The sequence below is a fragment of the Cupressus sempervirens genome, chromosome 3 (genome assembly GCF_028749045.1).
Source record: "Cupressus sempervirens isolate cs-2001-9-10 chromosome 3, ASM2874904v1, whole genome shotgun sequence".
Lineage (NCBI taxonomy): Eukaryota > Viridiplantae > Streptophyta > Pinopsida > Cupressales > Cupressaceae > Cupressus > Cupressus sempervirens.
In genome coordinates, this window is record NC_143120.1 from 309,261,823 (window position 1) to 309,406,001 (window position 144,179).

Here is a 144,179-nt window from a genome sequence, read left to right on the forward strand (position 1 = left end):
AACACACCTCACCATTTTCACTATACATGTTGAGTATACAATGGAAGTCGAGCTAGAATTTCTTAATGTGCTGAGTCACAAATAGTGCCGAGTAGAACACATTACAATAGGTTTTGAGCAACTCTAGATCCAACAGGAGCTGAGCAATGCAGTAAACTAACAGGTGCCAAGTGACATAGGAATTCTATAGGAGCCAAGTAACGCAGGAAACATAGTGGATGCCAAGAAATCCAAAATAGATGGTGTCGAGCATCAATATTACTACATGTGCCAAGCAATGTAGGATCTGTATGAAATTTTGTGCAATCAAAAACAAAGATATAAAATGGTTATGCATGACTCATGAAAAGAAAAAGGAATAAGATCAAATATGTTCAATCGTCTATGCAATCTTCATGTAGCCCATCAAAAAATTGGAGACTGCATGCAGCCAATAGGTGAATTTCAAGGATTTTGACAGGAACATTTGAATCAAGGATGCATAACAATCCACTAATCTTTATAAGGAAATCTTGACGCCATTGAATAGTGTGTGGAATCAAGAAGAAAGTGTAGAACTAAATACTAAGGTTGGACATTGGTGTCAAAGATTTAAGTGAAAAGACAGCACTGAAACACCTAGTTGATCAGAACTAAACAAGGAACACAATCAATAAATCAAATCTAGCAGAGATCATATATAGAAGAGCAGATCAAAGAGCTTGAGATCAGCATTAGAGTTTTCATTAGATCAGGTGTATTATTCTAATACTCTTTCACAAGTGTATTAGGAATTTGGAAATCCTATTGAGTTAGGTGGGTTTAACATCCTTATGTAAATCCTTTAATAGGGTGGCATTCTAAGTTGAATTTTCTTAAGTCCTCTAACAAGGCACACTCCTAATAGGGTGTAGAAATCCTTTAACAAGGTCACATTCAATAGTGTGTTGTAGCCTTTAACAGGGCGGGCCTTTAATAGGGAAAACCATCAGAAATGGTTGAAATCAATTGCTGCAGTAATTTCGTGGGTATCATCCCCACCCCAGTTTTACCTTCTTATTTTTGGAGGGTTTCTGGGTCATCAAAATCTCAAGTGTTATGTGGTGATACATGTTTGTTTCTTGTGATTGTTTAATGATTATATGCATGCATGTTAATTTCAATTATATGTTAATGAGGAAAGAAAATATGATAAAAGGCTAGTACTTCTGATTCACACCCCCCCCCCCCCCCTCCTCAAAAACACTCTTCCCATCAATACATTCCAACAAAGAATGAGACATGGGAATTGGTCTCCAGACCAGTAGACAAGAATGTGATAGGAACTAAATAGGTATTTAGGAATAAGATGAATGAACTGTTGATCAAATAAGTAAGATTGACAAATGAGTGTCAACACACTTAACCATTTTTCACCATATGTGCCAAGTCACAGATAGTGTCAAGTAATATAGGAAGTTAATAGGTGTTGAGTAACACAGGAATTCTATAGGTTTTTGAGTGACACAGTAATTCTATAGGAGATGAGTAACCAAGAAACATAATGGATTCCAAACAATCTAGAATAGATGGTGTCGAGCATCAATATTACTTCATGTGTCGAGCAATGCAGGATTAGCATGAAATTTTGTGTAATCGCAAACCATGATGTGAAATAGTTATGCATGACTCATGACAAGATAAAAGGATAAGATCAAATCCTCCCAACCACCTATGCAATCCTCATGCAGCCAATCAAAAAATTAGAGACTGCATGTAGCCAATGGGTGAATTTCAAGGGTTTGAGCAGGAACACTTGAATCAAAAATGCATAATGAACCACTAATCCTTATAAGGGAGTCTTGATGCCATTGAAAAATGAAGAGTTGAAAGAAGAAGGAAAAGTAGAGCCTATTATTAAGGTCATTGCAGAACATTTGGTGTCAAAGATTTAGTGGAAAGGACAGCATTTAAACATCTAGTTGATCAGAACAGAGCAGGAAACAAAATCAAAAAATCAAATCTACAAGAGCAGATCAAGTACCTGAGATCAGCATCAGAGATTGCATTAGATTAGGTGTATTATTCTAATACTCTCTCACAATTTTATTAGGAATTTGGAAATCCTATTGAGTTAGGTGGGTTTAACAGCCTTATGTAAATCCTTTAACAGGGTGACACTTCATGTAAAGTGTTTGTAAATCCTTTCAACATGTCACATCTAATAATGTGTAAAGCCTTTAATAGGGTAGGCCTTTAAAAGGGAAAACCATCAAAAGTGGTTGAAATCAATTACTACAATAATTTTGTGGGTGTCATCCCCACCTCAGTTTTACCTTCTTATTGTTAGAGGGTTTCTAGGTCACCAAAATCTCAAGTGTTATGTGGTGATGCATGTTTGCTTCTCATGAGTGTTTAATGTTTATATGTATGCATGTTAATTTTAGTTATATGTTATTAAGGATTTAAAACAAGTGAAAAGGTCAGTACTTCTTATTCGACCCTGCCCTCTCAGAAGCACTCTTCCCATTAAGACATTCCAACAATTGGTATTAGAGCCAAATTCTCTTAAGAAGAAGCTTAACAGCTTGGAGGAAAATATCTGAAGATGGAAGTCTTCAAACATAGGAAGATCATTGAGAACCAGGTGATAGATGTGCATCTTGCTCTAAACAAGGTAGAGGAAGCTAGAGAGGAATTAAGAAAATCCTTTAAAAGAAGGAAGAAAATAGCTATAGCCAAAAATGATATTCACTACAATGAAATTGACACCACACAAGTATTTGCCAAAGGAGATTCCAAAGAATTTGATGCAGCAATAGTAGAACTAATGGAGAAAAATAGAGTTCAAGTAGAAGAGATAAGAACTCTTAAGATGCAGCATGAATCACAAGCCATGATGCTATGTGAAATCACTGAGCAAAAGAAAAGAGCAGTTGAAGATAGAGTCATGATGGAAGATGGCAAAAGAAATCTTGCAAACAGACTTGAAGAAAAATGTACTAAATTAACAAGGATGTCAAACATGTAGATGGATACACTTGGCCAACTGATGAATCTTCATCATGAACTCAATATGAAAGATATTGAGATCTCTACTTTGATGATGTAGAATGAACAACTACAAAATGAACTGAAGAGAGAAAAAGAAACAATAGAGAATCTTAACAAGTCAAGTGAAGCTATCAAGTACTTTGAATAGTTGCGAAAATCCCCAAGATCAGCCCATGATACATCAGGACTTGGATACACTAGCACTAAAGTTGGTGAATCATCAAAGAGTTTTGAGCAAAGAAGTGACAAAGGTAAGGATCCTAAACCCACTTGTCATTACTGTAATAAAAAGGGGCATATTGCTAATGTTTGCAAGAGTAGAAGGATCAATCAGCCAAACACACCCAAAAGCAAGGGTTACTGTCACAAGTGCAACATGCAAGGTCACATGACACAAGACTTCAAGTCTAAAGTCAAAAGGATGCAAAGATTTCATGGACACTGCCATAATTGCAAGAAGTATGGACATATAGCCTTTTAATGTAGATCAAAGCCTATGTGGACACCAAATCAACATGTAAGAAGGGACAACTATGTAGACCATTACAATTGGGACTACAATACAAGACAAAGTTGTCATTATTGTCAAGAGTATGGTCACATACCCCAAAATTGCATCAGAACACATTTTAAGGGGAACTATAAAAGATGGTTGAACCAAACTACTTGCTTTAGTTGCTTGACAACTGGACATGTCAGTAGGAATTTTCCAAAAAAGGCCAAGGCACCCAAGACTGAAGTAAATAAGGGCAAAGAAAAGGTTGATGAGGAACACATCAAAACAGACATGAAGAAGACATGGCAAAAAAAAGATGGACCAAGTACATCCAATGGAAGGGTCACTTCACTCAAGAGGTCAAGTGATCATATCTCATCCAACTAATCACAAGATGAGCCTATGGGGCTGATACATACAAGGAAGTATCATACATTAGCCCTAAATAGTGAAGAAGCACTGCAAAGTATAAATCTGCATGAGATAAGATGCCAAGACAAAATTTGAATAATGATGTCGAAATGTCTTTGGTTACCAAGTAAAACTACTTTGGAAGCCAAGTTAATAAGTCAAGTGGAAGCCAAGCAAAGCATGTAAGTGGTTGCCGAGTTACTGACAAAATCAATAGATGTCGAGTGATAATAGCTACCAAGTGAAATAGAATAGATGCCAAGTTGAAAATCTTTGGAAGCCGAGTGACAAGTGAAGGTACAAGAATGCATTAAATGCAAGGTTTTTGAGCTACTTAAAGGTGAAAATTGATTCATTTTGAGCCATTCAAATGAATAGTGATTACCAGGAGAACGACTGAGCAATTTACAAGCATTCAATCAGCAATTTAAAATGATTCATCGTCAACCCAAGAGATCTCAAGCATTTAACTAGGTATTTCCTTCAGGTGCTGAGTTGTACAATTTGTGAAGTTTACATTAAACGTCAAACCCTAGTTTGGCCAAAATGGTGTTTGGTTCAAAGTTGACCCAAGGAAAGGAAAGCCATGACATTCAGCTTGTTAGTAATGAGGTTAAATAACTTGAGTTTAGGCCCATACCAGAGGTAGCATACAAAAATGATCTCGCAGGTTCATTGTCTATGATTCCAAAAAAAGTCATTATGGTCCAAGACATGTGTAAGTGTTACAACTATAAGATTGGAGCCATAGGAGACCTAGAAATCTACAATGCCTACAACAAACTCTGTGATGATGGAATATTGAAGGATGAATTTTCAATTGTAGAGAAGAAGGGTTTAACCAAAGCCCTAGTTTTTCTAATCGTATACAAAATTGAGTGGATACGTATAGTACTTAATAGAATCCATGATGGATCATTCTAGTTAGAGAAAGGACCAATTAAAATTACTAAGAAGATGGTTCATAGGGTCATAGGTTTTCCAACCCTAGATCGGCCCAAGACACTCAGAAGTGAAAAGAGGGAAACCATGGAGAAAAACACAGGAGCAAAGTGGAACAATAGAGGCTTGACCATAGACACCATTTCTGATCCCCTTCTAGATTTTGTTGTAAGGATCATATCACATAAGTTTTATCAATCTAGCAGGTTGAATAGTGTACCCTGCATAGCAATGGATGTGGCATATAAGCTTGTAAAGAACGACCACACCTATGACCTTGTAGAGCTCATGTTGTAGTAGATAAATGAAAATCTTGGAGCAATAAGAAAGTCCAAGGGAGCATAATGCAAATTTGGGCCAGTGTTGGTATGCATGTTCTTTTATGTGATGAAGGAATTCCCTTCATTTGGCAAAGTCAACTGGGATCAAAATAAAACAATTGTTGATCAAATTGATGATTACATTACATAGATGGGAGACAGTTTTGATGATCAAATGACTGTATATTTTGATGATTTTAAAAGCTTAGTGAAAAGGAGAATGAGGATACCAGTTTCACTGGTAGAAAAACATGAGAATGACATATGCTTTCTAGTTGATATTGATTACACCTATATACAAGCAGTCATTCCAAGAGTAAGATGGCTTAGACCATTGGGATATGAGCTTGATGTAGATCAAGCTTCAGCAGCAATAAATTGCACTACTTGCAGAGGATATTAATAAAACTGCAAAGGCATTTGGAACCTATGATGTTGTTAGATCAAGGGTGGTAATAGACCTTAAGACAGCCACAACAATGAAGAAGAAGGAAAAGCTATTGAAGAAGATAAAGAAGCAATTTGGTGTTGAAGAAACAAGTGCAGCAAGAGAAGTAGAGGAGATTAGTGATGATGAAGAGGAAGATAATGATGAGAAAGATGAAGATGAGCCAGAACAAGGGCCAGTTGAATTGACACAAGACCAAGGTGAAGACAAAGATGAGAGTGTCGAGGAAGAAGAAACCAAGGAAGCACCCATCAAAGGCAAGGTCATCAAAAGGAAGGCAAAGATGTCTCCTACTCCTCAGCCTAAACCAAAGAAAGCTACCATGCCAACACCCAAAAATCCAACAACCAAGGCTACAACAAGGGCCTCCACACAAAAATACAAAGAGGAAACTATCACAAAGAAGAAAGCAACCAAGAAGAGCCAAGGAAAAGAAAAAGATATGTGGCTCAACCTAATACTAATGAGAAAGATCAATCTGAAAAGGTAAGTTATTCTCCTAAGTCTTCAATTGATATATTATGTGAAAAGATTAGGAATGGAGACTTAAGGGACATGAAAAATGTTGATTTCAATAAGTTCACTAAAGAGGAACAAAATAGGATAGAAGAATCAGTCTATGCAATGATGGCATAGTTCAAGTATACACCTCTTGAACTAGAAGGACAATTGCCAAAGGGATTGTCTAAAATTGTAGAAGACATGGCATTTTTGTTTGAAAATGGAGAAGGAGATGAGAGAATCAACCCTAGCAAGCATACTTCCTGATTTGACAAGGGAATAGATAACTAAAGCAATCAAAAGGCATAACACTAGGTTTACACCTAAGAATAGGGCATTCTCCATTATCCAAAACAAAATTGAAGAAGTTGTACAAAGAACAACAAGATCATGGAAGAATTTATATAAGAAAACTAAAGATGTCCTTGAAGAGGAATACAAAGAAGAAGCTACTGCTAAGCCAGAAGAGAGAAGAGAAAACAGAAGTAGAGAAAAAGGTTGAAGAGGAGGAAGGAAAAGATGAAGACAGGGGTACTGATGGGTAGCAAGACCAAAGTGTGCAAGACACACAACTACCACCTCCTAGCCCTCCTCACTCTTCCATCACACCTACAAAAATCATAAAGATTAAGGATGTTACTGACACCACAAGTCAAAACATTAACCCATTAACTGCAGAGGATCTCACTAAGATCCTTGACCAAACAACTCTTCAAGCACAATTGTGTACAAGTCCCATATTGGTCAGTGTAGATGAGCTCCAATAGTTAGTAGATAAAATCAAGGAAGGTGAGGTGCCACCAGAAGAACCACCTCAAAACATTCAAATTACTGGACTTTCATTTCTACCACCTCCATCACCACCAAGAATAGCAATGCAAGCTCATTAGGAATTGAGTGCAATAGTAGGGGAAGGGAAGAGGATAGGGAAGAAACACAGGATAAGGAGTCTACAATACAAACTTTGGTTAAATTGCCAAAAATAGGAAATCCTACCAAACCTGTTCAGAAGTTGAGTACTAACATGTTGACCTTACAAGTCAGGACACCAGGCCCAAGTTCTACTAGGGTAGCCAGGACCATTCATTATGGTATTCCTAAGCTTGATGAAGAAATTTAAATACCATATTATGATTCAAGCACTTTAACTGAGGAAAAGATGAATGAGATACAAAGTGCATTGGATAAAAGAAGGAAGCAAGAGGCAATGAGGAAGGAATAAAAATACAAGTAGGCAATGAATGAGATCAAGGATATATTCATGGATGCCTTCAACCTACAACCTCCAGATGCAAGCAGGCCAATCCTTGAGAAACTATCTGATATAGTTGACCAAGTTAATAATGAAGATCATGATACAACTACAAAGATAATGGAATGATTAGAAAAGAATTTTCTAGGCAAGGTCAACCAAAAGATAGCCAATAACATAATTTTAGGGCAGGTTGACTTGGCCAAGAAATTGGATAAGGTAAAGATTGTACTAGGGTACATCTTTTCCCTTTATAGTAAATTGTGTGATTTTTCCAAGTTCACACAAGAAATAAATCCAAAATTTTTGAACCTTGAGAGCAAACTAAAGCTCTCCAGTATGCATCTACCCTCAAATCTTGCACACAGTGAGAAGCATTTTACTCAAACGTTTCACACTTAGAGGGAATTCGTTGCATTATCAGCAAAAGAGGCCACTATTAAAGAAAAATTAATGCAAAATCAAGCCTCAATTACTCCACATGTGGAAGTCTTACACAAGGAGCAAATGTATGTTGAAATAATCCTCAAGAAGGATCCAAATATTTGTACACATGAAGGACTTGTTGATCTAGCAATAGAGCTTGCAATCCAACACAAGTCATTGGATATTACATTGAATAACTAGGATGCAGCTCTCAAAATACTCCTTGAGGTAAACAAGACATTTTTGGCCAAGCATGGCATTACTATTTAAAACCCTTTGACATTAGTGTCAAAAAGGGGGAGATAATGTAGGAGACAATATTCTAAGGGGGAGATATATTAAAGGAGGAGAAATGCATATAGCAAGAAGATAAGAAGATATCAAGTTCAAAAGTTAGGAATAGGTCAAAAATAGGTCAAAGAACAAAGTAGATCAGGCACATTGGCACAATTTGCATGACATGACAAGGCATAAACAACTCAGGGGGAGTCATAAGGTAGATTGATTGTTTACAAAAAAAAAAATTGAAATTTTGCATGTAAGTTAAGCAAGTGAAGAATGTACACATAAGGATTAGATCATGAATGATTAGTTAAGTATTTTTGACACTCATGTCAAAGGGTGAGATTGTTGATCAAATAAGTAAGATTGACAAATGAGTTTCAACACACTTAACCATTTTTCACCATATGTGTCGAGTCACAGATAGTGTCAAGTAACATAGGAAGTTAATAGCAGTCAAGTAACATAGGAATTCTATAGGTGTTGAGTGACATAGTAATTCTATAGGATCCGAGTAATCAAGAAACACAGTGGATGCCAAGAAATCTAGAATAGATGGTGTCGAGCATCAGTATTACTTCATGTGCCGAGCAATGCAGGATCAGCATGAAAGTTTGTGCAATCACAAACCATGATGTGAAACAGTTGTGCATGACTCATGACAGGATAAAAGGATAAGATCAAATCCTCCCAACCACCTATGCAATCCTCATGTAGCCAATCAAAAAATTAGAGATTGCATGCAGCCAATGGGCGAATTTCAAGGGTTTGAGTAGGAACACTTGAATCAAGGATGCATAACAAACCACTAATCCTTATAAGGGAGTCTTGACACCATTGAACAACAAAGAGTTAAAAGAAGGAAAAGTAGATCCTATTATTAAGGTCATTGTAGAACATTTGGTGTCAAAGAGTTAGTGGAAAGGATAGCATTTAAACATCCAGTTGATCAGAATAAAGCAGGAAACAAAATCAGCAGATCGGATCTAGAAGAGATCAGTGCTAGAAGAATAGACCAAGTACCTGAGATCAGCATCAGAGATTGCATTAGATCAGGTGTATTATTCTAATACTCTCTCACAATTGTATTAGGAATTTGGAAATCCTATTGAGTTAGGTGGGTTTAACAACCTTATGCAAATCCTTTAACAGGGTGACACTTCATGTAAAGTGTTTGTAAATCTTTTCAATAGGTCACATCTGACAGTGTGTAAAGCCTTTAATAGGGCAGGCCTTTAATAGGGAAAACCATCAAAAGTGGTTGAAATAAATTGTTGTAGTAATTTTGTGGGCGTCATCCCCACCCTAGTTTTACCTTCTTATTCATGGAGGGTTTCTGGGTCACCAAAATCTCAAGTGTTATGTGGTGATGCATGTTTGCTTCTCATGATTGTTTAATGTTTATATGCATGCATGTTAATTTTAGTTATATGTTATTAAGGATTTAAAACAAGTGAAATGGTCAGTACTTCTTATTCACCCCACCCCCCCCCCCCCCCCCCCACCCTCTCAAAAGAACTCTTCCCATTAAGACATTCCAACATGAACAAGGCAAAGTTGTAAGGAACAAAGCAAGATTGGTATGTAAAAGTTACTCACAGTAAGAAGGAATAGACTATGATGAGACCTATGCTCTTGTGGCTAGAATTGAAGTAGTAAGATTATTCTTAGCATATGCAGTATACAAGAAATTCAAGGTATGTTAGATGGATGTCAAGTCAGCATTTTTGAAAGGAGAACTTGAAGAAGAGGTATACATTGAACAGGTTGAAGGTTTTCCTTTGATAGATGACAAGGAAATAGTATGTAGATTGAAGAAAGCATTGTATGGCTTGAAGCAAGCACCCAGAATCTCATATTAAAAGTTGGACAAACATTTGACAAAGCTCGTATATAGCAAAGGTGTGGCTGATAGCAATCTCTATTGGAAAGAAATTAATGATGGATTAATGATTTTGGTAATATTTGTCGATGATATCATATTTTGAGGAAATGATGAGGAAAGTGACAAGTTTGTAGAAGAAATGAAGGAATTTGAAATGAGTATGATAGGAGAAATGAAATATTTTCTAGGATTGCAGATTGTACAGGATAAAGAAGGAATCTTTATTTCTTAGACTAAGTACTTGAAGGATTTATTGAAAAGGTTTGGTTTGGAAACATGTAAACCTATTGAAACACCTATGGTAATTGGACACAAGTTATCTACAAAGGATGAGACATCTATTGTTGAGTAGAAGAAGTACAGATATATGATCAGAGGTTTGCAATATCTAACTCACACAAGGTTAGATATAGAAAATGTAGTTGGAATTATTGCAAGATTCCAAGCTAATCCTAGAGAAGCACATTATGTAGCAATCAAAATGATATTAGATACCAAAAAGGAACACCAAAGTTTCAATTGTGGTATGATAAGTCTAATGATTTCACTCTATGTGCTTATACTAATGTCGATTGGGCAGGCAGTATGGATGATAGAAAAAGCAGTAGTGGTGGAGCCTTTTTTCTTGGAGGAAGATTAGTTTCTTGGCTAATCAAGAAGCAAGATTGTACCTCACAAAGTATAGAAGAAGCAAAATATGTTGCAGCAATAATCAATTGTAATCAAGTTGTTTGGATGAAGCAAACATTGAAGGATATAAGGATAGAAATCAATTAACCTGTTGTCATACATTGTGATAATACAAGCACAATAAATATGTCTAAGAACCCAGTGTTGCATTCTAAGACCAAACACATTTCTATCAAGTATCACATGTTGAGAGAGAAAGTTGCAGAAAATTAAATTAGATTGTAGTATGCCAGCACCAAAGAGCACATTGCAGATATATTCACTAAGCCTCTTCCCAAAGAGACTTTTGAGTATTTGCAAGGTATGTTAGTGGTTATGCCACTTCCTACATCAAAGTAGAAGATGCAAGGATGCATCAGTCCAGTGTAACAAAGTACCATTGTTTGTCTGGACTAAATGTTGATGCTTCCTATATGGGGGAGTATCTATGATGGACAAATTCATCTAGGACTTTGTTGGATGTCATTTTTGAATAGTGTCTTTGGACACTTGACCTAGTAAGAATTAGTTGTTGCAGAGTTTGATGGTTGTTGAAAACCTTTGATATTGATGTTAATGGGGGAGAAGTACTAAATGAAAAATATCGTGAGGAAAAAAATCATGGGGAAGAAGCAATAAAAAGTATAGCATGTTCAAGAGAATAACACCATAAAAAAATAGAAAGCACATTGAGGCATATCAATGGGGGAGAATGATTGATGAAGAGGATTTGAAAAGAAAGGTCAACAGTCTTTTGCAGTTGGTATTCTTGGAACTAGATGTTTTTCATCTACGTTGCCATCAATGCCAAAGGGGAAGATTTTTGGAAGCATGAATGTTGATGATATTCCTATGGGAGAGTATTTTAGATACATGGGTAGATCATTATCATGATGATATGTTACATTCATGACTTTGTTTGTCATTGATGTCAATATAGCAATTTTTTGTGGTATCCGACAGAAGAATAGCAGAAAGATCAAGTCAGTACAGATAGCTAGTTGAGTATTCTCACTATCCGAGCTTATGGAAGATACTTCTGAGTATCTAGTATATACAGTTAACATTGGGTGAAGAAATCTTAAGTCTAGAAGAAGTTATGTAAGTTTTTTTGATGTTTTTTCTAAGATAGAGTTTACAAAGGCATGTTCTGGTAAACTTGTTATATCTCTTAGTAGAATTGTTATTCTAAGAATCAAGGTTGAGGATATAAGACATGTTGATGATGACATAGTTAAGCTGATTCGTATAATATTTCAAATACATAAAGTTATTCAAGTTGCAAGGCAGATGATTAATGTTATCACTAAATATAACATGTTATTAATGTGGTTCTATAATAATTAATTGAGAAGGTGTAATAGCCGACTTAGGGAATTGTTTTATGGATTCAGTATAAAGGAAGGACATTTTCCTTTATCTTAGAAGCATGATATGAGATGATTATAAGAAACACAAAGAACAAAATGCAAAGGTGAGCAAAGTAGAGTGGAAGTGAAGGAAACTTCATTGCCAAGGTTTTATCATGTGATTTGAAGTTGGATACTTTGATCTGAGGTTCATGACCTAGTCTACAAGGTCTGATGATGATTGGTTTGGTTGACAGAATAGCAGAAAGAGGAACTTAACATTAGATTACTTATTTTTGTAGTGAGCTCTTCTTTTAATTGAAATTGCATATTTGGGGAGTGGGCTCTTCTTCCATACATTGTACTACAACTCCTAATGGGGATGGCACAACTCCTAACATGGTTGGAAACTCCTAACAGGGATTCAAAGTATCCTAATAGGGATTTTATGTACTAAATGTTGTAATAGATTCTTAATAGGGTCCATACTCTAACAAGGAATATTATATTAGTACGTCATCTTGTAGGCATCATTCCCATCAAGGTTTTCCCTCTGATCAAGGGTTTTCCTAGTTAACATATATGGTGTAATTGTCTATGCACATCTTGTTATGGTTGTTGTTTACTTTGGTTGAATGGATAAGATTGTTTAAGGCTGTTATTAGATAACTGATTCACCCCCCTCCCTCTTAGTTATCTTGGTGGACTATTGTTTCTAACAAAGATTACTATCGATGAAAATCATATGATTAAGATCTCTAGCTAATAATCAAAATAGAAAAGAACTATAAAGGATTTCCCCTAGCATAATTCATCATCTAATTCTAATGGTCAATTTTAAGTTTTGTAGCTAGTTAATTGTTCAAGCACTATAAAACTACCATGGCTACAAATTTTATTGGTTATGATAGCCTAAACATTATCAATTGTGGTCATAAAAACTTGAGCAATGCCTCATTGAGACTCTATGGTCTAGATGATTTGCATCAGAGATTACAATAAAACCCAATACATCTAGTAACTTGGAGACTAAAGGACAGTGGCCTAGTTGAGGTAGCAAGATTTCCAATGGCAGTGCAAGCAACAGAGCTCATTTTAGAGTGCATATCACACTACGATCCCAATACCAAGTAGATAAAGATGCCTAGAGATGAGGTCCTCCTATCTCTCGAGAAAAATACATTACAAAATAGTTTTCAACTATTGGCAAGAGACGTATCTAGTAAAATGGATTTTTGGAACTCTATCTTGATGTATAATGAGAAGAGAACATTACGTTGTGGAGATATGATGATGAATTAGTTCCAGGCCCCTTAGAGCAAGAAAAGAAAAGTACACAAGACTTTGTATGGTATAAATTTAAGGAGAGGTATCATTGACATTATGGTTCTCTTACATAGACTGAAGGGCAATGAGGATTTACTTAACTTCCTAGAGCACTACTTCTATCTATTGCAAGAAGTATGTGCAAAGGGCGAGTATGTAGACTAGGTCCATATTATGTGCGAAAACCTCTCTAGTTGGCTTCAAAGTGAAAATGCCCAAAAGAATTTTTACATGTCCTCTTATATGATTTATGCTCTGGTGACCATTCAATTATGGTCAGGGTTGCCACATGTAGAGGAATATGATGAAGACATCCAAGTTTATGACTTTTTCATGTGCCTACAACTAGATAGCAATTATACAAATTTTATGAAGGTTAATGATGTGTTCACTATGAGAATTTTTAGGATGTTGCAAGGGTTCCCTAAGAGTTATTTTTGTCCATAAGAAATCATTGTGAGACTCTAATTTGGAATTTTTTTCATCTAATTCCTTATTTTCTTATATATTTGGATTGCAGGATTTGACAGTTTCCCTCAGAAGCTCCCCAGATATTTGATTGAATAGATATTTCTTGTTGAAATGTGTTGCCAAATCTTAGAGATAAAAAAACTATGTTCAAATGTGAAGAAGGTAGGAATACCCTTTCTAGTTGCAGTAGGAGCCTACTCGTGTTCCTCCAAATCAAATGCAAAGAACATGCTAAAAAATTAGCAGAAGTACAAATTGATATCCTCTAAAGTAATCAGGTTGAAGTTCAAAACTATGGACTATATTAAAGACATTCTATAATTGAGGTTAGCATTCAAGCATGTTCTTTCCCTCGAGGACTACTTGGCTAATTGTGTGGATGAGAACAAGAGTTGAGAGAGATATTTATCGAGGATGACTATAGATCAAGAGAAGTTGTATGGTGTGAATATAAACAAGGAAGGAATTGAAGAAAATGGACTAAATATGCAGTCTTTCACCTATTTGAATCATATCAAGAAAACACTAATAGACTGGCTCCTCCTCGTAACCCCATATTTGATAATTTAGAAATGTTAACTACCAAAGTCATCAAAAGAATAGATAGATGGGTCAAATAGTCTTGAGCTCAGAGAAAGAGGATCGGTGGTTCATTGTTGGGTTCTCAACTAATGTAGTCTATTGTTGTCACTTCCTTAAGCATAGTGATAGCAACTATGACCACTTTCATGAGACCATCACAAATAGTTGGAGAGAGTGGAGGAGCCCATCCTCCAAAAGAAGATATCCTAATTTCTCCCACTTGCATAGGTGGTCCTTTTCTAGTGATCGACTCAATAGAAAAGTTTTAAAAAGATAAAGATAAAGACATGGGAAAAAAGGCAAAGTCTAAAGGAGATAAAGATAAATACTCCTCCATCCCAATGATCAACTTAGATGGATCCGATGGAACTAAACAGGGAAATAGAAAAGATCAAGGAGTTCCACCTCAATATATACATTAGATGTTGGATACGCAAGGTAACATTCCCATCATCACTTCTACTACTAAGGAAGTTGAATTCCCATTTTCTATCAAGAAAACAAGTACTCCTCTTGTGGTAAGGAATTTGTTTGATGACATGGCTATGTACTCCTCATTGAATGTGCTTGCTTCTAAGTCCTAGTTGGATAACACCTTGGAGTGGAAGAGAAAAAGAGTTGAAGATGAAGTACCCCCTAAAGACCTAGTCGCCCAGACAGTGAAGCAAACTCCACTTATGAAAAAGGAAAAGAGGACCCCTACATTGGAAGCTCTAGGAAAGGATGCAAATATTAAGAACTACATCATGGAGGTTTCCCAAGTTGAAGGTTGGAGATCTGGACAACTTGTCCCATACTAATTTTAATGTCTAGCAACATGACATAGGACCAACTAGGAATGACACCAAACACTTAATGTGGAATTTTCTAAATGAATAAATTGATTAAGAGATTGATGAGTTAAAGGATTATAAGGCTCAACTCAAAGATGCAAACAGGGAGCTATCCAAATTTATTAAGCAGTTGTTCACTCCATTATCTAGCTAGCCTAGGACTCATCAAATTCAAGGTCATTTGATCCTTCTACTAAGGAGAATAAACTAATGTTGGCCAAGTTTTAGGAGGAAAGACATTTTTTGAAAATCAGCAAAGAATGGCTAGAAGATATGAAAGTTCGGGGTCTTCCATTAATAGATAAATTAGGTGCCCTGTGCATCAAAGTTGAGAAATTAAAAGAGACCGTAGGAACTAATCTTGAGTCCCTAAAGTCAGATATTGTGAAATAAAAGGACTCCACATCCCTGTTGTATGAGGTCATAAGAATGGATAGATAGAGCGCTCTCATCTTGAACATTCTAAAGGATGGAAATGAGCCTCTAGCATATTGGATGAGGTCTCTTGAATTTAAGAAAGAGAGAATGACCAAAGCCGAGAAAGAGTTGAAGAAGGTCTATAAATCCATAAAGAAGGTGGAAGAAAAACTCTTTGTATATTTTAAGGAGCTACATACAAATTCACATGTAAGAAAGTATGGTGAGGTGGTAGATGTGATTCATATGAAGAATGCCTACCAAGATTTTGTGGATAAGTTCATACATTCTGACAAGTTCCATTCATCTTATCTATGAATGCTAACTTCCATGTATGGGATGCTAGCAAAGGCAATATAAAAGGTGCAAATCCAAATCAACACCATAGAGGGCTTGGTGGCAAACCATGATTATTGGTTAGTCAGGTCAAATAACGTGTGAATTTCAAATCTAAAGGATCTAACAGAATCATTGAGGCAATGAAGCATCACAAGATGAATCAAGAAGTTTATAATCCAAAGGACAATGGAATCTAAAATGCTCTAGATCCCCCAAATTAATCATTACTTTGTATCAAATGACATTTGTCATTCTTTCCTATTATTAGCTCCTTCTACCTTCTTGGAAGGTAATATTTTGTAATGGCTGAAAGACTAAGGGCCTATAAATGTGATTTTTTTATAATAAATAAAACATCATAAAATTTTAGCTCAAATTTTCCCCTTGCAACTATGATTACTAAGCGAGAATCAAGAATTTGAATTAATATTTTTGGTCATAGAGAATTTATTTTTTCTTGAAACTAAGAATTGTTATCTTTGATGGTCATCAGAGTTAATAATTCTAATAATCTGTGTGTTACTGTATTTTTTTGCATTTCTTCTCCCTTTTTCTGTGTTTCATGTGTGTGTTGTGTTTGGGAATTTGGATGTGAAAGAACTGGGAAGTTATTGAGTTTAATGGTTTTGACTGGTCTGAAAGCCACTTGGATTTAATCATGTCACTATTTCCTTTGTGTTTGTATTTAGGAGTAAATTGCATATCATTTAGTATCTAGTAGATGCGTATAGGAGTAGAAGTAGAAATATTTAATGTACTGAAAGAAGGTCTAGTTACTTTTACATTCGTGGGAGTGATTGGGCTGAAATCTTAAGTCTTTCCTAGGTTTTTTGTGGTTGCAAGGAATCTGGAAATAGTCTCTCCTTCCCTCTGGTTAAGAGAATACCCTATAATTAGGAGTAGGGACCAAAAAAAAAATTTGACATCTACTAGAAGGGATTTTTGCCTCTAAAATTTGAAGGGAAGCTAAAAGAGGAGAAAAACCAAAAATGATTTCCAATATGTTGGTGACTCTTTATTTTCCCACCCCTTGGGTGTAAGAGAGTCATTTCAATTGAGAAAAAGACAAGGAAAAATATAACACTATCCCTACTTTATCTCTCATGCTAGCCACCCTTAATTCTATTGTGACTAATATTGAGACCCTTACTCAGCAACATGATGCAATTCTTCATTGGTATAATGAGATGCACCACTAGTTTAATGATGGCTTAGATTATGATGGGGTTAGGGCTTTTAATATTAGTAAAAAGGAATTAGCCAACCTATTTGCTGACCCTAAAATTGGTAAAGTAGATGACCCTAGAAGAAAAAAAAAATTTAATCAAATGGTGCATGAATGAGGTCATTAGAAGTCATTTTTGGGATCATTGGTGGATGTTTTTTAACAAACCACCACATAGAAATTCAGAGATGCCCATATATTTCCTGAGGAAATTATATGATGATTTTATCAAAGGGCTTAAATTTAATTATTGGAGCATGAGGCCCAACATGGGCATAGGAGGTGGAGCTCTACAGGATAGACCCAGAGCAAAGTGGAATAAAGCCACCACATTTGCCCCACCATGATATCCCCCCTTTCTCTAGTGCAACATCATGATGTCATTAATCAAGGCTAGTGTGGCATATATTAGAGCCATTCATTATTTGAGAAGTCTACTAGTCACCTAGACTGGGTCACTATTTCCTCCTCGTACTAATGATGTTGGCGCTAGTACATCTAGAAGTTCCTCACATGTTTGTGTATTGCATACTTAAATTATGTGCAAGAATCTTTTTCTGGGTCTCATTACTGGTTTTGAGTTTCAATTTGAGGTTGGGGATGATGACATAGAAGATATGGCTACAGAGATAGACACAGCTCCTATGAGAGACTAGGAGGGGTGGGCAAAGACATGGACTCCTTTTGTTAAAGTAAGTCTATACATTTTATTTTTCACAACACTTTAAATTCAAAATCAATGTTTCTATTTATTTTTAAATTCAACTTCATACTTATGTTCATTATGTGATTCATTTATGTCTAATTGATGATGGAGGAGGAGATCAAAGATTTGGATGTTGTCACACTCTTAGCCATTTTATTTGGCCTTGAGACCTCTACAATGTATATTATTTGATAACTCAATAATTTCCTATTTTATATTATATTTCACATGACTTCTCATCTTCTTTTTCCCTTGTACGTTTCACCTATGAGTGGGGGACATTGTGAGGGAGTTGTGGCACTAACCATTGACAAGGGTAAGGTAATTATATATTTTTAAGTCATTAAATGCATATATAGATATATATGTACTTTTTAGTTGTTTGTACTAATGAAAAGTTATTGCATTGTTTATTTTATAGGGGTTGGCCTCTAATGATGCACTGACCTAGATTCGCCATTGTAGACCCTCGAGCATTTCCATTCACAAAAGAGAGCCTTATAATATGTATATTTTATGTGTTACTTATTTTAATATTCTTATATTATAAAGAAATGATTGCCATCATTGTAACAACTATATTTTTAACTGTCGTAGGAAACACCTAATGTGATGGAGCGTGATCCTTAGGGCTTTGTATCTTTTCTCACTCACTCGACATTTTCTAATGAGAGATCACCCAAGGTAAATTCTAATTTGAATTACTGATTGTGTTATTAATTTATTATGTTATCATTAATAACATTAAGGGTTAAGTAGTAGATCAACCTAACAACCATATGAATCAAGGGGCATTACTTCATACATGAGTACCAAATTAAAAATCTTGTTTTGTTTATTGACCTCCTCATGTAATTGACCGCTCAATGTTGGTTTTGTTCTCTTTAGCAAGATTAAAAATGAAAAATCGCTAGCAATCACAAATCTCATGCTATTAGATTGACATCAAAACAAACGTTGGCCAAATTAATATATTTTACATGTAATAAATGTGTAACCCTCATCTAGATATCTATATTTTCATTGAAGCCCTAAGAAAATCCACTTCAACACATGCCCATTAGTAGGCCCAAAAGAATAATAGCCCCGAGGATATATTAAATAAAGCAATTAGAAGACTTAATAGTCAATCAACAAAGCCCATTAATGGAAAAACCCAATCCATAAAAGACTCAAGTTCGGTCATGTTTGGTAAAATCAAATACCATGAAGTCCCTAGTGCAAAGATAAAGCATAATGTTGTTCTTAATAAACCATAGTCATGTTTCACAATGCAGCAACCTTATAGTTTAAAAAATAGTGTTGCTCTTAATAAAACATAGTCATGTGTCATAGTATGAGCTTGTTATTCAAATTGAATCCAATTCTTTAACATACCTTCAATGGAGATTTGGAAAACAAAACTTATTTAAGAGAAATTTTCAAAATAGATTACATGCATTATCAAATTTAAGTAGCAACCATAGTCATGTTTCACAATGCAGCAACCTTACAGTTTAAAAAATAGTGTTGTTCTTAATAAACCATAGTCATGTGTCGGACTATGAGCTTGTTATTCAAATTGAATATGATTCTTTAACATGCCTTCAATGGGAATTTGGAAAAAAAAACTTGTTTAAGAGAAATTTTCAAAACATATTACATGCATTATCAAATTTAAGCAATTGCACAATGTTGAGGAATAATTCTTTATGTTGTTAATTGCTATCTTCTCGAAGAAAATAGAAACAAACTTGGTGAGGACATCCACAAGATGATCTTGCCACTATCGGCACAACAAATAGATAGATAATGAAAGTAATGTAATCAACCCCATGTCTAAGGATCCACAATATGATACAAATAGATAGATAATGAAAGTAATGTAATCAACCCCATGTCTAAGGATCCACAATACAATACCCATGTCTAAGGAATCAAATTGAATATGATTCTTTAACATGTTTTCAATGCGGATTTGGAAAACAAAACTTGTTTAAGAGAAATTTTTAAAAAATATTACATGCATTATCAAATTTAAGCAATTGCACAATGTCGAGGAATAATTCTTTATGTTGTTAATCGCTATCTTCTCCAAGAAAATAGAAACAATCTTGGTGAGGACATCCACAGGATGATGTTGCCACTATCGGCACAACAAATAGATAGATAATGAAAGTAATGTAATCAACCTTATGTCTAAGGATCCACAATACAATACCCATGAATAAACTATTGACCATGGTTGACAATAGGAAATGGTATAATTAAGTTGCTAGGCTTTATGTGGGAGCTTTGCTCCTAGAAATGCATTTTGTGCCGGAAAAGTTCTAAGACTTTGAAAAATATGTAATATTCTCTTTACAATTTTTTAAAAGCTATAAGAAGTGGATAAGCTATTAAAATAAGAAATTTTTTGTCTTGAGTCCTAATTAGGGTGAACAATACAAATATATTTTTAAAAATACATACACTTCATTTAAATACCTTATTACTATTATTGATAAGTATGATATTAAGCATTAAATAATAATCAATGTAATATAAATAATCTATAAATATTAAATAATAATAAATAATATAACTTATTATTTAACTATATTAAATATAATATTATCATAGTACATGTATTATAAAATAATATATATTCTTTATATTAAATAAGACAAACATATAATAAAAATAATCTAAAATATAAAATAAAATGTTATTTTAAATCTAAAGGACACAACCATTCAATACATAAGGTATATAATGGAAGAACATGAGGAAGAGTTCGGCACAGAATTGGAAAGAAATAAATAAAAAGACAATTGAAAAGAGACATTAGGGAGGAAAATAAATTTGGAAGAGAAAATTAAAAAAAGATTTATTTTGTTCTTTAGAGAGATGAATTTAGTTGTTTCTAAAATGGCTTTTAAAAAACTTTCCTTATTTTTATTTTGCATTTGTTTAGAAACTTGTCTTACTTTCTGAAAATGGGTCATTGAAGGGTTTTAGAAAGAAGGAAATATACAAATTTCTCCTGGTTAGTAGAGTTATTTGAAATCCCCTCATCACTTCATTTGTTGGTAAGAGTTGATGTTCTATTCTTAAAATAAATGGTTGCAAGGATGCAATTTAGTTTATTTTTCTTTGGATGCTTCATCATTTCCTTGTGTTGTTGTACCTTCTTGTTTTGCTTGTATTTTCTAGCATCTATTTTACACCTATTTTGTAATTTTTAATGAAATTGGAAGAAAAATGGTCATCTATTTTTCTATATGTTTGAATTCAAGGTACTCCAAATTTATGCAAATTCAAAATAAAAGTCTTTCATTGTTACCTACAAAGCCCTCTTTTACATCTATGACTTCTAAGCATTCTTTCTCATATGATATTTCTCTTTAAAATATCACATCTAATTTTGATTGTTTGTATGGATATTATCACTCTATTCTATCATATCTTTTTTGGATTTCTATCAAAGTAAAGAAATTTACTTCTCTATCAACAGTAGACTAATTTTGTCTAAGCAATTTTCATGAATATAGACTTTGAAGCATGAAAATTTTATATGATTTAAACCAAGAGTCATTCTAACTCTCAGATTTATGAATATTTTTATATTGTGTACATGTTATTTTTTCTTTTCTTTTCAAGATTGAAGTTTTGCTTTTTTGTTTTATTTTAATGAATTGGGAAAACAATTTATCATATTTTAAAATTATGGATTGAAATGGAGAAATATTTCACCCATAAGACCTTTGTTTGCTGTGATTGTATAGTTTTAAATATAAAATATTTATATAAATTTACAGCTACATCATCAAAGTTCTCTAATAAATTCAAGTAATTAAATCAAAATTTAATACTTTAAAATTCTAATAATTGTTATGCAAACTACATAAAATCGAATGAAAAAATTGCTTTATAGTATAGATTTTTGAATAATAACTTATTTGCATGCAAAATATTAAAGGAATAGAATGTAAAGTTTATATAAATGATTTCCATGTAAAAATCAAAATTAGAATTTTTTTTAAAAATTAAACCTAGATTTTTGTTATAAGTTTTAGTAATTGTTATTTTAGATGAAAAAAATTATTTTATTTTTTTTAAATCTTCACAATTTAATTATAATATTAATCAATTAAAATGAGATTTGTAAATAAAATAAATAGTAATAGTTTTTTATTTTAACAAATAAAATTAAATAGTAACTCTTCCAATAAATCTAAAAATAATTCTCACCTAAAGTAAATCTTTTTAATTCAAAATCTATTTTATCATATATTTTTGGCATTTCTATCAAAGTAAAGAAATTTAATAGTTTAAACCATTAGTCATTCTAACTCTTAGGATTTATGAATATTTTTTATATTATGTATATGTTACTTTTTTATTTTATTTTATTTTAATAAATCAAGAAAATAATTTGTTCTATATTAAAATAATGAATTAAAATGAAAAAAAATATTTCACTCATAAGTCCTTTTTTTGTGGTGATAAAATAGTTTTAAATATAAAATATTTATATAAGTTCAAGTAATTAAATCAAGATTTAATACTTTAAAATTCTAATAATTATTATACAAAAATAAATAAAATAGAATGGAAAGTTGCTTTATAGTGTAGATTTTTGAATAATAACTTATTTGCATGTAAAATATTAAAGGAATAGAATGTAAAGTTTATATAAATTATTTGCATGTAAAAGTTTTTGATATAAAAGCAGCCAAAACCAAGGGGCTAGCGCATTACAACAGTGGTGGCACAACCAGCAAAAAGCCAGTAGACAACCACACGCACTTCCCCTAATGATTAACATCAAAAGCATAAGCACCAAAGTAACGGTAATTAAAAGTACTAGAGATCCGACCATTAAAACTAGTAGAGTTTAATAGATTAACAAAATACATATAGGTGGTCATCGCATCGTACCACCTATAATGCAAAACCAAGTTCAACATAAAAAATAAAACTATCACCAAAGGATGGATAGTAAAAATTAGCTAAGTACTAAAAAACACCAGACACTAGAAGGCCACTTTTTTTCTTTCCTTTCCTAGCCAGGAGCACCTTGGCCCAATCTTCAACAAGGAAGTTATAAAGAAGCTTTGAGTCCTCCTTCCCCAAGCTCTCCTCCTCTGAAGCATTAGCAAGCAATTGGAGAGTGGTGGCAATGGCAATTACGTAGGGAGGGAAAAAGGCTAGATGAAATTGAAAGAGATGAAACATGAGCCCTTGGTGGAGGATAGTGAAGTTGGTACCTTTTTTCATGTTCTCTCTAACATCCATCACAGTCTCTCCAAAGGCATACAATAGGGAGAAAGGAATGCAAACTAACTCCCTATTATGGAAATGGTTAAGAAGAGGGAAATGATAAAAGTAATACATACTATGTCTGACTTCCAGCATCAGATATTTCATAATCATTAGACACACATCATCCTAGGGCTCTAGAAGCTTGTCCCTCTTAAAATCACCACAGTACCAGTCTGAGGCCTCATTGCATCTGAAGAAATTATCCATACTAGCTTCATTTTCCACCTTCATAATCTTCTACCATTACCTGTCTGTAATTTCTAGACCTGTCGTCATGGAAATGGACTCCTCATTCACCTGAAATGTAATGCCATTGATGGTCACCTACCTATCCTTCCAACTAGCAACGAATTGTTTTGAACAATTCTCATCGTAGCCTTCCATTGCCTACGTGTAGGGGATAAACCCCTTCAATAGAATCCATGTAGCCTGCCTTTTGGAGAAATCCTCCATCTTTGTGGGCTCCAATCTATTAAGGTCCCCACCCATGAAAATGGCTTCCTCAATGATATCTCCTTCCTCAATCTCAATAATTCTCATTTGCACCCAGAAAATCACCAAGGTAGGGTTAAAAATGAAGTAACTAACAGTTGAGATGCTTTCTTTCTTATGCTTCATAAGACTATGAATTCCATAATGTACTAACTAGTTTAAAATATCATTATAGGGAGTGCAAAAAATCCACGCATAACACCTTAATGATCTAGCCTTAATAATAATGTGAATTTTTTTCGTAATCTTGCCATGATGTTGAACGATGATGATGCTAATTTTAAAGCCAATGTTTTTTATTGCATCCCCATCCTTGTGTCCTTTCATGAAACAATCCACATAATTAATTCTTGCAAAATGTCTTGTCAAAATCAAGATGGTCTTAACTATCATAAGTTTAGTAATGCCACCAAATTTTCCCATTCTCTAAAATTAGAAGGTTGGCAAACTTGATTTAGAGGATTCTTTTCCCTACTAATGAGGGAATTTATATAGTTAGGTAACATTTCAGCACTCTTCCAGCTTTTTAATTTCTCAAAATCAAACCTCAGTCCTACCAAGGCGTTAGCCACCACATTGCCTTCCCTGTAAGTGTGTTGTAAGTTGTAATGATCAAGGGTCATGAGGTAATGCCATATATCACCCAAGATATGACGTAGGGCCCGACCTGGTTGATTACATCCTTGAACAAAGTCAATGATGATTTTAGAGTCCCCTTCTATGGTTAGTCTTTTGACCTTTAGTTCCATAGCAAATTATAGCCCCCAAAGTAAGGCAGTGGCCTCTGCCATGTTATTGGTTCCCTAGCTCAAATGTCTCAAGTAGGAAACCAACACATCACCCTTTTCATTTCTCAGCACACCTCCAACTTGATAACCTCAAGCATCACTATAGTAGCTTGTTGGATACCTTTCAATTCGCCTGACACAGCCAATCTACTAACTAATCTTCCTAACACTTCAACATCCATAATTAAAAGGTAAGGGGATAGAGGGTCACCCTGTCTCAAGCCTCTGCCAGCATCAAAGTTTCCCCATGGGGTCTCATTAAGCAGTACCTCAAATTGTGTGGTTTCCACCATAGTTTTTATGATATTCACATTGTCCTTACTGAAACCCACTTGTTCGAGTACATCATAAAGGAAGGTCCAGTTGACTCTGTCATAGGGCTTAGAAATATCAAGTTTAAGGACCAAACCTAGTCTTCCACTTTGCTCCATGGAGTGGATGATTTCATAAGTAGTTATCACAGCGTCCAAAATTTGATGACCCAGGACAAACCCCTTCTAAGGGCTCCCATTAACCATATCTAGAATGGGTTTAATCCTATTGACCAACACCTTGGAGAAGACCTTATGAATGGTATTGCAGAGGCTGATCGGCCTAAAATCCCCTATGGTTCTAGGTGTTTGGACCTTAGGCACAAGGATAGTAAAGGTTTTATTGATCCTCGTTAGCATCCTCCCAGTTCTAATCATGTCCCTAATGGCCTAAATAAGTTCATTTTATATCACTTCCTAGAAGTGCTAGAAGAAGGCTGGCAGGAAGCTGCCCAGGCCCAGAGCCTTGTAGGTTTTCATAGAGAACACAAGATTCTTTACTTCCTCTTCCAAGACTTTCTCCTCGAACTTTTCATTTTCCTCATCCCCGAAGACTATTGAGATGTTATTGAGCATACTTCTCCTGATTAAATGGTTGCTCCTCTTGTCGTCTTTTTATAAGCATCTGTGAATAACTCCACCACATGTCTTCCCATTTCCTCATGCTCCTTTAGGGTCATTCCTCCTTCCTCTTCTAGTAATGGTATTTCATTTTTTTTTATTAGAAGCAAATCTATGGAAAAAAGAGGTATTCCTATAGCTTTCAATTAGCCAGGAAATGTGTGACTTTTGCTTCCAAAAATCTCCTCCTTGCTAATAGTATCCTTCCACTTCTTACTAAAATTCTCCTCCTCTAGGGTGGTAATCTTATTGTCGTCCCTAGCTACCATGGTTGTTTGTAGCCTTTTGAACTCATCCTTTAAATCCTTTTTTATTTTAAACACATCCCCAAAGGATCTCTTAGCCCAATCCTTGGCATTCTTCCTTACATTATCCAGTTGTTGAGTCAGTCAAAACATAGCAATCCCATCCACTTTAATATTCCATCATTCTTCCACTTTATTCTTGAAGTCAAGATGGGATTGCCACATGATTTCAAATCTAAAGGGTTTAGGCCCACCCACAAGTTCATTCACCCAATTGAACAAAATCAAGGAGTGGTTAAAAATAGTTATTGGAAGATTAACTAGGGAGGAGGGGATGATGTGAGGCCACTCCTCAAAAACTAGGAGTCGTTCTAACCTAACTTGAATCAAGTCCTGGCTCTTCCTGTTGTTGGACCAAGTAAAAGGGTTACCCTCTAGGTCCGCATCCAGAAGATCATAGGTGTTAATGAAATCCAAGAGATCTTGCATGCTCTTTGAGAAGGCATTGTTCCCCCTGAGCTTGTATGAAGGGTAGAGGGGGATGCTAAATTCCCCCATACACATAAACCTTTTGTCCTTCATATTTCCCACCCTTTTCTAGACTTCACTTTTTCCTACCCTAGTATTCGAGGCATAGATGTTTACCAAATTCCACACCATTTTGTCATTGCTAAACTCAGTAATCATGAATTTTTTTCTTTATGGACCTCCCTGCCCATTACGACACTAGGGTATCACATAGTTGTTAGGCCCCCTGAAGCCCCTTCATCTTCCAAATGAAAGAAAGCAGCCCTAGGCCATAACTTATCAGCCAACTTAGTAAAGTTTCGGTTAGTCATCTTAGTTTCCTTAATGAGGATACAGTTAATCTTTCAGTGCGATACATTGTCTAAGAGCATATTGCTTCTGGTTGTTGTTCAAGCCCCTTATATTCCAGGAGATGAATTTCATTTCTTACCTTTCTTGATTGTCTCCAGTGTAAGTTCTCTTCCACTATCCACCTCCTTGTTCCTTTCTTCATTTGATTCATTATGTTGTTAGGACAACCCATTGTATTAGCTACCCACACATCTGGCTTCTTGCCACCCCTAATTTTCCTCTTTCAAAATTCCCACTCATGTGTAACACCCGTTTAAGGGGAGGATGGGGTCAAGAGAGCCATCCTTCCCTCAGCCTCCTTAATATTTCTCATGACTTTGGTCGTCGCTTCCGTAAGAGACACCAATTTGAATCTTTTCGGAGTGAAAATCTCCCAACGATCCACTGTATCAAGTTCACCACTCTTAGCCCCCCACCTCCACCCCCCGCCCCCCACCACCACCTCTATTAGTGGTAGGGAGTTCCTAGCAGGAGTTGCCAATACTGTGGTGTGTTTCCTAGCTAGGGAACTCGGGGTCTCCAAAGGCTTCCTGGTCGAGCTCACATGACCCCCAATAGAAGTGTTGCCAGCAATTTCCTCTTCCTTGTGGTCACCACTAGGGGTTCCAATTTCGCCTTCCTCTAGAGCTTGGTTAACAGTAACCTCTCCCACCACTAGGGAATTCAATAGATCACCAATCTCCTTCCTAAATGGGTATTCCTCCATATCCATCCCTTTCTTTGTTTCCACACTTGCCACCTTAGTCAACTTGTCAACTTTCTTACACTTACCCTTCTCTTTATTTTCCTCTGAAGACTTACAACTAAAGCTATCCTTCTCACTTTCAACTTCTACTCCCGTAGAAGTAGTTGATGGTTCCCCTAACATAGTAGAGTCTTTAACAATGTCAGGCAATCCCACCTTTTGTTTGTCCTTCGAAGAAGGGGAATTACAAGTCGACAACACATGACCAAAACACCCACATCTTTGGCAATACAGGCTGGAATTCTCATATTATATCGACTAGACCCTTTTTCCCCTAAGTAACATAACTGTGGTCAGGAGAGTCCTATTAATGGTAACATTCACACAAAATCTAGCAAAGACAAGTCTAGATTTAAGCAGAGTTACCTAGTTCGCAGGTAACAAAATGTCCAAAAGTGTCCCCAATGCATTTCACGATCTTTTCATCCCAGAACTCTAGTCGTAGTCTTGGCAAACGAACCCAAACCAGGGCCAGGCTTTGGAGCTCAAGGATGGCATCAAAGCCAGGGTGCCATTTTGCCAGGGCAAGATAGTGTTTTCCATAGTACCAGGTCCCAGAAAGGATAGCCACTAGGTCCTCAGTGGTCGTGAAGTGGAAGCAGAAGAGGCCACTAGGCATGGCCGACACACTAGCACTACCCTTCATAGACCATTTATGTGCCACCCACTTCCTGTTCATCTCAATTAATGGCTTGAAGGAGATGAAACAAGCCACAACACAATGTTTACTATTTGGAAATGAAATTTTTGGTCCTATAAAACCATGGGTGACTTTGGGAACCTCAAGTAAGGTATTCCCCTCCTTACCCCCCACAAGAACATTTTTCCACCCTCCCTTGGTGGGGAGAAAATTAGTGGACCCAACATCAATACAAGAAAAGTCAACTTCCAAAATTGAAAAGGGGGGTTCATAAGTGCTAGTCTGACCCAACACAGATCCTAACAAAGAGGGAGAATCTTCTCTATGAAGATCTAGCACCATGTGTAGGTCCAGGCACACCAGGGCCTCCAGCATGCTTAGGCCCTCTAGGGCCATGGTCGTTCAAAATTCAAACCATAGAATGAACAGGAGTGGTTGCAAAGCGATTGCAGGGCTCACTAAATTAAATGTGTTTTTCATATGTTGTTTAGCTTCCTCATTTGCATGTAAAAATTAAAATTAGAATTAAAGTTTTTTAAACCTAGATTTTTGTCACAAATTTTATCATTGTTATTTTAAATGAATAAAATGAATTCAATTTTTGTTTTTAATCTTCATTTAACACAATTTAATCATAATATTAATAATTTAAAATAAAGTTTGCATATAAAATAAATAGTATTAGCTTTTAATTTAATCAAATAAAACTAAATAGTAAAAGTAAATCTTTTTAATTCAAGTGAAAGTAAAAATAAGGAATGAAGCAAAATTAATAAGATTTTCTAAATTTCAATATGTTTTATTTCATAATTATGTAGAGAAGTTAAATCAATGTTCAAATAACTAGTGTAACTTAAGAAAAGTAAATCAAACTTTATATACTTAAATCAAAATTATATATAACTAAATAAGAACTAAATAAATAAGTTAATTAAATACTAGACCATATTAAAGCCTAATCCTTGTATATTGTATAATAGGTTTTTTTTAAGGAGTAAAATCAATTTTTCCACAATAGGGAATTAGTCTCAAAATTGTGAATTTTTCTATTAAAAATTGATCAGCAAAAAGTCAACATGTGAATAACTTAAAACCATCTACGATGATGAGCCTGCAAGTTTCACCATTGCGATTTTGGTCCTCTTTCATCACTATTCTACACTTAAAAATATTGAACACGAATCTTCTCGATTGGCCATAATGGATATTTGAAAACATCTGGTAGTATAAACTAGATGATGTTAATGCAGGTAGGTTGCAATGGCTCCAAGGCGCCAATGGAGCTATCTAGTTACGAGATCCATTCGGTTGGCCATAATGGATATTTGAAAACATCTGCTACTACAAACTAGATGATGTTAATGCAGGTAGGTTGCAATGGCTCCAAGGCATCGATGGAGCTATCCAGTTATGAGATCCATTTGGCAAGATGGTCATACAACATCGGCACTTTATATGCAACAACTTATTTGCAACTTAGTAAAAAACATATTGCTAACAAACAATAGTATGTTAGCTTATTACAGTTAGCTAATTGTAATACAATTAGCAACTAACATATATGCTAACAAACTATTGTTTATTAGCAACAATACAATTAACTAACATATATGCTAGCATACTATTGTTTGTTAGCAACAATTAGCTAACATATATGTTAATATATTATTGTTTGTTAGCAATATGTGTTTGTCAAAAGTCAAATAAGGTTTATTAAACTATTTTACAAAACAATTGATTAATTTTAGCTTTAAAATAAATATATAAGTTAGATTTCTATGCAACATATATTTTTAAATTATTTTTTGTTTTTTTAACTCTTATATATATATATATATATATATATATATATATATATATATATATATATATATATATATATATATATATATATATATATATATATATATATATATATATATATATATATATATATATATATATATATATATATATATATAATTCTTTTAAGAGTATATGTAATGTATAAATTTTTTAATATATTATTATTTGATTTTTAAAATTATATATTTTAATGTTATTTGTCATTTTTTTTTTGCATCAATATTTCATATCACTTTTTTTAATTCATATGAAGATGAATGATCTAATGATGGATCAATGGATTGAGAATATAATGTGATCAAAAAACAGTCACACAACCTAATATAAAAACAAAGATCATATAGAAATCTTTGCTTTTAATTTTAATATCTTTTAACAATAAATTCTTTATCTATTTTCTTGTTAATCTTTTTTATATTAATGTAATTATTATATTATGATTCTAAGATATATATTATATTTTAAATTAACAATTTAACCTATATATTATTGTTTAAAATAAATGTCATATTATTTAAACCAAAGCATAAATATATAATTTATTCTTTAAAAAATAATTAAACAATTATTAGTATATTTATTAAAAAATCTATAATTATATATATTAAAAAATCTATAATTATATTTAAATTTGGGAAGATTAAAATTTGTAATACTTTTGGTTTAATTTACACTTTCTTTCTGATCCACATTTTGACTTATTATTACGATGATAGAGACTATTTGTTGTCATGTTGAGACCGTGTGGCCCACATTGTCTATAATATAATTATGGTTTGAAGATTTTGAAGAGAAATAAAAAGATGGGAGGATACGATATGAAAGACTATTATATTTTTAACATATAAGACACGGTCCTTCTTGTCAAATGGACTAGCAAAGTTTGAATTGGAAATAAATGGTGTAGCACTATAATGAATCACAAATAAACAAACACTTTTGATGATTGTAACAAAAATGGTAGATATATTATTTTTAAGAGTAGTAGCATTCTTTGAAATATTATAAAGTAAAACTATAAGCATATTTAGAATTTTTTTTATTAAAGATTTAATTTTAAAGAATAAATTATATATTTCTTCATAAAAATATACTAGTTTTATATATATTTGGAATAAGAAAAATTAAATAATACGATGTCAAATTGTGTGTGTGTGTGTGTGTGTGTGTGTGTGTGTGTGTGTGTGTGTGTGTGTGTAATCATTTAAAAATAAAATTATACATATATACATATTAAAATCATAATATAATATAGAAAAATCTAACCAATGTATGTTACAAAGAAAAGGGGAATGGCAAGGTTCATTTCTAACAACAATTTCTCTTTATGCTTCAACTTTCCTAAACTCTCAAAATATTAAGAGTTTTTGAAATATACTATTACATAATAATAGAGTAACATTGTACGTAATTATTTCAAATACAAGTCTACTGGAGTTCAGTGTGGCGGGTCCAAGCTTTTCAAAAAAATTAGGTCAACTTAGTTATTGTGGAATATGAGTTTTTCAGCTATGTTATAGACCTTAAACCCCTGCAAGAGATGACCTTTGTCTTCAATCCACCATGTGTTTTTTTATTCAATAGATAGATATTATATTGTGTTGGCATATGATGATGATGATGATGGTTATTTTGTCATTGATGTCAAACACTTGAACACACAGAGTCAAAAGGTAAAGTGGAAAAGATAATAGGTAAATAGTTATATACTATCAATGAATAGTATTACATTATCTAAAAGAAGAAGAGTTATTGGATAACTAGAGTGTATCGGTACAAAGGTTTAGTCGAAGTTTATTGATACATAGCATATATGAGTTATCGGAAGCCAACAATTACCTATGCCAAAAAAATCATTAAGCAACCGAAATGAGAAAGAAAAGTAAGTTTCAAGATTAAGATTTTGAAAAACCTAGTAAGGGCAAAAAGGAAAGATTAAAGGTTGAGAATCAAAATCAAGGATAAAAGGATTAAGGAGATGAGTGAACAAGGAGGTTACGAGAATTAAGCAAGCGAATAAGCGAACTAAGGAGACAGAAAATGTGATATCATAATAGTGAATAGAATAGAGATATGAGATTAGATTTCAAGACTAGAGTGGATCTTATAAGCTTCAAAAGGAAAGCAATTACATGTCATTTTCTATCTTGTATTAATGTCTGCCAATTTCTACAGATAATTGTTAAATCCCTTAATCGGATAGTCTCTTACTGGACTTAAGACTTCTTGAGTGAATTAAGAGCTCTAAAGTGAACTTCATTATAAATCTTTTAATAGGGTGATCACTAAAAAGTGTGATAAATCTCTTAACAGAGTAGTTCCTTAACAAACTGTTAGATACACCTAACAATATAGCAATCACTCTTAGCCAAGTGAATTACCAAGAAAGTGACATTTGTAAGCTCTTAACTAAACACCTCTTTCTGGAGCAGTAAAGAGTTGTGTGTACCATCCTATTGATGTTTCTCTGGATCTGTTGCAAATGTAATGGCATTGCCTGTAATGAGGTATATGTTTCCCATATGCAACATCCTCTCATTTATATTGAGCATGGGTGAATGAATAGACATGTCTATTCAATAAATAGATAATTAATAATACAAACTTAATTATGTTATATATATATACAAAACAAATATTACACCATTGGTAATATAAGGATATCTCAAAAGTTTTCCACAATTTAATATCGCATACGATATCAAAAGTATTGATCTCCAAAATATCAACATGTGATATTCATCAATTACTCAAACTTAGGGTGAGATATCACATTTGATATCAAGAGTCTTGATCTCCCAGAATATTGACATCCAATATTCATTAAGTACTCAGAAAAACAAGGTTTGATATCAAGAGTATTGGCCTCCCAAAATATCAATGATATTCACCAATTACTCAAAAACATTTAGATATCACATTTGATGTCAAGAGTATTGACCTCCCAGAATATCAATGATATTCACCACTTACTCAAAACATTTAGACATCACATTTGATATCAAGAGTATTGGCCTCCCAGAATATTAATAATCTTCACCAAGTACTCTAAGAGTAATGGCCTCCCAGAATGTTGAGATACAAGACATTCACCATTTACTCAATTTATTAGATCTCATGATACAAGTTGATTGTAAGATCGTCGCCTTACAACAACTTCTCCCAAATACAAGTGATGATCATTTGGAAGTCGTCACTTCCTCATGATGTACACAGGGGATAGGCCCATATAAAAGTCACATGGTCACAATCCTCTTGATTGTGACAACTCATAGATCATTATAAAAACCATCTCAGCATGGTTTACTCCCTCTTAATCAATAAAATCGGGTTCATTGAAGGTTAACCAAATAGCATCCTCAGTCTTTTCCCTCTGAATCTTAAACTCCCTCTTTTTCCTGCAAGAACATTCTCAGAGGAAAAGATCAAGGCAAATAGCTCATGTAGTAATAAAATAAGAAAAGAGATCTACTATAGACTACATGAAAAATTTACTCAAAAGTGAATTTATCTTATGTAGTCAAAAAATAATCTCCTTCACATGACTTCTTTATTCATTACTAATTTTAATTTATTCAATATTCGATGTAGTTATTAATATATCATCATGATTTATTTTCATAAGCATATTATATATCCATTGATATATTATAATCATGTATGCCTACTTATAAATCTATCTCAACTAATATCATGATAAATAATAATATAGCTATCTTGCCACATATCAATTAATTAATAAAATCTATCAATGTAATAAATTTCATATTATTCTTTATAATATTAATAGACATTCAATATTAAAAAATTTAATATCAATTCTATTTACTTATGAAGTAATATAAATTACTTAAAATAGAAATTTAACATGTGAACCCATATATTTTGTATGTACATCAAATTCTTTGTGGGGATTTGGCGACTTACCTCGAGCGTTGTTTGAGTTGGTCTTGCAGTATCATTTGGCTCCTTTTAATCAAACAGAAACAATTTCATCCCCGACTTAACCTTTTCCAACAAATCTCTAACATGCAATCCAAAATGAATAGCGAGCAACAAGAATTGGAAATATAAAACAACAAATGACAATATGGAGGTCAACAAGGAATAAAGAAAAGGAAACTGTGAAAGAGAGGAGCACCGCCCAAATGAAGGAAATCCAATCAGCATTAGCAGATATAAAACTCAAAGAACCTCAACTAAAGGAAAAAATAGAAGAGGTTAAAACACAGTCTCAAGTTGTAGGCAGCTCAGCAGGTAAACAAAAGGACATCATGGAATGACAAAACAAGTTTCAGATAAGAGAAGAACAAGACAAACAGAGCAAAGCTTCAAATATAATCATCAAAGGCTTGAAAGACTTTGGAGAAAGAGAAAGAATTGATATACTAACAAGAGATTTTCTCAATGATATGCTGAAATGGACAGGTTCTATGCAACAAGCAAATAGGATAGGTAAAAAGGTGGAGGGGAGAAGAGATAGACACGTAAGAGTTGTTTTAAAAAACATAGAAGATAAAAATCTCATTCTTCGGAATAGGGGGCTACTTAGAGGAACTCATATCTATCTAGATGAAGATTTAACTTTTTCTCAACAAGAAGAACAAAGGAAGGAATGGGACAAAGTGAAGGCAACCAGGAGTGAGGGAAGGTGGGCTTTGCTGAAAAATGGGAAGGCCCAAATTAGTGAGCATCTATCAAATAAGAAATAGGAATTCGGGGCCCCACAGGACCGCGTAAGTGTAGTAAGCTAGAATTGTCAAGGTTATCCATGGAGAAGAGGTCCTAGGCTAGGTCCCATAGCAAAAGAGAAAGATATTATCATACTAGTTGAAACACACGAGCACGAAGGATGCAAGGTCCTAGATTTTAGGGGTTACAAGAAATTTTCAGTTTGGAACCAAGAGAAGGATATAGGGAAAGGTCATAGAGGGATTACAGTGCTTATCAAGGAGATGTGGAACAGATTTGTAGAACTCTTGAAAGTAGACCCAAACAAACAATACATATGGCTGCAAATTGTTATAGATGAATCTATTTTTAGTTTGGTCACTTGTTACTTTGCTCCAAAGAACTCTAAAATTTACAAGAGACAAAACTTGGACAACGAAGACCCATTTGCTTTATTAAAAAAGGAAATATCTCTATTCAGCAAATCGAGAGTGATTATGCTTGTTGGTGACTTCAATGCTAGGACGGCCAATAATCAATTGTTGCAATTGAATATAGAAGAAGGGAAGGATAACCCTTTATGGTTAGTAAAAAATGATGACCACTTTTGGAAGAGAACCTTGCAAGACAACAAAGGGGGAGTCTAACATTTTGGGGCAGAACTTTTGGGGATGTGTAGTCTTTTTGGCATGACTATTTGCAATGGCATGGGCAGCTGGCCAGCATCCAAGGATATCACGTGCAAAACATACAACAAACAAAGTGTGGTGGATTGTGTGATTTGCTCTCAAAACTGGATTCCTAGAGTGATAGACTTCAATATTGGGGAAGCTCCTATAGAAATGAAATCTGATCGCATGCCTCTCTATTTTAATTTAGACTTGGTCCCATGTAACATACACAATGAAAGTGAAGTATGCAAGGAAAAGGCAACCACAAGCAGTGGGAGAATACTCATAAATCAAGCAGATAGGTTTAATAGGGAAATATTCAAGGTTGCTCTCCAACAACAACTTCTTGAAGCAAACACAAATAACATGGATAAATGGATCAACATGGATTTTGAACATGTGCACAGCAAAATGATCATCCCTATTCTCCACAAGGCACTAAAAGGATAAAAGATCTCGCAGTAAACAGAGGGTTGCAAATACTTTTCCTACTAATTTGTGGTATGACAAGGAGTGCAAGCCAACTAAGAGATCGTTGAAAGGCAAGCATACAAGCAAAGAGGACAAAAAGAAATGTACAGAGTTGGTCCAATCAAAGAAAAGAGATTATGTCAATGCAAGACAAGAGGAGTTATTATCTCTAAACAAACAAAATCCCAAAGACTTTTGGAAAGAATTGCAGCAAAGGAAAGAACAAACTGAAAACAATATCACTGATGCCCATTGATTAGAATATGCAAAGTTACTTTATGACCGCATTGAGGAGAAAGAACCACCTCCTATGGTGATCTCATCTTCTGAGCTCTTTATAATAGAGGACATCGAACTTGGAATAAAGAAATTAGCAAATGGCAAAGCAAATGATATAGAGGGGCTGCAAGCTGAATTCTTGAAATGGGGAGGCGATCTTCTAGCTCCTCATATAAAGGGGATCTTTAATAGGGTCATCCAAGACAGCTTTCCGAAAGACTAGACCACTAGTGTAGTTATACCTGTATTTAAGAGCGGTGATATTAACAATCCATCCAATTACTGCACTATAATGGTCAACCCGCTATTTGGCAAACTCTGTGGTAGCATGGTAGAAAATAGGATCAGCAAATGGGCGGAAATGGAAGGAAAAAGAGCAAAATGACAAGCAGGTTTTAGACCAAGACACTCTACTATTGATCATTGTGTTACCCTTAGACACTTGATAGAGAAAGTATGGGACAACCAAGGAGGGGAAGCTTCTTGTTGCTTCGTAGAATTCAAGAAAGCCTTCGATACGGTACCTAGAGACAAGATATGGAAAAGAATGGAAGAATTAGGCATTCCAGATGAGTACAAAGAGACAATGCATAGAGTTTATGAAAAAGTTAGAGCAAAAATCAAAACCAAAGAGGGAATGTCTGAATGTTTTGGGAGTGATATTGGCGTGAAACAAGGGTGCCTATAATCCCCCACTTTGTTTGGTCTACATATTGATAAATTAGAAGCTTGGCTAGAAGAAATTGATGGTGAAGGGATCCAATTAGCTAACTATGTGGTGAAGCTTCTTCTCTATGCAGATGATCTAATATTGATATCGAAAACTTCCCAAGGACTAAAAGATCTCTTAAAAGCTCTAGAGCACTTCTATCAAAAAGTGGGGATGCAGGTGAAAAAATCCAAGACAAAAATCATGATTTTCTCTTTGAAAAGGAAGGAGGACCATTCAGATTTTCTCTTTTGAGGGCAGCCCTTTAGAAAAGGTGACAGAATACAAATACTTGGGGATTGACATCAGCCACAGACTCAACTGGGAGACATGCAAAGCTAAAAGGGTTCAAAGAGGATGGAAAGTGTTATATCTGTTACAAAATAGGTGTAGGAATGTCAAGTTATGGGACTGGAAAACCAAGAAAACTCTATTTGGTTTGCTGGTCACTCCAATTGTTCTCTATGGTTGTGAGGTTTGGGGGGGCAGCATGACAAAGTGTGGGTGGAGACAACTAGAGAGGATCCAGAAACATCTAATCATTTCTAATATCAAAGTCAAGGCCTCTGTTTCTTATGAAATTCTGTTAGCAAACACTGGTATGTATCCATTGGAGGCAACTGCCATAATTCGGTTAATAAGTTATTTAAAGAAACTTGACAACATGGATAGCCAACGCTGGCCCAAAATTGCAATGCAGGAGGACTTGGCTCGCAGAAAGAAGACCTTGCAATGCAGGAGGACTTGGCTCATAGAAAGAAGACATGGATGAAACAAAGCATAAAGTGGTTGAGCAAGTGGAATATCAAGTTGCAAGATTGTCCGATTAACAACACAGAAATAAAGAAGCTCATTAGGGGAAAATTTCAAATGGCCATGTGATCTCTCAACATGGGTCGGAAGAAGACACATTATATTAAGATTTTCAATCCTTATAAGGAGCATGGAGATCAAGCATATCTGGGGCCGACTATTAATAATAAGGCTAGGATGTTAATTGCTCAGTTGAGGACTAGATCACATCATCTCAAATGCAAGACCGGTAGATGGAAGAAGCCTAAAGAAGAATGGGAAGAGAGGATCTGCAGAGTCTATGAAAGGAGGATAGTTGAGATGGAACGTCACTTTCTTACTGACTACAAGGCATATGAAGACATCCAAGCCCAATATAAGGTCATCATAAGAGATAACATAAGCTTACACAGTATGTTCGAGGAGGATAAGATACGACAGACTGTTGGTTTGATTGTAAAGATCCATAGCAAGAGGTTAGATCGGGAAAGGAATCTGGCCCCTTGATTCTGATTTGTGTTCCCTTGGACCGATGGTCTCGTGGACGTCATTAAAATTCTTCATTCATTCATTCATAGGGACCCCTTAATGCAAAAAAATAAGTAATAAATTTCCGAAGTTACAGAATGCATACATCTAAAGGCCAAAGAAATATATACATAGGCACGTGGCAAAAAGGGATCACCTTTAAAAAAAGCTTACAATCTCACTAGCACGTGGAAACGACTGTTAAGCCCGAAATTATGGGCAATTCTAATTATTAAAATGTAAGGTGATTCTAATTTCTCCCTAAATAACTTCTAAACTACAATGCATAAATAATTCTAATAACTAAAAGCATTTTATGTTGCAACCTGAGCAATATCTGTGTTCCTCCAGTTCTACGTATCCTACAAAAATGACCACCAAGGACGATTTGCGATTTCATAAAATTACATAAATATTTTTACATAAAAAAAATCTTGTTAAGTTCGTTTTCTCCTCCTCAAGAAGGGCATTGCCCGAAGCCCTGGAACAGCTGCAGGTCTGTGAGTCTCCTGCTTCTTTTCTGTAACTCCATCAATTTCATTTGGGCTTGCTTCAACGTTAGTGCTAAAATTCCCGTCCGTGTTGACGTCATATTTTTTGGTATGAATAATTGAGGCGTTTTGAGCTTCAGAAGTCTGACAGTCAAGATTTGCATCTTTACTTGGCAAATTAGTTTTCGAACCTACCAGAGGACAATCACGAGTATCAAATTGAATACCAACTCCAGTCAGATTCAAATTGCCATCTGCATCACCATCGTTAGTATATATATCTTCTTCCCGACTATCCTCTTCAACACAAAATCCACCACCTGTGGCAAGGCAATCTCCAGCAGAATTGGGATTGTCACCTGCATTGTCGTTAATGGTATGCAGATCTTGATTATCCTTTCCAACACAAAATCCACCGCCAATGGCAAGATAATCTCCAGTACAATTGGCCTTATCATCAGCCTTGCCATTGCTAGCATCTAGATCTTCATCACAGAAGACACCTCCATCGGCAGGATGATCCGAGTATTGCTTCCCATTTTTAAAACCAACATCAGGAATTTCAAATCCTGTTTCCTGCAAATGATTTTCAACACTAACCTGTCCGCCCGTCCTCGTAAATGAAGATAGTGAATCCTGAGATGGCTTCTGCGACACTTTTGGTTCTGATGCTTCACATGACATCTCAATGTCACTGTCACTGTCACTGTCACTGCTATTGTTGCTATGACCCGTGCAATCACTCTCTTGCTCATCCAATGCGTATTTGACAGCTTTCCGAGGCCTTGTGGACTGTGAATTGTATTCAAGTCAGAATAAACAATTGAACTGCCCACAACAATGAAAAATACTAAACAGGAATAACCTGTTCTGAATAGACTAGGAATAACTTTTTCTGAATAGACTTATAAATGAGAAACAACAAAAGATAAAATTATTATACTGTTGACTAACAACAAAAATAGGTCAATGGGACTAGAAGAAAATCCATTAGTACTAGCACAGGCAAAAAATAGGAAAAAATGAGCGACTGAAATTTTGATTAGAAAGTAAATAACGAGCCCAACTATAACAGCCTATGCAAATAAAGGATAAGATAGCTCACCTTACGAAGTCCAATTTCATCAGCACAAAACTTTCTCTTTAATTGTCCACTTTCAGATTTTTTTTCATTTTCATTATCACTGTCATCTGTTGAATTTCTTGCCTTCGTTCCCCTACCATGTCGCTTGCCTGCACCTCTTTTTCCTCCCCTTCCCCTGCCTTTACCTCTTCCTCTCCCTGAAGACAAGAGTTTCACAGTGCTATCTGCCGCCTTTTTGCTTATTTCATTACCATTTCCAACATTACCAGAATTTTGTGCATCACTGCTTATTGTGTTGTTTGTGACATCAACCATATCTTCTTCAGCTAAATTGTTATCAGTTTTTACATCGTTTACCTTCTTTTTTCTAGGCCTTTTCTTTGGAGTACTCTCCAGATGTGGAGGAAGATCCATCAAATCTGCTGAGCGACGCCCTGTGATTCCAGTAACAGCCTTCTGGATTCTTCGACTGCGAATTTTGGCAAACCTTTCGTTGAAGCTATAGAATGCCTCCAAACGAAGTTGATTCTACAACAAAGAAAAACTAATGTTCATCACTGACTAAAATAGGTCAATGTAACTAATATGTACAAGAAGCAAAAATTAAATGGATGAAAAGAAGCTCCAAACTTGGAAAAAAAACTAAAATCACATAAATGATAACAGAAAATAGCTACCTAAAATGTATAACCAGCAAAAATTTCTTTCGAAATGTTAGAATGATATATGTTGCACAGACTTGATAGTAGAATTTTTTGCCAATAACAATAGTGACTAACAATATAGGATAGTAAATAAATTATACCAATAAGCATTAATAAATATTTCGTAACAAGCAACCTTAAATTTTATGTAAAGTAAAATCTGTCCAAGCAAAACAATGATGGAAATTTTTGAAATAATGAAATTAATGCCCTAAATTCATGTACAAGTATTTAATCCTCCAAGACAAGAGAGTTAGTTTTGAAACTTTAAACTGTGCACAAGACCATTCCTTCCTATTATAATATGTTTACTTTATTCTCATTCGTAAAGTTTTGAAACTTCAAACTGTGCACAAGACCATTCCTTCCTATTATAATATGTTTACTTTATTCTCATTTGTAACACTAACCTCACGTCGATCATACTCCTTTAGTACAGGTAGAAGCAACTCATCTGCTTTCTCTTTGTGCCAACCAAATCGCTCCCAGCATAACCTATGAGACTGAAAACCATTAATACACATTACAGAATCTTGAAGCTTAAAACCACAGAAAGACTCGAGAAGGTAAAATCTAAATTACAACATTGAATATAATCCTCAGTAAATTATGAGTTAAAACATATACATGGTGAAACCTTTTGCTTTGTTTCCACAGGATAGTAGGATTAGCTTTAACCAGAGTTAATATCAATATGGGGCTAGTGGCTGATTAAGTTTAAATTCTCCTGATCTACCTTATTTCATGTTTGCTCATCAGATTCATTAACTTCCTGATCTTATTTCATAAATGCTCATCAGATTAATTAAACTGTATTTGTACTATCCAATTATTAATAGCCTTGTCTTGAAAGTTGCTATTCCACTTTTCAAAGACAAGCAAATGGTTCTCCTAGATACAAGCACCATTATAAAAAATGAAAGCCCTAACAAGATTTGTATTAAAGAACCTATAGTCAAACCAACAGTTGAAATATGATCTTGTACATGATTACAGCTATACATAGTACATACAGTGTCTATTATAGTTGTCAAGTATATGCCTTGACTCAAACCATTTGTTTACTTCTCGTACCACTCAAATTTCTTTACCCTTGCTTGCTTGACCCAAATTAATTGCAATAACTGAAGACTACTCCAATTCTTGCAGTTCTTCAAAAACAGACCAGAAATTTCAATGAAGGAATATGAAGAGAAGTGGAGCAGAAACTAATAATAAATAAAATTGTGCAAGCCCAATAAATTCCACGATCTGAGCTATTCTTTTGTAGTGATATTGATATTAATATTCAACCGTGTAGTTTTTCAGTCAAATTCATTGACCCATGTTTCAGCAGTAGTGGTTCACAAGAACCCATCTCTCAAGAGAATGAATAGAGCACTTCGCACTCATTGCATCTAGGTGATGCTCGCAGAGGTGAAGCATCGGGACTTCCCGGGAGGTCACCCAATCACTCGCATTTGAGATGGGTTCTTGTAAACCACTAATATGAAACATGGGTCAATGAGTTTGACTCAAAAACTACAAAGTTGAATCCTGAAAGCAATATCACAATCTGACTTGCCGGGGAAAATATCTCCCCCTTCTCCACCCAAATAAAACTCCTTTGCATTTTTAACTGGCTGCTATCAAAGTATACAAATTATCATCTTTAATCCAAATGGTTTTAAACAATTAACAACTTACTTGCGGAGTGACATCAAATCCGGTCTTCCCCATGAAAAGGGTTCAGTTGATTTGTCAACTTGTGGAGCTCTGTAAGCAGAAATGACAGAATCATTTGGGAAGGAATCTGGAATATGCCAGTTTTTACTCACTGCTTGCTGGAATTGACAAGCAGAGTTGCAATATGTTAAACAAACATGAAATTAAGTAGCCAATCCATTTCAGTTTCAAAATTTAACGTAACAATCATTATATCCCAGTAAACAATTCAACAGAGCAATGTCAGAAAAAACACATTACATGTTTTGCCATGAAGACCTTTTTAAGAGCAAGGTCTTTATCTTCAGAGAGCTCATCTTCTTTCACCGATTGAGCACCATCATCTTGTTTAAAACCCTCTTCTTTTTCTTCAACTACAAGCTCATCTTTCTTATTAAGTTTTGATGTCTTCTTTCTTGAGCCTTTCCCTGAGTGAGCATGAACCTTATCCAGAAGGGACGGATCTGGTGAATCAACCCACTCTTTGAACTTCTTCAGACCATCCTCCTCATGAAACGTTCTGACAACTTCAATAGCATTAACAATTCCAATGCCACTGCCATCAAAAACACAAACTAAATCAATAAAAACATTCAATGTCTATACCAAAAAAGAAAATATTAGAGAGCTTTCTTTCACTTATGGGATAAATCATAAATGAAAGGCAAACTGTAATGTTTTCATTTGGGCAATTTGTGAAAATCAAAAAACCAACTTACACCCAATTTGTGTAAACAGTACTCCAATTTAGAGCAAAGATCAACTTTTAAAAATGTTTGACTTGTAAAACCTCATCCGACCTTCTAGATAATCTCATTCACGATATTAAGAATAAAAAACATCAATGGGGATTGAGACCATCATAATAATTAGTTACAGGCAGCATCCAAGGATGTTAAAAAGGAAAGGAAAGGAGTTTTTATAGTCCATGATACCAGCCATCTGTTTTTGGGTCTACATATGGTTACAGTAATACTAATATCAGACTACCCCATACTGCTTACAGAAGGCACTTTACTGTGCTACAAATAAGGCACCCGTGGTAGGATTTGAACTTGTGAACTCTCTTTCCAGAACCCAAATTCTCCACCACTAGGCCAACTCAAGTTGTACATTTGAACATAACTATAAAATTTTATTTCTTTAAAATTTAAATGACAACTAGACAATAAAAAGGATCATTATTTTAATATTTTTTAATGTCACTGAAAGAAGTTTTTGGCAATTGGCCTTATACATTACACTAATTAAAGTAACGAATACTCAATCAAGCATGGTAAATAGAAAAGACTATTAGCATTGTTGGTATCCACACAAAACTCAACTCTCATTTTCTTTTTCTCGGCATTATTGTTATTTGATTCTCAGATTTGTGTCATCCAAGTTTGATTGGTAATCTTCCCAGTCAGTTTACAAGGTCATCCTATCAGAGACTTTTTTTGTGACAACTTTTGCAGGGCAAAGATGATTGCCTCAATACTGATACGGAATAAGCACAAAGCAATAATGAAATATTAGGGGAAATGGAAGAACAAGAAATGATAGGGTGGAAAGAATAAATCGGCTGGATTTAGTTGGAACTTCACCCAAGTGTTAACACAAGAAGTTGGCACACTTTTCCAGTGGCCTAATCACTTGGTAATTCCTCCCAAATCATGAGATATGGTCTTCGTGGAGAAGGTGCATTCTTTTGACAGCAAAGCCATGAGTTATTCTGCTGGTGCACATTTTGGATGGTTAAGCCAATAATTTGCTCTGCAGAAATCTCAGCTAAAATATAGAGAACACTTCGATGAAGTGCACCAAGTTTGCAAGAAATATTTATGTTAAGTGCATTTCCCATTTTGTGTGGCTTAAGTTTTAACCATTACTCTTTTCTGCCACACAAATACAACAGATGGAAAATGGGTTAGTGATCCGCACCAAAGAGACAAAATGCAAATCAGAAGACTTGAGCGTATCTTTGTGAGGGTTAAACCATCCGTTTTCTACCAAGGTATAAAAAGTGGCAACATCAAGGGAATTCTCCGCCCAACCCTCCACCTTTGACTAGGTGAAAAAGGAAGTCCATTCAGTTGGGCATAAATTTAAGATGGTTTCGCCATTGGTAAATCCCACCAAGCAGTCACTAAATATTGTAAACTTTCAAGTGAGCTATAACCTGCTCAGTTTTACATAAAAAGAGCATTAGTAATTTAAACTTTGAATCCATGTTTTGAACATTAGAAACAGAAAAAAGCGGGCTGACATATCTGTTGGTTAAAACCCAATTGATTTCCACCAAAACATCAGCAGTAAGTTGCTGGATGCACACCAGGGCTGATATAGCCATGTTTCCATCATCAAAACAGTGGCTGATCCATAAGTAAACTCTACCAACAGGCAAAGAATGGAAGACATAAAATGATACACATTTTACGACATTCGATTGTTAGTAATTCCTGCCAAATCTCAAAAAGTTATTTAACAACTCATAAGGGCACACCTGGTCTACTTTAGGCATGGTGAAAACTCCTATGGCACAATACTAGAGAGGTTTCTCCATGATTTTTTCCTTCCAGTTATCTAAGCCAGCCAATAGACCAAAACAGTTCACCCAGATCACAAAATTAACTGTTGCAAGCAAGTTAGTGTTTCGGCATTTTCATTACAGCAATTTTTTAGCCACATCTTCATAACAGCAGGTTAGTGTTTAGCCATGTTCCCATCATTTATCTTGATTCCAAGCATATATTTATGGTGGAAGAGTCAGGGAAACAGTTTCTTTTCTCCTTGCAGCATCATTATCCATTGACACAATAATCAAGGACATTGTTGAGTTTCAAATGTACAGCATTAAAGGGTTTCAAAAGGCCATTAAGATTTATTTAAATTCTTGTGAATGCTTTTTGTGCTAGGGTTTTAATTGTCTAGAACTGTACTCTACAATTCATCCAGCTGGCAGGTGCTTTGGAAATTTTGGAGTTAAGTGAAAAACCTAGGGTTTCAGATTCAACTTGTTTTAAATATCATCATGCTGGAGTTTCAGTGTGCTTCATAGGTTTCACCAGCTTCAATGCTGAAATTGCTTTGTCTTCAACTCCCTAAAGATCATTCATGCAACATGCTAGTTTTAGCAGTGACCATATCCAGCAGTGGCTAGTCTCAATATTCTATTCCAAGCAGTGTATGACAATTTATATTTAGGCTGCTGCAGTTAGTTGTATTTTATTAATTGTTTCCTAATATGTTTTCTTTGAAGTTTCCTTCTTTCAGATTTCCATGCAACTTGTGGTTAAATTTACTTTAAAACGATTATTCTTGGCATATTCAATTATTATTCTCAAATCCCTAACATTCATTCATCAAAACCTATAAATAAGTGCCTTGGGTACAAAACAATAATATTGATGGTTGATGCTTATGCTGCAAAAATAACATTACATATTTTATTTCTATCTTTGTTACTATGAGTGAAATTTCATGAAGTGAGTCTAAAAGTATATCCTATTTATTCAGGCTTTGTATTGATAATATTCATCTATCTACGTTGTAGGTTTGCATGCAACATAGCCTTTCAATTATCGAAACCATCTACTGTTCAAATTGATATTTTTTCGAAACATGTTTGCAATAGAACATTAGTCTCTTTTTTAGGAAGAAGAAAATTGTGTTATACTTTGCTGTTTTTTCCATTCAATATCTGAAAATCTCATTGAAAGGCAAGATTGTTCATAGTCTAGTGCATGTAACTGGAGCTAAAAACAGCCACTTAATGTAATGTCCCCGATTTAAAAGTCCCCAACTTTTTGGGACCCTGCAAACAAGCTAGGAATCATTTATAAACATAATTCGTTATTAGACCTCTAAAGTTGGAAAGAAGCATACATTGGAAATGTCGATCAAAGCAATACATTGCTTGAATCAATTTTAAGAAGTCTCAACCATAGAAGTGATAAGGTAGTGACTTGATAAGGTGCCTTAGTGACCCCCTACACTAGGCCCACAAGCCAATATGTCATCCATCTTGGCCATGAAAGGAAACTCAGGTGCGGAAACAGCTTCCTACACTAATCTCATAAGGAAAGTATGATGCAAATCCTATTAAAATCTTCTACACTTACAGATTCAATATCATGTAAACAACAATATTGCAGCCAACCATGCATACAGAAAATAGACAGAGAAAGGAACACATAACACAAGGATTTGCCGGTGGGGAAAAACCTTTCGGTAAAACAACCCCACCCCTTTAGAACCTGCACAATGTATTATCTTCAACACGAAGTTACAATACACTTGCAATGCAAGTTCAACATCAACAACAGAAGACTCCAGTAGCTACTCGCAGTACCAACAATACACCTTTTTCGCATCGCATCTCTTCGCAACCCTAAAAACGCTTATAACATGCGCTTCACTTTAGGGCTACTCCCAAAAGGTAAACCATATTAGGGTTTTACCATTCTCCGAGAAAATAGGAACCCCAAAAAAATTTCGGGCCGATGCCCCGAACCCCACTATTGGGGTAGAGTGTACAGTACTCAAATATCTTAGTTGCCACATGTCTTCACCTATCATTGAATCTTCCTAACATAGCTCTTACGTGTCATAGGAATCCGTCATAACCGTTTTAGTCATGATCTCCTTACACACAATTCAAGATGTCGACACATCAACATTATTTGCAAGAAATACATTTTACAAAACAAATAATAAGAATAGGAATTATACAAGGTTGAGACACCTTATTCCTAACAGGCCACATGTGGCCCGTGCCATCTATATGAGGCAAACAACCTATTGTAGTGTCCTGTCACTATTTTCCTCAAACTTGCCATGTTTGTCTTACTTCCGATGATTGAACATCTTATGCATTTGTTTACCATAATAGAGGTCATGAGGAACATTCACAATAGGATGACCAGATAGTCCATTCTTCCCAAGCCCAAAGGAAATCCATTTGTCCCCCTTTGACCTCATGGGACTCCCTAGTCATATACCATGAGGAGGCACTCTTAGAAGGTGACCACATCAAGGCTTTCTCACCTGTGATCGCTCATTTACCCTACCATGACTGGAATCCAAAAGCACACGTAGTATTTTACACAATAAAACCTATATTAAAATATTCCTGAATCAGCAACGGAATACATCAGAGATATGCAGACTATCTGTGATTATGTAGTATGTACATGTCTGTATATATATCTATATTTAAACAATCATACAGTAATATCCTTAACCTCAATTGCATATATAATTCAATAAAGAACAATCATCAACGAGTTCCTTATGCAATGTATGTTTCACAGGATATTCATACCCAAGATTGCAGATTTAAATACTATTATTACAATCTGCTCTCTTCTTAATTCAGTGTTCTATTTCATGGTGAATTACGTCCCCCTTTTATATCTTTATACTTGAAGTTAAGGGAGATGTACCCCTTCAACATTGCTGTCCTTACACCCTTCTTTACTAATCACTGTCAATAATTTTAGTTTATTTTATTTCAATGCCTTTATTTTACTAATTGGTTGTATAGTAACGATTATAATCACCTCCTTCAACCACTCATTATTAATTTCTCAAGCTAAGCAATAGTAAGCTGATGTCATTCTTATCGCAGTACATTGCTAAGGCCTCCATTTCATTACTTTATATTTACCAAATGGAAAATTCTTATAACAACGATTGTAAGCATGGCATAGTGGCATGCCTTTGTATTCTGATATCATTTGTTATTTGCCATTATAATGCCGATTTCAATCAACCAAATTGCAATTATGGTTTCAAATTATTGATACGGACTGTGAAGGTATATTTTGTTGTGTTAGATATTGTGAAGTATCACTATAGTGAGACAAATTCTAAACAGAGTTTGGTTGGGATAATGGCAGTGTATTATTGCTTTCCTTTAATATATGACAGATTATATAGTAATATCACATTCCAATTTGGTGATTGACTGATAAAGAATGCATTCTTTTGATTTGATAATATAAGGCATTGGTAAGTGATGATTAGGTGATTGTTGGTTTGATAGATTGATGATTGCTATATTGTTTGCTTCCTGAATCCCAAGGTGTCTTCTTGTTTGCACGATCTCGCTGACTGATTGACATCATGAGGGATTAATGATTCTTGGATTCATGACTAATGAATGATAGGTGATCCTTTATACTTTCTTGGTGGATGGGTCATCGCCTTTCATAGGATTTAAGACACTACTTTTCACTGTTGGTTTTGAGAAAAATAAATAAATCCCAAAATTCATCTCCCATATATGCCTTTCAAATGAAGTTCTCTTTTATATTTCCTTTGAGTGTTGGCAGTCACACCCTTTCATTATGAAAAGAGACATCTGTTTGACAACAACTGCTGCCCTTTTTACTTCTTATTTCATCTTGACATATCCATCACTTCTCAAATCTGTCTTTACTGCTTTTCAAATCTATGCATATCTGCATATCCTATTCTTCTAGATCTACATATCTTATTTTCTTCTTTCCTTCTCAATTCTTATTTTTGATGCCTCCTTATACTTCTGCTCTGAATCTGCTTGAGAGTCATCTGCTTCCTTTTCTCAATTCCTTTTTATCATTCTTCCCCTTTAAATATGGATGCAGCTATCCTCCATCCAAACTGTACAGTTGACCAATTTTCAAAAAATCGAAAACATCATGGATTTTTCCGAAAATTCAGCATTTGATCTTCATGATCTGCATAGTTTGTTGTTGAAAACAACAAAAAATTGGAAAAAAAATACTACGTTTTCGTGAATCTGGAAAAAATAAAAGTTAGACTTTGTTTTGTCTTTAGTGCATTTTGGATGGAGATTAGCCTGTCCCTTATATATTTTTTTGGGAAGGGTCATGCCTCTTCACAATGTCTTCCTTTTTCATTGGTCACACCCTTTCACAGACACCACCTTTGAAAAATTCACAACCCTTCATCTTTTAATAGAATCACTTTCTTATTTTCGTCCCTTTCCTTTCTTCTTCCCTTAATCATTCCTTAATTCTTATGCTCCCTCTCCTTCTTCCCTTCATTTCCCCCTCAAATGTAGTTCTCTTCTCTCCCTTTTACACCTCATGTTCAAGGAAGACACAACTTTTCTATTCGTTCCTTTTGACCGTTTGTTTAACTTAATTGAATTTTGATTGTTTTTAATTGTATTCCTTCATATTTATAATTTTTTCATTATCGTTCATTATTTAGTCCTATTTCAAGAAGGGGACATGACACTTGGGCATTTTGATATATGCAAATTCCCTTAGTGAGATTTTCTGCAGTTTGCGTCAACATATAATATTTATAGTTATAGGCTACACTTAGTTTTAGAAGATCTTCGGGAGCTTCCTCTCATAATTTGAACAACAGTTGTACCATACACTCTATTTTGTTTTACGATTGGCTCACAAGAGACAAATTAAACAATAACAAAATCAATATTCTGACTCAGAACACAGAGAAAATTATACTTCATACCTGATTCCCTCTGTATAATCACTTCCAAGAAGCAAAGCCATGCAGATTAGCTTTTCCCTATTCAAACCAAGTTCCTCCTCAATGTCCTATAAACAAACAAACAATAGTCACTTCTATGCTCTTCAAGCTTTACCCTGTTCAAAATTATATAGAAGAAAACACTAAGCCATATTGCAAACCTGAAAAGAAGGGACTGAACAAAACAGAAAAATATCTCTAACCTTCATAAAGTAAGTCTCAACATACTTCCGCTCATCAAAGATATTCTTGTATACACTACCAGCACCAAATAGGAATACATCACAATCATCAGTTACAACACCATCAACTAAATGTGTACATTCAAGATACGCACATTGGGCTTCTGCTTCCATTGGTGCAATGATGTATGGCAAACCAAACATTTGAAGTAGTTCCTGTATGTAAAACCATCCCAACAGAAGTTTGGCATGTCAAAAATGACTAGTAGTAAGACTTGTGAAAAACAAGTGCAGTATCATCTCATTGTCAGTGATAAGTTACCTACAAGAACATGATTTAAAGTTGTGGGTTACGCCTTCTTAGTCATACCAACATACATTACTTTGTAACAAAATCTATGTCAATCATCTTTGGTACAAGAATTGTCACTAAAGGCAAAGTTGAATTTCAAGAAAAGGAAAAATGTTCTATAGATGTTCACAAAAGTAGAATCATGGGACTTGAGAGTCTATTTAGTTACAATATTCAAGTACTAGAAGAGCCCTAGATTAATTACAGAAATAACAAAACAAAAATGTTAAAAATAATAAAATACAAGATAGATCAAATATGCATCCTTCTTCTAGAGGAATTCTGTCCCTCATTTCCATGTTTCTACTAGATGGAGATGGCTAGGAACATCCCCTATCTATCTCCAATTGGATTTGGACATTGTCTCCATACCTAGTACATTGTATTCCCTAGGTGATGATTGTATTGAGGACTCCAATTTTGCAATCTGTGAGGAGTACCATCTTCTCATTGAACAAGTGTGAGAAGATGAACTCGCATAGTTATATCCATATGGAAATATTGTTAACCTAAGAAAGTTGCTCTTGTTGATGAAGAGATGAAGAACAGGTTCACTGGAGCCTAGAAATCCATATGCTAGTGAGGAAACATGAAAACCAAGGTAAGTGTGAATCAAGTTCTGTGATCTTAATGGCTTGTCAAGATCAGCTAGAGACCATAGCAATACACTTGCCCAAATGGTCCATATTCAATGGTGGCAACTTATAGCCACCCCACTCAAGCCTGGGATATACTTGCCACCAACCTGTCAAACATAGCCAGTTCCTCTACTGTTGAGAGGAACTGATCACCTATAGCTTCATCAAATTTACTAAAAAATCATGCTTACCATATTTAGAGCAAACAAGCTAGTAACTGTAAATAGCGTCTTGTGTCTCCTAGATTGCATTATGACCAAGTACACAAAGACTCTCATTCAACATAATGGGATGTTGAACCTAAGCTATCTTTATTGAATGATATGAGAAGGAACAGGTGGAATTGGTTGGTGTCCTCTTAACTAGTCAAATAGCTCAGCATCTGAATGTAAAGCACTCAAACTGAAACTACCGTTTTTCTAAACATAAAATACTTATTTCTGAAGTTAACAACAATATCCACTTGTTTACTTAATGTTTTAAGACAGATTTAGCAATAATATAATCAATGAATGAATAAAAAAACAAATACGTAGGCAAATATGACCTTCTCATTCTTATCATAAGAATGTACATGCAAGATTATGAAGTAACAAGATGGAAGCAATCAGTAACTCCAAATCTATTGCATATTTCCATGTTCTCTGTTATTATGGCTGCTCAGAAATATATAAGAATACAACAAAACAAAAAATCTGATAAACACAGCTTGCACCTTATTGGTAGTGGCAGTGTCAGAGTAAGATGGAATCAATGAAACATTTATATTCTACATTTGAGTTTTCTGCTCTGCCAGATTATAGAATCCCATAATAATATGTGTTATCTGCAATAACTTCCCAATCTGCCCTAAGGTTGTGCTCAAGTATAACAATACTTTCCTGATCGAAATGAATGCTCAAGAACAATCTAAATTCCCGCACTACACATGAAGGTGTTCCAAATGGCAATCAAGCTTCCCAAGGAACCTGTGTCTGCAACAATCTTCAATTCCCAATGAAGATCTTCAATATATCAAAGCTTTATGAGGCCCTAGGTTGCACACGTGCACATAGCCACACCCCTGGGACACGTATCCAAGTACCAGGTACTCAGTTGAGAGTATCATTGATAAGGACCTTGATTAAGATTTCTGATTTTTGTTTCATTTTTTTTTGGCGTATCAGCTTCTTGTTTATCAAGCTTAATTCAATACATCATCAGTTTGAAACTTTGATACAATACTAATTAACAGTAAACTATATCGCTGTTCAAGTCAGAAGTTTATCATTTGCAATATGCCATTGTTATAATTTATATGATTTATGATCTTCTTGTTCATGTTTAAGAGTCTGCCTTCTCTGTTAAGAATCTAAACATTTATCATATATTATTACTACTGTTTACAAGCATATTGCAAATCTGAAACTGAAAACAATACATTACATCTGCAAACTTTATCACTGTTCTTATTTTGAAAAACCATTTTCATGACTCATATTTTCAGATTTTCTATTAATATTAAATTATATTTTTTTTAAAGTTTGACATACCCAAGTACCCCCATTCCCGTGCAAAAGGCCCCTTAGTGAGTTGACTCTTACAACCTTACTAGCAATGTCAACCAAAACCAGAACAATAATCATCGCCAATATTAGTCAGTTGCCATCCTCGGAAATGCACAAGCCCAATTAGGACAAATCACATGAATACTCAGTTTAATAATTCCCAATGACACATCTCTTGTTCTCCTTAAGCAAAATAATCAAGAAGAATATCAACAGATGGTCAAAAATAGAACTAGTGCCTTCTTCGCTTTCTTTTGTTGTAAATTTGCATTGATTTTTTAAGTAAAAAAATCTGAAAATGCTTTCCACAAAGACTACGAATTCTACAGCAATGGATCATGTTGGCACCATATAGCATCCATTCCAGCATCCCAAGGCTAGGGGAGCACATCGGTATCCAGGTTTTTTCTTTGGCCAGTGCTATCTTCTCTCAACCCTTGGTCCAATTTTCTGCTCGACAACCCCTTCTGCATGAACTTTTAGGCATTATTTGTCAAAACGGCATACTTTCTGGACATCATCTGTTATTTGTATGCATAAATGCAATTCATTTTTGTGCCTTTTTTTTGGTCACTCTCTCACCCATCTCAATGATTGCTTTGGTTGTTTTCTCCTTCCAACCACATCTCTTCATACAAAAGTCATTTTATGGTGTTGGGCTGTGATTTCTTCTGCACATGCCCTTCTTTATGGGTATTTTTCTTGCCAACAGGAGAATAGTTTTTGCGTCACACAACTCCTTTTGGTCACAATATGTTAAAACTAGGTGGTTTTTGTGCCTTTCTATTGCTATTTTGACCCTCTTGCGGTTGCTTCTGCCACATACAACAAGGGTTTTGTAATGTCCTCACTTTAGCAGCTGAGCAAGTGTGTGTGCATCAACCTAGTTCTACATGGTCCCAAGAGCTAACAAAGGGTTTAAAGGGATCTTAGACTGTTTTGGCCTAGTCATCTCCAGTTTGGGCAAAAACGGAGTTAAATTACCCAGTCTTAGGCATACTTACTATTTTTAGTAAGTCAGCAGGACACAGGGGAGGCTAGATTTGGTGATTGGATTTGATACTCCTCAGCAAGAGCTTTCCGACGAGCTATCACTCGTGTTGTTCGGAGTCCAATAGCTAATATATTTTTATGCCTGAAGTATTATTAAAGTAACATTTAATTTAGTTGTAAAATATTAAAGTGTTACTTTAATATTAAATTTTATGGGAATGTGTGCAAATCAAAAGGGGCACCTAAGGGAGACATAAGTGATTATTTTAATATGTTTTATATTGCACATCTTTTATCCCACATTGCTCATGAGAGTGGAATCGACCCTTGGCGAAAGAATAAAAGGGAGCGTTAGTGGCTTCATTCGGCAGGTTGAATATGAGAAGAAATCAATGCGTGAGTTGCAGATCTGTTCTTGGCATTAGAGGATGTCTATCCTCTCTTGTGACGTTCTAGACATCATTCCCTTGGGGTTTGGCCTTTGGAATTCATTGCTATCAACTTCATTATCAAGCAGATTGGGTGCATTTCCAACTACAGCTGAGTTACTGTAGCAGTCGCATCACTATAGCAACCACGTTATTGTAGCAGCCGAGTTATTGTAGTAGTTGCATACTGTTTGCAGTAGATTTTGGAGGTATCCATTACAGTGGTATCAGAGCCTTAAGTCATGCCATCCTATGGAGGCCTTACAAGGAATTTGGAACAGCTGGATAGAGGGAAAAGTGTTTGACAAAATGTCAAGACACTAAAGTCAGAAATAAAATAGGTTTAGAATGTATGCTTGAGCATGCAATAGGGGCCATTAACTTCTGCCATACCAAAGCAACACAACAAAGATTCGGACTCACAAAGTAAGTAGTCTAATTCATCCATGTAGGTGGACATAAAATCTAGTCATACTGACACAAAGGAGATATTCTTTGAACAAGATAGCAATATGGGTGACCGAGATGACAGGAATATAGGACTAGGCGGAGGTAGGAATGTCGGTCCAGATCAGGAGGAGGTAATGCTCAGACAGTTACTGGGTAAGTTAGAGCAGGGGCAACGTATGCAACAGGAGCAGAATATGCGAATGGATATGATGTTGTAACTTATGGCTAGACAGATGCGCGTCAATATTAATCCAGGTGATGCAAACAATGGAAATGGGGGCAATGATAATAATGGAGCCCGAGGCAATAACAATGGTAACATTAATGGTAATAATAATGGACATGGCAACAATGGGAATAAGACTGATAACTTTAGACATGTTGCACACCCAGCTGAAACAGCAAGCTCGAGACCTCTTCTACCCACCGATCAGTTCAGGAGGGACTGGGAGGCTAGTGGACCGGAGTTTCAGGCGGATGTTTCCCTCAAAGATTATATTTGAGGATGAGACACATGCCTAGAGCAGGAGGGAGAAATCAAAATCTTGAGATGAGAAGGAAAGCTTTACCTTATTATGATGCTTCAAGGAAGATGATTGCACGAGCTTGGGTGCAGAAGGTATATACATACTTCCAACCGAATCGTATGCCTGAGGAGGGAGCTATCAAGTATGTGGCTATTCATTTGGATGGTCTAGTGCATGAGTGGTGGCACCATGGCATGGTAATCTTGGGGCATAATCAGATCACATCTTAACGAGGAGTTCACTAAGAGACTCATAGAGAGATTTGATACCAAAGATCCCGAGTTACAGTTTAAAGAGTTGGCACAACTCAAGCAGTGGGGATCAGTTGAGACGTATATCAATGAATTTCAAAGATTAGTTCTGTTAGTTACAGATATTTCAGAGAGGCGATTAGTAGTGTTATTTATGGACGGACTCTCAGATCCCTTGAGGGGTTGGGTCAAGGGGCATGACCCCGCTACATTACAAGAGGCCACTAAGAAGGCTCGTGACATAGCACCTTCTTTTGAGAGAAGATTTCAGGCTAAGGATTCACATTCGAAGAAGGATAAGGATAAGGACAAAAAACCTTTTTACCAGGACGCACAACCAAAAGGGGACAATAGGAAGTTGGATAATGACACTCTGAATAAGTTGAGAAGGAAGAAGTTGCGTTTTCATTGTATAGAGCCTTGAGACTTATCTCATAAGTGCCCTCTCAAGGCTAAGGCAAATCAAATGGAGCATTTTTCAGCGGAGGAGTCACAGTCAAAGGGGGAGGATCAGCACTCCGATTTGGATGAGAGTAGCACTCCGAAGGAGAATGACATTCCTAAGGATGATAGGTCATCGGCAAGATTGACGAGGGCTCAAAAGGCGATCACATTTAGGGTCAAGGGTACCATCCAGGGGCAGAAAGTGATCTCTCTCACTAAGACTGGGACTACACATAACTTCATAGATGTTGGTAGCCACGAGAGGTTTACAAACTAAGGAGCATGCTAGGTTTAGAGTCATGGTAGCTAAAGGTGACAAATTATTATGCATTTGGAAGATATCTAATCTTCACATCAAGTTTAGAGATGGCTATTAGTTGGAGAATGAGTTCTATGTAGTCGACATGGAAGACTATGATGCCATCCTCGGCATGACATGGATGGCCTCGCTAGTTGAGTTCACACTCAACCTAGCAAAACTGGAGATGAGATTCCAGCATGAGGGAAGAACTGTTGTACTCATGGGACTTTCGGACGGGAGTTGCAAAGTAGTCTCGCTGAGGACAATGCAGAGATTTTTTCAGCATAATGACATGGAGTGGGCAGCAGAATGTTTCATTATGCCAACTTCACAAGAGCCACAGGTAAAGAGTCATCCACCAAATATCCAGAGGATACTTGACAAGCATGCCAAAGTATTTGGCGATATTCCACATGGGGTTCCTCTTGACAAGGGAATAGAGCATGTTATTGAGCTCGAGGAGGGAGCCAAACCTATCATGATTACCCCCTATTGTCATGCTAAGAAACATAAGCATGTGATAGAGAAGGCAATTAAGGAGCTATTGGAGATGGGGCACATTAAGTCTTGCAAAAGCCCTTTTGCTTCAATAGTAGTTCTAGTAAAGAAGGATGGGACGATGCACATGTGCATTGATTACAAGCCACTAAATAAGAAAACAATTAAAAACAAGTATCCCATTCCTAGGATTAATGAGCTGATTGATGAGTTGCCTGGTGCACGCTTCTTCACAAAAATTGATTTACGATCCGGATACCACCAGATCAGGATGAGAGCAAAGGACATCGAGAAGACAGCCTTTTGATGTCACTATGGCCACTTCAAGTTTATGGCTTTGCCACTTGGGCTAACCAATGCACCTGCCACATTTCAAAGTTGTATGAACCAAGTGTTCAGGGGGCAGTTGAGGCATGACCTAGGAGGAGCACTTGCAGCATCTAGAGGAAGTATTATCTATTCTAGATAGAGAGTCATTGTATGCCAAGGAATCAAAATGTGAATTTGGCATGACCGAGCTCCTTTACCTTGGGCATATCATTAGTGCTGATGGTGTTCAAGTTGATCCTGAAAAGATTAGAGCTATTGTGGATTGGCCTACTCCCATAAACCTCACACAACTTAAGGGGTTCTTTGGTTTATGTGGTTTTTACAAGAGGTTTGTTAGGGGATTCTCACAGATTGTTGCACCTTTGACAAATCTCACCAAGAAAGGAGCCTTCATATGGGCAGAGGCAACGCAGAGATGTTTTGACCACCTCAAACAGGTGAAGTCATCTTGTCTGGTTCTAGCTCTACCTAATTTCATGAAGTCATTTGAACTTCAATGTGATGCTTCAGGAGACGAGATAGGAGTTGTATTCATGCAGGAGAGACACCCCATTGCATTCGAGAGTAGGAAGCTTCGAGGAGTTGAGAGGAGCTATTCTATCTACGATAGGGAAATGTTGGCCATAATGCATGCATTGGCCAAATTTCGATCATATTTGGTAGGTGGGCATTTTGTGATCAAGACTGACCACAATAGTATTTAATACTTCATGAGTCAACGTGATCTTAATGACCGGCAGTAAAAATGGGTTACTAAATTCCAGGCTTATGACTTTGATATAGAGTTTGTCAAAGGTAAGAAAAACGTAGTGGTTGATGCTTTATCTCAGAGACCACTTATGTGCTCTGATAGAGGTTTCAGGAGATTGGAGAGATCGGATTGCAGCGGAGTATGCAGGAGATGATTGGGCTTTTGGGATAGTTGCGGGCACCATTCAGGATGACAGGTATGGGATGTTGGATGGGTTGATCAAATTTCAGGACACGGTTTATTTGATCCCTACACCACAGTTTAGACAGGAGATTCTAGGGACATTTCATGATGCACCTATAGCTGGGCATCCAAGGGCCTTCAAGACCTACAGGCAAATCTGAGAGTGGTTCTCATGGAGAGGGCTCAAGGATGATGTTCAGAGGTATGTTAGGGAGTGTGCAACTTGTCAACAGAATAAGGGAGAGCACACATTTCCCGCAGGTTTACTACAGCCCTTGCCCATTTAGGACAGGAAATGGGAAAGTATTTCTATGCACTTCATTATTGGTTTACCACGAGTACAGGGAAGAGATTGTATTTATGTGGTGGTTGATAGATTGACAAAGTCTGCTCACTTCTTTGTTATTCCTTCTACTTATACAGTAGCTCAAGTGGCAAATTTATTCTTCAAAGAGGTTTTCAAGATGCATGGGATACCGAGATTTATTGTTAGTGACAAGGATAGCAAGTTCATGAGCGCCTTTTGGCACGAGTTGTTCAGGATGTGTGGTACGGATCTTACACCTAGTACGAGTTACCACCCTCAAACAGATGGGCAGACATAGATAGTAAATAAATGGGTGGAGGGCTATTTGTAGAACTATGTGACTACGCAGCAGAGAGCGTGGGTCAAGTGGTTATACATGGGGGAGTATTGTTACAATACCATATATCACATGACCATCAGGATGACTCCATTTATGGCATTGTATGGGTATGAAGCACCCAACTTCATGGATTTAGTTTTGGGAAACAACCAAGTGCCCAAAGCCAAAGACCTGTTGTAGGATAGTCAGGATATCCTAAGAGCGCTCAAGGAGAACATACAACAAACTCAAAATCAGCAGAAGTTGTATGCTGATCAGCATAGGGTAGAGCGTAGTTTCGAGGCAAGGGATATGGTGTATTTGAGGCTACAGCCATACAGGAAGACATCGCTTGGAGCGAAGAAGCTGAAGCCTAGATTTTATGGCCCCTGCAGGGTGATTCGTAGAGTGGGCAAAGTCACCTATGAGCTTGAGCTTCTAGAGGGCATTCGGGTGCACAATGTATTTCATGTTTCGAGGCTTAAGAAAATCATTGGTCAGAGTATAGTTCCTTCTACAAATTTATCCCCTTTGGATGAGGAGGGGAAGCTCATGTTAGTACTTGAGGCTATTATGGACACCCGAGAGAGGAAACTCATAACCAGGATAGTGAAGGAGTATTTGGTCAAATGGAAAGACCTATCGAAGGAGGATGCTACATGGGAGAGTGAGCAGGTTATTCAACAAGCTAGACTGAGATTGCTTGAGGACAAGCAATTTCAAGGGGAGCAGACTGTAATGTCCCCACTTTAGCAGTTGACCAAGTGTGTATGCATTAGCCTAGTTCTACATGGTCTCGAGGGCTAACAAAGGGTTTAAAGAGATCTTAGACTATTTTGGCCTAGTCATCACCAGTTTGGGCCAAAACAGAGTTGATTTACTCGATCTCAAGCATGCTTACTAATTTTTGTGAGTCAGTAAGACATAGGGGAGGCTAGTTTTGGTGATTGGATTTAATACTCCTCGGTGAGAGTTTTCCAACGAGCTATCACTCATGCTGTTCAATGTCCGATAGCTAATAAATTTTTATGCCAAAAGTATTATTTAACATTTAAATTAGTGTAAAATATTAAAGTGTTACTTTAATATTAAATTTTATGGGAATGTGTGCAATTCAAAAGGGGCGCGCGCCTAAGGGAGACATAAGTGATTATTTTAATATGTTTTATATTGCACATCTTTTATCCCACATTGCTCATGAGAGTGGAATCGACCCTTGGAGAAAGAATAAAAGGGAGCAATAGGAGCTTCATTCAGCAGGCTGACTATGAGAAGAAATCAATGCGTGAGTTGCAGATCCGTTCTTGGCATTAGAGGACGTCTATCCTCTCTTGTGGCATTCTAGACGTCAATCCCTTGGGGTTTGGCCTTTGGAATTCATTGCTATCCGCTTCATTATCAAGCAGATTGGGTGCATTTTTAGCTATAGCTGAGTTACTGTAGCAGTCGCCTCACTGTAGTAGCCATGTAAATGTAGCAATTGAGTTACTGTAGTAGTTACATACTGCTTGCAGCAGATTTTGGGGGTATCCATTACAGGTTTTTTCTAACAAACTTGCACTTTTTGTTCAAAGGTTGCATATTCTCTTTAGATGTCTAGGGTTTGTACCATAAACCTTTTTTTTTTATTGGATTTAGATTCTTGGGTTTTCCAAAACCTCAACTGGGTTGCCTTCAAGTTTTTCTGGGTGTCTCAATTTTTGTGCCTCAATTCTGTGTCGGCCATTTTTTATTTATTTACAAATTCTTAATATGTTTTACAAGACGTCAACTAGGTTGCCTTTAGATTTTCTTGGGTATCTCAATTTTTGTACCTTGAATTTTGTGCCAATAGATTCACATTGAAATTTGTGCCTATTACCTAACTCTTATGAGCACATTTAAATTTGTGAATTTATCCATCTAGGTTTCTCTTTTAGTACCTTGAAAAATGTGCAATGGCATCTTTGACCAACATTGCAGTCAAAAATTCAATGGCAAAAATTAGAACACATGGAAGCAATGCATGGTGGCAATCTCTAAATACATGTGCCCTAACAAGATTGTATTTGGCATGACTACTATTCTTGCAAATGAAGGCAAAGAGCATAGCAAAATTGAGAAGTTGCCATGCTCATCAAACTTTTTGTCACAGATAATCAGCTTCCATAGGCTCCTTCCAATAAGACAGTTGCAAAAATTTGGAGCCATCTGAAAGGTTTGCAAGAAACCTCGGAAAGGAGTCGTGCACTTTATCTAAAGAACATGCTCTTTTTGACCATGATGGATGAGCAGGTATCCCTATAAGAGCATATCAATAAAATCAAGGATATTCATGATCAATTGGAAGCCATTAGACGTAAAATGAAAGAAGACATGGTGGTGATCAACCTGAGACGACTCATCTTCCTATGAGCAAATTGTTGGAACTCTCAACATTACTTCCACTAGTTTTGATGTTCCATCTTTTGGTCTCTGTATCATGCTTCTACAACAACATTTCTAAAAACAACAGTTTGGCAATGGTACCAGCCTTATTAGCTAAATTCTCGGGCGACTATCATTTATCTCAATCTTCTCAGCAGAACCCTTATGCTCAATCATCAAAAGGCCAAAGAAAAAAAAATATTCAATGCAACTATTGCCATAAGTTTGGTCATATGAAGTTGGAGTGTGGGAAATGCTTAGCAGCTCAAGCCAAGTAGTCTAGATCACATCCTCAAGCACATGTTGCAGAGCACACTGAGCCAAGTGAATTTTCCTTTTAGACCTTCATGGCTAAAAGACTTGCAAATCATGTAAAATCTTTTACCTAGTATATTGATTCAAGTGTCTCCCACCACTTCACTCATTGTCGAGATTCCAAAAGTTTCTATCAATTCTTAATTTAGCTATTTTTGGAGAAGAGTACATATGCAAAAGTTTATATCAATTCTTAATCTAGAGGAAGGAAACTGACTTTCCTTGATGTGTACTATGTTCCAAGCATGGAACTCCATCTTCTCTCCCTTAGTCAAATTCCAAGACATTATCCTCAATATCATTAATCAAGAAACTCAATCCACAATTGTCATCAGTATTGAAGATCGTGGTCTTTTAAAACTTGTTGACTCTTGGGATTCTTAGGAGCTTGCTATGGCAGCCCATTGCTCCTCTATTAGCACACTCTGGCAATAGCATTATGGGCACTTGAATGTGCACCATCTTTCCCAGCTTGTTCAGGAAGATCTTGCCATTGAACTGTCGGAGATTTAGACCCACAAACTTGGAGTTTGTGGAGCATGTCAGGCTAGGAAGCAACATCACACTCTTTTTTTCAGATCACAACTCCTAGAGAGCTTCTAAGATATTACAACAATGTTGATGTTTGTGGACCTTTGACTATTACCTTTGTTAAAAGGTCCACGTATTTTTCAATTTTTGTTGATGATTTCAGTCGTAAAATGTTGATATGTTTCCTTCATCAAAAATCAAGTGTTTTTTGTATTTCAAAAGTTCAAATCATTTGTAGAAAAAGAGTATAATCTACAAATTATTAATCTTAGAATTGACAATGATGGAGAGGACAATGGGGGAGAGTTTTTCTCCTTTGCCTTCTCCCATTTTTGTGATCAACATGACATAAAGCACCAATTAACAACACCCTACACTCAACAAAATGATGTCGAGGTCGGATTCAGGTTCGAGGATCTGATTCGTGGATTTGTGAAAAGAAATTCCCATTATGATTCATAAGGATTTGCGAGTGTGTGTGCATATATATATATGTGTGTGTGTGTGTGTGTGTGTGTGTGTGCATTGAATATAATTAAATATATATATGGACTCGTGTGAACTTATTTCAAGTTTGACCTGCAGGTCCTGGGGATTCACATAGATTCATGTTAGAATCTCTTGGGTCCATATGGATTCGTGAATAAATGTGTCTAATTCTCCCAAGTCAGCATGGACTCATGACAGATTTGTGTCGGATTCTCCCAGGTCAGAATGTATTCATGATGGATTCGTATCAAAAAAATTCGGGTCAGTGTGGAATCGTGACAAATTTGTGCCAAATTTGTACAAGGTCCAGATTGGACCCTATTGGTTCATCCGGATTTGCAACCCGTCTGCAAATTTGGACGAACTCACAAGATCAAATTCGAACCCTATGTGAATCCAGTAGGTACTTATTCATGAATCCAAACCCGGATCCAATTTGGGGCCCAGATGCGCAAATCCGATAACTAAGATTTTAAAGGTTTTGTTGAATGTCAATGATCCTTCCTCTACAAACCACACTGAGGAATCTTTCATGCATTGGGAAGTTGATAATGTTGACACCCCTGTGATCATTGCCTCTCCCTTTATTATAAGTGATATCATTGAAGGGTCCTCTAATTTTGTCATGACCCACAGCTCAAAGGACAATCCCATGAAGAAAGCTCCACTTTTGAACCATAAACAAAAGAATCTCAAAACATGTAACTCAAAAAAGAACTGTAGAGCGGGAAGAAAGAGAGATAAAGAAAAGGTGAAGATGATTAGAGAATTACTCGAGTAATCCAATGCCATTTGCACATTAAATTCCTACTTCTCTACTCCCCATAGATATTGCCATTGCATAGAATACTTTCATTGATTTCTCAATTAGGAGCATAAAGCTATGTTTTTCCTTCACGAAATGAAACTCTGTAGATTTAATGTCTTCCCTCATCTCTGAGCTTTCAATAAGAAATCAATGCCAATTATTGAGGCTCAAGAATCTTCATGCGACTTTACTTGTTTATAATATCTTCACCGGCTTACTCCTTCCCTCTAGATCACTTGCAAACAATCCAACTCTTGATTAGCGATCAGCTCCTGGTTTAATTGTGGTGCCTTTAATTTTCTACACAATGTCTGTGGCTTATTAGACTCATATTAAAGTTGTTTGCTCCCTATTCTCTTCCACTCCTTGGATCATAGCAAATGAATTCAACACTACATTTGCCTTGAATGAAAAGCTAGGTGGTTCTATTCAGTTGTACCCTTCTTCCCTATGATGTATACTTCTTCCCTATGCTAAATGAAAATGTTATTTATTAACCTTCTTGATTTCAAATCCAACTTTGGTCTTTATACCTAGAATAATATGTGGTATAGGCTAGAGTTCATCTCTAGGCATGCTAAAGAAAATTTTGAATCAAGTTGTTGATTTGGTGATGCTTTGTTCTCGTCCTCTAAAACTCTGCATTGGGAAAAATTGGATCATTGGCCTATCAAGTTTTCTTCCTCACTTATATCCCACTTGAAAATTCCCCTCTTCAAGCTTCAGTTGATTTGGCTCAAAGCTCAAACAATTAATGGAAGCATGATTGCTTGGTGGAGTAAGGAGACACCCGTTTGGTACTATGGTAATGTGTCACAGGGTTCGTTGAACTTCAAGCATGAAGTTCGAAATTCAACCAACTTTTAACAACAAAAAAATTGCTGAAATTCGTGAACGAATTCGTACAAAAAAAGTTGAAATATTTATTTAAATGTTTCTAAGAAAGTGTCATTCATAGGGTTTTTGATATAACTTTAATCCATAGTCAAGGTTTCTTAGGCACCAATGTGTGGCAAAGATGTGATGAATAGAGGGCAATGGTTCAATGAAATTCACAACCTAGCAATGGCATCGACCTGCAGACTGCCCTTTGTTTGCATTTTGAGTGGTAACCTAGACGTTGCAGTGCCATCTAAATTTTGAATTTAGCATGACCAGGCCACTGCAGCGCGATTTCCTCTTAGTTTAGAACTTTTGGATTTATTTTTTACCAAAACAAATTTAAACAGGTTTTATACATTTATAGTCATAGTTTAAATATTGAGTTTGACAATTAAATATTATTTTATCTAAGAGTAAATTTGTGTAGAGATTTAATATTTATTAATTATAACATTGAAATTTAGAACTTTTTCCCTTTTGTTAGATTTTTTCTATAAATAATACTTAGCTATTATGTTTTATAAATAAACTTCAATTTTAATTCTTTTTTGTCATTTATTTTAATATTAAAAATAAAATATTACAATTGACATACACATGGACATATTTTCTATGTTTAGATAAATATTTAAATAATTTTGTGATATTATGTTTAAATTTTTTTTTAAATCAAATTAATTCAAGGCAAATATAATGTCGAATTTTTTTCAATTCTTTTCCCCTTGCCAGACTTCATCCAAATTTATTTGCTGCTGAACATGAACACGAATTCAAACCTTGTGACTTGGCTACTGTGTATTCTTTTTTCAGAAGGCTTCAGTTTGTGATGTTCAAACTCATATAGTGGAACAGATATTTTTTAGGAAAGTTTTTTGAGTTGAAGAAACAAGCACAAGAGAAATGGGATGGCATCACCTTTCAAATCAAGGAATATGGTATGATAAGAGATTCCCTTCTTAGGGAATCCTCTCTCTGCAATGAACTTATTGAATATCTCTTATAATAGGAGACGGTGTAGAAACAAAAATCAAGAAGGAATTGACTGAAAGTGGAGGATAAGCATACTTCCTTCTTCCATATCTCCATCAAAAGAGAAGCGGAAAGGGAAAGTGGGTAATGAATTGTGTGAATTCTCCCTCCTTTCTAATCTTAATTAAAACATATCCTTTCACCCCTCTTCTTTGCTTCTGGGGGGCTAAAGATTTGAGAAGATTTTTTCAGAATCAAAACGCTACATCCATGGTTAGACTATTGCAGAAGATTTTGACTTGCAAACTCTCTTCATGTTGTTGATGACATGATTTGAGAAGCTATTCATCTCAATAAAAAGTTTAGATACCTATTTGGAAACTTCCAGTAAACAAATAAATAAAGGCAAGTCCAGTATTTTCTTCTTAGATCTACCATTGAATATCCAGCAAAGGATAGCTCATATTCTTCACTTTCAAATTCAGCAGCTTTTGTATCTTGTCATCCCTTTAACTATTGCTAATCCCAAAAGAGCTCAACAGAAGATCATTGATAGATATAGGATGACTATTAGCCATTGGACCTTTCTATGGTTGGTTTTGGTCAATTGGTTGACCCTTTTAAAATCTACTCTCCAGTCCCTACCCATCCAAAAATTCCTTGTTTTATATGCCCCTCAAAGAAACTTTGCGCAGGCCAAAGAAGAATAGTGGCTTGTGCCATAGCTTTGCCTTGGCTGCTAAGATTTATCAAAAATGGTGTAAGCATCTCCATCAGCCATGAATTTGCATCCTTAGTTTCAGATATTTAGGTGGGCTGTTAATTTTAGGATTTCAGGGGTGGATTTGTTATTAGAAAGTTATAATTTCAAATAGTATTAAGAATGGGCTGCTGGTCAAACATGGTCTCTTCTGGATTGTCAAAAATCGTCAAAGATCTGTTTTCTAGAATGATGCTTGGGACCTCCACCTACTACCCCATTTCTCCTTTCCTGTTCTTCGGCCCTCAAGCAAAGTTTTGGCTGCAACATTGTCAATGTTTACTGAATACGGATTTCAAAAGCGCTCTCGAGGCATAAAGTTCCTCAATCCATTAGAAAGATCCCAACAAATGACCTTAAAGAGGAACTCTTAAAGCTCGGAACAGCCTTTCTTCCAATCTCGTAGTCCGGCCATGTTGTTTGTTGAAGGAAGTAAATGTCTTTGCTTGAGGTCATGATCCGAAAGGAAATTATACAAAAGCTTTTAGGAACCCACCTGCTACACAGAAAAGCAGAAAACAGCAACTCCTTTGTGGCTCCTTTGCTGCTGCATGTGATTCGTCCAAAACTATTGCTTGTGACATCCAACACTATTGCCTGTGACTCATCCAATACAGGAAATGCATTATAGGACAGTTGTTTAGAGTTTCGGACAGTTGAAAAATCAAAAGAAGCATGCCTGAAATTCGCCCATCACTGGGATCATTGTAAAAGCATTTTGGAAACAAGGCCAACCTTGAATAATTCTAGTATGTGCATGAATGACCTCACACAATTCTAACCTCAAAAATTAAAAATTGCTCAATTTTGTAGTTGATTCAAATTCAAATCTGATTATGGAACAGATTGTAGACAGAATTGCGGGGTTTTCCCACAAATTTGGTAACTTAAGCATTCAAAAGAAGATGTGAATGGAATCTATTTAACTAGTACAATCACTACCATCAAAAACATGCATACTGACTTTTACCAAAATTAATGGTAAAATACTTTTTAAACAAAGTAAAGAAAGATCAAATGTGCTGATCAATTAGGAAAACAAGATACCTAGAAGTATCTGGTATAGTTGCATGATAATTGACAAACTCGTGTTTGAGATTCCTTCCAACCATTGTGTATGTAATATGTATAGATCCTTTAGTTCATTATGATACTATTTTGATTTCCAGGATTTGTTAGAAATTTTATCATACCGAGAGGCTTTAGGATGTATAAACATAGTCATAGATAATTTCAAAAAGAAGCACAGACATATTCAACTACTCAAAGCAAGAAAAAATAAATTCAGCACCTGGCACTCTGCAAACATTTCACCAGTCACAGACTCAGCATTACGCTCATGTTTCTTCTGTGCAGACTGTAGATCTTGTTCCTCTTGCCTCAGAAACATCATTTCTTCATCTACATTAGCCTGGAGAGCTTCCTTCTCAGCCTCCAAGTCAGCTTCAATTTCTTTCTTTCTTCTTAAATTTTCTTCTTTCATTTCATGCAACTGAGCTTCTTTCTTTAGGACCGCTTCCCTGTCTCTTGAACTGTTAGTTTCTTCTGCCTCTTTTATCAAGTCATCAACTGAAAATGCTTCAGGAGGTTCACCTGTTACCTTATCCTGATCCATATCATGTCCACCATTAACTGAAGTTATCTTATCACTAAAATCATTCAAAGTTTCTGGCGTCGAGGTCATGTTCTGACCAATTTGTGTTTCTCCAATGTGGACAGGTTCAGAACTCTTTGGTGCATTCCTTCTATTGTCAATTTTCATTTCTCTATTACCAATCTGACATAGTTGTTCATTTTCATGTATTTCATTCACTATGTTTAGCTCGACTGGGCTTGAAAATGTCTCAACTCTATCTGATGGTTGATGATTATTAAGAGAAAAAATATGTAAATCTTTGGATGAAAATTCATGTGAAGAAGTTGAGAAACTGCCAACCCTGCTACAAATTTCACTTGAACTTTCCCCTTTTGTTAAAACATTTGCATCTGTTGCATATTTTTCAGTTAGTATTTTGGAATTTGTTTCAGTATATCCTTTTAATTTTGAGTTGTGATTCTCAGAATATTTGTCCATGTCTGTAATAAACAATGTTTTACCCTTTCTTTCTCTCTCGACTTCAGAAAAATGTTTAACTTCCTCTTTGTAGGTAATCCCACCAAGCAAATCATCCTTAGTTTGTGTTGCTTTGTCACAAGTGTCTTGAGAAATATCTTTAATTACCAACTTAGAACTTGTTGCCTTACTGTTTTGAACAGCAAAGTCTGCCAAACTTCTTCTTATTGCCTCTTGGACCTCTTCCTCCTCGCTTAGAGATTTTCTTGAATTACTTCTATTGCCAGGTGAATTGGTTTTGAGTGCAACACTATTGTTTCCAATGTCCCAATCTACGTCATTGCTGCCATCTATAACAGGGTATTCAACTGAAACAGATTCCAAGTCCTTGTTAATATTAGAATTAGCGGCATGGAACTGAACTTTCACATCTGTATTTGCTCCTATTTCTCCTTCCTCCCATTCACATTCAGATGCATCATCCTCTGAGTGTTTACATGCATCATTCTGTCCATGTATACCATTTACCGATTCTCCAGCTACTAAAGCTGCAAAAAAATCATCTTCATTTCCTAGTTCACTGATATCATCCTCCGTAAAAGATATCTGCAAGGCCTTTGGACTCCCAACTTTGGAACTCTGATGCAAATCATCAGATGTCTTTTCACTTGTGTGTGCACTAGAAAAGCTCTCATTTCCAGATCTCACATTTGCAATATCCATATTATCAATCTTATCTATTGTTTTACCATCATCCACAAAATGAGTTTCTTGTTCCTGGATAGTTCTGTTTCCATCCGTATTCTTATCATTATTTGCTACGTTTTTCATGGCCTGTTCCTCAGATTCTTTCATAAGATACAGGTTCCATTGTATATCACGTGTCATACGAACTCCCATTCCCCTTAGTCTGCTGACGCGGATATTACCCTTCTCGTCAACATATGTTTGAACAGGCGCATCTGAGTCTTCATTAAAAACTTCATCTTGCAAAACTGACTTAGATGAAAGCATTGATGAAGCTAGATTAGATGACGAAGCTCTAGAAACATCTGAGTGTTTATCTTTTTCAGTACACCTTTCTTCCATTTCACTTGTATTACTTCCAGGATACCGCAATGCCCTGTACATCATCACCAGCTTGCATTAGAATTATAGATGATCTTAACACAGACATCCAAAAATATTATGAAACTACATAAAAGAAGCAAGAATAACCAAAGTGTAAGCACTTGTGCTTGCATTGGTATAGTGAGAAAAATTGTTCAACATTAACTTTATCCTTAACAAGATGAGGCATTAACCTGGCTGACACTACAATAGAAAAGGCATGATTCCACTGTAGTATAGCCCAAATTCCCAAAGAGGTGATGGCAATGAATGTCAATTGACAGTATTATGAGTTCAAAATTGGTTTGGCGGCCTAATATTGAGATGCGAAGCCATTTTATAAACACTAGAGACTCCTACTAAATGCATATTCACATAGAACATTAATATTCCAGCAATCTCACACGTGCAATTTATAATCACTAAAATGATCTTTAACCCATTGCCAATTTCTTTTCCAATCATGAAAGAATCTTTTTAGGAAGCCCAACTGGTTGAAAAAGTGTGATTGGAAAAGTGTGGAGATAGACAGAATTCATATATGATCTAGCCATTGTATTACCCTAATTCAGTTCTGAAAAAGAAACCATATCTAAAAATATACTTACTGTTTATCACCGGTAAATGATGAAGAAAAGATGAATTCCCGGCCAGATTCAGAGGCTATCCGTGAAGTTGGCATGCCACCAATACCCCTTCCAGAAGCAGATTTCTGAACTTCTTCAATTTCACGACGAAAAGCAACAGTCTTGAGATAAGCTTGTATCTGCATCTCAGAAAATGAAGCGGGAACCTGTTGCAAAACAAAATGAACAGAATATTGAATTCACATAACAACAAATACAGTACTAATTATTTTAAAACAATTCCATTCAACATTTTGGCGTCCTCTAGTGCATTTTATAAAAAAATGCCTAAAACATGGTAGAATGTAGAATGTGCGCCATCAACTTAAATTGCTCATTCCTTAGTCAAAGAAAACAGTTTTGCAGCATACCCACTATTACAGGAAACATGCCTTCATGAAGCTCAGTGTGGCATTGATTTAGAATGAATGTTTTACACATGAACTATTGGAAACTCCAAATGAAAAAGCAAAAATTATAAAGCTGCAAAAGACACTTGGTGGGCATTGTCATACAATTCACAAACTCTTCACTTACATGTTTGTTCACCAACTGCAGAGGCATTGTGATAATATTAGAAAGCATCTCGCATTGATACATGAATAAAACTTTGATCACCTAGCCTAAACAGTATAAGTAAAATAAACATTGCATCTAAATTTCAATGGAATAAATTCACTCACTCAGTCATGTTTACCCAATATACCGGATCAGGAATTATTAGTTTTCTTGATATATTTGATAACATTTAAGAAACTGAAGAACCAGCAGTGTGAGACTTCATTTCCAGAGGGTCAGTGGATCTTACATGTTCTAAAAGATAACCTTACTAGGGCACAAGATGGATGAATTCAGAAGCAGAAAAATTATTTCCTAGGTATTAAGGTAACTACATATCTCTTTGACAAGTTAGAAAGGTAGTCCAGACCCTATATTTAAACAGTTGCACTCTATAGCCGAGTCACTTAAGACCTTCCATTTTTCAAATATAAAGGGGCAACTTAGTGCAGGAGCACATAATCCTTGGATATTTCATAAAGGATTTGATATTTTATTTTGTGTTTAATATTGTTTCAAGGTTATGTAAGATCCTAAAGGCCATTCGGCATCCATACAGATCATTTTGTAATGCTATTAAAGCCATTAAATTCATAGTGATCTATAAGGTCCTGATAAAGTCAAACATGGTAAAACCACTCAAATGTATCCAAATGGAGAGGAATTGATGTAATTCAAGTCTTAAAGTCATTTTAATCATGTTTGAACAGTTTAGGGAAAGTTTTGAGTCATTTGAATAAGAATTGTAAACGTAGTTCAAAAGTTGTCAAAATTGAAAATTGTCAAGACAACTTTTGCAACTTAATGATAGCTTTTAAAAGGTTGTTAAAAGCTGTTTATGGGTAGTTACAGATTGGTTGGGTGGTTTAATATGAACCAAAATTGTATAAATTTGGTTCTCGAACTCTAACTAAAGAAAACTTTGATTTCAAGCATTTTATTCTAGTTTTCTGAATCATGTTTTTTCTGTAAATTATCAGATGTTTTAGTAAGGTCTGAATCTGTCATAGGGCTAGCAGTTTTGGCAAAATGGAATAAATTTTGTTTCACTGATGGTATTTAATTATATCTTTGGGAAAATGTTTGTAATTCATTCTTCTTCAATCTCACTAAAGGGATTTTCTTCATTCATTCATTTGTGAAAGTTATGAATGATTGTTTGAACTTTGAAGGTTCCAAATTCTGCCCTATTTGTTAATTTGGTTAGAAGTTTACAAAAATGTGCAACGTTTCCTTGGAAATTTATCAAGTACTGGTTATTTGATTTGTGAATCCTTGTGACCTCTACATCACAGATGATCAAAATTTGACAATTCCACCAACATTTAGCTGTACGATAAAGGAAAATAGATTGGATTCTGAATGCATACTATAGCTAGCAGACATAGAAAACTAGAAAAATCTACCTGTAGAGAAGGATCTCTTAGAATGAAGTAATATTCTCCAACATCCTTCATTCTTTACATTGATTGGGTATCACCGATTCAGGACGCACTTAGTAAGAATTTAAATATTTAATTAGGAGCTCAAAGAATGGTGATAAATGAAAGCATATCGATTGAAAATTTATTTTCCCAAAACATTTGATGCCTTTGTTGCCTTAAAAAACAATAATTGGCTTGTGGAAATGGTCGGTAATTAAACTGTTGGATTGCTGAATTCCAACAAGTTGGATATTATATAATCTGTCATCTCAGCAACTGTTTGAACAGTATAACATCTAACTGCGAATTTTGGAGCCCCTTTCAGAATCACATTTTGCATTCTGTGAAATGAAACCAACTTAATGGACATCTTAATTCTCAAGTGTATACCACAAACCTTCCCAAATCAAACTGATGAAGTAGCTTGAAAGATTCAATGAGTATGTTTTCAATTCTTGTAGCTGACAGCCAATAATATATATCAACTTCATCTAGGTGGGCATAATACTCTACTGTCTCCTGCAACTTAAACTGATATTATATATCAGTTTTATTTTGAGTAAATACAATCTCTGATTATCAATTCTAAAAATTCGATGAAATATATATTATGAAAATCTTTTTTATAAACTAATTTAACAATACTTATTCCAATTTACATATTGACTGCAATTAATACTGCAGTGACTACATATAATGAATCAGCATGATGATACATTGCTATTTCATTGAAATGAAGAGGCTCCCAATGCGGGTGGGACATGCCTCATGTAGAAGCATGTCCCTACGTGGACTATGTCCATGTAGAGGCATGTCCATACCGTGGACTACGTCCATGTAGGGACATGTCTCTACATGAGACATGTCCTTTGTATGATATATAAATATCAGATATCTCATATCTTGGAAAACACAGAAAATACAAAGTGTGAATACAAGATACAATAGCAGCATACTTACTCAAGTTTGGTTTAATCTTTCATTCTTACTCTGCAAAAATCACAATATTAGTGGAAACATTAGAAATATTTCAGTCAAGGATATAACTTGAAATAAGATTAAGATCCTTCCATCTAAATCCGATATATATTTAACAAGATTACCTTTGCTTGGAAATGCAATAAGAGCTTACATTTGTGTCATGGATATGACCCAAGTGGGTCTGATGCTCAATAGCCTAGGGATGTGTGCTCCATAGAAAAGTTCACAGGTTTGAATCAAAAGGAAATGTAAGTTTGTACACTTTAATGGGCTACAAAATCAGTGTCTTGCCTGGTGGTGACCTAAATTACGAAGATACAATAATTCATCTGTCATCTGATTGAAGTATCCAATACAGGCTAATGGACCAATAATGAATATTTGGGTCCATTCTTAACAAATGCTGCTAGAATATACACCTCTGAAGAATATTTACAAACTGGTTTGATTTGAAGTCACACCAACAATTGGAATAACCAGACTCTAGAAGTACAACCCTTTTTTTGAATTGCCAAAGGAGCTTGGTCTGGGTGATTCTGAATCTCTCCAATTTTAGTCAGAGGCTTAACACAACTCTTGTAATTGACTCTTTATCTGACCTTTAAGGATTCTGAAAGTAATGATATTGCATCTTGCTAACCCAGGCAATAGCCTATGAGGACCTCACAATTCCTTCAAGGATGTCTATCATGACTTTCATTTTGTAATTGTAGGCAATATGATTTTCATTTAACTCTTTATACACACTTAATATTGACTCAAAGTTCATCTATATCACTTGTATTCTTGATTTTGACTTAAATTATTGCAAGGAATGTAATTTAGTAGCGAGAAGCTAATTTGGTTATGAGTGCATAGACTTCAAGAACATTGTTCAGCCTGTTGTTAATAACTTAAATAACATAGTCCAGTCTGCTTCGTGTGTTTTTCAGCACATTATTGATCTGATCTCTGACTAGGGACTCTAGATTAGAATGAGTGTCCTCAGCTGGGTGATCTCAATAAAGTAACTGAGGTGATGTTCACGCATTTGTTTAGTAAAAATTTATTTTGAAGACATTTCTTTTGTTCTTTAATCCCATTCATTCTTTTATCATTTTAAAAGACTTGTTTTGAACTTTTTTCATTTGTGTTGAACTTCAGAATGAGTTTTAGAAAAGCGAGGTAGCAATTAGTTTCATTGCACCTTATTCACCTTCTTCCGGCACACCATTCACAGAATAGCAACTTCAAAGGAGCATGCCAGATGAAAGTAGTACACATAAGATGCTTTGCAGAAGCTATTATCTTGTTGTGTTAGTCAATTAATTACAAAAGAAAATGATTTAATCTTCAACAAATAGAAAAAAGAATTCAGAGCATAATAATTAAACAAGATTAATCTGTTAATTGAGGTTTTTGTTACCAGTTCAACAAATAACTAGCAAATAGCTCAAAGGTATGAAATATATTGTTAGTCACGGATACAAAAAAAGATCATGAGAGAATTTTATAATGAATCTGTTCATCAAAACTGATACATTATGATACAGAATCAACAACCCAACAGAAAATCACCTTGACTAAGAGTTAGCTTTTACCTTCGTAACTTTCTGAAACTTTTTCCTGTTATCTGCCATTATCTGTTCTCTCATCTGCATAGAGGAGCACAACATGCCATATAGAAGTTTAACCACATAAACTTTGGGCATACACGGCCTAAAAACATTATAAGCTAAAGAAATAGCATATGTCCCTAATACCAGTGAAGAAATGAACCTGAACAAGAAGCTCAAGCTGCATGGATGGAGGCAAGACTGCCAACACAGCTGGGTCAACTTTTCCTTGATTTACTGGCTGTAATATTATTTTAGAAGTCAGCTTTATTATTAAATATTAGTTCCCTCTAGAGGATAAAACAACCTATAACTCAAGAATTGAATGCATTAACATATATAGAACTCAATTTATATGTACAAAATAGCATCAAAAGTATTTCCAGCAATTCTTGCATGGATAAAATGAATAAAAGCAGAATATTGATATTTCGATTAATTATATATAATGACAAAATACCTGCACTTAATAACAGTTCAATACTTTTAAATACAATATGACTACCTAACCACCTCAGACCATTAGAATTATGACAGGCCCAAAGAATTACTGCCCTTCTTAGCACAATTCGCATGGATAACCCAGGTTGACCTAATAAGTCCACAGAAGAAGACCTTATCCAAGCACTATGCACCCACAAAGCACAATTGTCTAAAAAGTTCCATACCTCGTTCTTTTTGCCAACTAAAACAAATGCATGTAAATGAATTCATTGATCCAATATAGTGAATAGTCAAAAAGGTGTTTTAGATCCAAGCCTCCGCAGTCCAGACCAATTAAAAATGGCAGCAAACAAGACATCCTTTGTACACAACTATTAAAGCTGTAGGTAAAGAAATTTTCATGCAAATTAGAAGGGTCAAACCAAAAAGTATAGACGGTGCAGAAAAGAAGTATGAATATTATTTTGTTTTACAGAAGTTAGAAATTGAAAGTACTTGAAAAAAAGTTAGTAATGAGAAAGGTTTCTAGCTTTTTATATATCCTCTAAAGCCTTAAACAGTGGTTGAACATGAAAGATATGGGATACAATTGGTGTAAGCTGTAAATCATTGAGGATTCAGGACAAATTCCACGCAAAGACTACGAAATAATGATGTACAAATAAACTAGTAAATGAGGGTGGTGAAGAGTTGAATGGCATTGAATGAGTTCTAATAGATTATATTTTGTTGTCGGATTAAGATCTACATTTTGTTGGAATAACAATAGGAAAGGTAAACTTCGAAGGGGAGGGGGGCGGGTGCGGTGGTGAATCAGTCGTTTAAACTTTGACCCTTAAAACATTCACCACACATCCATCTCATACAATCAATAAGTAAACTAAAATACCATGTAAAGCATGTACTTCTAAATCATGAAAGCAAGTAAACATTCACACATATACTGTTGAAGTATAGCATCAGTCGAATTGATATACTCATTACATTGAGTATTTGTATTCATGGTTTATATGAACATTGTTTTATGTCTCATATTATATATATATATATATATATATATAGACGTCTATGTATTCATAAATTACTTTACTTAGCTAATTGGGCTCTTATGATCAGAAGAGACTATTGTGTTATGAAGGTCTTGAATGTAATTGTTTCACCACCATGTCTCTACAAGATATAACTTTGTTGTAGCCTCTGTCGGATTGATTTTATCAAAGCTACCTCATTGATGATAAATTATTCTTAAGATAAGTATCTTATATATATAATATATATTATATATGTAATATTATATATATTATGCATTAAATAATTTATATATGTAATATAATAAATATTATATATATTATGCATTATTATATTATTATATTATTATATAGTAATATAAAATTATATTACATATATGGTTAATATTTTATATATATATGTGTGTGTGTGTGTGTTTAAAGGTGAGTTATACGTATAGGTATTTATTAACGAAATGGTGATTAACTATAGAGACATGTCTCTTCATGTCTTTTGAAGAGACATGTCTCCTCCTCTCGTATTTATATCAGATTTGTTGAAACTTAGAGCCCAGAAATCAATAATGGTCAACAGCAACAAGAATAGAGCTCAAAACTGAAACAGTGAACACCAAAAATATCCTCGGAAAATCCTTCGAGAATGAAGGGAAAAACCCAGCCACACAACAAAATATATCTTTATTGATAGTAAAAATTCAAGTGTACAATGCCTATCGCTTAATGCGATATATATAACAAAAGAAGAGACTCTTCACATTATAACCGAAGGTCTCTTGAGATTCTTATAACTCCTATAATTAAATATGACTCTTCGAATATTCATGCCTCAATGCATGAGAATGACACATGTCATTTACATTTAATGTTACAAATTAAAACTTAAAGTGTCTTTTTCAGTTGAACGTAACAATAACAGTAATAATGTCCATATTTTCAGAGATAAAGATCTCTATCGCAGCTACCATCTTCAACACTCCCTCTTAGCCAGAGAGAGATCTTTAGCTAAACAATCACACAAGACTGCAACTAAAATGTTAATGATGAAATTTTATCCCATATAACCTATGGAAAACTATAACAATCAATCATATTCATGGAATCGCTCAACATGAAACCTTGTAACAATTAATCACATTCATGGAATCTCTCAACATGAAAACCTGTAACAATTAATCACATTCATGGAATCACTCAACATGAAACCTGTAACAATTAATCACATTCATGGAATCACTCAGCATGAAACCTATAACAATCAACCATATTCATGGAATCACTCAACATGAAAAGATTTGCAAGACTCACAGCTAAGCCTTTGTTCACTGACTCTCTCAACGTGAACTGTCATGGAATCTCTCAACATGACATCCAACTCCCATCACGGAATCTCTCAACGTGATGATATCATGGACTCTCTCAACATGATGTTCACTATCGCATAGTGAAAGAGTTATCATAGCTGATCTTACAATCTCATTTATTTACCCAAGAATAGAAATGGACATTATAAAAACTTAGTTCCATTTAAATCTCAAATTTTACAACTACCATAAGTATCACAAGCATATATGAGAGTGAAGGGGATTCCATAGACATTCCTTAATTATGAAGCTTCCCTTTGAAGCGAAAAATTCCCTCTAAAGTTCAACATCTCCCTCTGGAGCTATAATCCTTGTTGCATCCTACAACCAAGAGAAATTATTATAATAAATTATCAATGCTAAACATAATCTCCTTTTTTTTAAGCATATAACCATAAATATTCATGTCTTTGTGGTCTAATCTCAATAAACACACATACACAAAGAGGTTCAGAATAATTTCTGTAATCTCATAGCATCAACATATTTATAAGAATATAATATCAACATCACAATAATATTAAAGTCATTATAAAGATAACAAACAAAACCTCCCTCAAAAATCATAAGCTCCCTCTGAGACTTATATTTGCAACAGATGTAAGTTCTAGTTGCTTTCATAGAACCACTACATGAAATAAATTAAGCATATTGTTCGACAACCTGAAAAGACTCCCTCTAGAGCTGGAAAGACTGCCTCTGAATATGATCTTCCCTTTTTTAATAAAGATATGCATTAATCTCTCATCACTTCATTGCTCTTTCGAATGCAAATTTACCAATGTTTTCAAGCAAGATATCCTCACGCAGGACACCTGACATTTTACAATATCAACTTCTTGATCTACCAAACATGTCAGAAATTTCCTGCACATCCAATTACATGCACTACGTGAGCTTTTCTCGAGCATTGTTGCTTCCCAAAACAAGAAAGAGACATTGCAAAAGATAAATGCAAATCTTCTTGAAGTCATTCCCACAGAAGCTGAAGAAAGGATAGATGAAGCATCACAGTAGTTATGACTGGAAATTCAAGAGTTACGAATGCAAGAACCATAGTAAAGACGTCAATCACAAAAAATAAAAAATAAATGAAAAGGTTAGGGCTTCCATCCTCATGACTAATCTTTTCATACAAAGATGCATTGAAAAGAAGCTTCATCTTGGCCTATGTGAAGTCAAAAATCAGCGCCCTTGTGAAGATGAAGCATACTAAGCCTGATAAAATAAGACATAAATTACTTCAGCAAACAAAGAAGATAAATAGAAATGCTCCTGTAAATAATTTCCCTCCAATAAAAAAGAAGTCACATGATGACGTGATGTTATATAGAGAAAAAATGGCAATATTAAATGAAATTGAAAAATGTCGAAGGAGTAGAGTAGCCTTTCGACTCAGCCTCAACTTCGAAAAGATATAGCCACACCACAAAATAGAGCATTAAAAAATTCAATCACAACAATGCTTCACTTCTATACTCCAAAATGATCAAATTTGCAACCTTCAACAGACAACTTTACATTCATACAATTAAAATTCACAATGTCAATTACCAAAAACGTTGTCGGTTTCCCTAAGCATCGAGCGCCATATCGCAACTCTAGTGCAGACACGAATTTTAAAGAGAGATACCCTAAAGATATTGATTACAAACAGGCGATACCAATGATTGATCCAAATTATAAAAATAAAATAAAATAAAAGAACTCCATAATTATTAGAGACAAAGATCAAGGTAAGCTTCCTAATCGATAATCAATCTGAGCATCATTTACACATATCTGCGCATGATAGATTAGATGGAAGGCACTGAACAACCTGGCAACCTTGCTCTGATACCATGTTGAAACTTAGAGCCCAGAAATCAATAATGGTTAACAACAACAAGAATAGAGCTCAAAACTGAAATAGTGAACACCATAAATATCCTGGGAAAACCCTTCGAGAATGAAGGGAAAAACCCAGCCACACAACAAAATATATCTTTATTGATAATAAAAATTCAAGTGTACATATAACAAAAGAAGAGACTCTTCACATTATAACCGAAGGTCTCTTGAGATTCTTATAACTCCTATAATTAAATATGACTCTTCGAATATTCATGCCTCAATGCATGAGAATGACACGTCATTTACATTTAATGTTACAAATTAAAACTTAAAGTGTCTTTTTTAGTTGAACATAACAATAACAGTAATAATGTTCATATTTCCAGAGATAAAGATCTCTATCGCAGCTACCATCTTCAACAAGATTCAAGTATGCATTTGGAAATCATCAATTACAATGGCCATGATTCTACATTTGCAGAAACGATCTTAGTTACTTTAACATGGTATCAGAGCCAACTACAAATGTATCAAAGAAGGAAAAAAGAAAAAAAAGTGAACATGACATTTTTGGAATAGGCTTTATGCAGTAGACAGATCCGTTGGAAAGGTGTTAGATCCCTTTGAGCAAGTGTTCCCTGCATTCAGTTATATGCTCCTCCGTAATTAATTGATATATAACTATTATCACTTAACACTTGTGCACTCAATGTGTGCCAATTAGAGGCATGTAAACTTCTCAATAAACGGTGGCATCATCAACATTTTGTTAAACAGTTTGAATGAATTGTTTGTGTTTCCCAATGTGGGGATTGATTTCCAATCAGACTGCTACCATGATGACAAGTTGCATGGTTTGAGGAATGGACCTCAAATTTCAGATTTTGTAACCTATATCTTTTCAGATTTAATATACTTGCATCAAATTCAATGATTTACAACCATTGGTATCATAACAAATTGGATTTGTACATGGTGTCCTTTTGAGCATATTTTCCTGGGTTGATAAACCATATATAATCACTTGAACACGTGGCGGCGACTCTACAGTATTTTATTTTGAGACACTCAAGCCACAGACACATGTAACATGGTGTGAAATATTGCCTATCAAAATAATCCCATATAACAACAGTTAATCTAATCACCCACTATGTGGTAATAAAATACATCGCTTTGAACATCTATTTCTGCATCATGTTACCCATATCATCTGAAAGAAGAGATGTAATAAGCAGCGTTGAATAGGAAAGAAGGCACTCATGGGGTGTATGGACCACCTAGAATCTAATCAAAGTTGATGATTGTGATAAGACAAGTTCCCCAACTCAACAGTGATGGGACCATGCCAGCAGAGGCACTATAAAAACTATATTGTGGTCTACCATTTTGGATATGGAAGATTGCAATTAAACTTCCACCACACGAGCAATGATCATGAGAGAATAGAGCTTGGAATATGTTTATTGAGGGTGAATCAAATGCTAAGTTATGGATATAGAAACAAATACTACCCTCCACCGAGTGATATCTATGAAAAGACAATTGAATATAGGTTAAGGGAAGTATGTTACCTTGATCCATTACTAGAAAATCGATTTGATAGAAGATATTAAATGAGTGACAATTTGGAGTACTAAAAAGGCTTGAATCCACATTTTAAATAGACATGCTCATACGTGGTCAAGGTAGATTGAATGTAAGGAAAGAAAGTTTTAATGAGCCACATAAATCCCCATCGGTTGGTGGTGACATGGGAAGGAAGACTCATCATCCAAGTAAGAAAATAGATGGGAGAGAATATTCACACGATGCTAATCCAACAAACCTCATAAGATAAACAAAGAAATCCAAGAAAAAGGAGATTATAACAAAGGTATATATATAATAACGTATGAGATAAAAGAGAGAAGTAACCATTCAACCACAAGAGGTATGTGATATCCAAATCAATATATTATTAGTTAGAAAAGATAAGGTAATTATCTATCTTTGTTCATCTTGAATATGTTTTCAAGTAAATATTGGTTGAGAAATGATTATAGGAATATAAATGATAATGCATCATTTATATATTAAAAAATAAATAAAAATAAGTACTATGTTATCTTAAATTTATTATTGAAAATATAAATGAAGAGTTATGTTGTTGTTAGTAATAGACATGAGTTAGATTATTAACATCAAAATTAACATTATTATTTGCATTTCGATATGTACTATAAGAGCTATGTGCCTTGATCCTTTCCGAGAATGTTCTTGTAGGAAAAAGAGGGAGACTTCCATTTTATTAGAGGCAACCTTGAATGAGAGGGAGCAAATATAGGCTATGATTATGTCAACCTTAAGTGTTCTTGATCATATCAATTTAGAGGGAGTAAACCATGTTGTGATAGATTCACTAATGATATAAATTTGGAATACAAGAGATTGCAAGATGTGCGTAATATAGGTTTAATCAAAAGATCAAACAAATACTTTAGCATGAACAAAGAAAATTTGAGTTGTTGTGAGATGTTAATGAAGCTTTTAAGAATTCATTTGAAACATCTACGAGTCTCTTTTTGATGAATGAAACTCAATTTATGAGTTGTAAAGTCATTCATGTGGCACAATTATACTCAATCTAGATATTGGCATATCGTGGACGAGTTTGCTTCTATTGTTAAGCTCAATGAATGTTTGGATCCTCAATGGATGAAAAGAGCAAGTTGGAACTTGGAAAGAAGTTGGCAGCATATTTGATGTGATGTAAAAGTGTTCACCAATATAAGAGTGGGAATTTTACATTGTGGGGGGGAATGATAACCAATGTTTCATTCCCACTTGAACCATCCTTAGAAAAGGAGATGTTCCATGACCCTCATGGGCAGATAAGTGCTCATATCTTTTATATTTATCTATTTCATTTATTTGTAAATTCTATACTTTACATAAGAGTTATTTACTTTGATCTTTTCTGTTATGTTTGAAGATATTCTTACAGGAAAAAAAAGAGGTTGGTACTTTACATATGCTACAAAATATTGTGCAGACTAAATCTAATGATAGTAGTTCCATAGAAGTTGTGATGAGGTAGGATAAACTAAGGCTCTTGAAGCAAACATACTTGATGATTGAGATTATGAGATTCTTCTACATTAAGAGGGAGTATGACACTTCTTTGAAGAAAACTCAAGAGCTTAGAAGATTGATACTCAGAGGGAGTCTAGAAATACATGGGGGTGACTGCATGATGTGATGGGATTACCCTATGTACATCATGAGGAAGTGATGAATTATCACCAAAAAATCAGACAATTGATTCAAAGTGAGTTCGACAAGCATCCTTGGGTGAGGAGAATTTCTGAGGAAGTAACTAGAGGACCTGACTTCCTAAGATCAATGTTCAAAGGGAGAAATTTTGATATAAAATCCTTTGTAGATGATATGTTCTCCTTGGGTAGAAGTTCTAAGAGAAATACTTTATAATGCACTATCTTATATGAGAAAGGAGCATGAGATGAAAACTCTTTGTACCACCCTCTAACTAGGTTCATGGTGGTTAGTATTTTACATATGATATGTAATGAAAGCTGACGATCTTTCATTGACATATATAAACAGAAGGTAACCATTATAAGATGACGATCTCATAAATGGTAGACCTGTTATCATGGTTCTTTGGGCCGGATTTTGCCAAACACCATGATAACGAACAGACAGAAGGTAATCTTTGTAAGATGATGATCTTACAAATGATAGGCCTGTTATCATGAAAATTCTAGATATTGTTTCGGACAATTAGAGATTATTGATAACGAATGCATTATGATTACTCTAGATATTGTTCGGACAATTAGAGATCATAATATATGTTATGATAGTGTTTATAACATTCTGATTGTAGTTATTTGACAAGTCACTATTTCAAAGTGTTAAAGTCAAATAATATGTTGTGTATAGATATCCTTGATACTAATATCTCATAAAAAAAAATTGTCACTTCTGCCTTGCTAAGAGAAAGTGTTGAAGTATAGCATCAGTCGAAGTGATATATTCATTACATTGAGTATTTGTATTCATGGTTTATATGAACATTGTTTTATGTCTCATATTATATCTATATATAGACGTCTATGTATTCATAAATTACTTTACTTAGCTAATTGGGCTCTTATGATCAGAAGAGACTATTGTGTTATGAAGTTCTTGAATGTAATTGTTTCACCACCACATGTCTCTACGAGACATGACTTTGTTGTAGCCTCTATCGGATTGATTTTATCAAAGCTACCAATTGACGATAAATTATTCTCAAGATAAGTATCTTATATATATAATATATATTATATATGTAATATAATATATATTATATATTATGCATTAAATATTTTATATATATAATATATATTATATATATTATGCATTATTATATTACTATATTATTATATAATAATATTATATTACATATATGGTTAATATATATATATATGTTTAAAGGTGAGTTATACATATAGTTATTTATTAACTAAATGGTGATTAACTATAGAGACATGTCTCTTGAAGAGACATGTCTCCTCTCATATTTATATGAGACTCATGTATGCATTTGGGAATCATCAATTACAATGGTCATAATTCTACATTTGCAGAAACGATCTTAGTTACTTTAACATATATGACACCAGATATGATTACCCAGAAACCCTCCAATGAGGGGTTGGGATGACACCCACAAATCTTCACTACTGCAGTAATAAAGTGTATCCAATGAAGGTTATAATGTTTGATCATGAGACATTATCTACCCTATGAAAGGTTTTCCCTGTTAAAGGCTTACAAAGACTGTTAGGTCTCACCCTGTTAAAGGATTTCAACACCTTGTTAAAAGTGTGCCTTGTTAAAAAACTTCAACTCACAATTAAGTAAGCACCCTACTTAAGGATTTCAATACAGCCTATTAGGACTACTCTATTAAGAGATTTAACTGATTCACATGCTAGAATGACTCAGCATTGATCCTGCAATTAGCACTTGATTGCCTGATGACAAATCACCTCTAAACCGATGTATTCTCGATCCTTCTTGATCAAATGTCTCGTTGCTATATGTTTTTCCTTTCCTGTGTTCTCCTTTAACTAATTCTGCAATGTAATCTTACTTCACAATTCCTTAGTCACCATGAATGCTTTGTTTCTCGCATGCAAACTTCTCTTTTCGCTCCTTCATACTCCTTAGAAAGTTTAGGGTTTGTCCTTCTTAAGAAGACTTAGGTGACTTAGGGTTAGGTATGAATCAACGGCTGTGATTCATCCATTTTGCCGCTTAATCCTTCCCTTTTTCTGATTGGCTGCATGCAATTCATAGGGATTCCAAGTTAAGATTCATACTTATCTCCAAAATATCATAATTCAATCTTTAAGTCGACTCAAAAATGGTTTACATAGTTGTTTGTGCCGTTACAAACAACTATAACAAAATTGTCTTACTCGGCATCTAAAGTCTCTGATGCTCGGCATATATTGTTCTCTATACTATGACTCGGCTTCTGTATCACTTGGCATGCTCTGTTTACTCGGCTCCTAAATCACTCGACATACACTACCTACTCGGCACTTGAGTGACTCGGCACATGAGTGGCTCGGCACTCACTATGGACTCAGCATGCACTATTATATATATGCTGTACTCGGCATGTACTAAGTAAATGACTTAAGTGTGTAGACACTCATTAGTCAAAACCAATCTGAGATCAACACATTTATGCATGTCTCAAGGTGCCAAATTGTATCAAGCATCATAATTTGCAGATTGCAAACAAACAAATGATGGTTGCTAGAAGCTAAGCCACACAAGTATTGAAAACCTTTTCTAGAATTAGTTTGCTTGAAGGAGGTCTCTATTTAGTGCAAAATAGAACAATGATTAAATGATTGAAAGGGTGTACATCCCTAACTCTTGTCTTGATTTCATTAGGAGAATATGTGGCATTTTTTGCAAATCTTTATGTTCTAAAAAAAACATGACCAATTGTAAAACCTACCTGACTAGAAAGTTATTGTCAACTGTTGTACTAGACTTGAAAATAATTAAATTATCATTCATGCATGCTGATGAGTTACCTTTCAAGGTCCTTATAATTAGATAGGTGTTCATGGCGAAGTTTTTCTTTTTCATTTTGAACTCCATTTGCAATTTTGCATCAATCTTCTAAAGGTATATATGACGCTATTCACATCTACTTATTGCTAAATACGAGCTTTGAAAGGATCCACACTGTAGCATGGGTAAAATCTCTTATGCATAACTTTGAATCTTGATAAGTCGACATCTACTCGCTCTACACCATAGAAAACATTATTATAGGACATGTAATGCTTAACATCCTTTGAGAGATTTGAAAAATCAAAAACTAAATCTTCAAAACCAACCACACAGGATAGAATCTTTTTGTTGCCAAGGCCATCATTAAGTAAGTTTTGTTGCACAACTGGTGTCAAGATGCACATTGAGCCAATCTTTCTAATGCCTGAGAAAATTAGAAAGACCCGTCCATGAGAGCGTTGAATACCATGAAAGTATACCCCCATTTCAAATTATCAATAGTTAAAATGAAGACAAGAGATTTTGGAATAACACATTTGGATAATGAACACTTAGTTGGAGTTATAAATGATAATGAATAAATTCTCTCTGCCTTTGCAGATTTCTTGCAGCTAATACAGATATTTTGTAGATGGCCTCTACTGTTTATTCACTAAAGCGGAAAAGGAATACATCGGAGGTAGATATCCAAGAGATAGAAAAGATGATACAAAGAGGGAAAGACACTGAAGATGAAAGTTCCGAGAAGTATTCTTCTGGTAAGGCAAAATGAGTCTCGGGCCATGTTTCCTAGTAAAAGCAAAGAAAAATGAGATTTTGCAGCAGATGCCAAAGTAATTGTTACATAAGAACCGTAGAGTGACCCTATAAGCAAATCAACAGAGAGAAGACATTCTAGTTGTATATTTTAAAGGTGATCGCCAAGACTTCCTCTCATGACAGATACTTCAGACTTCATGCTGTACCCTGTTTTTGGTTATGTCTACTCATACCGTGAAGACCTGTGTTGTAAGAAAAACTAACCGAATAAATTCATGAAAATCTAACTACTGAATTATAGTTACCAATTAGTTCCAGGTTATGGCAAGGTGAAACCATCATGCATAGATTTAAACATATTTTAATTTTGATATTATATAGTAAGAGCGTTACAAGAATCATCTCTTCGTTGCCATCTGTGTCTTCACTTTCCTCATTGTAAATCACGTCATCTGATGTAGATACAAGAGGCTCTAGTTGTCCATCCTCTTCTGCTGCAATTGATGCTGCTAGCCTGTCAAGCAGAAGCAAATTTAACACATTTATTTGTGGACTTTAAATTTTAATATACTAGCTACCAAAGAAAAAATGAAAAGAATGCCTTAAAAGAATTCTCCCACATAAAATATGGAACATAAAGTGGAACAAGTGCAGGTTTGTCTATCATATATGGCCAGCATATCTTTATTTGTGCATTATTATCTAGGACAAAAACATATTAAAAAAAAAAGTATATGACTAAAATTTCTCCTTCAAGGAATTTAGAATAATCAAATGCTACTTTTGAAAAATATAACTGGGGACCCAATTGAAGGATTAAAGCATTATAATAAGAGCATTTGGTTCACCGGGTGCAACTCCGAAAATGGTAATAGGAGAATCTACTGCAGACTTGTGAGGTTCTATGCTAACAGTTTATATTTCAGTTTGATATTACTTAGTGTGGCAGCAGAGTTCAGGTTCAACCTGGTTCTTTGTCTAATCATCACCCTATTTCTGTTAAGTTCAAGGTTAACAAAAACAATACTAGGGTTGTTGTGAAGAACAATAAACTTCATACTTGGAGAATTCTGCTGAAAGAATTCTGCTATTGATAGACAATATCAATATTAAGAGCTACTCTATTATGTTTCGAACTATTGGTATGAAAAGGGCTATGGATAATAGGAAAGTTGAAAGTGAGCTTCAAGAGAATTTTCACCCCCTGAAGTCTTCTCTGTATGATGACCCTGATAATGAGATGATAAATGAGGAATTACGTAATGGCAAACACTTCCTTGGGACATTCCAGACAGACAAAATCCAAGGGCTGAAAGTCAGGGAAAAAATGAGCTAGTTGTCTGTTGGAGATAAAGGTTCAAAGAAAAAAACAGATGTATTAGAGAGAAGAATATCAATAAAAAGGTTGTTTGTGTCTGGGTTGGAGACTCCTTGCTTTGTGATCGGGAAAGTATTTTACTGCAATTTTATTCTTCGAATAAGAACTTGTTCACTGTAGAAGGGAAGGTCAAGAATGCCATGATGTTAAGAGATTATGTAGAAACATCACCCATAAGAAGATATTTAACGATGACAGTTAAATTAGCTAAAAAATATTTGAAAAGATGAAATTACATCTAACATTCAATCTCTTGATAATGGCAAATCCCTTGGGCCTGATGGACTGCCTGTGGAGTGTTATAAGCAGAATATTGATTGGATCAGTGAGGATCTCTACCACTTGTACGTGGAAGCTATTTGCAAAGGTTTCTTAGCTAGCAATATGAATAAATGTATTATTAGGTCGCTGCCTAAGTATGAGACAAGACATTAGTTAAAAGTTGAGGACCCGTTAAATTGCTTTATGATTCTTATTAAATTCTAGCAAAAAAAACTCACTGAGACTTGTGAAAATTCTCCCCTTCTTTATTAACAGTATACAGACTGGGTTTATAAAAGACACAAATATTTTAAAAAACCATGAAACCGGCCAAATCTTCAAACTGGCACATTGGTATGCTTCTCCTTGACTTGAAAAGGCTCATGATAGAGTAGAATGATCTTTTCTCTTGATGATTCTAGAGGCTTTTGGGTTTCCTCTTATTGTCTGTTAGATGGTGAAGACCTTGCTTGAGGATGTTGTGGCTCAGGTAGATGTTAATGGTTCTTTATCTGATCAATTTCAATTGCAGAGATCTATTATGCAAGGATGTCCTTCTTTGACTTTTATGTCATTGCATCTGATGCTATTATTTACATATTTAGGTGCTCAAGGCAGAGTCCTAGAGTTAGAGGACTCTCCCTAATAGGAAGGATCATTCGAAAATCCAATTTGCTAATGACACTAATCTTTTTGTGGAACTCAAAGAAGACAATTTTTATGTGTTAATGCAAAAACTTAACATTTTTTGTAAAGCATCTGGTGCTAAGCTCTTGAGTATAAATCTATAAGTTTGGCTGGGAAAATTCTCCTCCTTGTTATGGTAAATCGATGTTGTTGTGTTGTTGTTGTATTAAACAAAGGAGATGAAACCTCCTTATAAAGATTTACAAAGACAATGTTTCTATAAGGAAAAATTGTGAACTAAAGACGGAAATAAAAAGTACCTAATAAACTAAAGACTAACTAAGATGACCATTAAAGAAACATTATAATATTCTAATACCCTCCCTTAATGGTCATCGTCTAATTGTTGTCTTTTGGTCACAAATTCTGCAAAACATTTTGCTGCTGCTAAGACCCTCCCTAGAGCTGCAAAATGTTAATGACCAATTAGCCAAAATCCATACAGAAAAGAACAGAGAAGCATGCCCCTGCTTCAGAAAATTTGCAAAAAAAGACAAAAGCCTACAACTAACTCTACCACTGAGATGAGTGTGTCACTAACCCTCCCAGAATCAGCAAAACATTTGACTAGAAATCATCACAAAACATACAACCTAATGTTGGATAACTTAGCCGCTCTTCCCTGAAGACAAAGACAAACACTAAGAACAGCTAGCACGATTCTGCAGAAAAACTGTCAAACCCTCCAAATTTTGCAAATGAGCATGATGCCCCAAAATGGACTGCAAAAAGCCACAATTTCTTAAGGAGAAAAAAATGGAAAAACCAGACACGGTTTTTGAGGTGCAAAATTGATCAAAACCAAAGAACAAAATCTAAGACACATAATCAAAGAATACAAAGCTTCAACTTTTAGGAAAGAAGGTAAAATCCAACATATAGTTTTTGAGGAAAAAATTATAATCCCACGCAACTTTGCGAATTATAGAATCAGAAATTTAAAGAGGAAAAAACTTATGAAAATTGAAAACCCATCAGATAATTTTTATGGGAAAAAGAGAAAAAATTATGAAAACTCATTAGAGAAACCTTCATGCAACAAAACATGAGATTTCATATGATAAAACAGCACATGCAAGAACATTCAACTCACAGGCAAATACATGCAATCTTCGAAAATTAGAGACTTTTGCCCAAATCAAGAAATTGCACAATCAAAAACCTACAATCGGGCTCGTGATTTTCAGCAAAAATCTTCGAAGATAAAACCACAAATTTCATTAAATTCCTCAAACAAGTTTTATTTTAGAAAATTTTAAAAAATAAAATAAAATTCTGTAAAAAATCCAAAGTAAAAAGGGCTTGATTTTTTCTTTAAAAAATTCACCAAATTTTATGAAAGCTCATTGACCCACTCTGACACCATGTTATGGTTAATTGATGTTGTTGTGTTGTAGTTATATTAAACAAAGAGAATGAAAGCTCCTTATAAAGATTTACAAAGACAATGTTTCTAAGAGAAACAATAGTGAACTAAAGACGGAAAAAGAAACTACCTAATAAACTAAAGACAAACTAAAATGACCATTAAAGAAACAAAATAGTATTCTAATACTCCTAAATGGTTTAACAGGTATGATTTCCAATCGGTAACCTAATAAACAAGTTAGGAGCCTTGATATTCCTTTTGTTCTGTTTCCCCACTCTAAAATAATATAAGCCTGATTCAACTTTATGAAATAAGTTACTAGCCTCAAACCTATGACTCAAAATGTGCAAGGCCCATATAATCATTCAGAAAATGCATCGAAGATGAAGCAGGTCACATGATAGTCAGAATAAAGATGGCTACTAAATTACATAGAGTCCTGTTGTATGTGTATTCAAGCCAGAGGTAACAAAGGTGCACATGCAAGACAATAAATTCATTAGGTCACTCGTTTTAATGACCTTTCTTGTATCATATGGCGTTCTCCATCCCGCCACAAAACATGCTCATATATCATTTGTAGGAATATTTGATAGATACCAATTATGAGGACAACTGGCACTCATGGTTGTACTTTTGGTATATAATCCTATTAGCTATTTGTCTAGTCAACTGATGTCCAATTCTAAGGTTGAATAACCAACCATTACAAAATCCTGCACTTTACTGACAAGCCTTCTGCATTGCTGTAGCTGTGAACCACATGACAACATGAACCACATTTTTGTAACTAGTAATATGATTGAGATTTGATTGTGACTGAATATATTGAATATACATGCAACAATGATGGATGATTTCCTCCTATCGTTGCTTTCTTTACCTGCATTTGCAATTACTATTCTCTGCTAGAAAAACAGATTATTAATTCATTTGTTACCATCAACTGCCGCTTTAGTCAATTGTAAACAATGCCTTATAGCTAGAATCTCACGCACTAAGTTGATAAACCAATTATTATTGTCCAACAATCACTTACAATATGTGCAACTCTGCATTAGTGAATAAACTGAATTCTTACCTAAACTCACCACAGAATCAAGGCAGAGTTGACATCTTTCTGGCTGATAAGTACCAGAACCGACAAGAAAGAATTTCATACATGTAGTTCCAGGAAATTAGTTACAAGAATATGTCATACAGGTTTGTTCTACATTGTAGAATCTTGTTTAAATATCTGAGGTTCTTTGGTTTATACTTAAACAATAAACATTGATCTACAAAAAGATAACTATGTCCATAATAACTTATATCCTTACCAGGTTTAGTAAATCCCCCAATGTCAAGCACAAGTTCAGATCAGAGCAGTATCAAAGCAGATATTCTTTTGGAATTTGGAGAGAGAAGTGCACGTGTCTGTCTCAAGATTGGATCCTGCTCTGTTAAATGTTTGCTGGTTTTAACAGTAGTAAGCTTCATATTTTCCTTATTACTATCTGAAGTAACAGGATGCCCAATCCTTATTTGGTTTTTTCCATTAGCCTTCTTCCGGCAGAACTGAAGCCCTAAATCTGCCCCAAATACTCCCAGAAAATAAGAAAAAAAATGCTACTGATTTTTACCTTTATCACATCATTAGTTGCTTCAATTGTCAGCTGATGCCTTTAAGGCACTCAATTTGACACAGGTTCTGTCAAATTCTTATCAAATTCAGCCCTAAATGTCTACAATATTTGAAAGTTTAAATTTACAGATAACTGTTTTAAGGTTTAGGTTCTTGTTCAAGTTTTAGAGTTTGAAAGTCAATATGTAAAGAAAACTTTGTATATCCCTGCAGTAATGTAAAGCTTATCTGTTCAGCTTAAAAGGTTGAGCAATCCTAAATATATATAGGAAAGAAAAATGGAAGTTATCTGCCAAAAGCAACTTCAATCAATCTGTAATATTTCCTGAAAGACTCTCTAGCTCTAATCCATCATTAAAATAACCTAATTCTTCCGAATCAAAGATATTTATCAGCATTCACTTGATCTTATCAGTCAACAATCAGTTATCATGTTTAAATTGATTCATACAGCATCAATGAATGTCTCTCCACATTACTTTAAATTATCAGAATACAAACCTTACATAAGAAAACTTCATAAACCTTGATAAAACAACCTTGGAATTATTTCAAAATTTGTTAAACCATAACAATTCCATGACATACAAAGCATCTGCAGCTTCATAACTGCCACTTTCATTCACAGTCTGTGAATTGCTAGCTGACTCCAGTTTCTGGTCAATATCATCATGAACTGCCTCTAGTTTCTGGTCAATATCGCCATGAACTTCATTTTTTTCAATTGATGGTTTTCTAACTGCCTTAGCATTCTGAATTTCCTGTGCAAGTTCTTCCAGTTTGCGAGTCCTCAACTGCCAAAACAAGAGAACTATGTATCAATTTCCATTCTGTAATTGGATATATATTCAACAGAAAACACCCTGAGTATTCATCATTGGAAAATAATAAGTTGCTTATATTTACTTCCAAGGATCTGCAAATTAGAAATATTAACATGAATTACTGAGAAACTAAAATATGTCATTATAATGTCTCCAAAAGAAACCTACAAGAATGAAAACATGAGAGGCTATTGTTCTCCAAAAGCCTGACTTTCCAAAACATAATTGACAAGGAATATTCACTAATAACTTAGCTCTGAGAATTCACCAAATTTTATTCAATGTTTAAAATATATATACATTAACATCTTGATAAAACTGCAGATTTTGGAACTTCTCGGAACAATCATTGATTCTTTATCCAGAACTCTAAAACCTAAAATTTTGTCTGCTTACATTCTCCAATTGGCTACATGGAAAAAAATCCAAAAAAATTAGTCCCTGAGAGACAATTAGGATTTACAAGTTTATTTTCTTATGAGTACAATTTGAAAACTTGTGAGTTGGCAAAACATGGCAAACCCAATTTTTAATTAGAACCAGCAACTTGACCAAAATTAACAAAATAAAAAATAGCTACATTCAAAAATCAGCATACTCAAGTTTCACCTGCATACTCACCAGGTAATTTTCGTGAGTTTCTTCATAAAACTTGCCCTCTAGTAAATGCGTGGAAATTTACTAGTTAAGCATAAATCTCACAAGTACTTGTGGCCTCCACAACAAAACCCTATGCTTGCAAAATTGGGGGCCCTTGTTTCCATCTCCAAGCCTTTTAAGTGAATTTTTAATTTCATTTCTTCAAGGTTAATTGAGACGATCCTAAATCATTTTCAAGTTGTCTAGTCTCCAATTTCCCCCTTTGAGGGAATGCATGACAAAGGTGTCCAGTTGAAGTGCTCAGGCGTTAAAGAGGTAAATGGGAAAAATAAATTTCGAGTTGCATTAAAATTTTATCAAAGCTTGGCCTGGGCGGACTGTTGGGACTTTCTTGCAATCACGCATGCATGCCTGCAAGTTTTCCCTGAAAACCTGATTTGTTAAGCCATTGGCGGAAAATCAGACTTTTCTCCAGTTGTTGCAGGACTCTCCAATTTCTCCAATAGTGCACTAAGCCTACTGTTGTGTGGTTTTATCCTGCCTCGACAATCCCTAAAAAAAGTGCACCAAGGCTACTGTTGTGCGGTTTTATCCCACCTTGACAATCCATAAAACAATACCATCAGCCACAAGAATCTCATATGTTTGAGTCCATCAGACTTCTCTATCTGGCCTGCAACCCTATCCAACTGTTGTCTCACTCTAAAAACCAATATTGCACACCATCAGACTTTTGTTTTCATCCCACAATACAGTCTGGCTGCATACCTAATTGTTTCTTCCAAAACTCCACAAATCTCGGTTGTCACTGTCAGCCACTTACATTGACCTTGCAGCCCCTGAAAGCTTGCATCAGATCCCCAAAAGCCCACCCATGTAGTGCCCACCTGTACTTTACTTTTCAGCCATTATTGCCAAACTACTTTTAGGCCATTTTCATGCATATGTTAGTTCAAAGATACTTGATTTACAATTATATGACACTAATTCATGATTAGGTTTTGTGTTGGTAATGATTGCATAGTAGAATAAATTTCATGTGTTAATTGATGATTATGATTACTTTCATAATGATGATGCTTTAATTACTCTTGGTTAGTAAATGTAATTGCTTTCATGATGATGTCATGAAATGTCTTTAAATGATGATTATTGTGTATTCATGATGATGTGTTGTTTATATTGGAATCTAAATTATTTATGCTCATGATTTATTTATGGTACCTACCCCATACTTGCATGTGTATGGTGCGTATCTATATTACATTTATGTCTGATGTGTCTAATGTGGTTGAGGGAACAAATCGTAGTCACCTACGGGTTGAGATCTACACGATGCACCACTCCTCGCCATTGCCTGCATAGTTTAGATATATATATGCATATATACATGCTTGTCTTTTATGCAGATTGCATGTACCAAACATTGACTTCCCTTAATTGCTAAGATGAGTGTGCCCTATTACAATAGCTTAGTAGTAAGAATAGGGAGATAAAGTTCGGATCTGACCCCAAACAAAGCCTAACTACTGCTCTAAGAAGGGGGGCATGTGTTTGATTGCCTACTTTTTAAAACTTGTCAATTTATCTTTGCATGTGTTGTTTGATTTTGGCTTTGAACGGATTCGCCCATGTTGCCTTTATGTGGATTTCACCATGTGATCTACTTGATAAATGATTTAATTATGATGCTTGGATTAATCATATGATATTTCAAATTATTAAATATTATTTGATTAAAAAGAAAATATTAAAATATGATTATATTTAATTAATTGGATATGTATTTAATTTTATATCTTAATTTAATTTTAAGACTTAATTTATATATTGATTTGTTATAATTGTTAATTAATCATGATAAATTTAAAGTTGCACATAATTAGCAACTTTAATTATTATTCTTAACTAAGATAAGAAATTATGCTTTTAAAAAGTGGCTTGCACAAATAAATAAAGTGGAAAATAAAAAGAAACTAATATTTTAATGCAAAAGTACATTTAGTGTGCGTGACATGATTAAAAAAATCAAAGTATTTATTATTTAATAATGTGGCTTTTTATAAGATTGGACAACAAAAAATCCTAGGTAGGGTTAGGGCTCTTTAATAGAGGATTTTCGGTACACTTTGCACACATAGGTTTTGGGAGAGCAAGTTTGGAATCGAAGCTTAAGAATTGATGAAAGTTTAGGAGGGTTTAGATTTGCAAGCATTCACAGATTGTCTCAAATTTCAGCAATTGATTTCAAGTAGGGTTTGAAACCCATTATAGAAAATTCATTTCAAATGAGATTTTGTCTACCTCCTGTCTTCCTTGTTGGAATCTAATTTGTTAAAAATTGAGGAATAATATTGTTGTTATTTGGAAATAGAATTCAATTTCATACTTGTTTGAAAACCTTGTGAAAGATGCAATCGTAGGATTGTGCTGCTGAAACTTGAATCAGAAAACTCAGATCTGTACAAGTGATAGAAAATTTAACATTGAAATTGGAGGATTTTGAAACTTAATTGTTAGTAAACCCTTTATTTGAATTTCCACAAAAGAAATCTGCTAAGGAAAAAAAATCAAATTAGCTAGGGTCTGACCTAACAAATATGATTTAATCCACAAGTTGGTATTTTTCCTACTGTTTTATATAGGTCTGTGTGTGCATGTTCATGAAACTCAAAAAAATAAGAGGAGTGATTAATTGCTGGAGATATTATTCCTATCAGATTTCACAATAGTATTTTGGTAAAAAGATAATATCAAAAAATATATAGTAACTATCTCTAGTTTTAAAAGGAATTTTTTATTAGAAATAAAGAAATTAAATAATTTTATGTGGGAGGAGATTAAACCCCCGCAATCTATGTGCCTTTAAAGGCAGCGCAACTGTCAAGGCAGACCGCAGCTAGCCTTAAAGGCAATCGCAGGCCCCATACTTGGGGTTACTTATGTTTTAAAAACATATTTATTTTTTTAAAGATTTTTATTATTTGTTTAATAATTTATTAAATTGAATTCGTAATTAATTTAAATTTTTTAGTTAATTTAAATTATATTAAATTAATATTATTTTGTATTAATTTATTTATAATTGATGTTTATAAAATTTATTTAGTTTATTTAAAATTGATAAGAAAGTTATTTAGCTTATAAATATAATTCATTATTAAATTATTTAATATTGTTTATTTAAAAATTACAAATAAATTTATTTAATTGGCTAAAAATCATAGATTTGCATGCTATAGAATTGAGATTAATTTATAGATTAATGACTTTGGATAATGATTATTAATAGCTAATAAATATAATATTAATTTATTAGTTAATAATCATTGTTTTTACATGGAGATATTTTTCTATGGGAGATATTATTGTCTTATTATTTCTTTGTTAATAGGCACATCTTTTGGCCAAACCAAACTTTTGAAAACAATCTTATTCAAACCATATGACGGAACCTTGTATTTTATATGTATTTACTTGAGGTTTGTGGTATCTGTGTTGTGATGGATTTGGACTTTTAATGTGATGTTTTATTTCGTGATGGTTTTTATGTGAATTGGTTAGTCGACCAAACTAGGATGTACACTAGAGGCATATTTTGAGTTTTACTTTATGATAATTATTTGACTAGATGTTGTGACGTATCTTATGATTCGATTTGAGATTTATGTTCATGGGATTCATTTTGTTGATCATTTATGTTAACTTGGGTTTTGAGAACCAATGCATTTTCGGGTTGCAAGTCATTGAACCAAATTCGATCTATCATTGCTTTTGTGGGATGGGACACAATTGTGGTTTGTGAGCTTAATAGAGGTTGTCTAGGTGCATGTCTATGGGGTTGGCTTTACAATAGGGGCTTGGGGCCACAGTGGTTAGTACCAAGGTAACCTATCATAAGTTGTGTAATAAGTAATAACCTAATAATTTGATATTTGGGAAAAACATCAAAAAGATAAATAAAGTTGGTGTCTCATCCATGCCTTGAGTGCTTGTATAGGCTAAGAATGGGAATGGGATGATACCTAGTGAGAGTTATGACTGGTATTCCTGGTCTTTACAAGAGGGTATTTTGGTTCCACATGTGTCATGTTGAGGGTATTCTAGTTCCAAAATGACTAGTCCAAGGTAACTCAATGCTTGAGGGTCTAGAGTCTAGCGAGAGACCAGTCCAAGGTAACTCAAGTAGTTTGACCATGTGATGACACTCCCTAGTATGTAGCCTATGTCTCCTTCGCAGATTTTGTATTTGCCTCAGGTGGTGTACTTATTGTTGGATGTTATTTATTGATAGCGGTTGACTTTTATTGATAATTTTCAGTTATTCATTGGTTATTACCTTTGACAATTAGCATTCAATTTGGAAATCGATATTCTTTCAATGGTTGTGTCTCTTTGATCTTGATACTTGATTTGTACTTGATATCCGATTGTTCACTTTAGTATGTGATGTTGGTATTGGTTGATTGTTTTTTTGACATTGGTTATCATTTTTTTATCAGTAGTTGTGTTACCCTTGAGGTAGAATGAGCTACTAGGATTCTCTTCCTAGGATTGATTTTGTGATTTTTTACCCATGTCGATCGTACATTATCTCCCTTGCACGATGGGAGTGGTGCATAACTAGGTTACCATGAGGTCGAGAGGTAGTGACTTCTTACCATTTGGGTCCCTCACATACTGGCACCAATGTTGGATGTACCTTTTGATGCAGTTGTACCATTATCATTCTTATTCTATCTAGGAGACATTCTATTCAATTGATGTACCTATGTAGTAATATATCTTGTATCTCGAGATCCAACGAGATGATGTATTGTACTTTTTTGTACTTGTATTTATTGTTACATACCTTGTGACATGTGCAGTAGATGTTATGTATTGGATGTACTTCATTGCATCAATTGTACTCGTGTATTTGCTTATGAGATTATGTATCTATATTTCATCAAGGCTATGGACATTGTACTTAAGATTGAAATTAATTGATAAACTTTCATAAAACGTGACTCAATGTGAAGGAACCCTTGAGGAATGGAAACTGTATTTGTGATTGTTTATGTGTAATTGATGTGTATGTGTATGTGTATGTGTATGTGTATGTGTATGTGTATGTGTATGTGTATGTGTATGTGTATATTGCTTCCGCATTGTTATCTTGTGTTGTATAAACTTTTTTAAAAAATGTCAATAAACTTTGTAACATATTAGGTTAATTTCTCTTGAATTCTGGAGCAAGGCATTACAACCCGCATCTTGAATAGTTGCACCACTACAAGAAATGTCTAAGACTTCATCAAGGAAGTGCATTTACTCCTCCTCATGGATTATGAATCCCAAAACTATTCATTTTATTCTACTTATCTTTTGCAATTGTCATTTTCATCTGAAACAGCTATCTTCATTCACATCTCCTGGACTCCACAACAAGGATTTCTCTATGTGAATCTTGCATCTATATAGTTTGCTAATCTTATTGTTATAGCAGATTTCTGCATCTGCGTGATATTCTTTTATCGTAATCCTGGATAGACAAACAAATTTCACATTTGCATAGACTCTAGCTTTATTGCAGTAGTTTCATCTTGTTTCTAAAAACATATGATGTTGCTACAACCACCATGGATAATCTATACGACATTATATATTCATTAATGCAGAAAAAAACTAACCCACAGGCCACAATTGCTTGTAAACTTAACTAGTGAAAGCATAATAGTGACACAAGAAATGAAAATTCCAGCAAGAATCAATTACTAGAATCACTTATCCTCATAGGTAATTCTGGCTTCTTGTGGCTTAATGTTTACATCTATTTCCAACAAAACTCCGACTAATGTCATATTCATATTCCCATGGTGGCATTACCAATGAGAGTTGTATGACATTATGTAGCCTTTTAAAAAAAATGCTCTGTGATGAAAACTATACCATACTGGCTCAGTAACTAAGTCCCAGGATTGCATTTAGTTTAGTTTGCATTCATTTTAGTTTGCATTCAGCTTAGGTTTGCATCTCATTCTTAGATTTGCATTTCAGCAGGGTTTCAATTGCTCATTTGCTTGCATTTGACAAAGTAAGAGGTGGAAGGCTCTCCACATGTTGCATCATCATCTTGACTACATAAGTGACAATTTGGGATCTATTTTTGGGATCAAAGTCAAAACCTAATACTCTTAAACAGCGCAAACTTAGTCAAACAAGGCCTAAGACTTCACAGACTGAACTCATTCTTCTTTCCATCATTCTGCTAAATCCCTTATTGCTTCTTTGGCTTCAATCAACTACTCTACATCATCTTTTGATTTCGCTCCCAAAGGGGCTGGATGATTACATTATTACATGAATCAAATCTATCTTCAAAACAATTTGATTAGAACTCAATCCTCATCGCTAGGGGTGTATCATTACTAGGGGCATATGAAGCTATTCATATCTCATTTCAAACTGGGTATCCCACAATCTACTCATGGCTATCTCAAGTTTTTAGGGGCGTATTGGATTCTAGTAATTCACCTTAATCCAATATTGCCTTATCTATTGATCAGGTGATTGACTTTCTATCTATTACCTTGGTCAACTCACAACAGTTCTTGTCATCTTTCAATGGACAGGTATCTAGGTGTTCTACTTGGACTATTAAGCCTCATTATGGGGATGATCCTATGACTCGTGACAGGGCTTGTCATCTTTTATGGACATGTATCTAGGTGTTCTATCTGGACTCCAGAAGATCAAGCTTCATTCTGGAGATGATCCTAACCTCTCAATGGACCAGTATCTAGGTGTTCTATCTGGACTCCAAAGAATCAAGCTTCGTTCTAGAGATGATCCTAAACTCTCAATGGACCAGCATCTAGGTGTTCTATCTAGACTCCGGAGGATTAAGCTTTGTTCTGAAGATGATCCTTAACTCGTTTCAAAGGACAGTTATTCAGCTTCCAACCTCTATGACAATTGAACTCCTAAGGATCGACTTTCGTTCAACCAAGATTAAAATCGATTCTATCTTGTCAATTGATCCACGTATCATCAATCTCAGGACCAATCTCAGTTCTCATTATATGCTTCAGAATTAGACTATTCTTTCAATCAATGTGTTGCTCACACATCAATTCAAAGAGGGGTAAATGTTATACCCCAAAATTGCAATCCTAAACCAATTTGGTGCATTAGTCTCAAAATATCAATCTCTCAATCAACAAAGTCCTAATCAGTCCTAGTTCACTACTTGATATAAGTATCCATTGCAGAAAACCCTAAGTCTGCAATAATCCTATTTCCTTGTTTAATTCCTAAACATTGACTTGATTTAGCTAATAACCCTATTTATCGAATTAATTTAATTTAAGGGTCCTAGTACATTTAATTTAATTTAACCACCCCTTTTAGCTAAATACCACATACAAAAGGGATTATATACATTTAATTAAATAAAATTTCGTCATTTCAATTATTCAATTAATCGATAACACTAAACTATGAGGTAATATTTAATTAAATAATTCAAATATTCTATCAAATCTCCTCAAGTTCAAAAATGGATATATTGAGTTTATTTAAATCGGAAAAGGAAATAGAACAAGTTAACTGCCTCATTCACTTCAAAAGCAAACAATTAACTCCCTCTTATAAGGAAACTTCCATTTCGAACTCAATCTCAATCAATCCTGACCATTCATCTCATTTGATCTCTCCGTCAATTTACTCTGGGTTTCTCTATATATTGGGAACATTTGTCTCTCATTTGGGTGAGGTGGGTGTAATTTGCGAAAAACTCTATCAATTTGAGTATTCATATTTGTGCATTCAAAGCTCTCTCACATTATGTACTTCATTTTCTCATTCTACATTAAATATGCATACATTTAGCCTAGTTTATTCTTTCTTTCAAAAGATTAAATCTGCATTGCATATAGATTAATTTTCACGTATTGCATAGAAAATCTCAAAAATATAGCTTAGTCTTGCATCTCATACTTTCAAAATCCTTCGTTCTAGTTCAGTCTTCTGGTCATTGAGCTCTTGATTCTAAGAGCATACATTCAAACCTCAATTAGATAGAACGCAACAGGTCGCCATGACTAAATCTTTTGGGATGAAAAATCTGATGTTCATTCTTGAATGAATCCTTCATAGAATGACCATGTTGTGTGTTGTTGAGGTCTAAGTCCACATTTAGCACATACACCTATCAACTAGACAAGGTGTAATCACATGTCCACTAAAGGTGAATCGTCCTCTATTGTGTAACAAAATATGTACAGCATAGGCAACAATGACAGGATCAAAATGTAAAAAGAACACGAGTTGGATCTCACAAACAACGAGGTGTGAGACAACAACTAAGTGCAAGTGGATTTCTCCTACAACATGTGCTAAAATAGAATGTAAACTCCTAGGCGTCTAAATGACAACTAACATGCAAATGCATTATCCTAGGTAAACTTAAGTAAAGTGTAATTGGTAATATTTGATTACACCAACAAACTCCAAGGGGCAAAATCTGGTACATACTCTGAAAAAATTGTTCCAATACAATAGTGCTCAATTTTGCAATGTGCAAAACAAGCAAAAAGAACAAAGTTCCTGAATAATGAGCCCAAATAAGAAGATATAGACCCAAAAAAAGAAAGGATCAGATACAACTGAAAATCCCTAAAAATAAGGGGTCAAACTGCAAGAAACTGAAGTAACTGAACCAAGATCCTCTCCAAGCCATGTACAACTGAAGCATCACTCAAACTGCCCACCAACTGCCCGAAAACTGTCTCAAAAAGTCTCTCAATCTGCATGGTGTCGGATGCAGACAAAATTCCTCAAAATCAAGAGTGTAACAATGTGTATCCTGAAGATAAATGCTCAAAACAAGTCTCTCAACTGTTGGTAACTGAAGAGGAACTCAAAAAAAAACCAACTGCGGCTACACTGAAAAATCCCCTCGTGAACTCCCATGTGTCATGCAAAGGCAAAAATGTCTCCAATTACTGCAAACTGGACTCTAAGCCAACTGAAGTCAATAGAACTTGCCTCCCTTAACTCACACAATCACTCCAAATTAAACTAACTCCTCATGAACAGAAAACTACCTCTTTCTACATCTTGCATCTTATTTTAATAATTGTTATGAGTTATAACAATATCAAATAATAATAATCACTACATTACATTTTAATATTTGTGCAAAAAAAATATACATTTCTATTTTAAAATTTATGTTGATATCTACCAAGTAGTCTCCTTAATAAATACAAATAGAAAAGGAAAATCTCGCATTTTATATTTTAATATTTATCAAGCAAGGATCTTGAGAAACATCAACATAAAATAGAAATACCGCATTTAACCGAAAAAAACACTAAAGGAAATTATGCACACTGATTGGTTATATCTAAACTTTATCAAAATTACACAAAGGTAAAAAACCATAAAAGGGTTAAGGGTTACAACCCTAAATCATCTCAATTCTTTCCTCATTTTCTTTTTCACTTTGTCTCTGAGCAGCCCCATGGAGTTAGGGAAGCTAGGGTTTCTGTGGAAAAAAAAATATTCTGAAAAAAAAACTGCAGCTTCAGTCTTACGCAGGTATTTTGCATTTATTTCCTTTGTAATGCACTGGCTGCGGTTTACCTTGCAAATCTGTCACATGAATCATATTTTCCTTCTCATAGATGAACGAGAATTTTTCTCCTCTGTAACCATAGCTTTTTCTATTTCTCTCTTTTTCAAAACCCCATAACTTGTGGGTTTTCGTGCTCTGTTGAAATTACCCATGGAGGCTGACTACTGCAGATTCAATGTTTCTGTAGATAAATTTCCCCTTGTCTCAGACAATTTTGAGTTCTGGGAACATATTTGTCGCTGGAAAAAAAATGTTCATATACATTTTCTTTTTCCTCAAGGATTTTGGCAGTTCTGATGACTTGTTTCTTTATGAGCACTGTAGATCTTATTCCTTGGAAGAAATAAAACATCTCTGTACATACCACATATCCATTAGCTAGCTGTAATTGCATTCTTTTATAGCTGCTTTATTGTCGTTCTGTTGTAGCTGAAATATGAGAATATAAAGAAACTTTAAGTGTTCAGAACATGCTTGCCAGAACTCGTTGTTTATGCTTTTAGTGAAACAATATATTTGCATTGTGCCCTATATCAATGATAATGTGGTTTTCATACTTAACTCTTGTTATAACACCATAAGATCACTGATATAGCTGAAATGATGATATATATAAAGACCCTTTCTTTCGGTAATGGCCTCCTTGCATGTCTCTGTATTTTCCATTTCTTGCCTGACGCTAAGATCACTCCGGTTCATTGTATGACCAATGCTGATTCTCTGTAGAATAATACCTCTTTATGGATCTCCTGTAACTGAACGACATTGTCTGAGATTTTTACCACTTGAAGATAAAACCTGAATAGTATGGTTACTCTTTGTGCATCTTCATTTAATGTCTAAGTCACTAGGCTTTCCTGACTGTGTCACTCATAACTTCTGACCTTGCAGCTCAATATTACTATAGCTGACATGAATTACACTGATTGAATATGTTTGAATCATTGAATGTCATTTACTGTAGCATATTATGTCCAGCTTTCCTCATAAATGTTTTGAGCTCTTGATTATACAATATGTATTATCTTTTCCTGTAGTTCTACATTTTGTCCTTAGTTGACTATGATATATTGCTGATCATCAATGTTGATGTTATCATACTTGTGATTTACACTTCTTCTGTGCATTCATATGACCGCTTGTGCTGATGTAACTTTTATTGCATCATTCGATTCATGACTGTGTCTGTAAATGAATGCCGATTTGTATACTTAGGCCAAAAAGTTTCATAACTTGGAATGATTTGTCCCTTTAATTGGAAACTAAAAGGTTTCATATCCTTGAGGATACATCCCTTTGATAATTTCTTGTCTTCATTTCCTGTATCTGCACATGGCACAAACTAGTTAATTGAAATATCTTTATTCATTTTCTATACCATGCACATCCCTTTTGATCTTTTCAGCTTATCATGTGATTGATAGGATGCAGTTGCAGCAGTCAGACCAATAGGGACAGGTTTGATTCATCATTGCTCAGTCTTCAGTGACTAACATTATTCCTATAGCCCTTGCAGGTAAATATGAAGATGGAGTCAACTTATCTGCAAGCTGCTACAACACCACCAGTTCACCATTCAGACCAAGCAATGGCAGATCATATTAGAATAGTATATTGTTTTTTTAAAGGTCATCTTAGTTAACCTTTAGTTTATTAGGTAGTTTCTATTTCCGTCTTTAGTTCACGATTGTTTCTTTAGAAACATCGTCTTTGTAACTCTATAAGGAGCTTTCATCTCCTTTGTTTAATACAAATACAGCAACATCGATTTACCATAACATGGTATCAAAGCAGATCAATGGGATTTCATAAAATTTAGCAGATTTTTTAAGAAAAATTAAAGCCTCTTTTTTATCCGAAATTTTTTTCCAAAAATTTGCTTTTCAATTTTTAGAAATAAAAATCATCAGAGGTATTTTATTAAACTTTTGTGGTTCGTCTTTGAGGTTTTTTGCAAAAATCGCAAGCTTGGTTAAGGGTTTTGATCCCACGATTTCTTGGTAGCAACAAAAGTCTCCGATTTTTTAGGGTTGCATGAACTTGCATGTGCTGGTTTACCGTGCGAAGTCTTGCATTTTGCCTACCTTAAAAGTTATGGTGGGTTTTCATAATTTTTTCCCTTCATAAAATTCCTGATGGGTTTTCAATAATTTTTCCCTTGGAAATTTCTGATTCTGTAAGTTGCAAAGTTGCGTGGGATTCCTTTGTGGGTTTATAATTTTTTCCTCAAAAATTGTCTAGTGGGTTTTACCGTTTTTCCTACAAAATGAAGCTTTGTAATGTTTGGTTTTGATTGATTTTTCACCTCAAAAATCATGATGGGTTTTGATCAATTTTTCACCTCAAAAATCATGTTTGGTTTTTTCGATTTTTCTCCTTAAAAATCGTGTCTTTTTGCAGTTGGTTTTGAGGCATCATACTCGTCTATATAGTTTGGAAGGTTTGTTGATTTTCCCTCAAAATAGCACTAGCTATTCTCGGTATTTGTCTCTGTCTCGAAGAAAGAGCAGTTTCGTTATCCAACATCGGGTTATATATTCTATGATAATTTTTGCTCAGATGTTTTGTTGATTCTGGGAGGGTTGGTAGCAGACTCATCTCAATGGCAGGGTCAATGGTAGGCTCTTGTCTCTTGTTGCAAAGTATTCTAAAGAAGGCGGCACCCTTTTTTGTTCTTTTATGGGCAAATTTTGGCTTCTTGGTCATTAACATTTTACAGATATAAGGAGGGTCTAAACAAATACAAAATGTTTTGAATAATTTGTGACCAAAAAACATCTGTTAGACAATGACCATTAAGGGAGGATATTAGAATATTATAATGTTACATTAATTGTCATCTTAGTTAGTCTTTAGTTTATTAAGTAGTTTCTATTTTTCGTCTTCAATTCACAATCGTTTCTTTTGGAAAGATAGTCTTTGTAACTCTGTATAAGGAGCTTTCATCTCCTTTGATTAATACAACTAACATCGATTTGCCATAACATATCACCCTGTCTCTTTTCCATTTGACTTTTGTACATTGCATCTTTCTTTTTTGCATTGTTTTGAAAGTCATCCATAGCTTGTGTGGAATAATTTCCTTCCTTCATTGGATGAACAAATGTATCATGCCTCGTAATTCATGCATCTTCAATTGTATATTCTGATTTCTTTTGTAAAGAAATGAACACTTGTAAATCATTTTGCATAACAAATGAATAAGAATTGTTCTTTTACACTTTTACTTCTGTTTTGAATATATGGGACGGCAAACTGTATTTTCCTCTTTTATTGAATATCAAATTGGAAATCCTTATCTCTCCAACAATTGCAATAATTCAAACAAAGCAAGCACACTGAATTTAATCCTTAAAAGGAACAATTAGCTGAAACAACTTGACAATTTACGCTATGTAGCATAAATTGGTAACAGTAATATCATCCAATTCTTGGTGTGGCGTACCTCAAAGAGCGGTTCTAGGTGCACATTTCTCACCAAGTAACTCAACAAACTCCAGCACCTAGGTGAGGTTGACAGGCCTACAAATCTTGGAGTGCATTTGATGAAATAAGTTGTTGATCATGGCATATTAACTACTAAAAGGGGGTGATTTTCTAAAATACTTCAAATTTAAAGAATTATTCACACGTTATTCAAGATCACTTTTTCTATACTGCAATGTGTTGCACCTTAAACTCCAACCTTGGAAATTGAAAAAAAAATGTCAACTCGTAATAATAGTGTGTAATATTGAGTAATATGTGAGGTCCAACTCTAAGTGTGGTGCACCTCAATGTATGCATCATGAAATGAGTCCAAGTCTGATGTCAATTTCACAAAATAAACGTAGTTGTCATAACAGAAAAAATTTACCAATCTAAATATAAAAATTTAATATTATAGCTTAATGATTATTGAATTATTCCATTTACATCTTTTTTTATCCACAGCAACAACAGGCTAGATCCTCTTGGTTTTGGCATTTTAGCAATTAAAAAGAGGAGATCTACTATAGGTTATGTGTTTACTTTTTCTGGGTCAGCAATCACCCGAGCCTCTCATAAGCAACAAGTTGTTGCCCTTTGCTCTGTTGAGGTTGAATATGTTGCTCTCCCTAAGGAAGCCAAGGAGCTGATATGGCTAAAATGATTACTTGGAGAGTTGGGGTATCATCAATCTGTTTTCAATTTATTTTGTGACAGTAAAAGTGTCATTCATTTGGCTAAATATTCAGCTTTCCATAGTCACACAAAGTATATCAAATTTTGAGAAGGCAAGTTACAGTTGAGAAAACTGATACTCAAGTCAATCCAGCAGATGTATCGACAAAGGTTGTATCTTGGGGAAACTTGAATTTTGTAGAGCTTCTCTCCAGATTGTAACGACATAGCAATAAAGACCAAGTGGGGGATATCTCTGTGTAGCTCTTCTTGCAGTACTGATTGGACTTCAAGTCGGAGATTGCAACGGTCTTGTCGTCAGTGAAGCCCAATCATTACCTTCTTTATGTAACCGATGACTCTATACATTCCAACCGTTCTTCTCCCATGATTTATGCTTAACGAGTACTGTTAAAAATAATGCTGTAGCTGTCATAATGTAACGGTGATTAAAATAAAGAGGTATCCCCTGCTTGAAAAGTCTAGGTTGGACGAACTACTATAAAATTTGTGCTTCTTCTGTGTGTGTGATTTATTTTTCTCGGTACATGCTTTACTCTGATTTCTTGTTTTATTTCTGTAAGTTTTAAATCTCAACAAAGCTTACAACCATGTTTTAGGGAAGATTCCAGTGTGACCCCAAAAATTATGCTATAAATTGCGAAGTTAAGCCCCGAGGATAGTTGAAAAAATAAACTAAAATGCCTATAAGTTTATAATTTAATACTAATAATCAATAATTTACGTAAAAACATTACTACAAATAATGGCAATAGTTCACAGCGATAGTTTGTAGCATGCAAATTAAAACATGGTTGCAGTAAATTGTACCCTGAATCCCAAGGATTATTTCAAATAAATGAACTCAAAAAGGCCAAAAAAAACAATTACAGTCAAATTCTTACGTGATTTAAGAGCAATTTTTCGGCAGTCTTTCGGATTTTCGCCTGTGCTCTCTCGCGCTGCCGGCGGCGCGCAATGACAGTTTTCCGCTTCAATGCGGGCGTTCCGCCATCAAACACAAACACTGGCTTAATGCGCAAAAACAGAAGCTTGCAAATTCGTCTAAAGAATCCGATAAGATGAGCATTTCTTATCATTTCTCCCTTGTCGTCTCGCATTGCCTTCATAAATTGCACCATCCAAATGCTCGCATCTTGAAAAGCACAAGGCAAAAACGACGCATAATAAATTATATTGCAGGCAATTAATTAAGTTGTTTCTTAAGGAATTTTTAGGATTATTACCTACTGCCAATTTTCTTCCCGCCAGGGTTTCGACGGATACCCTCCTGCCAACGGGAGATAATAATTCCCATAAACCCTGCACTCCCATGGCTTCTCTTCGATTTGTTCTTTGACGTTACTGTTAAGGAAATTTACGATAACAATACATACAGCGTTTTTCATATTCAGGAGCGTTGAACTGTTCTCCCGGTAAATAGTTTTGCATTTGTTTTTGAAGTTATGCCTTAAATGAGTCTCGAGCATTAAAATTTGGTAATTGGAAGGTTGTCATAAAAGCATTCGATGGAGTGTTTCCTTTATAATTTGGATCAAACATTTTAAATGTGAATACCATGAATAATCTCTTTTAGGAAAAATAACAAGATCTTTGGTCTGGTTGGAGTCCCTCTCTTTTGTTTAAAATGTAAGATTTCTTCAATGGTAAGACATTGTGTTCAATAGATATAATAATTAGTTAAATCATAATTAATTTAAAAATTATTTACTATAAGTGTTATATATTGATACTAGCAAAGTAATTAAATGCAATATAATTAATGATGGTATGAGCATTCAATATGTGATATTGTTGTCTATGTTTACAAATTTCTTAAGTGAAAACTTTTATATCAAGTTTTTATAGTGGGTATGGAACATCTAAAAGATGCTTGTTGAAATGTATCATTGTGTAGTTTGTATTGCAATCTATTTTCCATGAGATGAAGATGTGCTAGTAATCATTCATAATTGAAAGTATAGTGTACATTCTCTTGATTTTAATTATAATTACGATTGAACATATCTTAAGATTGGCATTTCTTTGTTATTATCTCAATTCTATGGAACTTACTAGATAGATAGATTGACCTTTTTATCGGAAGCCTCGATTTGACATGTTGACAAAGAAAGATGATTTGTTGTAGAGGAGGGTTTTCAATTTTATGAGAAAGGTGGTGTGTTAGAGTTGTGGGTGACACTGCCAAGTTTCAAATCACTTATGATATTGTAAACACTCTCTATGATGTGAAAAGACTTATGGTAATGTGAAGTGAAAAGTGCAGTCATTATGGTGACTTCTTACTTTAGTGAGTACCAAAGGAAGATAACTAGAGCCTAGATGAAGCGGTAGCCTATGGTGTTGTTCTTCAGACAATCTTTCTCAATGAAGACGGTGACATTTAAGCGACAATTTCATATTTGCTTGGCTTAAGAGCACAAATGTTTCAATAGAAGAGGGAATAATGCTTTGCCAGTCCAAAAACTTATTTTTCATGGAAACATTTGCATTAAACTGTACAAATTGCCTTTCAAATAGTTACCAAAGAAATCTACAATGTGATTGTTGGAATTCTTTAGAATAATTGAGAGGGTGGGGTGAATCAGTTATTCAAGGTCTAGATGTATAGATAAAACTTTTCACAACTTAGTGAACCCATAAAACATTTATCATCATACATGCATCCATAAGATTATGCAATCACTTAAAACTTGTAGGTTACTATCAAATCAATTTGCAAAAATGTAAACATGAAACATAACAGATTCAGCAACACACTTGACATAATGATTTATGTGGAAACCCAATTTGGGAAAAACCACTAGTAACATGCTACTCTTTTTCATTCTTCTAATGTGATGCCCTGTGAAAGGTCAACCTTGTTAAATGTTACAATGTACATTGTTAAATGTGATCTTGTTAAAGGATTTCAATCACCCTATTAAAAATGAGCCTTGTTAGAGGACTTTAGACCATTCACTTGAAATGTCACTTCGTTAAAGGATTTTACAAATGACTATTAGGTCAACCTTAATCCAAATCATTTACCCTAGACTAATAAAATTATTAGAGAGTAATAGTAAGGCTTGATCTGATAACCACTTACAACTCCATTTGCAAGTTACAGATAACTATTTCAATCCTCCATTCTGCTTGGCTTTCATACATTTCAGTTATGATAGCTTGTTCACCCTTCAAGCATTCATACCCTTAAGCCTTCTTGCTTTACATGCCAATGCAAACTTCTTCACTTAGGTCACTTGATGAAGCAATATCCCTTGACTCCTTGTCTTCCTTAGGTTCTTGCACGTGACAACCCTTGCTTCTGACCAACCATCCCTATAAATAGACAATTAAGATCGTTTGTCGTTCACTCTCCATTGTCCAATTTAGGGTTAGGACAGATTAGGTAGGATGCAATGAATCTACCCCTAATTCCATATCACTTCTAGAAACTTCTCCTTCAACCCTCTTTGATTTCACCTCAAAATGGTTTACCGTGAATTCTATGCCACCAACTCATCAATCTTATCTTCCACCTTATTCACAAAATCCAAGAAAACAAACTTGTTGACTCAAATCCATCAAATTCATGATCTTTCTAATAATGTTGTCACTCAGCATTAACTTGCTTCAGATGCTTGGCACATATTGCGTTGCTCGGCATCCACTAAAAAATTACTCAGCACGAACTAAAGTTTACTGGTGCTCGACATCAACTAAACTTTACTTGGCATCCACTAAAATGAACTTTTACTCGGCTCCAACTGATTTTCTGCTCGGCTTGCACTGGCTTCGCTCGACATCTACTATCCTTTCAGTCAAGCTTTGCAGACACACTTAGTTTGACTTGTTCTTCTAAACTGGCTTAGTGTAGCCAATCTTTGCAACCGTAAGTAGATTGTCAATGCACTATGATATCACTATCTTAGTTGATTCTTGTACTCCTTTGTGTATCATAACTTAACCTTTCCTCTAGGTGCTTTTGTTACATCTTTTTGATCAAATCCTCTTCATCAATCAAACAAGTGATAGTACTTAAATCATATAAGAAGTTTTCTTAGTAGCAAAAAACAAGTTTGACATTAGTGACAAAACAATGATTGAAACACATTTATCATACTTGTATCAATCTACTTTCAACAATCTCCCTTTTTCAACAATTAAGCAAGAAAGTGTTATCATCTAACATACAAAAAGCAAAAATAATGAAATTATTTGATTCTTTTTCACTATGGTTACGAATGCTCTAAATATCATCCAAGTTTTTGCTCCCTATATTCATTGCCATCATGTAACATATGTTCTTTATGGCATTTTCTTCATGATAATTTTTAAAACTATAGGGTCAGTTTGGTTGGTGGAAGATGATAAGAATTGGCTTTTTCATAATCTGGATTTGAAAATTTTTGCATTTGTTTCAAAATTAGCAAAATGGAATTAGAATACCAGACTTCTAATTTTGACTCAAAACTAGGTTATTAGACTTCCCACTAGCAACGAGGAATTGAAAATCAAAACCTAGTTATGTTTTTTAAGGAGTGTAAAAGATTTAGATTAGACTAATTTTTGGAGTCTACCTTCAACTCTGAACTTACACATAAAAATGTATCTTTCTACTCATCTTCTGAGTGAAACAAATGGTACAAATAAAATCCCAAAAGTAGAAATGAAGATTTGCAAAACCTTGATTTGACTAAGTTGAGATTTGTAGAAAACTCGATTTCTACAATTCCATGAACCAAATGGACCCTAAAGGTTGGTATAGTTAGAGGCATTATGATAGAGACTTGTCATTGATGTGCCAATGTAGATTAGATGGAATCATTTATTAAAAAAATTATATGTGAAATGTAGACTAATATTTTTCTAATATATTATTGATATTTTTAAAATTTAATATTCCAAATATTTTATATTTGTATTATTATTTTTCACATTTCTATGTTTCACATTTATTGACTTATAAGTTTTATTTTTATTTATTTTATGAATTGGATAAAAATGCATTTGAATATTAAAATTCTTAAATTTTATTATAATGATTTTGAATATGAGAAATTGCACATTATAATACTCTTATAATTTTGCTAAATTTGTTTGAGCTTGTACTATTTTTAACATATTACAAATCAAGTATTTCGATGTTTAGTTAAACAATAATAACTCTTAACAAAGTATAAGTCTCATATGCTATCATACCCATTACAATTTCATATTGTAACTATATCACTCAAATACAATGACAAAAATCTTGAAGATCTTTCATCAAAGATTGTTTTTACCAAATAATAATAATAATAATTAAAATTTTAAAAATATAAATAAATCACATTAAAAAACTAACTCTATTGAGAAAGTATTGCTCAAATACTATTTAAAACCATCGAGAATAATAACTCCACAACCCAATAGTAGATGATGGTTAAGGATAAAATTACCAAGAAATGTTGTTATCACTTGCAACAATGAACTATTAAAAAGTTGAGCCTTGCATTTGTCCCTGTGTCTCTTTGCCCAGGAGAAATTTAAGTCGTTGAATTATTAGTAAAGACAAAACCATGTCGTAGCATATTGATTACAAAGGCTAACAAGTGTCACATAATGGCTTGCACTTGCTGTGTGAATAGTTTTATAATAAAATATATTGTGAATGATAAGATATATTAGACTAGCAGTTGCATGCTTTTGTGCTTGCAATGATAAGTCGATAGGTGCTCAATAATAAAATTATTTTATAAAATATAATCTTATGTGGACAAATTATATTATTAATAATTTTCACTTTAAATAACATAATATTTACTAAAATATTTTAGATAGATTAATAAATATTATTTGTTTAAATTCAATTTATCAAATATGAAAAAATAATCATTTTAAAAAACCCCATCAAAAACTCTATTATGAAAAATTAATAAGAGAAATATGAAAAAATAATGCCTCGACAAATATTCTAATGACTAAATATTTTACAAAAACTAAAAAGTAATATTTAAAGAAAAACAAAACCAATATAAAAAATAAATTCAAATAATTTAAAAACTAAAATCTAAATCAATTTAAAAAATCCTAAGTAAAATAAATACAAATTACAACATGAGCTAATGTGGAGATCACGAGTAATTATTTTTTAAATAAATAAGAAAAGAAAAATAATAGTTAAAAATGGAGATTTAAAATATAATCTTATGTGAACAAATTATATTATTAATATTTTTCAATTTAAATAACATAATATTTACTAGAATATTTTTATTTTTATTTTTTTAATCGATAAACGACCAAGGCCTTGAATAATTTTATTAAATCAAAATTAAAGATACATAGCGCTACTCCGTTCAAATGGGCACTGGTAGGAAAGAACGGAGAAGAAAATCTCCAGTCTTGCTCGGGACAATCGTCCTATATTATTACAGATTCAAAGAGGCATACCCCAGTCCAAATAGAATTACAAAAAAAATACATGGGCATTACCATTAAGCATAAACTTGAAAGTATAAATCTTTTGCCATTTTCAGTTTGGGAGGCCAATGTTGAATCCAGAATCGAACAAATATGCCTATCTAGAACATGATGTTTCAAATACATCTTAAAACACTAACAAAGTTAGATAATCCTTTGTTAAATCCTATACAAGATAAAAGGATTACGAAAATAAATCTAGTCTATCACATTAAAATTTACTAAAATATTTTAAATAGAGTAATAAATATTTTTTATTTAAATTCAATTTATCAAATATGAAAAAAATATTCATTTAAAAAAATCCCATCAAATAATCTATTATGAAAAATTAATAAGAGGAATACAAAAAATTAATATGAAAAAATAACATCATCTCTAAAAAATATTCTAGATTGATTGAATAAATTATAGAAACTAAAAAACAACATTTAAAGAAAAAATTAAACTAATATAAAAAATAAATTAAAATAATCTAATAAATATAATCTAAATCAATTTAAAAAATCAAAAGTTAAATAAATAAAAATCACAACATGAGCTAATTTGGAGATCACAAGTAATTGTTTTAAATAAATTTAAAAGGAAAAATAAAGTTTAAAATGGAGATAATAACTAATAAATATCAAAACAATAGTTAAAAGTGGAGTGAGATAAAAACTGGTCGGCAAATAATTAATGGGAAGGATTTACAATTTTTCAGCCAAACTGACAACTTTTTCGGCCAACTAGCAACTTTTCCGTCAAAAAATCAATTTCTAGGAACAAAGTTCCCACAAATAGCCTATTGACTAAAAAATGTAGATATATTATAATATATATTTAGTTATAGTTTAAATTATTATATATAATATAATACTATTATATTATAATTAAATTGTAATACTTGTTTATAACGTGTATATATCATAATTTTGATACAATAAATATTTTAGCAATGGGTACTTTTAAATTATATTGTAAATGATAAGATTATATTAAAAATTGTAATATATATTTAATTATATTTTAGAATATTAAAATGTATTACGTAAATATAATACCATAACATTATAGTTATTATATAATAGTATATTTAAATTGTAATAAATGTATATATTATGATTTAGAAATAATAAATATTTTAGCATATAGAATTTTGAGATATTATAATATCTTCAAAACATAATAACCATCTACAATTCAAATCTATATATACATATGAAAAAATAGGGTACATGAATCGTCCATAGATTTACTTATATAATTATATAGTTTATAATAAGTATCTTAATATATGTCATTGCGAGATGTTATAATATTGTTAAAATATAATAATAATAGTATATAATTCAAATCTATATATGAATTGTCAATATATTTATTTATATAATTAATAGTTTTTATTGAATATAACTATATTATATCACTATAATTATTATATTATACTACATTTATGAATATAATTAGATTGTTATTAAGGATTAATATAAATGGTTCCTAAAATTTGGCTGAAAAATATGCAATATGAGTTTCCGAGAAAAGGGCTCCTTGTTCTAAAAGAATATAGTAATTAACTAATTACATAGAAGTGAATGCAATAGTACATTGCCTATGGCAAGTATGATAATAAATTTCTTTTGAGACAATGTTTCCAATTGAACTTTGGATTCAGGCAATCAAGAGAGTTCTTCATATTTTATTTGCAATCGAGAGAGTTTGTTGTGAGTCCAGAAACTTTTGCAGCGACCCCAAAATGTAACTGATCGCTTAGCTTGATTTTCATGGTGACCAATGCTTTGGCGATGAAGACAACCATTGCACCACACCCATTTCACTCCATAGCCAAACTAGTGCTTAACAATTCATTATATCCAAATGCTTTATCATGATTTTTGTGGATTGCAATTTCAAACTTAAGCTATGGAATTCCTAATGCTAGATCGCTTGAGCATCGCCCAAATCATTATGTCGATGGAGATTTTATGCTTGCGAGGAGTGCAAGCATGTGTTCTAAATTTTAGGGGTGGATAAAGTTCATATTGAAGGTTAGCTAGATCCATAAACACCTGCCAAATCTATACCACTTACAATTGGCTTCTATTTCCAATGTCCCCTAGCTCCAACCCTTTCTATATGACTTGGGTGCATCTAAGATATACCTATAGAAACCTAGAGAACCTATGTTAATTAAAGAAATTAAAACAAAACCTAATTAACACGAAAAGTGCATTATAAAAAAATTGAAATCTTTTTAGAAGCAGTAAATTCATGAGAAATTAGTATATGTGCCATAAAAGTCCATATGGCCATCAAGACTTTAATTTTGAGATTGGATATGGGGAATCCACTACTCAATCCCACCCTATATTTGATTGAATTTAACTTCATCTATAATTATGGTTTGCCAAGTTAATTATGAATCTAGGTAATGTAAATGTGGTTGGCTAGGATTGTACCACAGACGTCCATAAGGACGTTGATCTTAGGTTAAAAAAAAAACTATACTTCATGGAAAATGAGAAAGAGCGCACACTCATAGAAAATTGTCATTGTTAAAGGATGGTTAAATGAGATAACTCTAAAAGTGTCTTAACCTGGAGTTGAAATGTGTGTACCTTTTTTCCAACAAGCAGTTTAAGGTTAGAGAAGATGGTGAATGAAAATAAGATAGACGTTTATGAGGTCACGATCTATATTCCCATTTGGCCTACTTAATAAGGTATTTTCAGGAGCCTCTAAGAAACTTTTAGAGATTATATTATTATTTTTTATTGAACAAAGCTTGAAATTTACATTTGAGAGATTTCTAAAAAGTATATTATTGTTATTTTGTGTGGAAAATATAATACAACCCCTAAACAAATTAAAAACAACCAATCAAAAATAAGAAATTGATCACTAAACTTTATTTCTGAAAATAAAACATTTCTTAACTCTAGAAATTCAAGAACATATGCTATAAAAATTAATTGACCAAAGCCACCTAAAGATATTAGTTCCCTACCTCTATATTTGTAGGGACTAATAAGAGTTGCACATTTGTTTTAAGATAACAAAGTTACATTTTTCATATTGCTCTATGATAACAGGAGTGTCAAGGAAAAAACTAGACTTAGAAGATATGATATCTTGAGTTTATTACTCCTTGCCATTAAGGTAGGAGACTATACAACTTTTCAGTTGTCTTTTCCATATTAAATCACTCCCCCAGGTTCCTTTTATCATATTGTTTGTGCAAAATTTTCTATTAAACTAAAATTAATATTTTCATTTCCTTTTTTCCTATTAATTGTACTATTTTTTGTTGGTAGTAGTTTTATTTTCTTTCTTAGAAAATTAAGATAGATGTTTGGAAAGTGTATAAAATTAAAAACAATGTTTCATTAATTTACTTTGTTTTTCAACTTGACATATTGCAAACACCTCCATAGTTGCTATTTTGTAAGGACTTCATGTGTGTTTTGCCAGTTTCTACATTTTGCATACATGCATGTCAAGGAAATTGCACGTCATGGGAGTGATGTTTGGTGCTTATTTCTATATTCAAAATTATTTTGAAACCATAAAAATGGAACAAATTCTTTCAGCTTGTCGATGCATAAAATTATATGCTTCATTCCCTTACAATTTTGGCAAATTTTTCTCTATGACTACCAATTTCACATTTATTTTGTTGATTCTTTCTGCCCCAAAATGGATGGACTTCCTTGCACTTTTATATTATAAGGTATGCTATCTAGTTGCTTAGATTTTCATCTTCTTCTGTTTTTAATTGTAATCATCAGTGAGATCATTTTATGATATGAAAACTTGAGAGAGATATTGTATTGTGTGATTTTACATGTGAATATCTTTTTTATCAAAGAAGTGGTTGGTGCAATAGAGGCATAGTGAGCGGACAAAGAACTGTACCTAGCATAGAATTTTTTGTTGGACAGTTTTGATATATCTTTGTATTATTTGGTGAGGATAGTACTGAAGTTGTTTGGACAGTGGGTCCATCTATCTTCCTAAACACCTCCTAACATGATTGGAATCTCCTAACAAGGATTCAAAGTCTCCTAATAGAGATTGATCTATACTAAATGTATTTCATTGACTCCTAATAGGGTCCATCCTCTCATAAGGAATTTTTATATTAGTACATTATTTTGTGTGTATCATCACCATTAGGGTTTTTCCACTGATCAAGGGTTTCCCTAGTTAACAAATTTGGTCTTATTATGTATGGTTATCTTTCTGTGGTTGTTGCATCTACTGTTTACGTGTTTTGGAATTAATAAGGATATTGAGAGTTGCTTAATTGCATAAGTGATTCAACCCCACCCTCTCTGTTATCTTGGTGGACTTTACTTTCTAATAAAACCAACAAGATACTATTCAACAAGGTTTTACCTTACAGGTTCCTTCTCAACAACAAAATTCATCATCTTGAGATTCTATACCACAATGTTCAAATTATCAAGGACATTTGTCACAAAAATCACCTCAACAAGATCTCAACCAAAGTACAAAAAAAAAGTTTCATATTAACATACTTTACCATTAGATCCTCTTATGCAACATATACAAATGCTTCCACAACAAATCCAAGATATTCAAACTAGATCTTCAACCAATAGGTACTCTTTAGAAGACATATGTTCATATCATTTTGACAATAATTTGGCGATGGTTCCATTTCCTCCTCACTTTCAGGTACCTAAAATCAAAAAATACAAAGAAAATATGGATCCTCGAGACCATGTTAGAAAATTTTGTGCTACCTATATAGAAGTAGTTCATGATGAGACTTATCTTGTGAGACTATTTCCACAAAGTTTGGGAGGCCAAACTATGGAATGATTTTCTAAGTTATTACCAGGTGTCAAATCCTTCAATGAGCTAGTTGATATGTTTGTGACACATTACTCTTATAACATTAGATTATTGTAACAATGCTTGACCTTTGCAATATAAAACAAAAGAATGAAGGACCATTTCTCACCTTCTTACAATATATATATATATATATAGTTAAAACAATATGTACTTTAAAACTAGTCCTTACATTTAGATTTTTTGACAATGTTGTAGATCCTAAAAATAAAATCACAATAAAAGCCTATGATGAGGAAAAGGTCATCTAAAGGATCAGTGGTTTTACCTATTAGAGTTGGTCCCGTGGTTAAAGATGTACATTGTCAAGTTCTTGATATGGAACCAACATATAACATTCTCTTGGGACATACTTGGATTCACTCTATGCAAGCAGTACGATCCAAATTTCACCAATGTTTGAAGTTTCCTCATAATGGACAAGATATAACAATCAAAGGGATTCCAAATCCTTTTTGGAATTTTAATACATTAAAACCATCAATAGAGGTTCTAGTACCATACAATTGAGCTATATCAGCATCCACTAGTCATGATCCTAGTAACGAAGCATCTACTTCTAAGTCATCTAACCTAAAGATTATTTTCAAAGTGAAAAGCATGGGAGAATATACCTTGGGCCAAAAAAATTGTATAAAAAAATTACTCTTTATCTCCTAGATCTTATGGGAGATCATTAATCACAAAAAAAGAGTCAGAACCTCCTCCCACTACTTATTTGGCACTTTTGTTACAGGGAACTTTGATTGATAAAGAAAAAAATTCTAAGAAATTTCTTTATAGGAAGAAGAAACAAGAGATTATCAAGTATGAAAACACATCTCCCAAAAATTATGGTAAAGGATATACTTTATCAGCAAAAATGGGATACAAAGGAAGTGGACCTATAGGTTTATGAAGAGAAGGTGTCTTACAACTCTTTTTGAAGAATCCACATTATCAAAGAGATACCATAAGATTGGGATATAGACCACACCAAATGAGTGAATTCAAAGGGAAGTAAACCTAAATTTCTCAATCAAAATTGAGATAATCAAACAAACTAGTGATGATGATGAGGATGGTTCTAATGCTTGTGAATGGGATTAGACATTGGTTATCTTCGAAGACAAAAAAGTGGATGTTGTAAAGACCTATACTAACCCATACCACAAGAAGGAAATTTCAAAGTCAGAATTATTGGAGTTAATCCCATATTATGCTAATCATGAAAATCACAAGGAAAGAGATGTTTATCATGAACAAAACATTTTAGATGAGAGTATGGATATAGACCTTGTCAATACATTCCTAAATCTTGATAATTTATCTTTTAATACCATCGTTGCCTTTAAACATGACCCAAATAATCCATTTCCAATTTTTCATCATGAGCTTATAGATTGGGATTCACCTCATATTCCTGAACTCAATGTTTTCCATAATGATGATCCAATTATCAACTATCGTGATATCAGAGATCACTTACGGCTAGGGGATCATAAGATAGGGTTTCCTATTGAACTCAATGACATGTCTTATTTTAGTGAGGTACCAATCCTTTTAGTTGTAAAAATGTGAAAATAATCAATAGATCTAATGGTGAAAACCTCTTTGTGGCAGTATTAGATTCAAAAATAGTAAAAAAGAAAAGACATATTTGAGGGTGAAAACCTCTCCGAGGCATCTGCAAATGAAAGGATTGACACTCTTTTTTATTATTTCTATCAAGAACAATAAACAATACTTATTGAACGAACTATCCCTATCAACATTGGAATGGGCAAATTCCAATGTATTTTAAAAGTGACAACATCTTTGTCAAAATAAGAAAGAGAAGAGTTTCTTTAGTTTTTTCAGAGCTAAACAAATCAACTTTGCATGGTGATATGTTGATATGACTAGTTTAGATCTAAATATTATAATGCACCATTTAACTATATCTCCATGGATTAAACCAATAATACAAAAACTTAGGAAAATACATCCACATATTGCACTCTTGATCAAGGAAAAATTGAAGAAATTATTGGATGAATGCTTTATTTGAGCAATTGATTATGCAAAATGGATATTATATATTGCTTCAATTTCAAAACTAGATAAATCCACCAAACTATGTACAAATTTCAAAGATCATAACAAGGCTTTTCCTAAATATGATTTTCCCTTGCTAAACATTGACATCATTGTAGATCTTACGACAAGACATGAATATTGTCTTTAATGGACGAATTCTTTAGTTATAACCAAATAAAAATTGCACCTAGACTAGGAGAAGATTGCTTTTACATGTCCCTGGAGAACTTATTACTGGAATGCTATACCTTTTGGACTCAAAATTGTAGGTGCTACCTATTAAAGGGATATGACTACAATATTTCATACCATGAGACATTCCATAATAGAAAATTATGTAGACATTCTCGAAAAATAAAAAATCAGGCAAGATCATTTAAAAGTGTTGGATACAGTATTTACTAAGATGGAGAAATATCATGTTAGCTTGAATACTGAGAAATGCACTTTTGGTGTTACATCAAGAAAATTATTGTGATACATAGTTTCCACAAAAGGGATAGAAGTTGATCCTCAAAACTGCTAGTCACTGCCTAAAAATATAAGTTAGTTGAGATCATTAAAGGATGGTTGTAATCCATTAGAAGATTTGTTTCACAATTGGCTGACAAAATTAATCCTTTTCATGCATATGTTGCACAAGAATGTACCATTTTAATGGGATGTTGTTTGTGAAGAAGCTTTTGATGAGATAAAACAATACCAATCTACCAAATCTAATGCCACCTTTGCCTAGAAAACCACTCCTTTTATACATATCATAGTTTGAATATTCTTTGGGGGTCTTATTGGCACAACAAGATCGAGAAAGAGAATGCTATCTATTGTATTAGTCGCACTTTAGTGGGATGTGAGCTTAACTATTCATCAATTGAGTGAGCATACCTTGCAGTAGTTTTTGCTTCACAAAAATTGTGTCACTACATGTTATCTTATACAATCAAACTAATTGCAAAGATTGATCCCCGAAAGTATTACTCAGTAAATCAACATTAACAGGAAGATTGGAAAAGTGGGTTATGGTTCTGAGTGAGTTTGACATAGAATATGTGGATCACAAATCCATAAAGGGATAAGTCACATCGTATCAATTAGTGAATGCACCGTTATTAGATAAACATCCTATACATGTTGAATTCTCGAATACATAAATCATGACATTATCTATACAAACCTAAAAATTACATTTTGATGGATTATATACCTAAAATGGTTCACAAGCAAGAGTATTATTTATTACATCACAAGGATGCATAATACCCAAGTTTTATAAGTTGTTATTCCCCTGCACCAATAACATGGCAAAATATGAAACATTGATGATAGGACTTAAAATGGTAGAATAATGGAAAATAATAGAGTTTAATTTTTATGGACGCTCTCAGTTGATCATTAATCAAGTTAACAATGAGTATTGAACCAAAGATGACAATTTATTACCATATAAATGTATGGTAGATGATTTCAAATGGTATTTCACAACAATCACCTTTGAGAAGATTCCATGTTATGATAAAAAAATTGTTGATGTCATGTTGGCCATTGCTTCATTTCTTGATATGGAAGACACTTAAGCTTATTTTGAGTCCCCAATGGGACCCTTATCTTATCCCTCATATGATGATCCTAACTCTAGAATTATATGTAACATTGTGGGCCAAGATTCCCTTATTTATGGAAAAATATATACCTAGTTAAAGGATAACGTCTTGCCTCCTAACCTATCTTGAAACCAAAATTATAACTTCCTCCTCCAAACCTCTTGTTATATCTTAATTCGTGACACCCCATATCGATGAGGTATTGAGGGTACTCTCCTATGTTGTCTCGAATATGATGGGTTTTAAACTACTTTGCTAAAAGTACACGATGTATATGTGAGTCACACTTGAGTGGTCCTCATTTGGATAGGAATCTTGTGTGTATGGGTTATTATTGGTATATAGTAGAGTTTGATTCCTTTCAGTATGCTAGAAAATGCAAAAATGCCAGATACATGAGAATCTAATTAATGTACCTACTCAAGAACTCCATCTATTTACAAACATATGCTCATCGAATCAATGGGGATTTAACATCATAGGGGAAATTCATCCATCTTCCTCTAATAGCCATAGATACATAATCACTATTACTGAATATTTTGATATTTTACTAAATGGGTTGAGGCCATTCCACTCATAGCCGCTACAGAAAGCCAATTTCCATGTTTATCCTTGACTATATCATTTGTTGATATGAAATTCTGATGTCTATAGTCATAGATCACAATAACTAATTTCAAAATAAGGATATTCCAGAACTATGTGAAAAGTTCCATATCACCCATCATTCCTCCACCATTTATTAGCTATAAGGAAATGGTCAAGCTAAGACATCTAATAAAACCATTGTAAAGAAGCTCAAAAAGACTGTAAATGATGTTGGTTGTAACTAACATGTTCAACTCAATCCAACACTATGAGCATCCTATACATCCATTTGAACTCCTATTGGAGCCACTTCGTATTCTCTCATTTTTCAGTTTAGAAGGTATACATACTTCCCCTTAAGGTCAAATTACCCTCTCTTAGAGTGACATTGAGGAATCTTATTCTAAATAAAAATTATAGAGTATTGTACCATCTAAAATTAGAAACACTCCAATTTAATGAAGGTTTAGCACCTATTTAATATGAGATCATCAATCTCATTCTCTCTTTCATCTCTTATTCCCTTTTTTGTTCTTTCTCCTAGGTGGAATTGGGGTAAAACCTAAAAGATCCACTTTAAAGCTCCTATTTCATGGTGTTAAGCTCAAGGTAGGTTCTATTTCCCCTAAGTCCCACTATTTCATCCATCCATCCACTTGGGATCTAGTCCTCACATCAAAACAATATTCCTTGGAATATGGACTTGATTTTTGGATCCTGAGACCTATTTTAGAGCCTCGAGACAACCCTAGGGGTTTGTGCACCTAATCATTAGGGCTAAAATGTGCCCTAAACAATCAAGGGCATCGTCTGCCCCCTAATAAGATGACAAATGGTACTCTACGCCCCTGATAAAGCCCTATTTTGGCTCCTTTCTTTGAGTCATGTGTTTCAGGATGTGTGGGAGTTAATTTCTAGGTCGGTCAGCCTACAAGAGTTAGTTAATTATGAGCTCTATATAAACCCTTTCATTTGCTCCATTTTTCATATCATATCACAACATCTCAATTCATCAACTCACAAGCTCAATTGTTCAAGCATTCAAGTTCTAAAGCTCTCTAAGTTCTTCTTCAAAGCATTCAAGCTTTCCTCCATTTCAAGCCATTAAAGGAGTATGTGTTAGATCTTTCATTACATTTTCAACATTCAAAATCTCCCTTTATCCATTAAAGATTCTTTGTTTCATCTTCTATATTATCTACAAAGATGGATTTCAAGCACTTACATTCAAGAAGGTTTTGATTTCACTTTGATTTCCTTTCTAAGGTTTTGAAGTTGAGTCAAAGCTAATGCATCTACATACTTGATCACATTCCAAATTCAAAAGCATATATATTTACATTGCTTTATGTTTGATCTATCGGTACTACCTACTAACATTCCATTTCAATTCAAGGTTAATTCCTAAACTGGGATTTGACTAAGGCAACCTCCCCCCCACCAATAATAGGAAATATAAATTTTGGAGGTTTTGAAAATGAAGAACACGTTATAGATATGGACACCCTTTTCAAATTTCTATAGAATTACAAAATTAGAATCATCATCCCACATCTTTCATCAGGGTCGTATTGCACCCTTGATGATCCAGTTCACCCCTAATAGATCATCAAAAGATTTATGAGTTTTGTCTACCTTATAGATTTTATCCTAGATCATAGGTTACAACAAATTCTTACATCATTCAACAACAATTTTTTTAGGTTTGTGTTATATAAGACATTCTCTCTTCCTTTCCATTCACATACTTCCATTCTAGCATTACTTTATATACATATCTTTACTTAAATTCTCTTAAGGTGGGGGTGAGAGGGAAGTACATCTGACTTATTAATTCCTTTGTCTATTAGGTTTTGTATTGATACACCTCCTTGTGTCGATCAAATCTAATTCAAAGGGGTAGAACTTGGTATTCCCCCTTTAATTTATGTAGGGTTGGTTTGCTTTCATTATATACAAGTATCAAGATTGCATGAACTAGAATTGCTAGATAAGAGGAGAGAGAAAGATTTGATCACTTGAAGGCTTATCAACAAAAAATGTCATGTTAATACAAAAACAAAGTGAAACCTAGAGAATTTCAAGTGAGTGACCTAGTTCTATGAGAAAATTTGAAGGACCAAATAGATAGAGAAAAGAAAGGCAAATATGAAGCAAACTAGTTAGGTCCTTTTGTGATTACTACCACATATGAATCTAGGGCACATCAATTATCAAGATATGAGGGTGCGTTATTGGATGAAACTATTAACATCATGCACCTTAAGAAGTTATATGTTTAAAAATCCTAGTGCAAGGGATGAAAAATACATTAAAATTTTGAAAAAACTAAAAAATTGAAAATATATATTGTGGACACCCAAAAATTGGCAAAGAGTTAAAACACCGCAAATATCGATCTAACAACGCAAATTAAGAGGAATATAAAAAACTTTCAAATTAAGGATTACATTGGGTCATTAATTGAGTAAATCATCTATCAAATTAAATAAGACCTAAACCAACTTCAAAAATAGGAGAAAAACAATTCAAAATCATAAAATGAAATTCAAAAGAGAGAAGGAAGAAGACAAACTTTTGAAAATAAATGGAACTTTTATTAAATCAACAAATCCATTTATCCTTACAAAAATGAAAATCTTCCTTTTACATTTAAAAGAGTTGAAAAAAATCCTCATTTATCCTCAAAATGAAGACTTTTGGATTCTTCCTCTTATCTCTTATGAGATAACTTCAATTTCACATCCATTCACTAGTCAAAGATAAAACTATGATTCTTACCCCAACACTTTCTAAAATCCTATAAATAGAAGGAGAATTCAAGAGAAAAGGGGACCCAAGTTTTAGGCATCTGCATCATAGGCGTATTCAGAGGTTTGTCATATTGAGCATATTAGCATTGTTATTCTAGCAAGTTTATGTCATTTTGATAGCATTTTAGCTTTGTTTTCATGTTATTTAGTATCATTTAACACATTTTTAGCTCATTGCATGTTCATTTTGATAGTATTCTAAGAGTTGTTACTCACATATAATATGCATTTTCATCTTAGATCTTGTATATGTACTGGTAGATCTGCATTTTAAGCATACTCTCATTCTAGAACTGTCACTAAGATGGTGGTTTGAGAGCATTCTTAGCAGTTGTAGTTAGGGAAACATGGGATGTTTGTAGAGTTTACATTTTGACAATGATTTCTTGGGTTTAGTCTAGTTCGTTGTCATTTTATCAGTACTCCACATTAAAGTTTCATGAATACGCAAATATACCATGTACAAAATAGTGCCCACCATGAGGCCTTTTTTGTTCTTCAAATTTTCTTGCTAATCTATTATTTTTCTTTTAGATCTGTTATTCTTTTTTATTTTAGATCTACTTTTTTCTCTAGTTTTTGGTGCAGATCTGACCTTCTGTAGGTTTTATAGTGTGTGAGAAGCTTCATAATAAGATCAAGAAACTTTCAGAGACATTTCCAAGCTCACAAAGATCGAATCTATCACTCCGTTGACGCAACGACACTTTACACATTGTTTTAATGTTTCTACCCAGTCGTTTAACACATTTGAATCATTATGATGTGCATTTGCTCATTCTTATAGTGCATTTGATCATTATTATAGCATATTAAATCATTGTTTTAGCAGATTTTTTTATCATTATAACACATTTTCTCAGTCTTATAGTGCATTTGAGGACTCTTATGGCACATATACCACTTTCTGTGATGCATATGCTATTTTTTGTCATACATCTAATCTGAGCTATTAACCTTCACATCTAATGTTCAGATTTGATTTTTGATTGTGTGTTGACCTCATCTAAGCTAACAACAACTCTCAAGCTACTAGAAATGTGCAACAAGAATGAAGACTCTCAAAATGTGCGTAGCCTTTACTAGCTTCGAAACAAGTAAGTAGATCTGAACCCTCGTGAATTATCTATTCTGGCATTTTTTTAGATCCATAACCTATTCTAATTAGTACGTTTGACCTCACTGATCTAATCAGAAGTAGGTCTATGCTCTCAACTCACAAGAGTTGATCAAAATGCCAAACCTTTTGTGAGGGTTAGTAACAGTCAAACAAGGAAAGAAGAAACACATAGTTTAACTAGGAGTGCCTTTTGTCTACTATAGTTAAGGAATTGGAATTGAACAAAACTTGTTTGTTGTGTTTGGGAGGTTAGAATAGTAGGGATATGCTCTCACTCTCCTAGAGTGATCAAATTCTCGGACCTATTTATGATTTCAACCATAGAAAGGCTACCTCTAGAGTTGCCTTAGTAGGGCCAATGAGAGTGAATGCCTCCCAATCTTGCATTATCAATCGAATGCAAGCTACCCATGCTTGGAAGATAGAATTCCTCTAGTGGTCTTGTAAAAGATTGCACCAAACCTCCTTAGCATTGGTGGGAAGCTCTCTGTTATAGGAGAGGTAAATCTGAACATTGAAGGTTAAAAACTGAAACCCACTAGTTACCAACTCTAGACAACCTTGTTAGGAAGCCCTTTTCTTCCATTTTCTAGGTGTGTGCAGTTTTATATTTTATTGTGGCTTTGACTATTGTGATTGGATGTGTTTTTAATTTAATGACAAACTCCAGTTCGAATCACAATCCTTCCAAAAGACGTAACTATAAACTAATAACGAGAAACCAAGTTCAAAACTAGAACAACGTTGAAAGACTCTGAAAAAATGCATCTACCACTCCAAACAATGCATTTGGATAATTTTGTGACACTTTTGAACTCTTTTATAGTGCATATAACTGCAAAACAATGCATCTGAAGCTTTAAATAGCACATTTGCCCCACATAACAACATATATGATAGATAAAATAATGCATTTGAATATTTAAATAGTGCATTTGAACATTTAAATAGTGCATATGATCAATAAAATAATGCATTTAACCAATCATGTGATGCATCTAAGAAAGAACCTAAAATAGAGGCTACCTGCGTACGCAACACTTGCAAATGAACAAAGGATTTAGATACCCTTTTTCCCATTAATATTTTCCAGACTAAGAGATCTGGAAATTGACCAAAACCATTTTTGAAACAACCAAAGCTATGAACTTTGTTATTAATCCAACAATCGTCACTACTTCATTTTGCATATCAAGCTAGAAACATCTAGAGACACACATTCAACCCCTCCTTGACTTCATGAGAGTGAACTTATCCTATCAATATTTCCAAACACCTTGTCCAACCTGGCTTGTTACTCCAAACACATCATGGTCAACAAAAACCCTTGTATTGTGAAAATGCATAAGAGTTAGAGGAATCTTATTCACTTCTCATGCCACTATGCAAAACCAATGTAACCACAAAGCCAAAATGATCACCTATACGGGTGAGTGCCAGAATAGCTAGCAAAACCATCAAATACAGTTACTCATGACTCACCCCTATTCAACCAAATTTTAGAACCCTTTGCCAAAATAGGTTCATCTAACATATGGAATGAAAAGATCATTGAAACTAGAATTAAAGACTTTTAGCAAAATCCTGAACTTGTTGATATCATGGACAAGATACTTGAGAAACACAAATAATGCTACATACTAGCATTAGTGCAACAAGGTGTGAAATTGCCCTCTAACTTTGATGTGACCAATATGAAACAAGATGAAGAAGAGTCACCCTCAAATATTGTCACACAAAAATTACAAGACTTACAATTGGAAATTGAAAGGATGAAGCAAGGGAAAATATAACCCACAGAATTCAGCCTTTAAAAGGTATGCCCTCTTCCATTTGATAAAAGCATTACCTTCACAACTTTCCCTCAAAATGTGCAAATACTAAAATATGATTAAATATTTTGGCACATCAGATCTACAAGATCACCTTAGACAATTGTATACCCTAAGTACGGAGTTCGTCCATGACACGACTTACCTAATGTGTTTGTCTCCCAAGAGCCTTGAGGGGCAAGCCATGGAGTGGTTCTCCAGGCTACCCTCCAAAATTAAAACCTTTGACCAATTGGCTTATGTTTTTATCACCCAATATTCCTATAACATCGAAAGGGAAGTTATAATGATTGATTTTTGTAACACAAAACAACTTCCTGGTGAATCATTCAAGGTCTTCCTACAACGGTGGAGACACATGTTTGCCAAGTATCATAGAGACATACTAGACAAACATCTTCATCAATAATCTCTCAAAACCCATGAATTACTGGCTCCAACTCCAAGGGCCTAAAGATTTTAAGACTACCTTAGAAAGTGCCACTGAGGTAGAAGAAACCTTGGTAAAAAATGACATTATTAAATTATCTAAAGATGGTAAAGGTTTCTCCAACGATTCCACATAGAATCATAATTCCTCTAATTGGTCCACTGACAAACAAAAATTGTGGTGGAGAAAAAATAACAAGAACACCAGTAATGATGGGGTGGTTGAAGCCAACCATGTCAAACCTCAAACTCAAACCCCTCTAAATCAACCATGTCCTATCATCAACAACACCAATCCAAACACACCTCGACAAGATAATGTCCGTTCATTTTACCAATGTGACATGACAACTCCCTCAACATCTAATCAACAAGTTGCTTATAATCAAGCTCCTCCTCCATGAAGATATCAGTCTTCTGATATAACCAAGGAGTATACACCTATCGGGGTGTCTTATGAGAGTGCTTTACAAACCCTCTTAGCCGATGAACTCATTGTATTTCCCGAGGCCAAACCCTATAAACCCCAAGTCAAACCAAAGTGGTGGAATGACAAGCACATTTGTGCCAATCACCGAAACAGGGGGCACTTAACAAATAATTATTTTTCCCTTAAGGGGGCCATACAAAAATTAATCAATGATGGAACTATTGAAGTCAATAACCTTAGCAGCAATGAAGACCATACAACCTTCAAGATCCCTTTCACGAGTCATGAAAAGGGTGAATACTCTAGAGCTAATCAGAAGGCACCTCCTCACAATGAGGTTAATTATGCACATCACTACGATAACACCATCGGCATGATCTCTAGATTTGATGACACTATAAATGTCATCATAATTAAGGACAAAAACAAGAAACAATCATCAAATGTTGTTACCCAAGGCCAGGTCTCTAAAGTCATTTTACTAGGACCCATGACAAATTTTGATCATGCAACAACAAGTTCCTCCTTGCTAAATACAACTTGGTCAACCAGTTACTTAAGACTCTCGCTCATATCTCCATTTTTGAGTTGTTGCAAATCTCGTTGGAGCATAAAGAAATCCTCACCGAAGCCTTAGTGTCAAATGACCTAGACGTGAGTAGGTTTCAAAACATGGTCAGCAATCTTGTGGCTCCTCATTGCATTTCCCTTTTAGCCCAAGATGACATGTCCGTCATCCAATAGCAAAATTCCACTCTACATATTGAAGTCTTTATCCACAGAAACAAAATTAAGAGAGCATTGGTTGATGGTGGGGTAGGTCTCAGCATTTGAACACTAAATTTAGTGAAAGCCCTAGGATATATGGAAGATGTTGTTGATCCAAGGAATACAATTGCCATCAAAGCTTATGATGATGAGGAGAGATCCTCCAAAGGCATAGATATTCTTTCGATAAGGGTCAGACCAGTTGTGAAAGAAATCGTTTGTCAAGTCTTAGATTTGCAATTGACTTATAACATCTTGTTGGGAAGACCCTAGATTCATGATATGCAAGTTGTTCCCTCCACTTACCATCAATGTCTTAAATTTTCATACATGGGACAAGAGGTGACCATACCTAGGGACCAAAACTTTACATAATATTGTAACTCCCTTGTTCCTCATAATAGGGAAGAAACTGGCACCTTGATAGATGAAATTATCCTGTCCACGTCAACAAACACTTCATGTTCTACCAGCTGAAATAATGACCACTCATCTACATCGACTAAGGGTAAATAGAAAGTTGGTTATTCAAGTTCTTCCCTTCCTTCACTACCATCATCAAATGACCCTAAACAAACACATTATGAAGAAATGGATAGATTAATGAAGAAGTTTGATAGGAAGTGTAAATTGCAACTCAGAGGGGTAGATGAGTACTCAATCTCCTTATTTGATCATCCACTTTCTCCAAGATCTCATGGCAAACCATCATCCACCACTAAACCTTATCACGCACATTTTTTTAAGGCGAGTGGGGTAACCCCAAGTATGGTAGAAGAAATCAATAAACAAAATATTCACATCTCCCCTCATCTACATAGAAAAGGTTTTGATTTAATGAAAAAGATGAGATATACGGGAGATGGTCCCATAGGGAAAGGGAAAGACATTGTTGAACCTCTTGTCGCACATTTCCAATCCAAAAAATGCAAAATAGGGGTAGGGTATAGCGAACAAGGCAAGGCATAGATCACCTTTGAGTCCCTTTCGAAGCACAGTAATTTCGCCTCTTCCACTTTGGCATGTGTACCGAAAGAAAGAGGTGGTAATAACAAGAAGGCAACTGATTTAATAAATGTAAATCTATCCCTCCCCACTTCACACCACACAAGAGAACCACTCGTGGAAACCTCCAATAATGAAGATGATGATGATTCCACTAAGTGAGAATTTGAATCATTATTCGAAGAGTCCATCCATGACAAAGAATGTGATGTTGTTCACATTCCCGTATCCAATGATTTCATTGCACAAGGATCATCCTCTCATCTGGGTCTTCACCAAGAATCAGAGTATAACAAAATAACTTAAGGGCCACTACAAAACAAACACGTCACATCACATCATATGAGGATGATGAACATATTAAAGAGTTTTAGTTTCAAACCTTATTTCCTAACTTCTTTCCAATAGAAGTCGAAGACAACTATTACGAGTTGTTCGTGAGCTCTACTTTTATTGATACCTTAGAGGAAGCACATGTCATAGACCTAACTGATAGAACATATGAGCCATCTAACGAGATCAAGTTTTTAAACCTCACAGAACCCTTTTCATATTATGAATCACTCTCCCTAGCTCATCTTGAACTCATTAGCTAGGATACAACTGAGCCTCATCATGTTCCCCATTTTTAACACTGACCACAATGTCTTTGTCTACCTTAATGTAGTTGAACCATCTCATCCACAAAGAACTGAAGAAACACACATAGTTGGGTCTAATATCAATCATCTCAGTCATACTAGAACATGCCAAGTAGTTCATGGCCTTGAGGATCACTACCAAGTTGTAGCAAATCTTGAAAAAAAGAATCAAAATAAATAGAAGTGACACATCCAATGGTGAAAACCCAATAGTGGCACCCATGATGAGATGATTGATACCTTACCTGAGCACTCTAAGGAAAGATCATCTATCTTAATCGAACCAACCAAAAAAGTCAACATTGGTACAAAACAAGAACCAAGGATCATCTATTTGGGGCAGTCTTTAAGCACAAAGGAAAGAATCACATTCGTTTGCTTCTTCGAAGAGAGGCAAATAAAATTTTCATGGTCTTACATAGACATGCAAGGATTAGACTGTTAGATTATGGTGATTGATCAGGAAAGTACTGTACATACTTCATAATTAGTGGGGTTCAGGGCATCACCCTGATTTTTTGTTTTTCGGTACTATTCGTAGATTCGCCACTAAAGTTATGGTTAATTTATGGCAGACATGTTATAGCCCTAAAGTGGTTTAATATTTGTATAAAAGGGCTTAGGGTTAGGGATTGTAATATGGTGTGATGCGAAATTGGTTCTTGCAGCGGTATTGAGCCATAAGGGATTACAGATTGTAATCAGGTTGTAATCACTGGATTGTAATAAGATTGGACTTGTTGTTTGGTGGACGTAGCCCAAGGATTGGGTGAACCATGTTAAATCTTGGTGTCTTGTGTTCATTTCTGTGTGATCTATTATTTTTTGTTATTGGTTATATTTGCATGTAGTTTTTATTTCTGTCCATGGTTTTATCCTAACAAGTGGTATCAGAGCGAGGTTGTCTTTCAGTTATCCTTTGTAGGATACTCTCACGGTTAAGTGGGAGTCTCATAGTTGAGTGGGAGCGATGGCAGATGAGGGTAAGCTGAGGGTTGACAGGTTTAATGGGTAGAACTTCCAGTTATGGAAGATGCAAATGGAAGATTATCTTTATCAGAAGGATTTATGGAAGCCGTTGGAAGGCAAAGCCAAGAATCAAGGATCTATGTCAGATGTTGAATGGGATCTTTTAGATAGAAAGGCACTTGGAAGCATTCGGTTATGCCTGGCACCATCAATGGCATTTAATATTACAAAAGCGAAGATGATAGAAGAGTTGATGAAAACCCTAGTGACACTGTATGAAAAGCCCTCCACTTCAAACAAGGTATTTCTCATGAAGCATTTATTTAATATGAAAATGGCAGAAGGTGGATCTATTGCAGATCATTTAAATGAGTTTAATACTATTACTAGTTAATTATCTTCTGTGGGTATAAATTTTGATGAAGAAATTAGGGCTCTCTTTATTTTGTGTTCTTTACCTGAAAGCTGGAATGGCTTGGTAATGGCGGTGAGTAATTCTATTCCTGGATCTAGTACCCTAAAATATGATGATGTGATTGGTGTTGTTTTGAGTGAGGAAACTCGTAGGAAATCCTCATGTGGATCTACACCAGGAAGTGCTTTGAATGCACAAAGCAGGGGCAGAACAACTGAGAGAGGAAATAACTCTGGAAATCATGGGAAATCAAGAGGAAAGTCAAAGGGGAAGAGGTCTCAATCAAGAGGACCAAATGACTGTTGGTATTGTGGGAAACCAAGTCATAAAAAGAAAGATTGTTGGAATTGCAAGAAAAATGAAGGAGATAAATCAGATGGAGACAAGGAGGCAAATGTGGTAAGTAAAAAATTCGAAGAGGATTCTTTGCTTATGTCTTTAGAAAGTGTTGATGATTCATGGGTTTTAGATTCTAGTGCTTCATTTCATGCTACACCTCATAGAGGTTATTTCATTGATTATGTCCAAGGGGATTTTGGGCTTGTTTATTTGGGGGATAATGAACCCTGTCAAATTGTTGGAAAGAGAAAAATTAAGATTAAGTTGCAAAATGGGAATCATTGGCTACTACATGAGGTAAGACATGTTCCAAGGCTTAGTGGGAATTTAATTTCAGCAGGGCAACTCGGTGATGAGGGTTGTGTAGTTACTTAAAATGATAAAAATTGGAAGGTTTCAAAAGGTTCCCTTGTAGTAGCAAAAGGTGTGAAAGTAGACACCATATATCTTTGTACAGCTCATATTGTTCCTTCTACTTTGATTATTTCAGAGAAAAATGAATGTACAAGAACAATTGTTGCAGCTGAGCAGGGAGAACAAATAGTTGCTATAGATTTTGATACAACGCTATGGCACAAAAGACTTGGGCACAAGAGTGAGAAAGGTATGAAAGTACTTCATTCAAAGAAATTTTTACCAAGTCTGAAATGTGTTAATATGGATTTCTGTGAAAGTTGTGTGTATGGAAAACAAAAGAGAGTGAGTTTTGTAAAGATTGGGAAGGAAAACAAAAAGGAGAAATTAGAGCTTGTGCATACAGATGTATGGGGACCAGCTCAAGTATCTTCCCTTGGTGGCTCTCATTATTATATTACATTTATTGATGATGCAACTAGAAAAGTATGGGTTTATTTTCTTAGACAGAAATTTGATGTATTTCAAACTTTTAAGAAATGGAAATGCTTGGTTGAAAATGAGACTAGTAAGAAATTGAAATGTCTCGGATCTGATAATGGTGGTGAGTATTGCAATCATGAATTTGAAGATTATTGCTCCACTAATGGAATTCGTAGACAGAAAATTGTTGCAAGGACTCCACAGGAAAATGGAGTGGCTGAACACATGAACAAGACTATAATGGAGCGCGCAAGGAGCATGAGGTTGCATGTTGGGTTGCCCTTACACATGTGGGTGGAGGTTGTCAATACTACAATATATTTGATTAATAGAGGTCCCTCTACTCCTTTGGGTTGTGGTATTTGAGAGGAGGCATGGACTGGTAAGAAGGTGAGTTATTCATTTTTCAAGGCCTTCGGTTGTGAAGCTTTTGCTCATATAGACTGTGAAAATAGAACCAAGCTAGAAGCTAAATCAAAGAAATGTGTCTTTGTTGGATATGGCATTAATGAATTCGGTTATAGGCTTTGGGTTTTTGAAAATCATAAAATTGTTAAAAGTCAGGATGTCATGTTCAATGAGAAAGTGTTGTACAAAGATTTATTGCAGCAACATGAGAAGAAAGAAGATGATTATGTAGTGCTGGATGATACTCCAAAAGCTAATGTTCCAGCCATTTCTCATGATGTGCAACAACCGCAACAATAAAAATTACACACACCAGTGAATGTTAGACGATCAACGAGGCAAATTAGACCTCCACAAAGATTTTCTCCCTCTTTGTATTCTATTTTACTTATTGATGCTAGTGAACCTGAAAGTTATGATGAAGCTGTGTAGGTGGATACTAAGATTCAGTGGGAGTCTGCAATGAAAGATGAAATGGACTCTTTGCTGAAGAATAAGACATGGAATTTGTGCAAGTTGCCTGCAGGTAAAAAGGCTTTACAGAATAAGTGGGTTTACAGGTTGAAAGAAGAGGAAGGAGGTAAGAAAAGATTTAAAGCCAGGTTAGATGTAAAAGGATTTGCACAGAAAAAGGGAATTGATTTTGATGAGATATTCTCTCCTATTGTTAAAATGACTTCTATTCATACTATTTTAAGTCTTGTGGCTACTGAAGATTTGCATTTAGAGTAGTTGGATGTTAAAACAACCTTTCTTCATGGTGATTTGGATGAAGAAATATATATATGGCTCAACCACCGGGTTTTGAGGTCAAAGGTAAGGAGAACTTAGTGTGCAAATTGAAGAAAAGTTATACGGCTTGAAGCAAGCACCTCGGCAATGGTTACTGAAATTTGACAGGTTTATGCATAAGCATGACTATAACAGGTGTCATTCAGATTACTGTATTTATTTTAAGAGGTTGGATGATGATAGTTACATTATTTTATGTTTATATGTTGATGATATGCTTGTAGCTGGGTCTAACATGGATCATATTAAGGGGCTGAAACACCAGTTAGCACATGCATTTGCTATGAAGGATTTGGGGGCAGCAAAAAAAATCCTTGGTATGAAGATTTGCAGAGATAGGAAGAACAGAACATTAACGCTATCTCAGGCTTATTATGTTGAGAGGGTGTTGCAATGTTTCTCTATGGAGAATGTTAAAGTTGTTAGCACACCTTTACCTAGTCATTTGAAATTGACTAAAGAGATGTGTCCTAAGACACAGGAAGATGAGGATAAGATGTCCAAGGTACCCTATGCTTCAGCTATAGGAAGCTTGATGTATGCTATGGTATGCACTAGGCCAGATATTGCACATGTTGTGGGAGTCGTTAGCAGGTATATGAGTCATCCAAGATTTGAGCATTGGAATGCTATCAAGTGGATTCTCAGATATTTGAGAGGAACATCCAATAAGTGTTTACACTTTGGGGGCTCTACTACTAATTTACAGGGCTATGTTGACTCAGATTTGGTAAGGGATATTGATACTTGGCGGAGTACTACAGGTTATGTCTTTACTGTTGGTGGGGTAGTCGTGAGTTGGGTTTCTAGGTTACAAAAGGTTAATGCTTTATCCACTACAGAGGCAGAGTATGTTGCTGCTACAGAGGCAGCCAAGGAGATGATATGGCTTCAGTTCTTCTTGAAAGAATTGGGACATCCTCAAAAGGATAATTATTTGTTCACAGATAGTGGGAGATTGTTAGATTATGGTGACCGATCAAGAAAGTATTGTACATACTTCATGATTAGTAGATTCACCATTCATAGATTCACCACTAAAGTTATGGCTAATTTATGGCCGACATGTTATAACCCTAAAGCGATTTAATATTTGTATAAAAGGGCTTAGGATTAGGGATTTTAATATGGTGTGATGCGAAATTGGTTCTTGCGGTGGTATTGAGCTGTAAGGGATTACAGATTGTAATCAGGTTGTAATCACTGGATTGTAATAAGATTGGACTTGCTGTTTGGTGGATGTAGCCCAGGGATTGGGTGAACCACGTTAAATCTTGGTGTCTTGTGTTCATTTCTGTGTGATCTATTATTTTTTGTTATTGGTTATATTTGCATGTAGTTTTTATTTCTGTCCATGGTTTTATCCTAACATAGACCCAATTTTAATCCTCCATCATCTCAACATTTCTCCAGAGGTCAAGTCAATCAAACAAAAACTCGGGAAAATGCATCCCCACGTAGCTCTACTAGTCAAAGCAAAATTGGAGAAATTGATTAGTACCAACTTCATCTGGCCCCTAACATATATCATTGATATCAAACATTGTGCCTATATCAAAGAAGGATGGCATCATACGCATATGCATTGATTTTTGAGATGTAAACAAAGCATGTCCTAAAGATGATTTCCCCCTTCCCAACATTGATACCATTGTAGGTCTAATAGTGGACCATTCCATGTTTTCACTAATGGATGAATTTTTAGGGTATAATCGGATAAGGATAGCTCTAGAGGATCAAAATAAAATGACCTTTACTTGTGCATGGGGCACATTTTGTTGGAATGTGATGCCCTTTAGACTGAAGAACACAAGGGCCACCTATCGGCGAGCCATGACCACTATCTTTCATGACATGATGCACATATTTGTGGAAGACTATGTAGATGATATCCTTTCCAAATCCCATACTCAAGAAGAACATCTCCCCCATCTTGGACAAGATATTTTCCCACCTAGAAGCATTCAACGTTAGGCTAAATCCAAATAAATGTGCTTTTGGCATCAAATTTGGCAAGCTTCTAGGATACATTGTCTTAGCCAAAAGGATAGAAGTTGATCCTGAAAAGGTACAGGCCATAGTTACCATGCAATCGCCAAAGAACTTGAGTCAACTATGTTCTCTCCAAGGAAGGCTTCAATCAATTTGTCGTTTCATTTCCTAGTTAGCAGAGAAGTGTGTGCTTTTCACCCACTTATTACAAAAAGACATAAGTTTCAAATGGGATGATCAGTATCAAACAACTTTTGATTTACTCAAAACCTACTTGATAAATCTGCTTGTGTTGCTGCCTCCAGTGTCACACAAACAAAACTGTTGTATATTTCCCTAACTGACAAATCAATTGGAGCCCTCTTAGCACAAGAAAATGACCAAGGAAAGGAATGGGCCATTTATTACATCAGTCGCACCCTAGTCAACTATGACCTAAATTACTCCTTTATTGAAAAGACATGTATAATCATAGTTTTTGCTTCCCAAAAGCTATGCCATTATCTTTTGACACATAAGGTCAAGCTCATCTCCAAGATTGATCCCCTCAAATATCTTCTCAGCAAAACAACTTTAAGAGGTAGATTGGCCAAGTGGATAATGATCCTACGCGAATTTGATGTTGAGTATGTTGATAGGAAAGCAATAAAAGGACAGGACATCACCAACCAATTGACAGATGCGTCGATAAAGAGCTCAAATCCTATCTTAGTTGATTTTCTAGATATGCACATTCTTCAAACAGAGTCGATAACTCGGAAGTTCTATTTTGATGGTTCTTACACACACCATGGTTCAAGCACCAATATTTTGTTCATCACGGCACTAGGTGTTTCCATCCCCAAATCCTACAAACTACTTTTTCCCTACACCAACAACATGGTGGAATATGAAGCCTTGGTCTTAGGCCTCAAGCTAGCTTTAGAATAGAAACTAACAACACTAGAAGTTTACGAAGATTTCTAGTTGATCATTAATCAAGTCACCGATACATATCAGACCAAGGATGAAAAATTATTGTCTTACAAACATATGGTTGACACACTTAAGTCATATTTTGTTCATATTACTTTTGAACAAATTTCTAGAGACAAGAATAGAGCAGTGGATGCCATGACCACCTTGGCCTCCTTGCTTCAATTACTAGAGCAACACGAGTGATATGAGTTCTTAATAGAAGAGGTGGTTCAACCCGCATTTACTCAACCTAATTCCCTTTTCATTTGTCATTTAGATGCTCTTGATTCCCTCTGGTATAACCCCATCATCACTTACCTCCACATTAACACCATCCCCTCTAACCTTTCACATAACCAAAGACATAATTTCATTTGATAGACCTCATGCTACACTTTGGTGGTTGATACGCTATATAGGAAGGGTCTTGACAGTACTTTGTTTAGATGTCATGAGAAGGACAAGTCAAGAGTCACTCTGCAAGAAGTTCATGCAAGGATTTATGGGTCACACTCTAGTGGGTTTACATTAGCAAAGAATATTCTTAGGATGGGTTATTTTTTACCAACCATGGAAAAGGATTCTATCGACTATGTTAAGACTTGCAAAAAAATGTCAAATCCATGTTAACCGTGTTCACGTGCCATCCCAAGAGCTCAAATCTTTGGCCACACCATGGCCTTTTTATTAGTGGGGTTTTGATTTAATTGGAGCCATCCACCCACCTTCCTCTCGTAGACATAAATGGATTATCATTGCCACAAAATACTTCACCAAGTGGGTTGAAGCAACACCACTTACTAACTCTACGGGAAAACAAATCTCTTCCTTCATCCTAAATCATATCATTTGTTGGTTTGGAATACCTCATGCCATTCTCATTGACAATGACATGTACTTTAAGAATCAAATAATTAACGAATTATGTGAGAAATTTCACATTATACAACACTCCTCATTAATTCATACCCCCAAGGCAATGGCCAAGCAAAGGCCACCAACAAAAATGTTATCAACATTCTCAAGAGAACTGATGATATTGGTAGAGATTGGCATTTACATCTAAATCTCACCCTATGTGCCTATAGGACAAGTGTCAGGACACCTACAGGCGCAACACCCTTCTCTTTGGTTTATGGTTGTGAAGCCATTCTTCCCTTAGAGGTTGAGATCCCATCCTTGAGAGTTACTCTTCGTGACATCCTATCAGATGAGGATTACAGAGTGGCTCATTTATAGTAGCTAGAATTATTAGAAGAACATTAACATGTGGCACATGATCACCTCAAAGTGTATCAAAATAGGTTATCAAGACATTACAACAAAAAGGTTAAACCCTGTGTCTTTCAAATTAGTGATCTAGTGCTCCAAGAAAACCCTAAAAACCAAGCTACCAGGGAAAAGAAAGGAAAATGGGAAGTTGATTGGATTGGTCCTTACATTATCATAGAGTCTTTTGGGACTGTTACTTATAGACTTGCAGATTGTGATGGCGCAGACTTAGCAGAACCCATCAATAACATCCATCTCAAAAGGTTCTATGTCTAATGCTTTGAGGAAACACATCATCACAAAAAATACCAAAAAATACCAAAAAAAAATCCTGGCGAGAAATGCCACCTTTGGTTTCAAAAGGAGCAAGAGATAGCACCTTTGGATTGCCCTAAACAACACAAGTCCTTCAATGTTGAAAGACACTCCGGACATAACTCAAGCAACTTCCTCAAAGATAGATTTTGCATGTTTGTGGCTTACCTAGCACAACTGAGTTAATTTCACACATATCCAATTGAGAAATACTTGTGGGTTCTAGTTTAGTGGTTTCTTGGCATCAGACACAATTCACAATAGTAGCGACAGTCAGTATAACAACACCAAAGGGAAGCAACAAATCAAGAGAAACATGGAGTCAAATTATGTATTGAGATACCATAGACATGAATTGCAAAAAAATCAATGCACCTCTCTGCTATCCACCATGGCCAATAATTCCCAATATCCATTTTAGCTTTTTATTTGATCCTTTTGTTGTTCCAAAGATCCTTTTTGCCTTCATCGTCTCCAATATAGCTCCCTAAGCCCACTCTTAGCCCTTTCGGTCCACTTCGGTCTCTTTGACTCTTTAGGTGCCTCCACATAGTCATGGATCTCTCCATAATCCAACAAATCTCACTCACATCCTCACTTCACCCACACTAGATGGAAAATTGTCAAAAATTATCAAAAAAACTTCAAAATTTGTCAAAAATTATCAAAAAATTTTTAAAATTGTTAAAATTTATCAAAAAAATTCAATTTTTTTCAAAAATTATCAAAAAAACTTCAAAATTTGTCAAAAATTATAAAAAAAAATTTAAAATTGTTAAAATTTATCAAAAAAATTCAATTTTTTTCAAAAATTATCAAAAAAATTCAAAATTTGTCAAAATTTATCAAAAAAACTTCAAAATTTGTTAAATTTTTTTTAATTATCAAAAAAATTCAAAAATTACCAAAAAAAAATCAAAATTTGTCAAAATTTATCAAAAATCATCAAAAACATTCTCAAATTGTCAAAAGGGGTATTAATTGCCAAAACTAGCCGAAAAATCCAAAAAATTAACAACACCCCAAAATTCTAGTCAAGCATGGCTCAAAAAGAGAAAAAGTGCCTCAACTACATTAAGAAGTAGCATAGTTATGTCCTGAAACATCTCATTGGGCTTTGGAAAATAAGGCACAACGTGAATAGCAAAAGAGGATCTAGTAGAGTCCCTTTTCTTTCCTCTAGCCAAGAACAACAATTCTTGACGAATTATTAGTCTTATTTATGTTGTAGTGGCCACGATTGATCTAGAGCCCTTCGACAAATATATCAATGTTATCCCAATAGGCCCTGATATTCGTTGGACTCTTTCATGATCCCCTAACAGAAGGCACAGAATAAGTAAGCGTAAGTTTGAGATATTACAGGGGTCTCCTTGCCTTTTTAAGCCCCTCAAACAACTTTTCAGGTTCTTGAAGCATTTCTTTGGGCCCAAACGTTGTTTTTCAGGCCCCCAAAATGCCTTTTTAAGCACAAATGCCTTTCAAGCCCCCCCAAGCACCTTTTTTCGGCCTAAATGTTTTTTTTAGGCCCCTCAAACATTTTTTTCAAGTCCCTATTTTGGCCTTTTCAAGCCCCTAAAGCGACTTCTTAGGCCCTTAGGCACCTTTTCAGGCCCCACGTGCCTTTTTCAGAGCCTAAACGTCCTTTACAGACATCCAAGCTCCTTTTTCAAGGCCCTTCTTAGCCTCTTTTGGCTATCAAAGCCTCCCGTAGATCCCAACACCTTTTTCACTGGCCTTGTGAGCATTCGTCTCAGTGCACACCTAGCGAAAATCCTAACTTTGGCCTTATGCTTGTCTGTAAAGGCTATCAATATACACAAACTTATGTCTCACAATTTCTGGTTTAGCACTTCCTACTCTTTCCACTTTCAACATCATGGCTCTGCAACTGTTACACAAATTTGTACTCATCTTTCATTGGGAGCCCACACAGACATTTAGTTCCCCACATATAAGTGATGGTTTGTCATCCTCTACAGATTGTATTATCCCCACTTTTATGAAGCTTTGACAATTTTCTAAATCTTTTCCAAACACACAAAAACATTTTAATATTCACAAAAATTCCAAAAACATCCACAAATTCCTCAAAATGCTAAAAACATCCAAATACATTCCAAAAATATTAAAAAACAAATACAACAATGTTCATCTGACACATTAACATTACCACTAGTTGTCCTTTTGCTTACCACAAAACCAAATACAAATTTTGTTCTATTAGGATGGCAACGACAACATTAAATTCAAATATCCTCTAGTGGATCATTTATTCTAGCCTCCTTGGGGGAGGTGGCAAGACAGGGTGCCCAATCAATGGTGTTTCTTCAGACCCAGCTCCCGAAGAAGAAGCCCTTGGTGTCAATTGGTGTTTCTTCAGACCCAGCTCCTGAAGAAGAAGCCCTTGGTGTCAATCCTCTACGTACCCACACCGCATCCATGGGAATCAGAAACTTACCACCACTTAATTATGCATTTAACAATTGTATAAATTCCCTATCCACAAACTATGTCTCTCATCAGTTCTCATTCAAGAATGCCTGATGATAAAGTCCCATATAATAAGTAGCTTCTTAGTGTACCTTCATCATTTGTTGCATATCCACGAACACATTCTCCACTAGCTTCTTTATTCCTAGTACAATGATCACTTGTTGGGCCACATCCTACTTCTACTGCATTTGATCAGTCGCCATTCATCGATGCTCCATGTCTGCCTTTTGCCTCGCCCAACTAATGTTGCAACTGTCTCACCTTCCACTCACTCAATGTTAACCGCTCCTACAATTTCAATGATAGGGAGTTCAATTTTGTAATCGCCTCCTTGAACAACTCAGATTGTGACTGTAGCAACACCAGCTCATTTTATGTGCTCTCCAACCCCATTTGCACCATCTTTAGGGATTCTTGCAATCTCTGAGCTCGCAACCGCTCTACCCACATCCCTACATCATTCCCTTTTGAATGCAATTGCTTCACACATAGTTTTTCTTCTAGTGATTACACCTGCACCTGCTCCGTATTCACCACCACTTGCAGCCATCTTGCCTCTATTTGTGCTCCATCTTCCCATGCCTTCTCCATCAATCCCAGTAGAGATCTAATTTCCTGTTCAACATTTTCTACTTGGATGCTCTTTGCAACCAACTTTCTTCGTAATTCTTCCATGCCGCTTGATGATTGATCTCCACCCCTCACCTCTAGCCACAACTCCTCCACATTTACACCACTTGCTTCCCCTTTCATTGATCCTTGTCCTGGAATTTTGAGGCTAATCAACTGACATGCTTCACTCATCTCCTCACCCATACTAATGTCTCCTACATCCCTTAGAGCTTTTCCCACTGACTTTTCAAGAGATTTTATCTCCCTTGCCTCCTCTGCTGCTATGGCCCTCTTCGTCATCTCAAGCAAACTATTCTCTACCTACATCATCATCTCATCGTCATCCAATACCACCTGCAAGGCCTGTTACATTGCAGTCCCTGAGAACATCATTAATCCTAACAAGGGCATTTCTTTTGCCCTGATCCTCGCATCTTTAGGTTGTGCCAACCCCTGTCCTGCATGACTTAATTTTTTTTACTCTGGAATTAACACTTGCAGTTCAGGCTAATACACCAGTTCCTCAGAGGTTTGTTGAATGCGCTTTGCTTGTCACCCTTGCCTAATCTACCTTCCCTAGCTAGCATCACCCTCCTACTACGATTGATCTGGTGAGCCTAACATGCTTTCACTTATACACTTCCTTTGACTTCTCAATCAATCTAACGACTACGTTTTACTCTTCACCTTGCTTCGTTCAATTCCCATGTTATTTGCCTATTTATGGCCATCACTTGCCTAGACTTATTCTTTACTCTCCTTATCATAGGTCCGCTCTCTGCTTCCTACTGCACCGATACCACATACACTTCTGCCATTCCCATGCCATAATTATCATAAAAAAAAATTATGTTGAGATTCTCTGCCAACACACACTCCATGCATTCAACTGCAGATTTCTCACTGACACATATCATGATTTATTGCCCGATCATTACAACAACTTTCTCCATGGATTGAACAAATTTTACACTACTGCACACAACTGTCGGTACCACTGGTTCACAATTACTGGTTTTTCTACTGTTATGCACTTCTAATACCTCGATGATGTACTTGACTAGAGGTACCAAGATGAAGTCATGATACTTTATTTGCCTTTGATTTTTCTCTATTCAACTCCAGTGATCCTTTGATTTCATGCATTATTGGTGTCCACTTGTACATGCCTCCTCTCATTTGGAAAACCATGTGTACCTCGACCGATTTTGTATGATATCTTAGATGTGGACTTTATCCAACATATGATTATTTGCATGTCTATTCTTTATTTAATACGACTATAACCTTTATTTTTCAATAAGTTGTCATATTTTTCATGTACATTGTCCATGATTGGTGTTACTTCTCGGTGTGACATAGTATTCATATCACCATGGCTAAGCCAGTGGTGGTTGTACTTGGTCTCTTTTTATTAAATGCTCTATGATGATAGTTAATTTGCATCTCTTTACAATAAAAATGATAGTTAGTTGCATTCATTTAGTCTGCATTTTCATCTTGGATCTCTTGCAAACACATGATTGGCACAAAAATCAAGATAAGAAACACATGAGTCTCATCAACAGTGATCAACAAAAAGGCTACACACAACAAGTAAGGTTATTCAACAACAAGTCACCACCCAACATACTAGTGCAATGATCAACACTCTACTATTGTGGACTCGGTCTCATCACAACACTACCATCTTGCACCACACTTCATTCTCGCCTATCGTCTATCCCACCTATTGCATTATGGGGCTTTCAAATCTCAAACAATTATGGTCACTAATTCATTACACCATTCATTGCATTTTATACATTCGCTCCTTATTCTGTTCTTATTAGGGTCTCAAGTTTCATTTTATGGCTTTTGAATCTCAAAAGTTGAGTCCCATGCCATGTTTTTCATCTCTAGCACATTCATTTCCTTCCATTTTTTACTGCCATTCCCTCCCATTTCATTCCATTCCAGTTCTTTCCATTTTGTCATATTTCATTCCAATACATTATATCACATTTCCATTCATTTACAAAATTTCATATTTCATTTCATTTCATTCCCTTTCATTTTATCACATTTCATTTCCTTCCATTACATTTCATTTATCACAATTCATTACGTCACATTTCATTATGCCAAATCTCATTTGATTACATACCACCTTTGTTTCATTTAATCACATTACAACTCATTTCGTCACTGTTTGTTACATTAAATTTCATTTCATTATATTTCATATTATTGCATCACATTGCATTACATCACATTTCATTTCATTACATTCATATTATTACATCACATTCCATTATATCAAATTTCATTTCACCACATTCTTGTTTCCTTTCATTACATTTCATTTACATGTATTTCATCACATCCACATATTTCATTACATTCACATATTCATTACATTTTCATTCATTGCATTTTATTTCATTCATACCTCTTGTTACATAACATTTCCTTTGCACATTTCGTTCACACGTGTCACTCATGCATGCCATTTAATCATTGCATTCATTACTCACATATCACACTATCCATATGCTACATTACTCATTCACACATATATCAATATCTACTACTATCATCAAATCATACGACTGCATGCATACGTGGGTCCTTGATATAACAAGTGCACATGTTTGAAAAATCGTAAAACTCAGATATCCCATAAAGCAAATGATTGAACAATATATCAAAGGGTCGAATCAACACGAATATAAGAAGAATTGCATCAACATAATCATCCAAATGATCACATGAAATGAAAATAACAAAACCACAAAGTATATCCACATGAA

General features: G+C 34.6%; 1 protein-coding gene across 1 annotated transcript; it reads right to left on the minus strand.

The window, feature by feature from the left end:
- Positions 1 to 38,005: 38,005 nt before the first annotated feature.
- Positions 38,006 to 106,810, minus strand: UVH3 (5'-3' exonuclease family protein). The gene is made up of 15 exons (XM_089819631.1): positions 106,615 to 106,810; positions 106,273 to 106,523; positions 90,767 to 90,972; positions 85,253 to 85,373; positions 73,511 to 73,588; positions 73,333 to 73,386; positions 68,772 to 68,956; positions 66,292 to 68,176; positions 49,543 to 49,737; positions 49,322 to 49,407; positions 42,110 to 42,404; positions 41,831 to 41,967; positions 40,555 to 40,639; positions 39,462 to 39,968; positions 38,006 to 39,148 (listed from the first exon to the last, which is right to left on the minus strand). The coding sequence occupies exons 1-15, from the start codon at positions 106,700 to 106,702 to the stop codon at positions 38,303 to 38,305; spliced, it is 5,019 nt and encodes a 1,672-aa protein (XP_089675757.1). The 5' UTR covers positions 106,703 to 106,810; the 3' UTR covers positions 38,006 to 38,302.
- Between the last annotated feature and the right edge of the window lie 37,369 nt (positions 106,811 to 144,179).

Coding starts and splice junctions, on each gene's coding strand:
- UVH3 (XM_089819631.1), bottom strand. CDS start 106,702: ATGGGAGTGCAGGGTTTATGGGAATTATTATCTCCCGTTGGCAGGAGG. Junction 68,957..73,332: donor AGTTTCAGAAAGTTACGAAG/GTAAAAGCTAAC, acceptor GTTTTGCAACAG/GTTCCCGCTTCATTTTCTGA. Junction 68,177..68,771: donor TCATTTACCGGTGATAAACA/GTAAGTATATTT, acceptor GATGATGTACAG/GGCATTGCGGTATCCTGGAA.